Source organism: Pinus tabuliformis, chromosome 5_2 (assembly GCF_031772625.1).
Source record: "Pinus tabuliformis cultivar Carrire ecotype Pingquan chromosome 5_2, CPIR1, whole genome shotgun sequence".
NCBI lineage: Eukaryota > Viridiplantae > Streptophyta > Pinopsida > Pinales > Pinaceae > Pinus > Pinus tabuliformis.
The window spans coordinates 241,990,714-242,130,473 of record NC_142306.1 but is presented as its reverse complement, the minus strand read 5'-3'; the positions used below and the strand labels follow the sequence as shown (position 1 = coordinate 242,130,473).

The 139,760-nt window shown below is 36.7% G+C and overlaps 1 protein-coding gene across 1 annotated transcript; it reads left to right on the top strand.

Moving 5' to 3' along the window:
* The first annotated feature begins 27,696 nt into the window (after positions 1 to 27,696).
* On the top strand, positions 27,697 to 121,456 carry LOC149158438 (carbon catabolite repressor protein 4 homolog 1-like). The gene is made up of 2 exons (XM_089433981.1): positions 27,697 to 28,951; positions 121,365 to 121,456. Exons 1-2 carry the CDS (start codon positions 27,697 to 27,699, stop codon positions 121,454 to 121,456), a joined length of 1,347 nt encoding a protein of 448 aa, XP_089290107.1.
* Positions 121,457 to 139,760: the final 18,304 nt, after the last annotated feature.

Here is a 139,760-nt window from a genome sequence, read left to right as displayed (position 1 = left end):
ATATTCTTTAAAGCCTTAGTAGGAGTGTGATTTATTATGTAATTTGCACAGTTAATTGCTTCTGCCCAAAAACTAAGACCAAGTCCTTTAGATTGTAGCATACAATTAGCCATTTCCTTTAAGGTGCGATTCTTCCTTTCAGCTACACCATTTTGTTGTGGAGTATATGGAACAGTATGTTGCATTTGAATTCCATTCTTAGTGCAAAAGTTGATGAATGTGTTTTTAACATATTCTCCGCCATTATCAGATCTTAGCTTAAGAATTTGATGTCTAGATTGTTTTTCAACAAAGGCCTTGAAGGCCAAAAATGTGCTAAATACTTCACTCATGAGTTTTAAGAAGTATACCCAAGTGCATCTGGAGAAATCATCAATGAAAGTTAAGAAATACTTGCAGCCAGAGAATGACACAACTGGAAGTGGACCACATAAATCACTATGCACAAGCTGTAAAGGGGCTGAGGCGTGCCAAGAGGCACATTTTTCACCATAGGAAGACCTGTCATCATATTTTCTTTACATAGATGCTGAAGGGAGTGATAGTTTAAGTGACCAAATCGCTCATGCCAAAGTTTGCTCACTTCATCGTTATGAGCAACAAATACTGAGGGAAGATTTGATGACCCAAAGTTGTGAAACTTATACAACCTTGTAGAATCATCAGCAATGCCAGTAGCTAAAATCTTTTTAGGATCTCTTAGGTCCTTGATTACAACATCATGAGGTGAAAATTCAACGATTTTACCTTCACCTGAATGAGTTATCTGATATACAGATAGAAGGTTGCACGATAAGGTTGGAACACATAATACATCATTAAATTGACCATTGTCTAGATGAACAGTTCCAGTTCCTACAACACTAAGAGATCTATCATCACCAACATATATATTTTTGGTGTTACAATCATTTAAAGAAGAAAACATGGCTTTGTTTTTGGCCATGTGATAAGAAGCTCCAGAATCAATGAGCCACTCATGAGAATGAGAAGAAGAAGATACATTTAATGCATAACCAGATCGAGATGATTGACAACCACATGCAGAAAGTGCCATTCCTGAAGATGAAGTTGAAGTTGAAGATTGCCCCAAATGGATGTTATGCTTCTTCATTGCTGCTTCCAAGGCTTCCATCTTCTTAAAGCATTTTGATTCTAAGTGGCCATCTCGATTACAAAAATTGCAATATCTATCAGTCTTCTTCCCTTTGTTTTTATTTGTCTTATCATTTTGTTGAAATGATTTTTCATTTTGGGGCTGAAATTGCTTAGGACCCTTGTTTGGTTTAGGACCATTCTTTTTAGGATATGAATTCTTAGGATTCTTTGAATTTGGTTGCTCCTGGGTGGCTAACGCTTTCTTAGAAGAGTTTCCAAGATTAAGAAGACAAAGGTGTAAGAGTTTTTCTTGTTCTCTTATTAAAGAATCACAAAAAGAGTCAAAGGAAGGGGGCTTGTAGTCTGTTCCTTGAGAAATGAAGGCTTCTCTTGTAGAATGGAAGGTGGAAACAAACACAGAGTAGGTTGGTCCCAACTTAGTAAGAATGGAATAGATAAGGTTACTATCTTCTTTCTTAACTTTAACACCTTCCAAGAGATATATAAGGGTCTTGAATTTGGACAAGAAATCTTCAATGCAAGAAAAATTATTAGGGTCCAATGTAAGCAACTCATTTTCAAGTTGATGGGATCTAAGTTCATTTTTAATCCCAAAAACTTTATTGATTTGTTTCATTGCTTCATCAGGAGTATCAAGTTCTGCAATATGGAATCTAAGATCTAGAGAAATAGACATCCCTATCAATCCACATGCTTGATCTTGCCTATTTTCCCATTTAGCAGCGTTATCTTCATCCTTTGGTTTGTTTTCTTGGCCTGAGGCTATTCGGTAGAGAGCTTTACTTCTAAGTAAATCCTCAATGTAGGACAACCATTGGAAGTAGTTGGTGTTGTCAAGGGTAACTTGGTATTGACTTTCCATTTCAATGGAAACTGAAGCTAAAGATGCTGAAAATAAGTGTTCCAATGAATAGATATCGAAAAATTAGGTTGGTTTAAAAAAAACGGCTCTGAAAACGGCTTCCGGATGAAGAAGTTATGGCTTTTTGAAAACAAGTTGATGAAGTCGCCGATGAAGTGTGGGAATGTGCAGAAATGAAAAAATCTGCCCCCAAAAAATGGAGACTTGAACCCAATTGAGCTATACAAAAAATTTGAGAGAGAGAGAGAGAGAGGTTGATGCTTTGGGTTGCGTGCTTGCTTTGAGAAGGCTCGTTTTCCCTACAAAACAAAAAACACAAAACCCAACACGGACATGCAAAGAAGACGAACCTTACGGCTCTAAGTTAGCTTTAGCCGAAAAAGTTAGCTTTGGCCGGAAACTAAATATTTTCCTCAATGTTCCTGATTTTCCGAGATCACCCTAAGGCGCAGGGAAAAGAGCATACGCATGAGAAAAATCCTTCCTTTCTATTTCTGATTTGCCCAGATCGCATAGAGTCGCAGGGCAAAGATCATACGAAGAAATGAAAGGTATAGATCCGGTAATAAAAAAGCTAAATAAACCGAAACCGAAATAAACAGAGAGAAAATAACAGTAAACTGCAAATAAACACTGTATACCTCCAGATCTTAAAAATGACGCAGCTAGGGCTACTGGAAACCTTTTCACATGAAACGAAAGGGGTTCCTCACTGGAACAAATGCTCCCAACACAACAGAGCAATCCTCTCGGCCCGAAAGCAGTCAGAAACAACAGATCTAGGAAACAACAGTCGAATGCAGTTCTACCGGCTTCAGATTTGGATCACCAATGGATGCGGCCCTCAAATAGCTCTGATACCATGTAGGAATTTACAAGGTAAGTTCCTTAGACAGAACACCAAAGGACACCTCTCACAACCAGATCACAGATCAATACACCAGTGTTTTTGACGTGGTTAAAACCCTCAAAGAGGGAAACAGTCCACGACCTGAGCCAACGCGGCCACTTTAGGCAATTTATTAATAAAAGAATAAAAATTTACATATGCTTCTCTCATGCACGGATTACCCTACAAATGACCCTCCATGCGCTTTAAATAGAAATCATGGACCAATCAGGTGTCAAGCCACGGATCAAGTGTCGATAATACCGAGGAGAGAATGAACCGTCGGATCACTACATATCGTGACCGTCAGATTGTAAGTTAAAAAATGTACAACAGTAAAGAAACACACTTTACCTAACTCTATACTAGACCAAGTTGTACTTAGCTATTTCCTATGTGTCAGAATATCCTAACATATCTGGACACTCTGAGATCTCAGAATCACGCTGCAACAGTTCCGCCGTCACAAAAATTATGATAAAATAACAGATTTTAAATCAGCGATATCTCCCACATCCGAACTCCGATTCGACCCATTTTTTTTTTAAATTGGGTGATTTTTCGAGAGGAATCCAGATCTGGTATTTTTTTTTGTAAATTTTGTACCAAATGTTTCATATCTGATCTGCAAAGGCGCCGCCCAAAAATATTCCTGCAAAAAATTGAGAAAAGAAAAATTCTTCCTGCTTGACCCAAGAAAATGCTCTGTGGAGGCTGTAGCACATGCCTGAAGTTTGTTGAATATTTTGAAACTGAAATATGCATCAAACCCTCATTCCCATGAAATCATAACCTGCTCTGATACCACTGATCCGGATCTTGGGGGGAGACCCCCAAGATCTAAAAGATTGAAATGGATCTTGGGGGGAGAGACCCCCAAGATCTGAAAACTTGCAATGGATCTTGGGGTAGGGACCCCCAAGATCTGAAAATTTGAATTGCCAGAAGAAAAAGAGGAGAATTCCCAATAAACAAAACCACAAAGAAACTTTTACTTAAAATAGTAATGGAAAATACTAACCAGGCGATGGTAGCTTATCTCTGAGAAGAGATGTGGTGGCTACATGTCTCTGAACTGTAAAGGCTACATTGTGGCGGAAAACCTGTCCTTTTACAAAATGTGACTTGTTACTTATAGTTTTTTTTAGTTACAATACCACGGGTCAATTCCATGGGTGAATGAATACCATGGGTGGATTTTACAATACCACGGGCAGATGCCATTTACAATACCATGGGTAAATTCCATGGGTGGATTTTACAATACCACGGGTAGATGCCATTTTCAATACCATGGGTAAATTTCATGGGTCAATGAATAATATGGGTGGATGAGTACCATGGGTTGATGCCATTTTCCATTTGGATCAAAGAAGCTGTTTATTTTTCCAAGTTAGGCTTTCATAGTGGATATCATCAGGTCAGAGTTGCAGAACAATATGCATGGAAGACTGCTTTCAAGACAAAGCAGGGGTTATATGAGTGGTTGGTTATACCTTTTGGCTTAACTAATGCTCTTGCTATTTTCATGAGAATAATGAATGATGTACTCAGACCTTTTCTTGATGATTTTGTTATTGTGTATTTGGATGACATTCTGATATTTAGAAAAACATGGGAAGAATATTTAAAGCATGTTAAGCAAACACTAGATGTTTTTAAAAGAGAAAAAATTTAAGTTAAACTCTCCAAATGTGAATTTGGAAAAAAGTCTTTGAATTATTTGGGACATATAGTAGGGGGTGGTGAATTGAAGATAGATCCCTCTAAGGTGGCAGTCAATGTAAACTAGCCTAAACACAAATCTGCTACAGAAGTTAGGAGCTTCTTAGGAGTAGCACAATATTGGAGGAAGATCATTTCTAACTTTTCCTTAATTGCAGCTCCCTTACATGCTTTAACAGGATTAAATAAGGTGTTTCAATGGGGAGGCAAAAAGCATAAGGCCTTGCACACCTTGAAAGAAAAGTTTAGTACAACACCAGTACTAGCACTGCCAAATCTTCAAAGACTGTTTGAGATCCAAACGGATGCCAGTGACTATGCCATGGGAGCAGTGTTGATACAACACGGTAAACCCATATGTTATCATTCTGAGACATTTAATTCTGTAGTATTTAACTATCCCACATATGATAAAGAATTGCATGTATTAGTACAAAGTGTGAAAAAGTGGAAACATTACTTAATGGGCAAAGAAACAATTATACATATTGATCATCAACCACTTCAATATCTACACTCCTAAACTAAGTTGCATCAATCAAGACACTATAGATGGATGGGTTTTCTACAACAATTTCATCTAGTCATCAGATATAAAAAGGGCACACACAATAAAGTTGCAGATATGTTATCTAGACCAATTATAAATGCATCTACTATACTTAAGCATAATGTTGTGTTACATGAGAGCTACATTGAACAATATGCTCAAGATATAGACTTTAAAGATGTATATGCAACTTTAATTCAAAGAAAACGAGTAGAAGAATTGGACTATCACATTAAGGACCGACTCCTATATCATTGTGGGAAGTTATGCATTCCACAAAATGAAAGAGTAAAGATAATTCGAGAAGCACACACTTCTCTAATATTAGGTCACTTTGGGGTAGGTAAAACAGTTGTACAGTTGAAAAGATTTTGTTATTGGCCAAAAATGAACGAGACAGTTCTAGATATGTAAGAGGGCATACTATGTGTGCTAAAAGCAATCCCAATAATAGAAAATTAGGCTTGTACACTCCATTACCAGTTCCTTCTCATCCTTAGGAAAGTGTTTCAATGGACTTTGTTGGAGGACTGCCTAAATCTAGGAAAGATCATGATTATCTATATGTTGTTGTGGATAGGTTCAACAAAATGTGTATTTTGATACCTTGTAATAAACAAATTACAACTGAACAAACTGTAAAATTGTTCTTTCAACATGTATGGGTTCATTTTGGATTACCGACTTCCATTATATCTGATTGAGACACCCGATTTGTGGGAAAGTTTTGGTCAAGTCTGTGGGAACTGATGGACATCAAACTAAAGAAAAGCACAACTTTTCATCCACAAACCGATGCCCAGATAGAAGTAGTCAACAGGACAGTGATCCAGTTTCTCAGGGGATATTGCAGCGAGCATCCTAAGCTTTGGGATGAACATTTGTGTTATGTGCGGCATGCTTACAACCGAGCCAAATATTCTTCCACACAGAGATCTCCTCTTTTATGAGAGATTCTTCGGCGTAAATCACATGAAATTTCATTTGGCGACGTGTTTCGAACCCACCAATGTGGTTCATCATCAGGACAAATTGAAGAATCAGATCCAGTATGCATGTTAAATACTCAGAGCAATACATTCAACGGCTATAATCTTTGACCAGGCAACAACTAACTTTGACTGGGAAACGACTATTTAGACAGGACCCGGGGTATAATTATATTAAATTAAAAATTAAAATAAGTCAATTCAAGGGACGTATGAATTTACATAAATATTTTAATAATTTTATAATTAATTTAATTTTTATTATACATGTATGTATAAATATATAATTATTAAATTAAATTAAATGATTGATAGTTAGTCATACATAAGAGGTATTAACAATTTTATATTCATTTTTAATTTTTATTCCTATAAATATTAAAATAAAATAATTTAAGTACTATATATAATAAAACTATATTATATTAAATTCATAGATTTATTGACTAATGGCTATATTGACTAATGATTAACTTTGATAGGGAAATGAATAGTTAGACAGGACTCAGGGTATTAAATTAAAAATTAAAATAGGTCAATTAAGGGGACGCATGAATTCATATCAAAGTTTTAATAATTTATTATTATAAATTATATATAAACAAATATATAGATATTAAATTAAAATAAATGATTATTAAATTAATAGTTAGTTACATCAGGGGTTTTATCTATTATATATTTAATTTTAATAATTTAAGTATTATATAGAACCACACTGGTGGGTTTGAAATGCGTCGAAAAATGAAATTTCATGTGATTTATGCCGAAGAATCTCTCATAAAATTGATATGGATCACAAAAGCCTCAATTCAACAAGAGATCTCCTTTTGAGACCTATTTTGGTTTCACACCAAGGTCTCCCTTAGATTTTTTCTTTGGTAAGGACACAATAGTTGAGGGACACAACGATGTGGACAAGGCAACTAGGTTCATTGAACAAATCCAAGAGATCCATCAGGCAGTATAGGAACAACTAGAAAAGAGCTAGGCCAAATACAAGGCAAGGCATGACAAGCATCAGATGGAGCATAGTTTCCAAGTTGGTGATCAAATCTAGCTGTATATCAGCAAGGATAGGATGCAAGGTGAAGGTAAAAGGCTAAAACCAATAAGGTATGGACCTTTTAGGATCCTTGAGAAAATTGGTGAGAATGATTTTTGCCTTAATCTACCAGCTTATATGCACATCTACTCAATCGTCAATGCAGACAACTTGAGACAATTTGAACTTCGTTAATTGAAGATCCTGAAGAACAAAGTCAATTACCTTCTATTGATGACCTGCTACTTGAATATCTTAATGAATTGTAGGAAGGCATAGTTCTAGACAGGAAGGTGAGAACGATGCGCAGGCGAGATGTTGAGTACCTCAGAATCGGGCTCAGGGGTTCAAAACCAAGCAGTGAAAAATGGATAGAGATTGGATAGGTGATAAAGTTGTACCCTCACTTGGTCGATGCTTGAAAACCAACTTTTGGTGGTCTAAAAGCTTTTTCAGTGGGAAGGTTGTGATCTGAATTGGATCCTTGAAAATTATCAGAGTTCTATGATTGTTTCAAATTATGTCGAACTTCAAAATCTTGTAAACAATGAGCTATCAGGAAAGACCTCTGGACAATGGCAGTTTGTAGCCAGCACGAAACAACGAGGACCCTTGGTCAAAGCGCACTGACCGTTGGCCCATGGAGGTTGTGCAGTGGTGCAAACTAGTAAATAGGGAGCCTAGATCAGAAAACAGAGGTTGTTTCTGAAGTGCTAATCGTGTATCGCAAGATAAAAACCTCAGAGAAGGAAAAGCCCCGACACCTGGTCATGTGAAAAACAGGTAAAACCGTGTGGAAATACCCGAAACATTAGAAGGCTGGTCCCGCGCTTAAAACCAGCGGAATATCGGAAGCTTTTCGGGCGGTAAGCGAGTTTGACAAAGGACCAAGCGATGATATAAACCGAATGACGCGTGTCTAGAGGATGAGAGAGAAAACCACTCTCATCGTAGGGTAACAGTCGAGCAGCTCACCTGTGCGATAAAATCGATGACCGTAGGATCTGGAGGCCCCAGATCAACAATGGAGATTGCACCCAATGGGACACCGGATTTGATGGAAGAATAGGCTGAGGCATATGACCCTTGGGGTCTGAAATGACTGCTGAGTTGGTGGATGAATCATTTCACAGAATAACCGAAATAACGACCATTTGAGGAAAATCTAGTGCCCAATTCGTAGGGAGACAAGTGGCAACCTCTCTATGAAACGTTACACAGTGCGATGACACGAAAGCAGGGAATTCTAGCGGACGGAGGCAGGTGAACTAGAGAACTGGAAGAGGAAGTGAACAATTAAGGGATGGATTGGCTTTAAGCCACGAATAGACAGAAAATAGAGAGGAGACATAATAGAGAGTGAAGCAAGAAGCAGAGAACAGAGAAGTCGAGCTAACTTGCAAAGCTAAGGCAGCATCGAGCAGACAGAACCACGAAGGCTTGAGAGGTTCAAGCAATCCCTGTGAGGATATCGGTCGAGAACTGAGTACCAAATTGGATTCATCCCATTAAGACTAGTTGAGGTCGAGACTCGGTAAGAGGGAGTCTGTGTACTCTAGTGGCTTGGGGAATCCAAGTACCACCCTACTAAGCATCATCTATTACAGGAGACTCAAATTGAGCTCCTCATTATAAAAACTCTGCTTAAAGACACAATAGAAAAGGCCACCACTGAAAGCTAGACTAGGAAACGTAGCCCAGGAGGATTAGGTGAACCCCTTATTAAATTGTTGTGTTTTTTGTTGAATTTACTTGCTATGTTTCTCTTACTGTTTTCCAATGCCTGTGTATTTTGCAATCTTATCGATAAGTTTCTTAAAATAACATAGGCATATCCCAACGCATGAGCCTGTAATACCTACATTAATTAACTAAGATCATTCATAAGAGATTTCAGATCACGATAAAAATCGCTATCCCCTTCCTCGCATAGCTGATCTATTAGATCAATTGAAAGAAGCTATTTATTTTTCCAGGTTAGAATTGCATAGTGGCTATCATCAGGTCAGAGTTACAGAGCAAGATGCATGGAAGACTACTTTCAAAACAAAGCAAGGATTGTATGAGTGGCTGGTTATGCCTTTTGGCTTAACTAATGCTCCTGCTACTTTCATGAGAGTAATAAATGATGTAATCAGACCTTTTCTTGATGAATTTGTTATTGTATATCTGGATGACCTTCTTATATTTAGCAAAATGTGGGAAGAACATTTAAAGCATGTTAAGCAGACACTAGATGTTTTGAAAAGAGAAAAACTTTATTTTAAACTCTCAAAATGTGAATTTGGCAAAACATCTTTGAATTATGTGGGACATATAGTAGGGGGTGATGAATTGAAGATAGATCCCTCTAAGGTTGCAGTCATTTTAAACTGGCCTAAACCCAAATTTGCTATAGAGGTTAGAAGCTTCAGTGAGGAGGCAAATAGCAAAAAGCCTTGGACACCTTGAAAGAAAAGATTAATACAGCACCAGTACTAGCATTGCCCGATCTTCAAAGACCATTTTATATTGAAACAGATGCCAGTGACTATGCCATGGGAGCAGTGTTGATGCAGCATGATAAACCCATATGTTATCATTTTGAGACATTTAATTCTGCAGTAGTTAACTATCCCACATATGATAAAGAATTGTATGCACTAGTACAGAATGTGAAAAAGTGGAAACATTACATAATGGGCAAAGAGACAGTTATACATACTGATCATCAACCACTTCAATATCTACACTCCCAAACTAAGTTGCAGCAATCAAGACATTATAGATGGATGGGTTTTCTACAACAGTTTCATTTAGTCATTAGATATGAAAAGGGCATACACAATAAAGTTGCATATATGTTATTTAGACCAATTATAAATGCATCTACTATACTTAAGCATAATTCAGTATTGCTTGAGAGCTACATTGAACAATATGCTCAAGGTATAGATTTTAAAGATGTATATGCAACTTTAAGTCAAGGCAAACAAGTAGAAGAATTGGATTATCATATTAAGGACCAACTCTTGTATCATTGTGGGAAGGCATGCATTCCATAAACTGAAAGAGTAAAGATAATTTGAGAAGCACACACTTCTCTAATATCAGGTCACTTTGGCGTAAGTAAAACCATTACACAACTGCAAAGATTTTGTTATTGGCCAAAAATGAATGAGGCAGTTTCTAGATATGTAAGAGGGTGTACCATGTGTGCTAAAAGCAAGCCCAACAATAGAAAACTAGGCTTGTACACTCCACTACCAGTTCCTTCTCATCCTTGGGAAAGTGTTTCCATGGACTTTGTTGGAGGACTGCCTAAATCTAGGAAAGGTCATGACTATTTGTATGTTGTTGTGGATAGGTTCGGCAAAATGTGTATTTTAATACCTTGTAACAAACAGATTACAACTAAACAAGCTGAAAAGTTGTTCTTTTAGCATGTGTGAGTTCATTTTGGATTACCCACTTCCATAGTATCTGATCGAGATACCTGATTTGTTGGGAAATTTTGGTCAAGTTTGTGGGAATTGATGGACACCAAGCTGAAGAAAAGCACAACTTTTCATCCAAAAACAAATGGCCAAACAGAAGTGGTCAACATGACAGTGATCTAGTTGCATAGAGGCTATTGCAGAAAGCATCCCAAAATTGGGGATGAACATTTATGTTATGTGCAACATGCTTACAACCAGGCTAAACATTCTTCTACACAGAGATCTCCTTTGAAGACCTATTTTGGATTCTCACCAAGGTCTCCCTTAGATTTTGTCTTTGGTAAAGACATAGCAATTGATGGACACAGTGATGTGGACAAGGAAACCAAGTTCATTGAACAAATCCAAGAGATTCACCAGGTAGTACAGGAAAAACTGGAAAAGAGCCAAGCCAAGTACAAGGCAAGGCATGACAAGCATCAGATGGAGCATAGTTTCCAAGTTGGTGACCAAGTCTGGCTATATATCAGCAAAGACAGAATGCAAGGTGAAGGTAAGAAGCTGAATCCGATAAGGAATGGACCTTTCAACATACTTGAGAAAATTGGTGAGAATGGTTTTCACCTTGATCTACCAGCTTACATGCACATCTACTCAGTTCTTAATGCAGATAGCTTGAGACTATTTGAACCTTCATTAATTGAAGATCCCGAAGAGCAGAGTCAATTGCCTTCTATTATGATCTGTTACATGAATATCTTAATGAGTTGCAAGAAGATACATTTTCGGATAGGAAGGAAATAACTACACGTAGAGGGGATGTTGAGTACCTCAGGATTGGACTCAAAGGTTCAAAGCCAAGCAGTGCGAAATGGATAGAAATTGAGCAAGCGAGGAAGAAATACCCTCACTTAATTGATGCTTGAAAGAAAACCAACTTTTGGTGGTCCAAAATATTTTTCAGTGGGAAGGTCGTGATGTGAACTGGATCCTAAAAACTCTCTAGGTTTTCATGACTATTTGAAATTATGCTAAAAGATTCAACTACTATAAAAGATCGAAGCTATCAGAAGGAATCCTCATAACAATTTCAGTTATGGCTAGAGGGGAGCAATGAGGACCCTCAATTGAGCGCGTAGACTGTTGACCCATGGTAAAGCACAATGACACAAAACTGGAAAAACCGGAGGTCATATCAAGAAATAGAGGTGGATTCTAATATGTGATTAGTGCTAAGTGCTAATCGCGTATCGTAGGGCGTCCCCCCCAGTGAAGGAAAGCCCCAAAGCACCTGAACCTGAAATCACTATAAAATTCAAAAAAGTAACTGTTTCGGTTTCGTAGCATGGGATTCCCCAAAACTGGCAGGATATCGAAAGGCTTCAAAGTGGTAAGAAGTTTTGACTGAGTCATGCCCAATGCCACACATTGAGTGACACGCGTCTGGTGGAAGAGAGAGAAAACCACCCACATCGGACGGGTAAACGTCGTGCGACTTGTCTGCTTGATATGAAGGACGACTGTAGGATATGGGGGGCCCAGATCGACAACGAAGATATGTCCTGATGACTGACTGGATTTAATAGGTCAAAAAGCAAGATGATAGGAGATTTGAAGTTTGATGTGGATGATGAGTTGGCAAACCATTCGTGTTCATCGATGATCTTAAAGCAAACAAATTTAATAGCCATTCGAATATGATTCAGGGAATCTGACACCCAGTTCGTCAGCAAACAAGTGGCCACCTCCCTGTGAGGCGTTACCCAATGATGATGATGCAAAGAAGAGGAATTCAAACGGACAGAGGAAAGGAAACCAGAAGGCCAGGAAGCGGAAACGAGCAGTCAAAGAACAGACTGGCTTTAAAGCCATGAACTGACAGAAGCAGAACACAGAGGCATACAGTGAAGAGTTGCAGAAAGCTAATATTAGAAAACAAAAAGTAGAAGCCGAGCTGACCTAAAGGCAGCATCGAGCCAGACAGAGCCAGAGAGAATCAGAGAGTCTGTGTACTCCATTAAAGGCTTGAGAGGTTCAAGCAAACTCCTCAGCATAGGCCTATCATACCACTGTGACCCTCAGAGGTCGAGTTCAGTAAGAAGAGTCTGTGCACTCCATTCCTACTGACTTCATTCTGTTTAGTGAGTCTTGAATCGAGCTCACTGTTGTAAAAAAAATCTGCTAAAAACATAATCGAGAGGCCACCACTGAAAGGCTGGACCAAGAGACGTAGCCCAGGAGCATTGGGTGAACTCCTTATTAAACTTGTTTTGTTTACATGTTTGACTGTTATGTTTTCTCTAATTGCCTCAGTGTCTATGTGTTCTAGCAATCTTATCGATCCGTTGCATAAGTAACATAGGCACATCCATGCACATGAGTCTATAATACCTTTAATTCTTGTCCTGGATAAATTCTAGATCAAGGATTATGGTATAAGTCCTTTTTACAAGCTCTTGGCTCAACTCCTGCTGCTTTACACAAAAACAGTGGGTTCAGACACCATTTTATCCCCTGGCTCTTGAAGCTTTGGCTCTTGGCTCTGGCTCTTGGCTCTAGCTCTTGGCTCTTGATTCTAGCTCTTGGCTCTGAATCTGGCTCTTTGTCTCTAGCTCTGGCTCTTGCTCTTCGACTATGGCTCCTTTCTGCTCTCTATCAGTTTACAGCCCTATAGTATTTTCACTTGACTTCCAAGTGACTCCCTCGGTTGCTCTTTCTTCTTTTGCGTTGCCTCCTTCGTCTTAGCTTCCTGCTTTGGCTTCACTTTTAGCAACAATCCCCCAACAACCAAACTCAGCAACCAACAACCCCTCTGTCTTTGACATTCATGGCTTTTTAAGCCAATCAACACTATCTGTTTGTTTTCCCTTTCAGGCTCTCTGTCTTCTAGCCTTGGCCCACTCAAATCCCCTCTTTGAGCATTAGCAACCATTGCTAAATGCTCGCAGGGATGGTGGCCATCTATTCTATAACGGAATGGAACCATCGGTGCTTGAAATCCCTAGAAATATTTGTTTCCTGTTTACACAGAGAAACGTTGTAAAACACGGGAAAAATTGCTAAATCTCTATTTATCGAACTTCAAATCTTCATAAATGTGCACTATATTCCTATCGGGTCCACTTGAAATAGCTTATCACATGTCGCCACTGCCTTGTTCCGTGGCTTCCCCTTTGCATTTTAAAAATAAATTAAAACATGGCAAAATAATGTAAATGGGTTTAGATGGATTTGAAATAATATGCATTTGCATTTCGGAACCCATTCAGGTCTGGATTCATCGAATCAATGCATCCCTTTTCTTTTCGTTTATTAAACAAAATATGCGAAAATACATAGCAAAATGCCTTTGGGTAGATTTTAAAATATATCAGCTATCGCCTATCGCCCTGTTGGATCCAACAATCGCATCACACACACACACGTACACACACACACACACACACACACACACACACACACACACACACACACACACACACACACACACATATAGATATAGATATATACGCTCCTCTGGGTGGCTCCGATGCGATATTGTGATGCGACCTGTCACAATCGCATATCACATAAGCCCCAGGCCGTTTGGTAAGCGCTCCGTTGTTATCGCCGATTGTGATATCATGATCACAATAATCATTTAACATGTTCTGATATCCTCCGCCTACCACCACCGATTGTAATTTCCCGATCAGATCTGGATCGTTGATCGGCCAGATCCGATGGCTCCTGTTCATTTCTCTGTTGACCGCCGATAAGCTTGTTTTTCAATGTTTTCTCTATGGTTTTCCCTCCCGATAGTGTAATCCGATAGTTCCAAAAATTCTCCTTTTGCGATAGTTTTTCGATTTTAGAATACTTTGAAGACTTAGAGGGTTTTTAGGACCCATTCTTAGGGGATTCTACCTCTTTTTTCAAAGGAAAAAGGGCAGCTTCATTTTGTTATAATTTTTGCATCCTAAGTCAGTTTTTGCCCATTCAAGTTGCGTTGGATTCAGAATGAAGAGATCTCTGCAACGATACTATTTATGATAGTAGACTGCGACTTTCATTTTCCTTTGATTTACAAAGGGTTTGTGCCATTTGGCACCTTTTACCTCTTATATGAAGTCTTTTATACTTAGAGGTTTATTCAGGATCCATTTTTGGATCACGCCTTCCCACTAAAGAACTTTTGGTCTCCAAAAGACTAATATACTGATCTAAACAGTAAATGAGAGTGAATCACCCTCTTCTTTTAGCCTCCCTACACTTGCCTTGCATAGTGCCTTTGAACCAAAGTTTTTTACCACTTCCCTTCTTGGATGGGCTAGTCTTCCTGGGAAGAGCTACCTTCTTCTTTGCCTTCCTGCAGAACTCCTGCTTAGATGGTCACAGAAGCTAGTTTGAATTTCTCTGCCTTAATCATTAATCCAAAGTGGCTCAAACAAATGTGAAGTACATCTGCTCCACAAAACTTTCATTTGCACATGTTTGACAAGCTGCCAACAACAACTGTTAACAACAACAGGCATATAGACAACAACTGGATGGACTAAACTCCTGCTTCAACAAAAGAAATAGATTTCACATCTTGTGAACACCTCCATGTCTTACATCTGCATACAAATGATGGAGTAGATAACCAAACCACAAAACATGCTTTTGAACAAATGACTCTTCAAGCCAAGCATGTAGAAAAAGGCCATTAGGACTCTTTTTCAAAAGATAAAACACTTCATCATTATCTCCATTTGGAGACCAAGTTAACTTCTTCCAAGTCAAAGTTGCATCACATTCATGTCAAAGCAATCAACCCTGCAATTTAATTACACATACATGTCCAATAACAAGGAGATCATCAACATCCCTCTGTTCATGCACATCAAGCTTATGCATGCATTTCATCCTTCAACTTTCACTTAAGCACACTGTACTTTCGAAGATGAAATGAAATATAATGTTTCATCAACAAAGTGAGTCTCCTACTCAACCTTTTTCCATTCACCATCTTGGTAGAAACCTGAAACTTGCATCTCATAAAAAAAGAATTACAAATAGATGCATCAATAAACATGCAACCTTAATTGGATAAGAACTCTAGCCATTTCTCACCAATCCCTTTCAAAGGTACTACCTTTGTCTGCACATCAGCATCAACATGTGAATCATCCTAAAACACATCAATCATGGAATCTTCCTTTCCATGCCTGCCATCTTCTCTTTCCACTTTCTTCAACATTGGTGGAAGCACTGTTGGATTCAGTGTCCAACATTTTGCAGCAAGATGTCCTTGCTTATGGCAGTAATTTCACTGCATGTGCATCCTCTTGACATCATGATTTACCTTGTCCAATGGACCTTTGGCTGCTTGCTTCTTTTCCTTCAAAAGTTTCATGCATGTGGCCATTCTCTTCCAATATCTAGAAACATGATGGTTATCCAAACCACAAAAGGAACATGTAACTCTTTCCCCATGATTATGTGGAAATTTACCATGCTTTGCAAAATCAAAAGGGATATGTTTAGAACTAGATTTATACCTTTCTCTTTCACCTTTATTGCCTTCATGAGGAGGCAAATCAAGTGAAGAAGTAGCTCCATTTGGAACACCATCAATCTCTTAAAGGTTATCAAAGTTTCCACAACTCTCTGGTTCAAGTATGTGCTTCTGAACACCTACATCTTACAAATAATGTTTCAAGCCATTGCATTCCTCTTGAATACAACCTTCACACTTATGAGGTAGAGGACATGAAATGAAACTCCTTCTTGGGACTGTTTCAATGGCCTTCATGGCAGCTTTGGAACTCTCTCCATAAGACTGTCCATAGCCAAGACCCAAATACTTAGGCCTTTCCTCAACCATTATTAGTTCAACAATACCTTGTGCATGCTTACCCAAGCCTTTTCCTTCATAGCCCATCTTGGACATTATCTTGGAACCTATGTCTCTAATATGTTTTTCAAAACAATCAGTATAAGAATTCTTAGAAGAATTTGAAGACAAACTCGAATGGCTTACCTCTTCTTCAAGTTGATACTTGACTAAGGCTTCTTGGGAAACAAAGAGCTACGAATCCAACTCATGCATCCTTTTCAAGTTCATATTTGAAATATGAAGTTGCCTCTCCATTTCCTACAGTCTGTCAGAAAGCAACTGCTTCTCTTCCTTCATGGAATTCAACTACTCTTTAAGTATGCTGCTCTTTCTTCCATCCTCATACATTTCTCTCACCTTTTCCATCATGATGAACAAGTCTTGCTTCATGTCTCCATAATAGATTCTTGGGATGAGAAGGAATTTGAGTATTCACTTACATAAGTTGTCATTATACCAATGAACAAAAGAACTTCAAACAATATTAATAAAGTGTTTTATTAAGCAACCTTTTGCAACAAACCTCTTGTGCTTCAAGGATTGCTTTGAGGTCCTTTGGGATAGAAGAATGTATTCAACCCTTCTTCCTTCTTGTCCTTCCTAGACTGAACTATCAATAGCTTTCCCTTTGCCTCTGCAAACTCAGAAAATAGTCAGTCTACAAACAAGCATACATGAATCAAACAATCAATCTTTGACTGCGCAAACACCTTTCAGACAAGCAATCTTTGCTCTACCAATCAAGCATTCTAATATAACCTCCTTTGAAGGTGGGTTTAATCAAACTTAGGCTCAGATACCACCTGATCTGAAAATGGGGCTCTTAGGCTTCTTATCTGACTTACAAGAACCTCCCCCACTTCCAAAGCTTTAAATATTCCCAAGCCTTATTGATTAACCAATGCAGAATTAATAAGTGCTTGAAATTAAGGTGTATGTTGGTATTTGTTTAAACTGATTATATGCTTTAAATTATGTTGTTTGTGCTGATATGTAAATGTGATTGAACTGATATATAAATACACATACAGTAAATAATGCAGCAGTAAAAACAACACAAAAGACAACAATTTAATTAGGAGTTCACCCAAAACTCTTGGGCCACATCTCTGTGAGCTCTATTCAACTCAACTAGCCTCTCTGGGATTATGGTATAAGTCCTTTTTACAAGCTCTTGGCTCAACCCCTACTGCTTTACACAGAAACAGTAGGTTCAAACACCATTTTATTCCTTGGCTCTTGAAGCTTTGGCTCTTGGCTCTGGCTCTTGGCTCTTGGCTCTGTCTCTTGGCTTTGACTCTAGCTCTTCGGCTCTGGATCTAGCTCTTGCTCTTTGGCTCTAGCTCCCTTTTGCTCTCTATCAGTTTACAACCCTCTAGGTTTTTCACTTGACTTCCAAGTGACTCCCTCAGCTACTCTTTTTGCTTCTGCGCTACCTCCTTCCCCTTAGCTTCCATCTTTGGCTTCACTTTTAGCAACAAACCCCCAACAACCAACCTCAACGACCAACAACACGAGCAACCTTTTTGTCTTTGACATTCATGGCTTTTTAATCCAATCGGCACTGTCTATTTGTTTTCCCTTTCGAGCTCTCTGTATTCCAACCTTGGCCCATTCAAATACCCTCTCTGAGCATTAGCAGTCATTGCTAAATGCCCTCATGGATGGTGGCCACCTATTCTGTAACAGAATGGTTCCATCGGCACTTCAAATCCCTAGAAACAGTCATTCCCTATTTACATAGAGAAACGCTGTAAAACACGGGAAAAATCACCAAATCTCTATTTATCGGACTTCAAATCTTCATAAATGTGCACTATATTCCTATCGGGTCCGCCTAAAATCGCTTATCACATGTCGCCACTGCCCTGTTCCATGGCTTCCCCTTTGCATTTTAAAAATACATTAAAACATGGAAAAATCTTGTAAAATTCTTTAGACGGATTTGAAATAATATGCATTTGCATTTTGGAACTCCTTCAGGTTTGGATTCATCGCATCGACACATCCCTTCGCTTTTCGTTTATTAAATGAAATATGAAAAAATACATAGCAAAATGTTGTTGGGTGGATTTTAAAATATATCAACTATCGCCTATATCCCTGTTGGGTCCGGCCATCACATCGCATACATACATACATACATACATACATACATACATAGATACATACATACATACATACATACATACATACATACATACATACATACATATATATCTATATATATATATATATATATATATATATATATATATATAGCATATATCCCCGCTCCTCTGGGTGGCTCTGATGCGACTTGTCGCAATTGCATATCGCATAAGCCCCGGGCCCTTTGGTAAGCGCTTCATTGTTATCGCCGATTGCGATTTGCTGATCAGATCTAGACCGTTGATCGGCCAAATCCGACGGCTCCTGTTCATTTCTCTATTGACCAAAAATAGAGAAATTAACAGGAGCCGTCGGATTTGGCCGATCAACGGTCTAGATCTGATCAGCAAATCGCAATCGGTGATAACAATGAAGCGCTTACCAAAAGCCCATTTTTCAATGTGTTCTCCATGGTTTTGCCTCCTAATAATGTAATATGATAGTTCCAAAACTTCTCTTTTAGCGATGGTTTTTGGATTTTTATAAGACTTTAAAGACCTAGAGGGATTTTAGGACCCATTCTTAGGGGATTTTGCCTTTTTTTCAAAGGAAAAAGGGTAGCTTCATTTTGTTATAACTTCTGTATCTTAAGTCAGTCTCTTCCCATTCAAGTTGTGTTGGATTCAAAATGAAGAGATCTCTACAATGAGACTATTTCTGAGAGTAGCCTGTGAATTTCATTTTCCTCTGATTTACAAAGGATTTGTGCCATTTGGCGCCTTCTACCTCTTATATGAATTATTCAGGATCCATTTTTGGATCATCTTCTCCTCACCCACAATGGTACCTTCATACTGTCAGGTCAAGCATTCTATCAACCTGACCCCCATAGCACCTCTGTGTAATGCGATAATATACCACCAATCTGGTATGGAAAATGAAGAAATCAAGTGACAAATCTAAGAGTTGCTAAAAAAAGGGCACATCTAATCAAGTTCCTCACCTTTTGGGAGCCTGATTATACTTGTATAGAGTAAGGATGGGACCTTGAGACTCTGCGTTTATTATTGAACACTATATAAAATCATTGTTAGGAACATGTATCAAATTGCATAGATTCATGACCTTCTTGACCAGATCAAAGGAACCACGTATTTTAGCAATATCAATTTAATTTTTGGTTATCATTAGGTTCGAATTGAACCCACAAATGTATGGAAGGCTGCCTTCAAATCCAATGAGGTAATTTTTGAGTGGTTGTTCATGCCTTTCAAGTTGAAAAATTCCACTACAGCTATTACAAGGTTGGTGGACGACATCTTGTATCCCTTTACCAACTTTTTCTTTGTATTATATTTAGAAAAAATCCTCATCTTGAGCAAGAGTTGGGAAGATCACTTCCAACACATTCGACAAGTCCTTCAAACCTTGCGGTAGCACAAAATATGTGCCAACTTGGAGAAATTCACATTTGGCATTAGACATGTCAAATAAATGGGCTACAACATCGATGAGAAAGGTGTGCATGTGGATCTAGCTAAGATACAAGTCATTCAAGATTGACCAGCCCCAACCACTCTAACACAGGTTCATAGTTTTTTTACGCCTCGCCAATTTTTATCGAAGTTTCTTGTTGGGATTCTCTCATATCACTTGCCCTTTGAGTCAATTTACCTAAGGCAGAGTGAATTTTTTTATTTATGGTCCGAGTCCCAACAAAAGGAATTTATTGAGCTAAAGCACCCCCTCTACTCTACACTAATACTCACATTGTCAGGCTTGCAACAACTATTTGAAATTGATATAGATGCCTCTAACTATGATATTGGTGAATTTCTCACCCAAAAAGGACATCCGGTGGTCTATCACAATGAGACACTTTCCAAAACAATTCAAAAATACATCAGCTACAATAAGGAGATGTATTCCATCATGCAAGATTTTTGGTAATGGAAACAATACATTATGGGGAAGGAGACAATCATCCACACAAATCACTAACCCCTATAGTTTATACAAACCCATGGGAAGTTGCAAAATGAATGCCATCAAAATTATTCCACATATCTACAAAAATTCATTTTAATATCTAATACAAGAAGGGCAACACTAATCATGTTACATATTGCCTCAATCATCCACCAGTTGGAGCAATGACCATTGCTCTCAATTCTTGTTGCCACGATACCTATGGATGCATACAGCTATGTAAAATTGATCTAGATTTCACCACCACATACAAATGGTAGTGGATGGCAAGAAAGTTCCAAACTTCCACTTCTAGAATGTAATATTATTCTACCTGGGCCACCTTTATGTTCCTACAAGTGAGTATGCAAGATGGTTTGGGAGGCGCACTATAGTTGGGTCGTAGAACACTTTGGGGTGGAGAAAAATGTGGCCATACTATAAACATATTTTTACTGGGAAAATATTCAATAGGATGTTGGGAAATACATTAGATCTTGCACTTCTTTTGTCATCCCCACGCCAACGATTAAGAAGCAAGGCTTCTATACTCCTCTACCTACTCCTAACAGATCTTGGGAATCCATCTCCATGGAATATATTGTTGGCCTTCCTTCTACCAAACATGGCAATGATTGTGTAATTTTGGTCATCGACAAATTTTCTAAGATGGCCATATTGGCTTCCCGGAAGAAGAGTATCACAACAGAGGCCACTACCAGACTCTTCTTTGAACAAGTGTCATTACATTTTGGGATCCCACAGAACATTATATCAGATCAGGATAGTAGGTACCTAAACACATTTTGGTCAAGAATTTGGTCATCGTTGGATTCCAAGCTCAACAAGTCGACTGTATTCCACCCCCAGACTAATGAATAGGCAGAGGTCATCAACAAGATAATTGTGCAGATACTATGCATGTACAACTCTAAGCATCCACGAACATGATATAAGAGTCTTCCCTATGTGGAACACAACTATAATACAGCTCTCCATAGCTCGACTGTCCATAACCCCTTTGAAGTGGGCCTAGGATTTCATCCATTTTATCCCCTTGATGTTGCACTGCCTTTTGGAATTACACGTGAATAATACGCCCATGTTTAGTCTGAAGTCGATAAAGCCACCAAGTTTATTAAGTGCATTCAACACATTCACTAGTAGGTTCATGACATCTTCGACAAATCTATTTCCAAATGCAAATAACAACATGATCAACATCGAGTGCCCCGTAAGTTTTAGGTGGGAAATAAAATTTGGTTACATCTGCAGAAAGAACACCTCGTTGGATCTCATCATAAGATTCAACCACTCTAATATAGGCCTTACACCATCACCAAGGATGTGGGATACAAAGCTTGCAAGCTCGGTATCCCACTATTCCTTGACTTGCACCTTGTATTCAATATGGTCCACCTTCGACCATACTTTCTACCAATGTTGGACACATCAGGAATTATCGATGAATGGACACCAACAAATCTCAACCCAGGCTTCAATAAATAGGCCACAATTGATCAGATCATGGACAAATAGATCAAGAACACTCGCAAATAGAGTATCCAAATGTATCAACTTGTAAAATCTAGCCAACTCTTGCACCATGGGAGGTGTCTCACTAAGAAACATCTTTAATATAAATTTCCCATCTCATGGAGGTGCTCATCACAATGGGGACTATTACTTCCTTAGGAGGGAGTAATGATTCAGGTCAATATTAGTGGCCACCCACCCATTCCAATTGGACCCCCAAAACTATTACTTTTAGTTTTCTTAACTATAACAAGATTTACTATTTTTGGCATTTTTTCGAGTCTTGAACTTCTGAAGCCATTTTTAGGCCATAAAGAAGATGTTTCTGGAAAACGAGCAAACTAATGGCCCATGGTAGGGATTTTTAGTCCAAATTTGTATTCCTTGGATAGATCTTTCTAACAAGTTATTGTACGTGTCAAACAAAGATAGAAGTACAAAGTTACAACCCCTGGAAGTTGGTGTACCAACTAACAACAATGGTGCCCACAAACTTTTGGCTTTTCATCTCCTAGGGTTAATTTTTTAGATGTTTGGAGCTTTCCCTTGTTTCTCAATAATTGAAAGGAATGCGATACTCATTTTAATATAATTAAGAGGCATGTAACCGCCACATCTTGATCTGAATTGGATCATTATATTGTTTGTGATCCATCTTGATGAATCTTGTTCACTTCCTGTCATAACAAGTCAAACTAGCATATTTGACCAAATCAACATGTATAAAATATCACATCAAGTTAGCTCGAAACATAACCATCAAAATCATAAATCACATGCATAATAAAACTGTAATAAAACACTGATACTTATCCTTTAATCAATCCTTAGCTTCCACCTTTTTCCTTATGCTATATGCACCTCACACCAGTTGCCACACCCGACAAACACCCAGTGCCTTCTCCTCAACCATGTGCACAACAAAAAATAATACATCCACCTATGTCTGATGTATGACACAACACAATACATACATACACCCACACTCGGTGTACAATATAAGACAACACATCTGCACACAACTTGCACAACCTCAAAATGCATACACATATACCTGATATACAACTAAACACATACATTTGTACCCAATATGCAATGCCACATAATACATGTACCTACATCTAGTGTACAACACAACAAGTACACATGTAATGATACCATGACTACACAATGCACACACATAGTACCGCATGCCTGCAACACAACATATATGACTTGCACACAATACCACACATACACTAGTACCATATATGTAACATGTATAGAGTTACACTGCACCACCTACACAATGTGTTCACAACATCACATGTACATCGCACCACCTATACAACGTGTACACAATGCCATATGTACACTGCACCACTAAACAATGCATACACAATACCACATGTACACAGTACCACACACATGACATGTACGCGACACCACATGTACACATCGCCACATGCACGACATGTACACAGTACCTGCACACAACACCACTTGTACAACAGGTACACAACACCACATGCACGTAGCACCCCTTGTACAATCATGCACACCACACCATATGTACATAGTACCAATGTACAACATGCACGCAAAACCACTTTCACATAGCACTACATATCCAACATATACATAGCATCATTTGTGCACAACACTGCATACCCAAATGGTGCACAATACCATATGCACGCAACATCGTATATCTGTCATGCACACAATACAATATGTACACAACATTGTATATCCAACATGTACATAGCACCATCTATGAAACATTCATACAACATTATCTGTACTAACACCCTGTACATAATATTGCATAAACAACATGTACACACACTACATATGGACAATAATGCATGTGCACAATCATCACAGATGCAACATGTACAACATTTATGACATATGCACAATAGTAATACCACACATCTGAAACCACACTACCTCTACCAAGAAGCCTTGCTTCCAGTGTCTTATCCATGCTTATCCTAGCATGCCGCAGACCACATTTCTTTCACTTTGCTGATGTATCCATCGGTATAACCTATCCATAAAATAAGCATTGTATAATTTGCATAATATAAACTCATAACTACATGTCATTGCCCTAGTATATTTGTCATGACTATTGTTCCACTTGATTCCTCATAAACCATGAACCTCTTCATGCCATTCTCCTGCATAAGTAATCATTCCTCCACAAGAATGATCCTTGGCAACCTTCCCGAATAGTGACATAGATACATGGATAAAAACATACATATGTATATAAATGTTAACATAGAATAATAATGATCTAGTCAGTCAACGACATACATACATATGTTAAACATTAACATAAAATAATCATGATCCATGATAACCATGTCAGACATGACATACATACATACATATAAACATCAACATATTCATGATCATAACATTTTTACCAGATAACATAAAGTCCAGGTTAAGATAACTTCCTTATTTGTGCATGACATGCACAACATTGAGAACAATCATTCCCAACATAGCGAAGGAATCTAACACCTCATATCCATTTATTTTACCTTTTTTGGTTACCTTTCACATGTCTATACTGCCACCATCCATTTACCAAAATGGACCCAACCAGTCCAACCAATTGTCACAACCTTACCTTCCGATGCACTTACTCATGCAGAGATCTTCATATGAATCTTACATTACCTTTCAAGTACCACACAACTCTCTTGAGCTCCATCAACTTTCCTCTTTCCCAACCAATTCCCAAGACTCAAAACATAAAATTTAAGACAAGAAACAAACACGAAGAAGATCATGAAAACCAATGACAACAATACGAAAATACAAGCAAAGTGTCAAGGCCTTGCACTAGACATAAAAAAAACCGTAAATCAAGCTCAACAAATCGTAAAAGACTAAAAGCACAAGACTAGGAACAAACACCATGACTCAATCCCCATGGTTCCCAAGGGAAGCTCAACCTAAGCCTTCTTCAATATTTCATGGAAACCTCTCTTGTCATGCAACTCCTTGCATTATATGGCCATAAACACATAATGTTAACGCATAAATAAACATAATAACATACTATTTACCTTACCTTGCAACTAAACACATCCACACTATCTCTCAAGGGACTCTGATCCTTTGACAGCTCCACCTGTAACAAAAAACTAACTAATATACCTTTTAAGTACATGTTCATGAATATAGCATGTATCCACATAATTTCAAACAAGATTAAGGTTAAGAAAACTTCCTGTAGCAAAGCACTCATTCGTTTGTACTTAGGATTTCCAAACATAGCCAAAGGAATTCTTGCCCAATTCCTTTCTTTAACCTTTTCCTTGCTGCAATTGAGTGTTACTATGCACTATCACATCACCCAAATTTTAGTGATTTAAACACATTAACTATTACCCTATCAGGCTAATACCCACATGCTTCCTGCAACTATTCACACATTTCAACCACATGTTCCAAATATCAAGACAATAGTATCTATCAATTTGAAATCAACATTTAGCAAGATTAAAAATCATGTCATAATCCATAGTCAACTCATAGTCATTAGACCTAATGCTACAACTATCACCTACTACAGTCAAGTACCTATCAACTATCTAAACACCTATGTGTTAGTACAATCATAATAAAACAAAATCATTTGAACACATACGCATATTATGCAATTCATAAAACATATTCTCTCAAAACACACCATCATTAATTACATATCAAAATATGCTACAAAATATGAAAAAGTATTAAAGAAATTTCATGATATTTTAATTTGTGTCTCTTCTATTCAAAATACGTATGAGTCACGAACCCATGTATACAATATTTTATTGAGTGAAACCATTGTTGACAGGGATATAGGTGCATAAGAGGCAATTCATTTGCTTCTAGAGCTCCCTCTTTCAAAATGAAGCCATTGGTTTGTGGTTCTAAATGTTGGTATGAAGGTTTTGAAACAAGTACATGTACACACATATAATGTCGACAATGATAATTCCCTTATTGATGCATAGACGAAGAGAAATATTGATATTAAACACCTTCCATTGATGGATGCCACAAAATCATGGTCATATGAAAAATATCGACGTGGGAAGAAATTGCTACAATGGCAGAATGTAGCTATTGTACATGTGTTCCCTCGACTTATCTCAATTCCCAATCGAGAAAATGACAATTTTGTTGAAATTTTCTAGTTCATTAGTTCTTTTAGCTCCTACGAGGTTTGCAACTCATTCCACACTTCAACTTCCAATCAAATACAGAAACCTCTAAAAGGAAAATGTTTACATACATTCGCTGAAGAGATGAAGCATGTGAAATATACTCTCGTAGATGAAATGAGTTTAATTGGAAGAAATCTATTAATAGACATTGATTCGAAAATCTGACAAAGTTTCAGAGAAAATGAAAAATATTTTTTTGGTGGGAGGTCAATTATATTGGTTCATGACTTGGGATAGTTGTCACCTGTTATGGATTAACCTGTATATGCATGTGGTTCTCCAAAATAATTATGGAACTCATTGACAATGGTCGTGACACTTGATACTATGTTTTGACAAGATGGACAGAGAAACCGACAAAGAATTTTTCCCTATTGGCTCATGAATGTAAGGGATGTAACACCAACTACGGAAGACTCAAAAGTACTTATGACTTATACAAATACACACTTGGATACTTCCACAATAGAGTCATTTGATAAGGAAATACATTTGTTTGCGAGAAATGATAATGTGCAAAATCATAATAAGCATTGTTTAACAAACCTCAAGTGTTCCATTGGAGTCACTGTTACTACAAAACGGAAAAGCAAATACATGGAAACTAGGAAGAAATTGAACTAGACTTATTTATTGTATTTAGAGCTAGAGCGACCCTTACATCAAACATTTAGACTACTCTTAAAATTGTAAAAAAGGTTGTGTATAACATTGATGTTTCACATGAGAAAGACACACATATCTTTTAGTAAGATTTTATAATTACATGGGAGTATCATGGGATCAATCATTCCCGCAAACATTTCTTATTACACCCATTGAAATTTTGTTGAAGCTTAACCATCCATAAGTAACAAAGGTTGACTTTAAAAGAAACTATGCTTAATATCTGCAAGAAATAGAGATAGGTATAATATTTAGTGCCATATCTTGAATAGCCTATAATTTCAACTTCCCTTTTTATTTAAATTATATAAAAAGTTAAAAAATAACAAATGTGAAAACAAGAAAAGCAAAGAAAATTAATATTTTCTAGCTAAAATTTTATTTTTTCCACATAATGGTTCTTTTCAAAGATGTGATTTCGTGCTGCAACCTTTTCTAAATTACATAACCAATCAGGCCGACATGATAACCAAACTCCAATTAGTTTATTTTTTTCTAAACGCAACATCATATAGAATTCATGAAATTGAGTATAAAAGCATGGACCAATCTTTTCGATTTATATCACGAATACGACACATCCATCTTTGGAGCGTGGAGAGGAGATATACTTCTGTTGTTGAGATAGCGAATTAAAGTAGAACTCCATTTTTTCTCAGTTTATCGAGCGTGGAGCTATATTTCTGTTTTGTTTTTAAGGCAAAAAGCACAACGCAATACAATTAAGAGTATTGAAGAGAAATTAGGAGCGTAACCCATGGAATCAAAAAAGATTCCCATTGAACCTATTGTAGATATAGCACTGAGTGCAAAAGATTTGTTAGAGACGTATTTCAGCCATGATGATGATGATGATTTGAGGAGCAGGAGCAGGAGATGGTATTCTAGCGATGACAACACAGCTAGCATGTTGTTGTCTGGCTCTGATGATCTTTACAGACCCACCACCGACGATGTAGGCAAGGTATTAGTTCTCGAAGTTGAAGGAAAGGGACGTTTCGTTACTCAGCCTGTTATTCCATTTCCAAGTCCTCGGCAAATGATACAAATGAAGAACGACACCAACAATGATGGAAGTTTGACATTCACAGTTGTGACATACAATGTTCTCGCAGACGTATTGGCTACTTCACAGAAGTACCCAGACTGTCCTTCATTCGCCCTCAAGTGGGCATATCGCAGGCAAAATTTGTTGAACGAAATTTTACAGTGCGACCCTGACATCATTTGCCTCCAGGAGGTCCAACAGAACCATTTTCTTGACTTTTTCCATCCAGAATTGAAGAAATTAGGATATGAAGGGGTGTTTAAGGGAAAGGAAAGACCATTCCACATTACAACAACTGTTGATGGTTGTGCAACGTTTTATAAACTGAACAAATTTGAGTTGCTAACTCACTGGTGGATTCATTTGATGCATAGAGACAACATTGCTCTGCAAGTGATCCTTTCATTCAAAAATATCAATCGATCTCTATGCATAGCCAATACCCACATCCATGCAAATACTAAAAATAGACATATAAAACTATTGCAGGTTGATTACTTGCTCGAACACTTGGAGACATATGTCCGGAATAACCCTGATGACACTCTTGTACTATGTGGTGACTTCAATTCTTTGCCCGCAAGCGCCGTCCACTCACTTCTTACCAAAGGCAGGGTCGATGCATCACACGAAGAATTTTTGAATTTTAATCGATCTGAGTTTCATCATACAATAGGTTTAGGAAGTGCTTATTTTTCCTATAGCCAATGCAATGTTTCCCTGCAAGACGTGGTGAAGAAAATAGGTGTTACAGGGGAGCCACATTTCACTAACTTCGTCCACGAACGTGACGATCGAGAATTTAAGGGAACGTTGGATTACATTCTGTACAGTCCCAGGAAGTTGAAGGTGGTGTCGTTACTGGAGCTAATTGACGAGGACGAGGTGAAGGACCACGCACTTCCTTCAGTTAAGCGTTCTTCTGATCACATCCCGATTGCAGCTGAGTTTAAATACATCTCCGGTAATAAGCAACGCACCAGTTATGGTCGAAACTACAGATAGATAGAAAAGTGGAGAAACTAATTTGCCTTTAGATAGATAGTTATGGTCGAAACTACGCTCATTGTTGGTGTCTTTTAATTTTATTTGGTTATCTAAAACCTGGTTATTCTCGTATTGGGATTTTAAAAACAATAATATTCAACGTAGCTACTTTGTATTTGTTTTATTTAATCTTCAATATGTTGAATAATCGTTAGTATGTTTACATTTTTATAATATATTAACTTGTATTTAATCTTTGTATATGTTGTATGGGGTAGTAAGCAACGCACCAGTTATGGTCGAAACTACAGATAGATAGAAAAGTGGAGAAACTAATTTGCCTTTGGTTTACGCTCATTGTTGCTGTCTTTTAATTTGCTGTCTGTGGAGAAACTTGTGAAATATATATTATCACCTTTATATAAAAATCAAAAATTAATTTTCATTTACACATCATTAAGCAATAAAAATTGTATCACTCACATCAAACCAATCTTTTCACTTGTTAACCAAAACATAGATGCTAACCATGAAAAATATCCCTGATCAAGGTATAGTTCAAATCTCTAAATTAGTATGATCATGTCGAGTACACTCATATACTTTTCAAAAAGCAATGGCACAAAGTTATAATAGTTGCATATCGTATGAATTATATCCAGAAAAGTGGGGTATTTTATAATTTGTTATTGATTTTTCTTTTCCTTAATATAAATTTGAATGCAATCTAACTATTAGACATCATCTTCAGCGTTTAGCTATATAATACACCTCAAGAAAATGTTTGAAAAATAGAGGAATAAGATTTTTGTAAGTTATTTGAAATTAGTATTTAATTGGAGATGGAAAAAACATTAATTTTTATGCAATAGAAAAGGAGGTGAGGGGATGCCCAAACTGAAAATTTTGAAAGTTTCCACAAAATAAAATAGGCAACCCACAGGCTATGCTTGAAAATACAGACAAAAAACTGAACAACCTAATTTTCTTTTGGTTGAGACTCGCTGCAAAATTGTGTCATGATTTCTCATTTTTAATCTTTTAGATAAGAGCATGATAAAGATGATATAAAATAAATCATGGTTGGTGAATTTTAATTTAAATTAGTTACTAAAAACCAAACCATGTTACGCTCTTATTTGGATTTTATAAATGACAATGTTCAACATAGTAATTTTCTTGTGTGGATCGTAACTTTTCTTTTTGCTCACTGTAGTTTCAAATATTTAATTAATAGAAGTAATTAACTATCTATGTTTTATTATTTTTGGATTTGATAATCTTCTAGATTTAGTTTTTAAATATTTGTTTTTTTAATATATTTAGTAGATTAAATTTTTATATTTGTTAAATTCAATTATATGATGACTAAATCGATTGTTTAAATATATATATTTTATTATTAATATCGATAAATTTAAATTGTATAATTAAAAAATTATGAGAATGAATATATATTTTGTAAAAATAAAATCAATTGAAATCTTCCATGTTTTACTACAATATCACCTTCAATAGCTATAAAAGTCTCTCTAATCAGAAAAACATTCTTGAGGTAGAGTCTTTAATCTTTTTTTCTTCCTAGCTTGTCACATCTCAGATATGTCATTATTTCCTTCTTATCTTCATTTATCATTGGAAGCTAAGGAAATTATTCCTAATCTTTTGAAGAATACCTTTGGAGGCTAAATGATGGATTGGGAATCAGCCAAAATTACTTTTGAAATTGGATATATATGTTGTAATGTTATCCCAAGAGATAGCCACATATTATACCAAGAGGAGATCATGTCTTCATTTCCTTTTAAAGAGCCATAGCCCATACCCAAAACTATATTCCTTTGATTTCAAATGAGAGCCAAAAATTTTAGGTTCATTTCAAACTATACCTATAAGAAATCTAGTAGCTTTAATACCACTCAAAGCCAACCTCACCTTATGACAAGTAATAGATAAATTTATTTACTTGATATCTATCCCATTAGTATTAAAATATAGTTCTAGAACTTTATTATAGATATACATATCAGTCATTGATACAACTTTGTACAATACACATTGCCCATAAAAATATGAGCAAAGGAAAAATTGAGAGCCACTTTGATGAGGGCACCATCACATTTCTCATGAATCAATCATATGATTAAACTTTCAAAAATCAATAGAAAGAGAGTTGGAGAGAAAGGGAAATCTTGTAGAGGGATCCAAGAAAGTAGTGGGGCCATTAATGAGCCATTTAGGCTTGCATATGATTTTTCTATCAATTAGAAAATCATGTAATTCATCTCATATGTCATGGTATAAAATTGGCTTAATTATTCTCCCTATGACTATGGATATTATTAAAAAAAATTGTAGCCATATAAATACATCATTACTATAATGTAGATTTACTTCTAGTACAATCAATTTTTCTTTTAAAGAATTGTTATTCAATTTAATTAAAATAACTAATTATCTCCCTACTCTATAGTTGCTATGTGTATTGTATGACACTTACCCATCAAAGGAAGAACTCTACACAACACAATAACAAATGTATTAATCCCATGCCCAAGCTAACAATTTTAAAATTGATATGCTTTTGTTATAATATCCAAAGTGCTCTTGATTCTAGTTGCATGCATGAACAATAGGTCTTCAACATGCATATCAATAAATGCAATAACTCTTAGCAACATATTTAAGTGGGGAAAGTTAGTTGTATAGAGATACACATACTTCTTTTTGAAATGATATATTTCATTACTAGAATCAAATTGCTAATTCTTTAGGTTATTAGTGATTCACACTAGTTATCCTATTTATGGAGCAGTTGTTAGGGAAAATATACATTAGTATAATTGTCATTATTCAAATGGTTGTGATTTTCTCTGGCATTGCCTATCAAATACACTACTCTAATCCATTCATAAAATGATATATATGGCCAAAAGTGGTTCCACAATAGAGGAAAAGTTACCATAAAAAAGGATAGGGGCATTGTAGACAATGATTTCAAGCTCAATATCCACAAAAGAATATAACACAACCTAACATGGCTCAGGACTTGAGTAAGTGTCCACACAAAAAGAAGGGATATAATTATGTGAGTAAGTGTCCACACAAAAAGAAGGGATATAATTAAAAGAGGAAGGAGATAGTTGGGGCTGCTACATCTTTAGGTGAGTTGGATGACTTATCAATAAGGTTAGAGGATTACTTTTCTCTGGTTTATTATTTCTTCTAGGGTATTATTGATGAGCATGCGTGGTACATGTATAGAAAAGTGTTAAAGCATATGGCAAGTTCACATGAAGTTTTTGAGACTATAATTGATTGGGACATGAAATTGCACATGGAGGTTTACGACAAGAGTTCGAAAGTTGTCAGAGGGCCAGGTGTTGTGCCATTAAGGATGGATTCAGGTGGGTTGTTATGAGTTCAATATGTATTGTTGGTACCAGAGCTCTAGTATATCATGTTATATATCTCAGTGATTGAAACAAAGGGGTTTGAGGTGATATTCCAAGATGGAAAGGTGATGCTTAGGACCAAAGGCTCTAACTCTATTGGAGCGATCATTGGATTTAGGTAGCATTATCTATACAAGATGATGGGAAATCCCATAGATCAAGGGAAGAAGTAGTTTCCTGAGACTCAGATGGAGTCAAGTTTGAGCAGGAGTAGCCAAGTTCTGAGGGAGAATTCACAAACTAAGAAGACTGCATGCTTAATTGGGAGTAAGGAGACTTCTACAATTGGAAAGAAGGAATTGCGGAATGGCCTGAAGAAATTTCAAGAGAAGAAGAAACAAGAGGTTTCTAGTGGTAGGGACATTATTGAGAACAATGTGGTTCATTCTACAAGGTATGTTGCAGTGGTGGATGCCAAATCTTGCACTAGTGTCATTGATGAGTTACTTCCTAGTAGTGGAAGTACCTCCCTCGCTAAGAGGGAGTGTTGAGAAGTGTATATTGTGAGATACTCCCGCAACCCCTAGGGTACGAGGTTTGTGAGGATTTGACCCACATAAATGTGTTTTATGGGCTATGTACCCAAGTGTTGGGCTTTGTACCTAAATTTGCAGGTGAAAGACCAAAGAGAAAAATAATGTTTATTCATTGGATGTATAAGGGGCACCCTTGATGGACTAAGGGGAACTTATGGATACAATGGAGTGGGTGAAAGAAAATGAAAATAAATTTATTCCTTATGATAATGGTGTTTGAGAATGTAGGCTCAGGTCGGATTGGCTTAAAGATGTGACCCTTGGTGAAAAGTGACTCCACCGAGAACACTATTAGGAGTGAGAGTTTGTTTGGAATCAAGTGAGCATCAAATATCAAGTGATATCTACCCAGAGAAGTGTGAATTACTTCATAGATCTACATATCTTAAGAAAGGAATAAGTTGGATCATTTCATGGTTATTTTATGTCTGTTTGATGGTTGAATTTTCGCAGAAGTAAGACGACTTTTATGTGTGTATTTTTTCCCTTAATGGAGGCATGTACTAGCAAGAATTGAGGTTGCTTTCTATGATTATTTGTGCCCTAGTTAGGTATTCTTCTATCCATGTATATCCTTCCAAAGTTCTGTCCCAAAGTATGGTTATTGTGCTCTATATTTTTATGCATGAAGGAGAGGATCGAGACCCTAAACGAAGTGACAAGATGTGTGTTTTTTCTATGTGTTTATGGACGCAAAACCTCAACGATTGCACATTGGTGCCATGGTGGTATATGATCCTAACGAGGGCTGAAATAATCTCAAGTTGTGGGCAAAAGAGTGCGAAGTTGGGAGGGATAGAAAAACTATCATAAATTGAAGGAAGAAAGGGCATATTCATTGGAAATTGAATGTTGATGCAATGTGTTAGGTATATTCATATAATATGTGTATGGACAAAGTATTAAAGGCATAATATACAAATTATTTAGTGGAAGATTGATCACTTTTAGTAGACCTAGTTTGGTAGCTTATGAATAGACACTTTGATGGAGTAAAGGGATTGTAAGAGTGCTAGTGTTTTGTTACCATGAACAATGATCTAAGGAGAAATATATACACCGTGTGAGGGTATAATTTTGGATCCTAAGATCAATGACCTTGGAGGATCATTGTCACTGTAAGAAGGTAGTTTAATTAGATGGTATGTGTAATCTAATTTGGAGCAACATAGGACCTTGTGAGTAGCTAGGGAAGGGGTGTTGGAGCAACCTATTCTCTATGTATAGGTGGAAAAGGACATGCTAGGTATTCAAGGCAAGCGGAATGAAAGGGTCGGTGTAAGCGTTTCTTTAGCAAGTAAGTCAAGTTGTTCTTTTTCTTGGGTAGATTGATTGTCATGTGTTGTTGAAATTAAACCCTAGTTTTCCTTGTATCGGGGTTAACTATAAGGGCCATGCTCCTTGGTAAGGAAGCCCTATGTTTGTTGTATTAAATTTGTAATATAAAAAAGTTATGGGTTACATAAGTTCATGTATACTTCATTGATTCAATGTTGTTACATTTCCGTTGAGAAAAGTGCTTGGTGTCATGGCATTTTAGTGTGTTTGAGATCATGTTTGAGACATAGAATTGATTCTGTAGTACCAACGAAAAATCAAAATAAAGATAGACAAAGGATGAGGTGTTATCTTTGGAAATAATTCTTCAACGAGAATAATGGGAAAAGGGAAAATTGTTTTATACAAAGGAAATACCAAATCTCGGACCAATTGTACTATGTGTTTATGGTCTTAAACATAATTTCTCTAGTGTTAGAAAAATGTGTGACCAAGGATATGAGGTCCTATTTCATTCAAATAGTTGTGAAGTAAAGAGGGTAGACTCAAGTAAAACTATTATGAAATTATTTAGAACATCAAGTAATGTATATGTACTGGATGGAGGAAAACAAAGTTTTTGCATGGGAAAAATGGATGAGAGCTGGTTATGGCATAGGGTACTAGGTCATCTTAGTTTTGATTTTTTTTTCATGCTAAGTAGAAATGATGTTGTAGAGAAATTCCCAAAATTTCAAAACTAGAGGATACTATTTTCCAATCATGTCAATTTTGAAGGCAATCATGAATTTAGTTCAAGGCAAATGGGAATTCAAAATCAAGACCTTTAGAACTTATTCATAGAGATCTCTGTGGACCTATGAGAACTCAATCTCCAAGAGGTGCAGCATATCTCATTTTCTTAATTGATGGTTATACTAGAATAACATGGGTTGTTTCACTAAAAGAAAAGTATGAAGCTTTTGATAAGTTCAAGATATTGAAATAATTGGTTGAAAATGAGATGCACTTGAAGATTAAATGCTTAAGTAAAGATAGAGGATGAATTCATATCCAATGAATTCACTAAATTTTATGAGAAACACAGGATTTAAAGACAATTCTCAATATCTAGAACTCTTGAACAAAATGGTGTTGCTAAAATACTAAACATGATTGTTCAAGAAATGGTCGGAGTAATGTTTGATGAGTCAAAAGTTCCAAATACTTTTTTGGGAGAAGTAGTTCAAACAAAAATCAACATTCTTAATGTTTCTCATATTAGAGTAAACAAAAACAAGACTCCTATGAACTATGGCATGACAAAAAACACTTCCCTAAACATTTCAAAGTCTTTGGAAGTTAATGTTATAACAAAATAAATGAGAACAACTTGGGAAAGATTGATTCCAGAGTAGATGAAGGAATCCTACTTGGTTATTCCTCTAAAAGTCAAGATTATAATTTTTATAACAAAATACTTTGCAAAATAGTTGAGTGCATTGACGTGAGAATAAATGAGGCATCTCTTCATATGGGTAGACAAAAATAACATGATAGTTTAGATGATCAAATCAACTATGAGCCCCAAGAGGAGGAAATAGAAAAGCAATGAGAACATGAGGAACAAGAAGAACAAGAGGAAGAGTAAGAAGAGGTGGAAAATCTACATCCATAGGCTCCCTCAAGGTATGTTAAAATATTCACTTAAAAAACCAGATCCTTGTAATAAGGAGTTAGGGATTCATACCATAAGGCAATTGAAAAGCACATTGGGTTATGTCAAATATGATTTAATGTCCAAGATTGATAGCAAAAAATTTGTTGAATTTTATGAAGATAAGCATCGGGTTAATGTTATGGAGGAAGAGTTTGACCAAATTAAGAAAAATCATACATGGGAAATTGTTCCTTGACCAAAATATAATAATGTAATTGGGGTTAAGTCGATCTTCAGGAACAAACTAAATGAGGATGGAAAAGTAGCAAGGAATAAGGATACATTTGTCTATAAAGGGTATGCTTGAGTGGAAGGTGTGGATTTTAAAGAAACCTTTGCTCCTATAGCTAGAATTGAAGCTATCAAAATATTTTTGGCATTTGCTTGTTTAAGAAAGTTCAAATTTTATCAGATGGATGTCAAATCAATATTCTTGAATGGTTATTTAGAGGAAGAAATATATGTTGAGAAACCATAGGTATTTTAGTATTCAAGAAACGAAAATGATGTATATAGATTGAAGAAAGCATTGTATGGTCTAAATAAAGCTCCTAGGGCTTGGTATTCAAGGCTTGAAAAATATATACAATAGCAAGGTTTCGTAACAATAGTAATAGACATCAATTTCTATATCAAGGCTAATAATGAAAATTTTATTATTATTGTGGTATATGTATATGACATTATTTTTGGAAGTGATGTTGCTCTAATGAGAAAAGTTTTCAACAAAAATGCAAAAGGAGTTTGAGATGTCCATGCTGGGAGAATTGTTATTCTTCCTATGATTGCTAGTGATCTATTCATCTCTCAAACAAATTATTTAAATGAAATATTAAATAAATTTGGCATGGAAAATTATGCACTGGTTAGAACTCCTATGGTAACAAATGTGGCTTATTCCAAAAGTGAATCATGTGCTAGATGTGAAAATAATTTTAAGATATTTAAAGGCACCCTAGACTTACGCCTATGGTATTCAAGAAGAAAATACTTCACTCTAATAGAATATACATGTTGAGAAATCTAGGGCATAATGGATTAGGGTTTTATAAACTTGATTTTCTCTTTATTCGTGACACTTTCCTGTGATATTAGATTAGTGCGTCATTATTATTGTGTTGTTATGTTCATCATCAAGACAAATTCCAATAAGAAGATCACAATTAAAACAATAAGACACCAAAAATAGGCTTCAAGCGAGGGAAAAAACCACAAAGGAGAAAACCAAAAAAATCCTTCTTATAGAATCAATTCAATAAAGACTTCCAAGACCTTGACCTAAGACTAACCACCAAAAGATAAACCATCCATTCTTCAAATAATTCTCTGCAAAAAATGGATCTGAGTAGACTTTCACGTGTGAACTAGAGATTGCAAAGACATAAATTTGGTTCTTCCTCTTCTTCGCTGCTTCTTCTAGAAATTTTGTTCTTCCTTCTTAGTTCAGATCAGATCATCAACTTATTTTGTTGTATGTCCTTCCAGTGTGTTTGAGCTTCTCTTTTGTAGGCTTCTTGATGGGCAAATTAGGCCTCTTCTAGGCTGACTTGAAGGGCTGACCGACTTACCTTTTGGTCAACTTCTAGACTCATCTTTTACACAATAATATTTTTCTTGCTTTGGTTCTTGAGCCACACAAGGCTTTTACATCTTGAATTTGAATCTTTGACATGACTCAACAAATTCTAAATCACATAATGGGTGCTTGATATACAATGGGAAAGAAACCCATTTCATAGTAAAATAATTTTTCTTTTTACAAATAAATATTTGCGTTTCTTTCTTTTTACAGTTATAATGATGACATAATTATGAAGAATGACACTAGTTACATTTTCAACAATAAAGATGCAGGTTGTGTAGGTAGTGTGGATGACGAGAAAAGCACTAGTGGAGGAGAATTTTATCTATGATTTTTTTTGGTTTCTTGGGTGAGTAAGAAACATACTTTTGTCTCCCTATTTACATCTAAAATAGAATACATTGTAGTAGAAACTTGTTGTACTCAAGTTCTCTGGATGAAAAACCTTTGCAAGATATGAAGGTAAACATGTCAAGTACTATAAATATGTTAAAGAATCTTATTTCACACTTAAAGAAAAAGTGCATCCCCATCAAATATCACTTTCTCAGAGAAAATGTAGTTGATCAGAGTGTAAAGTTAGAATACATTACTTCAAAAGAAAAAGTTTCAATTATCTTTACCAAAACACTACCCAAAGAAGGTTTTGAGTATCTTAGAGAGAGGTTATGAGTGACCTCTCTTCCTTATTCTCAGTAAAGGAGCATTATCCAATTGTAGTTCACAAGGTGTATTGCAAAAACACAATAATAGGGAAGCATCATTAGAAGCATAAGAGAAGAAATTTTGCATGTAGAACGATACAACCTTAGTAGTGTGACTCTAGATGTAGTCGCAAATAGAAGGAATATTCATATCTACTCATCAAAGGGAGAGGATAGGTAGACATAAGGAGATATCACATACATGGGGATTCCTTAGTCGAAAAAAGATGTACCGTAGTTGTACCCATATTTTGATCTTTCCATTAATGTCAAATGGGGAGAGATAAGCAAAAATAATGAGAATCAAAAAACTTCTAAAGAAAGAGGAAAATAAAAGAAGAGTCAACTAGTAGTTAGGGGAAGTTCTCAACAAAAGTACATTAATGAGAAGATTATGTCTAGTGGTGTTGCATTCTAAACAAATGTACATTAGTGATAGGATTATATCTAGTGGTGTTGCCATCAATGCCAAAGGGGGAGATTGTTCCATATAGGTTGTTATTGACACCAACTAAAGTGTTGTCATTGATGTTAAAGGAAGTTTTGAAATGTCATTGATGGCTAAGGAAGTAGCTTAGGTGGATCCCTACCCAAGATCAACCACCAGAGGGATGAATAAGGAAAATGAATGAAATTTGAAGTTTCCTCAACATGGAGCCAAATTTGGCATTTCCGTGATGTTCTTGCATGGAACATTGTATTATATATCAGGTGCCAAGGGAATATTTGAAATTTGAAAAAGTAAGGACATGGTGTAGTATAAACCAAATATGGTGAAACACGTTATAACTTAAATGAATGCTTCTTTCATGAAATATGGGTTTCTTAATCTCACCAACTTGATTAAATTATTCTTAAACCTTGAATAGCAGGTACCAAAGTGGGTTAATGATGTTATGCATAGAATCAACATGAAACAACCAAGGTGGATCCTGTATTGGGGTAGTGGAGCACCTGTCACCAAATGCTTTGTTGATTGCACATCCCAATATGGCATAAGCTTATATTTAGTATGATGTGTAAAGGTGGGCTACATACTGGGGTATCAAAGCACCACAAAAGGGATTCTTATTGATTGAGCATCTAAATATGATATGGCACATCTACGTGGATGACACGTGGTAGGAAAAAATCAAAATTTTGGTTAGCCAATAGAGCTTTGACAAGTGACAAATGGAAGTGTCATAGGGTGATACATGGTAGATGACATAGCAAATGGAACACATGGAGAATGGTGATTGGTCCATGATGGCTTAATGTTGTAGACCCATAGGTCTCAAGACTTGAGACAAGATCATGTTTGGAAAGGTTTTTACATCTTATTTTTTCTTCTGAAAAGCCATAAAATCAAGGTTACAAGCCAAGGGATTAACCATTGTCGGCCCAATAGATAGGTATCAAAGTATTGTAATGAACAAATATGGAGTGATCAGATATGTAATTGTCCAAAATGGATGGTTATAGTTCTATTCAGTCAAGATTTTGCATAGAGGATTACGTCACAACACATGGTCTTGGGTGTTCGATGGTTTAGATCCAAGAGCTAAAGAGTTTTGAAAGAATTTAGGTATTAATACATCTAGTTTGTATAAGAGGGCCCTCTTCAGTGGACCTTGACCTTGAATTTATTAAAATAAATGCTTAAGATCTGGTCCCAACTCAAGGTATTGAGGGCTCAATGTTTAAATCCTAGATCTAAAAGGTTATAAACTATTATGGGTATTAGGGCATCCACTTATATAAAACTGGACCCTCCTCACTAGACCCTAATTGTAGATTTAGCACAAATAACAAAAAGAAATATGGGCATCTAGTAGTTTAAGTGTTTTTCAAAGTATCTTCATTAATGTGGACATGGATTTTGGATCTATTAGATTTGATTGTTTAAGAACATGGTCTTGACACAAGATCATGTGGGATGATGGTTAACACTCTAGAGATGGAATCAATATTAAATAATTTGGGTAGGCAATTCACACATATATTTTCATATCCATTATATGAATGTGGACCCAGATTCTAGATCATTCGGAATAGTTTTTTTAGAACACGGTCACGACATACAATCATGAACATTGAATGGTTTAACCCATGAGGGCCAACGCATCAGGAAAATTGAAAAGAAATCCAAGTCATTTGGATTAGATCTCCCAAGGCATGATATATTTGATTAAATTATTCTCATGTTGTGTCGGCCCTAACCAATTCTACTTTGGCTAAGGTTTTGAAATGTGGTATACATAACTCGAGCTAAAAAGGTTTGGGGTGTTTGTGCAAAGATGATATGAGAAAATCTAGTTTGTAAGCCACACTTCCAATATTCTACACCCCCTTATAGGGGTTATAATACCTTGGTATTAATTCATTGTTCTTATTTTGTTGCTTGAGGGATGTCTGTTTATATGGTTGTAGTCTCACGAATACCCAATCCCCATTTTCAAATTCCTTTTCACTATGATGTTGATCTACTTGCTGTTTCATCCTATTTTTTGGCATAACTAGGTTATCCTTCGATTACATTGAGAGGCATTGAATAATTCACTATTGAAGACTTTTTCTTTTCAATACAAACATGAATGCAACCTAGCTGCTACACATCCTCTTAAGTATTTAGCTATAAATGCACCTCAAGGAAATGACATAAGGTAGAGGACTAGGTTTTATCAAATAACACCTATTTAATGTGGTTAATATAAGGGTTGTGTGGTAACTCTATAGTTGGTAAGTGTATTGTATGACATTGACCCATCAAAAGAATAATTCTAGAAAATATAGTAAGAAATGGATTAAGCCCCCTCGTGAAGCTAACAAGGTTAAAATTGATATGCTTAGGTGTTATAATCTCTAAAGTGCTTGATTCTAGTTGAATGCATGAAAAATAGGTCTTCAAGAGGCATATCAATAAATCCAATAGCTCTTAGCAACAAATTTAACTTGGGAAAGTTAGATGTATAAAGATACAAATACTTCCTTTTAAATTGTATGTTTGATTACTAGGATCCATCCACACTAACTAGTCTAGTTAGCCAATAGTGGTTAGGGAAACCCTACACTAATGTAATTGTGATTAATTCAAATGGATGTCCTTTTTGGTGAAAAAGTATATCAAATCCCATACTAAAATCCATTTATAAAATGGGATCTATAGCCAAAAGTGATTTCACAATAGAATAAAAGTTACCAAGAAAAAGATAGGGGCACTCTAGATTTTTCTAGTGGAAAAAATTATCAATGAACTAGAAAGACAATACTAAAAGAAAATAAACTGGTGAAACATAGATTATCACCTTTATATAAAAATCAAAAAATAATTTTGAATTACACATCATTAAGCACTAGGAAATTGTATCACTCACATCAAACCAATCTTTTCACTTGTGAACCAAAACTTAGATGCTATCCATGAAAAATATCCCTGGTAAGGGTATAGTTCAAATCTCTAAATTAAAATGATCATGTCCAATACACTGATACAATTTTCAAAAAACAATGAGACAAATTTATAATAGTTACATATCATATGAATTATATCAAGAAAAGTGAGAGGTATTTTATAATTTGTTATTGATTTTTTTCCTTAATATAAACTCGAATGCAATCTAATTATTAGACATCCTCTTCAGTGTTTAGCTTATAATGCATCTCAAGGAAATGTCTAAAAATAGGGGACTAAGATTTTTGTAAGTAATTTGAAATTAGTATTTAATTAGAGACAGAAAAAACATTAGTTTTCATGCTATAGAAAAGGAATTGAGTAAGATGCCCAAACTGAAAATTTTAAAAGTTGCCCCAAAAGAAAATAGGCAACTCACATGTGCTAAAGGATAAAATGCACGATGTATGGAGAATGGAGATACCCTCAAAGGTCTTCACGGGACCTTTGGAAGAGTGTAAGATTATCTGCAGTTGTCACAAAGTTACATGCATGTCCATAAACAATAACTAACTATCAAAGCAAAATAGATTGATTACCTCAAGCCTCCATGTAGATTTGCTGGAGAGCGCAATGCAGCTAGGTGGAAGTCCCCTGAGCCGGCTCCAAATCAAGTCCTGCACATAGAAGAGACAAGCATAATCACAGCATACAACCTTGATAACTAATACATGAATACATAAAAGACATCTAGTTACACATAACTAAGCTAATCATGCTAAAAGGTATTGGACAAACAAGTAAATGAATGATAGTACCAACACCATAGAGTAGATAGTACAACTGCAGTTCTATATTAATGTGGGAAGAGTGATTACAACCATTTGTTGGATCAACCTTCCCTTACCTCTCCCTCCCTTCCTACCAACTTCTTATGCTTAGATTTGAGACTATGCTCGACAATCAAGTAAGTTATCCTTTCAAATGATCTGACCCCAATCACCATAGCCCTAGATTTTCTTATGTAGAAATTGAGTTAGGGTTGCCAAGTTCCTCCATGATTCTCTTAAGGTAAAAGCAATGATGTTGTCATGCTTTTTAGCTCTTTCCCATTTGCCTCCTTCATTAGGATTTAGAAATCCCACAAATAGGTCAAACTTGAGATGTTTCCTTGCTTTTCTGAGTAAACTTAGGAGGGAATATAGAGATATTTATGAGTCGATTCACTCCTTTGACCTCTAGATGCTCATTAGGATCCACTAACATTGTTCCCAAACCAACAACTAGAGTTAGTAGGGTCACTAACGCTCCCTTAGGCTTACAGAGAAGCTTTATAAAGCATGTTGTCAGTGTTTAGCTAGCATTAGTGTGGAAACAAGGCTTGTGATCTTGGTCTTTGCTTCAACTATCATGTCTTTCCCCTCTGAGCTAATGAGGGGGTCATTTTGCTATATAACATATGCCCCCTAAAGTGTGAGATCAGAGGCTGCGACGATGGCCGAAATAATTTACTTAACTGTAATTTTCCTTCTTCAACAAAAAGAGAGAGAGGATCGGAGCTTCGAGTGGTACGAGAAACCTGATACAACACATATATATTTATATATATATATAACAACTAAAATCATGTCCTGAGTCGGGAATTCCCATGCTCAGTAGCTATGTCATAGTGATTTTCTCATAAAATAGATATGACAATGCTGGCCGCCAATAAGCACTATACGGATCTGGTGTCATAATAGGATCATCTTGATGAGTTTTTGCCAAAAAACAATATACGCAACTTGGGAGAGGAAGCAAGGCTGAGTGATGCAAGCCTCTACCCAAGGTCTTGATTTCCGCTTCACCAAACAACATAGATCGATACATGTGAATATGTGTGTTGATGTTGAACATGCATGAAATCGTCTAATTACTAGTCAATAATGGAGACTGTTAACAGACGCGAGGAAGGCTACCAATAATGGTGATGGTCTCCAAGATGCAGAGTACAATCTAACGAGTGTGAAAGATGTTTTTGTCAATGAACACCTATAGAATCGCTTAACTAGGATCCAATAATGAGAACCCCTGATCAAACACAAGGTAACCTGCCACTGATGTCTGCAAATACCCAGGCACTGAATGTGTTTCTGGGTAATCTTCCCAGATAGAGTGTTGAAGTCGATAGGAAGATACCTATCGAAAGGTAGGCAATAATGTGTCCTACATCAATCGACACGAAACAGGACAAAAATGATTTGTTTTTTGAGGAATCTTTAAGCATTGGGTCTAAACGACGGAGGGCATGATGAAAGGATATGCTTGATGGGTTGATGGAGGAAGCAAAAGGTTAACCCTTGAACAATAGAAGGCACAAAAATGATTTTAACCATGCAGCATTAGACTTGTGAACACCAAAGAGTGTTAGGATATATAGATGCAAGAACATAGGGGTATTTAGGCTAAAACTCATAGGATGGTAGGATCCATATTGAGAGGCCATCACAAGGAAGGTTTATCTAAGGGAGTGCTATGTTCAAGGGAACGACTGTTGCCAAACCATGCTTCCTAATATTGAATACAGTTGTATTGTCTACTTTCCCTGTCTGATTAGTTTAATGAGTCTAGATGGGTAAACTCTTCAACCTTTTCATATTTTAAGAGTCTAAAAAGGACCTCAAAAAGAGTGACTTTATGCCCTATCTGATTAGTTTAATGAGTCCATATAGGCAAACTCGTCGATTTTTTTATGTTTTGAGAGTCTGAAAAGGATCGTAAAAAGAGTGACTTTATATCTTGTCTGTATAATTTGATGAGTCAATATTAGACAACTAGGTGGTCTTTTCATATTTAGAGAGTCTAAAAAGATCGTAAAGAACGACTCCAGGGTGGTCCCTTTGTCATAGCTGTTAATTGTATGCGACAAAAAGGTTAATAGTATACTCGGATCGGTTAATTTTCCATGAATTAATCTATTGAATCCGAATAAAGAGAAACCTTTGTTCAATAGATGTTGACCTCATTTTGTTAAGAGTACGAGAAGATGGACTAAAATCATTTTTCGTCGTGAATTTTTAATGAGTCATGCGACGATAAACTCAATACCTTCATCAAATTTTAATGAGTTAAATGAAGAAAAATCAAGGTATCTTTTTCAGTTTATTGAGAAAGGAAAAAGAGGTAAAAGCACTACTCATTCATTCTTCGTAGATTTAACGAGCCCAAAGAAGGGGAAAAACTCGGTGATTTTTCGATTTAAGAGCGAGAAATGGTCCCAAAAAAGTAAGTGCTCTTGTTTCTCTCGTAGATGTTTTAACAAGCCCGATGACAAAAACTTGGGATTTTTTAGTTTAATGAGTGAGAAAAGTACCTAAAATATGCTCAGTTCATCTTTATAAATGTTTAACAAGTGTAAAGAAAAAACTCGGGATTTTTTCAGTTTTAGAGAGAGAAAACATCCGATAAAAGAAAGTGCTCATATATTCTTTGTAGTAGTTTAACAAGCACAAAGAAGGAGACTCAAGGTTTTTCGGATTAACAAGCAAGAAAAATACCATAAAAATAATACTCGCTCTTCTTCGTGGTAATTTAACGAGCCAAAAGAAGGAGGCTCGAGGATTTTTTTGGATTAAAAAGCAAGAAAAATACCATAAAAAGAATGCTTGACACTTCTTGATCTCATGCTTGACAATAGAAGGGTCTATGCCATGCATTTCCTCATAATACCAAGCGAATACATCATGAAATTCCTTAAAAAGGCAGGTGAAGCTTGCAATTTCCTCAGGATTAAAATCTGCTCCAATCTGGATGTTTTCCACGTTGCTTTTCTTGACAAAAATATTGATGAGCAATGTCTTTGAAATATTGCACATGTTTCCTTCCACCTCCAAAGTTTGGATAGTTGTATAGGGTGAGGAAACAATTTCTAGTATGTCAGGGGACAGGATTTGAAGAGACATCATGTTTGAATTAGATATCAAAACATGATGGCGCGAGTCCTCTCAAATTTGCTCTTCTAAACTCATGATTTCTTGAATAGCTTCATCTGTATGTAGGACTTGATTGAGTGGATCAAAAGAAGGATCCGTTATGGGAGGGGCAGTGGTATTGTTGGTCATAGCCAAAGTGATCGGAGATGCGGATGTAGACTGAATGGCTTGGTAGGCTGATTCAGCTGGTGACAACAGAATTTGTTCTTTGTAAGTGTTAATGTCTGAAGGAGCCGGTAGGATCCATGGATCAGTCTGTTCTTGAGCAATGGATGAAAGCATATTGAACATCTGTGAAACATTAGGCAGTTGAAGAGGGAAACAAACCATGAGGGAAGAGGCCTTCAGTAGACCGGTACCAATACTGATGTAAGAGTCAAGTACACCACCTACTAGGGGTATAGAGCCACTTGGTAACGGGGAATAATCAGGGGTGTAAAAGGATAGCTGGTCGACTGTAACTACCTTTCCATCCAATAGAAATAGGATGATGTGAAAGATAGTAGATAAAATGGTTTTCATGGCATATGTCCAACTGTGACCCAGCAAGAGATTATAGTCGAGTTTTTTATCTACGACTTCTATCTTCACCATTACCGTTTTCCCATACAAAGTGATGGGGTAGCTAGCTAGGTAACCTTCTGGGATGAAAGTGCGACCGTCGAAAGATTTAAGGGAATTCGACAGTGAGGATAGGGTTGGAGAACCCAAAGCAAGCCAACATGAAGCTGACATTATGCGGGTAGAAGCACCTTCATCAATGATAGTTTTGTGTATACCTTTACCTTTCAAAAAAATTTGCACTTGAAATGCAAGATGGTGGGAAAGGGGAGGTTTACACTTTTCCATGTCGAAAATTGCAAGCATGGAATCCTCTGGGTCGATACCACCAATAGTTGAAAGAAAAGCTTTCCTTTGTGTTGGACATGTTTGTAATACTTTGAGTGCTGACATAGCTGATGGAACCTGTGCCAAATCTTCTACAATGTTGTAGTTTTGGGTGGCACGTGCAAATGTATTTTTCATTGTGCGTCGAAGTGCCCCTTTAGGGGGGAGAATCACAAGGTGAGAAACCAGTCTTTCGATATTCAAATCATTAGGCGATGGTAGTTTTTGACTTGAGGAAGGTTCCTCTGCATGAGTGACAAGAGCTCCATAGGATTTGGCTCTTGTTTGTAGATCTACCATTTCAAAGGTGTAAACAGTAGAAGATCCTTCACCAGCTGAAGGATTTTGCGAACCACCATTGCCCCCTTGCGGGGGTTGGGGTTGGTTTGTAATGAGGTGTTGCTACTGTTGAGCGGGGAAAGGATTATTAAGGACAGTGGGGGTCCTACCAATATCCTTTTTAGCAATGAAATATGTGCATTCTTGAAGACGCAGGCAACGATAGGTCATGTGATCTTCAGCATAGATTTTGCAAGGGAATCTAGTGAGTTTATCCTTTCCATTGTCAAGAGGCGTAGCGGCCTTCTGCTTTGGGTTTTGCTACTTTGTTGACTACTCCTCAGAAGGAGAGGTATTTTTCTTATTCTTCTTGTTCTTACCACCGAGTTTTTGCGAAGACTGCACATAGTTTATCGCAGTGGTAAGAAGAGCAGTAGATTTGGTAGAGGGGTCCACTAACATCTAAGCAATGTGATCGCTAAGTTGTTTTATAGCAGTCCCGAAGGTTGCATCGATAATCCCATCGGCATGCGTTGCGGGGTGCTGAGTAGCGGAAGCATTGGAGTTGCGAGGGGTATTGTGGATTACGTCATAAAGAGTGCCAGACTGTGAATGTATCATATCTAAGTGTTGGGCATGACGTATGGATTGGTCTTCTGTGACCACACCACCTAAGGTGACATCCTTAGTGATTTGAGGGAGTAGGGACTTGCAAAACCAGTCCACTAAGAGATAGTCTGGGAGGGGTGCTTTGACTAACCTCCACCTACATCTCCATTCGTGTATATGATCAGAGGTGGGTGGCGGTATCTTGACATAATGAAGTGAGGAGCTCTGTCCCAATCTCATAACGGATGGGTAGCTAGAAGTTCTTTAAGAATTCCATCGCTAGAGCATCGAAGGTGTTTACTTATGCACGTGGTAACTCAGTGTGCCACTTGGCTACATTTCCAATGAGGGTGTGGGCAAAAATATGTAACCAGACACTACCGTCCACCATGGAGTTAGAAACACACCAAATATGATAGGTGGTGATATGGGTGCCTGAATCCTCCCCTTGTTTCCCATCTAACTTGGGGATTTCTGTTGGTATTTTATGTGGGGTTGGCAAACAAAGTTATGATATATGGGGCCATTTGCAAGTTTGTACAAGTCGGGGATATCCAACACTGCCAAGAAAGGCAGAGTGTGTGATGCCCCCGACTCGAACCAAGGCGATGACATATGACTTGAGGATCCTTGTGGTCCTCCCATCATTTGTGTCCCAATATTATACATAGGCTGCATGGTATAGTAGTTTCCTTGGGGTATGGCGTTGTAATGTGGATTTCCATGGGGATTGTGATGTTGGGATATAAAATTTCCCCCAGGATAAGTAGTGCCCCCTTGAATCATTTGAAATTATGATTAGGGTGCCCCCATGGATTGGTTGGGATCTCCTTGAGGATTCTCGCCTGCCACAAAACTAACCATATGTACTTGATTGACATAAGGAGCGCTCATGTCAATCAGTGACTAGCCATGCATGCTTGAAACAGAGGGGGCATTCTTATGTTCCCGACTGGTATATTCATATTGGGAGTGCCCCCAGATAGTTGAATCTGGGGGTTTGAACTGTACAATGGATGCCAATCATATTGTTGGTTGAGGGGACTCGTGCTAACCGTGCTATATTGAGCATTATAAGGATCGTTGTATGTAGCACTTGTCGAAGGTATATAGTTTGACACTAAAGGGGTGGAACCTGGCATAGGCTGGGCTCCACTCATGGAGGGTGTCATGTGAGGGTTTGTACCTAGGACAAATTGGATAGCAAGGTTCTCCATCAATGGTGTGGTGGTGACTATTGACTCGGGAAGTGGTGGGGGACCAAAAGTGTCCACAAAGCTCCACGACCCATTAGTCATCGACGAGATGGATTGAAATGATACAACTAAAGAGATAGGGGGTATAGGTGCCACGTGAACCAAGAATGGGTCCAACAGATTCGTGATCGAAGGGTTGTAGGGAGGAAGAAATATTACAGTGAAGAAATCCTCCAGTAAACTTGAATCATCGGTTGTCCAAACAGATTTTGTGTGATATCTTGGAGACTAATTTCCCAAATATGGGGAATCCAGTTCACTGGAGCTTGGCAGATCTTCCACAATGAGTGGAGGAAGTCCTAACAATAGTTGGGATTGATGACGAGAGCCGGATGTAGCCACAGTGACCATTATTTTTTATCGATAAATTTTATCATGATATTTGTTAAAGTCTCAATGATAACACTCGGGTGCCTAAAAAATAAAAAATAAAACACTAAGTGAAACAATCAGCAAACAAAGGGAAATGACCCTATCTAATAAGCACCGATCACTAGTGATGAAATCCAGTATCACAATGAATAACAGAGAGGGCTGGCCAAATGTACAATTACTCTAGAGCTTCACCCGAACCTCAAATTGTGGGGCCAAGTACTCCCATGAAGACGAGCACCCTCCCAAAAACTTAAGACAAAGTAGGTCCGTTTGTGTTAGGTACCATGGCAGCCCACCCTAGTCACCTTGTGTAAATCCCTAAAAGTATGGCCACTAAGGATACCTTAGATCACAGACACTATCGGGGAGGACATAGTCGCAAACAGTATGCTGTGTGGGCAGGATACTTGAGTCCCCGACTCAGCTCCGAAATCCCCGAAGGGATCCCCAATACATAGAATACCCAAGGGAGATGCAAGCAAAGGCGGGATACCTTCACTTATAGTCCAATGTTGTCTCATATTTGGCTCCTATTTTACTGGAGTGGTCCTGGTAGTATGAGTGCAGAAGGAATTTTCTCTCTTTTAATGACACTAGTTTTGGTTTTTGATCTTGGGCAGTTTACTCACACTACCTATCCTAAGATCCTAGCCTGAACTAATGTTTGTGTGCTCTATAAAGAGTTACTAATTGATTTTAGGTAAATTTTGTGTGTACTTTTTTAGCGTCTTCGGTAGAGGTATTGATGTATGATGTGTGGTGGGAATCTAACTTAAAAAATCATGAAAAATACAATGCTTGAAAATATTCAATTCGATGAAATAAGTTGTATTCTACGAGTGAGAGTCTTTCGTACATTCATATTTTCTCCATGCATCCTAGTCATTAATACACAGTATAAAAAACAAAAATCTTTCCAATGCTTTCTAACAACTATTTTAAACCAAAATAAAGCATATTTTAACCAGCTAAGCAGAAGAATGAATAAAAAAAATGTTGATTTTTCTTTTATAAAAACATTTTAAGAAAGAAAAATAACTTATTTCCTAAAAAAAAAAATCTTTTAGGACACAGATCTTGCTAACAAAATGCAGTTGCAGATCCTCTTTCAGTCCATGAGCAGGTTTCCCATCCCTTTGAGTTTACAGACACAGCTGCATGTCAAGATTTGGGGGACTAACGTTCTGTAGAAATGGCCACAGAGAGTTACTAGGTCCAATAATGCACTGTTTGTGAAGACACAGAGCTTTATAAAGATTTATTTAGTCTGCTAACCTGCGTTAGTGTGGGAAAAGAGGTCAAAACATGGCTTTTAGGATCAGATCCAAGGCTAAATATGTGAGGGAAGAATGCAACAAGGTCTTGATGTCTTTCCCCTTTGAGCTGATGAGGGGGTCGTTTTGCTATATAACAACATGTTATGCTCTAAAATACAGATAAAAATAGAAGAACCTAATGTGTGCTTTTGGTTGAGACTAGCTGCAAAGTTGTGTCATGATTTCTCATTTTAATCTTTTAGATAAAATCATGATAAATATGATATAAAATAAGTCATGGTTGGTGAATTTTAATTTAAATTGGTTACTGAAAACCATGTTATGTTCCTATTTGGATTTTAAAAGCGACAATGTTCAACACATCTATTTTCTTGTGTGGATTGTATCCTTTTTTTGTTCAATGTAGTTTGAAATATTTAATTAATAAAAGTAATTAACTTTATATGTTTTATTATTTTTGGATTTGATTATCTTCTAGATTTATTTTTTAAAACATTTATTTTTAAATATATTTAGTAGAATAAATTTTTATATTTGTTAAATTCAATTATATGATGATTAAATGGATTTTTTAAATGTATATTTTTATTATTAATATCGATAAATTTAAATTTTATAATTAAAAAATTATGAGAATGAATATATATTATGTAAAAATAAAATCAATTGAAATCTTTCATGTTTTACTATATTGTCACTTTCAATAGCTATGAAAGTCTCTCTAATCAAAAAAATATTCTTGAGATAGAGTCTTTAATCCTTTTTTCTTCCTAGCATATCCCATCTCAGACATGTCATTCTTTCCTTCTCATCTTCATTTATAATAGGAAGCTAAGGAAATTCTTCCTAATATTTTGAAGAATACCTTTGGAGGTTAAATGATGGATTGGAAATAGGCCAAAATTACTTTTAAAATCACATATATATGTTGTAATGTTATCCCAAGAGATAGCCACATAGTATACCAAGAGGATATCATGTCTTCATTTCTTTTTAAATAGCCATAGCCCATACCCAAAACTATTTTCCTTTGATTTCAAATGAGAGCCAAATATTTAAGGTCCATTTAAAACTATACCTCTAAGAAATCTAGTAGCTTTAATACCACTCAAATCAAACCTCACCTTATGAGAACTAATAGATAAATTTATTCACTTGATATCTATCCCATTAGTATTAAAATATATTTCTAGAACTTTATTGTAGATATACATATCCGTCATTGATACAACTTTGTACAATACAAATTACCCATAAAAATATGAGCAAAGGAACAATTGGGAGCCACTTTGATGAGGGCACCATCATATTTCTCATTAATCAATCATATTATTAAACTTTCAACAATCAATAGAAAGAGAGTTGGAGATAAGGGAAATCTTGTAGAGGGATCCAAGAAATCAGTGGAGCCATTAATGAGCCATTTAGGCTTGCATATGATTTGTCTATCAATTAGAAACCCTGTAATTCATCTCATATGTCATGGTATAAAATTGGCTTAATTATTCTCCCTATGAACATAGAGATTATTAAAAAGAAATTGTAGCCATATAAATACATCATTACAATAATGTAGATTTACTTCTAGTACAATCAATTTTTTTTAAAGAAATGTTATTCGATTTAATTAATATAAATAATTGTCTCCCTACTCTATAGTTGGTAGGTGTATTGCATGACATTTACCCATCAAAGGAAGAACTCTACCCAAAATAATAACAAATGTATTAATCCCATGCCCAAGCTAACAATTTTAAAATTGTTATGCTTTTGTTATAATATCCAAAGTGCTCATGATTCTAGTTGCATGCATGAACAATAGGTCTTCAACATGCATATCAATAAATGCAATAACTCTTAGCAACATATTTAAGTGGGGAAAGCTAGTTGTATAGAGATACAATACTTCTTTTTGAAATTATATATCTCATTACTAGAATCAAATTGCTAATTCTTTAGCTTCTTAGTGATTCACACTAGTCATCCTATTTATGGAGTAGTGGTTAGGGAAAATATACATTAATATAATTGTCATTATTCAAATGGTTGTGTTTTTCTCTAACATTGCCTATCAAATCCATTACTTTAATCCATTCATAAAATGGTATATATGGCCAAAAGTGGTTCCACAATAGAGGAAAAGTTACCATAAAAAAAGATAGGGGCATTGTAGACAATGATTTCGAGTTCAATATCCCCAAAAGAATATAAGACAACCCAACATGGCTCTTACAGGAAAAATAAAGGGCAAAGCGAATCAGGACTTGAGCAAGCTGAAGTGTTATACATGTGGTGAGTATGGTCATTATGCGAGTAAGTGTCCACACAAAAAGAAGGGATATAATTAAAAGAGGAAGGAGATAGTTGGGGTTGCTACATCTTTATGTGAGCTGGATGACTTATCAAGAAGGTTAGAGAAGTACTTTTCTCTAGTTTATCGTTTCTTCTAGGGTATTATTAATGAGCATGCATGGTACATGGATAGCGAAGTGTCGAAGCATATGACAAGTTCACATGAAGTTTTTGAGACTCTAATTGGTTGGGACTTGAAGTTGCACATGGAGGTTTGCAACAAGAGTTTGAAAGTTGTTAGAGGGCCAGGTGTTGTCCCATTCAGGATGGAGTTAGGTTGGTTGTTATGAGCTCAAGTTGTATTGTTGGTACTAGAGCTCTAGTATAGCATGTTATATATCTCATTGATTGAAACAAAGGGGTTTGAGGTGATATTCCGAGATGGGAAAGTGATGCTCAGGACCAAAGGCTCTAACTCTAATGGAGTGATCATTGGATTTAGGTAGCATTGCCTATACAAGATGACAAGAAATCCCATAGATCAAGGGAAGAAGTAAGTTCCCGAGACTCAGATGGAATCAAGTTTGAGCAGGAGTATCCAAGTTTTGAGGGAGAATTCACAACCCAAGAAGACTGCATGCTTAATGGGGAGTAAGGATACTTCTACAATTGGAAAGAAGGAACTATTGAATGGCCTGAAGAAATTTTAGGAGAAGAAGAAGCAAGAGGTTTCTAATGGTAGGGACATTATTGAGAATAATTTGGTTCATTATACTAGGTATGTTGCAGTGGTGGATGCCAAATATTACACTAGTGTCATTAATGAGTTACTTCCTAGTGGTGGAAGTACCTCCCTCACTAAGAGGGAATGTTGAGAGGTGTATATTGGGAGATAATCCCACAACCCTTGGGGTATGAGTTTTGTGACGAGTTGACCCACATAAATGTGTTTTATGGGCTATGTACCCAAGTGTTGGGCTTTGTACGTAAAGTTGTGGGTGAAAGACCAAAGAGAAAAATATTGTTTATTCATTGGATGTATAAGGGGCACCCTTGATGGGCTAAGGGACACTTATGGATAAAATGGAGTGGGTGAAAGAAAATGAAAATAATTTTATTCCTTATGATAGTGGTGTTTGAGAATGTAGGCTGAGGCCAACTTGGCTTAAATATGTGACCCTTGGTGAAAAGTGACTCCACCAAGAACACTATTAGGAGTGAGAGTTAGTTTATTTGGAATCAAGTGAGCATAAAATATCAAGTGATATCTACCCAGAGAAGTGTGAATTACCTCATAGATCCACATATCTTAAGAAAGGAATAAGTTAGAGCATTTCATGGTTATTTTATGTCTGTTTGATGGTTGAATTTTCCCAAAAGTAAGATGAGTTTTCTATGTGTATTTTTTCCCTTAATGGAGGTATGTACTAGCAAGAATTGAGGTCTCTTTCTATGATTATTTGTACCCTAGTTAAGTCTTCTTCTATGCATGTATATCCTTCCAAAGTTCTATCCCAAAGTCTAGTTATTGTGTTCTAGTTTTTTATGCATGAAGGAGAGGATGGAGACCCTAAATGAAGTGACAAGATGTTTGTTTTTCCTTTGTGTTTATGACCAAAAAACCTCAATGATTTCACACTAGTGCTATAGTGGGATATGATCCTCAAGAAGGCTGAGATAATATCAAGTTGTGGAAAAAAGAGTGTGAAGTTGGGAGAGATAGAACAACTATCATAAATTTAAGGAAGAAAGGGCATATTCATTGGAGATTGAATGTTGATGCGATGTTTTAGGTATATTCATATAATATGTGTGAGGATAGAGTATTAAAGGCCTAGTATATGAATTATTTAGTGGAAGATTGATCACTTTTAGTAGACCTAGTTTGGTAGCTTATGAACAAACACTTTGATGGAGTAAAGGCACTGTAAGAGTGCTAGTGTTTTGTTACCATGAACAATGATCTAAGGAGCAACATATACACCATTTGAGGGTATTATTTTGGAGCCTAAGATCAATGACCTTTGAGTATCATTGTCACTATAAGAAGGTAGTTTAATTAGCTGGTATGTGTAATCTAATTTGGAGTAGCATAGGACCTTGTGAGTAGCTAGGGAAGAGGTGTTGAAGCAACATATTCTCTGTGTATAGGTGGAAAAGGACATGCTAGGTATTCAGGGCAAGTGGAATGAAAGGGCCGGTGTAAGTGTTTCTTTAGGAAATAATTCAAGTTGTTCTTGTACTTGGGCAAATTGATTGTCATGTGTTGTTGAAATCAAGCCCTAGTTTTCCTTGTATCAGGGTTAATTGTAAGGGCCATGCTCACTGGTATGGGAGCCCTATGTTTGTTGTATTAAATTTGTAATATAAAAAAGTTATGGGTTACAGAAGTTCATGTATACTTCATTGATTCATTGTTGTTACATTTCCATTGAGAAAAGTGCTTGGTGTCATGGCATTTTAGTGTGCTTTCTATCATGTTTGAGACATAGACTTGATTGTATAGTGCCAAGGAAAAATCAACATAAAGAAATACAAAAGGATGAAGTTTTACCTTTGGCAATAATTATTCAACGAGAATAATGGGAAAGGGACAATTGTTTTATACAAAGGAAATACCAAATCTCGGACCAATTGTATTATGTGTATATGGTCTTAAACATAATTTCTTTAGTGTTAGACAAATGTGTGACCAAGGATATGAGGTCCTATTTCATTCAAATAGTTGTGAAGTAAAGAGCGTAGTCTCGAGTAAAACTATTATGAAATTATTTAGAACCGCAAGTAATGTATATGTACTGGATGGAGGAAAACAAAGTTTGTGCATGGGAGAAATGGACGAGAGATGGTTATGGAATAGGGTACTAGGTCATCTTAGTTTTTTTTTTTTTTTTCATGCCAAAATAGAAAGGATGTTGTAGATAAATTCCCAAAATTTCAAAACTAGAGGATATTATTTGCCAATCATGTCAATTTTGACGACAACCATGAGTTTAGTTCAAGGCAAATGGGAATTCAAAATCAAGACCTTTAGAACTTATTCATACAGATCTCCATGGACCTATGAGAACTCAATATCCAAGAGGTGCAATATTTTTCATTTTCTTAATTGATGATCATACTAGAAGAACATGGGTTGTTTCACTAAAAGAAAAGTATGAAGCTTTTGATAAGTTCAAGATATTGAAATAATTGGTTGAAAATGAGATGCACTTGAAGATTAAATGCTTAAGTAAATATAGAGGAGGAATTAATATCCAATGAATTCATTGAATTTTATGAGAAACACGAGATTTAAAGATAATTCTCAATAGCTAGAACTCCTTAACAAAATGGTGTTGCTAAAATATAAACACAATTGTTCAAGAAATGGTTGGAGCAATGCTTGATGAGTCAAAATTTCCAAATACTTTTTTGGGAGAAGTAGTTTAAACAACAATAAACACTCTTAATGTTTCTCATATTAGAGTAAACAAAAGCAAGAATCCTAAGAACTATGGCATGACAAAAAAACTTCCCTAAACATATCAAAGTCTTTGGAATTTAATTTTATAACAAAATAAATGAGAACAACTTGGGAAAGTTTGATTCCAAAGAAGATGAAGGAATCCTACTTGGTTATTCCTCTAGAAGTCAAGACTATAAATTTGACAACAAAACACTTTTCAAAATAGTTGAATGCATTGATGTGAGAATAAATGATACATCTCTTCATATAGGTAGACAAAAATAACATGATAGATCAGATGATCAAATCAACTATGAGCCCCAAGAGGAGGAAACATAAAATCAATGATAACATGAAGAATAAGAAGAACAAGAAGAAGAGGTGGAAAATCTACATCCATAAGCTCCCTCAAAGAATGTTAAAAAAATTCACTTAGAAAACCAGATCCTTGGTAATAAGGAGTTAGGGATTTATACCATAAGACAATTGAAAAGCACATCGGGGTATGCCAAATATGCTTTAGTATCTGAGAAGATAGAAAGAACTTTGTTGATTTTTCTGAAGATAAGCATTGGGCTAATTCTATGGAGGAAGAATTAGACCAAATTAAGAAAAATCATACATGGTAAATTGTTCCTTGACCAAAATATAATAATGTAATTGGGGTTAAGTGGGTCTTCAGGAACAAACTAAATCAGGATGGAAAAGTAGCAAGGAATAAGGATACATTTGTCTATAAAGGGTATCAGGAAGTTCAATGTTTATCAAATGGATGTCAAATCAATCTTCTTGAATGATGATTTAGAGGAAGAAATATATGTTGAGAAACCATAGGGATTTCAGTATTCAAGAAATGAAAATGATGTATATAGATTGAAGAAAGCATTGTATGGTCTATAGCAAGCTCCTAGGGCTTGGTATTCAAGGCTTGAAAAATATATACAATAGAAAGGTTTTGTATCAGTAGTAATAGACATCAATTTCTATATCAAGACTGATAATGAAAATTTTATTATTATTGTGGTATATGTATATGACATTATGTTTGTAAGTGATGTTGTTATAATGATAAAAGTTTTCAACAAAAATGCAAGAGTTTGAGATGTCCATGCTGGGAGAATTGTTATTCTTCCTATGATTTCTAGTGATATATTCAGAAAAAGGTATATTCATCTCTTAAAAAAATTATTTAAATGAAATATTCAATAAATTTTTCATGTAAAATTATGCACTGGTTAGAACTCCTATGGTCACAAATGCAACTTGACCAAAGAGGATGAATCTCTTGATGCAAACCAAACTATGTATGGATGAATGATTAGATCTACGCTTTATTTAATAACATAAAGACTATACGTCATGCAACTATTCCAAAAGAGAGTCATGTGCTAGATGTGAAAATAATTTTAAGATATTTGAAAGGAACCCTCTACTTAGGCCTATGGTATTCAAGAAGCAAATACTTCACTCTAATAGAATATACATGTTGAGAAATCTAGGGCATAATAGATTAGGGTTTTATAAACTTGATTTTATCTTTATCCTTGGCACTTTCTTGTGATATTAGATTAGCGCGTCATTATTATTGTGTTGTTATGTTCATCATCAAGACAAATTCCAATATTAAGTAATAATTCAAACAAGAAGACACCAAAAATAGGCTTCAAGCTAGGGAAAAAACCCACAAAGGGGAAAACCCAAAAAATCCTTCTTATAGAATCAATTCAATGAAGACTTCTAAGACCTTGATCTAAGACTAACCACCAAAACATAAACCATGCATTCTTCAAATAAATCTCTGCAAAAAATGGATCTGAGCAGACTTTCACTTGTGAACTAGAGATTGCAAAGACATAAATTTGGTTCCTCCTCTTCTTCGTTGTTTCTTCTAGAAATTGTGTTCTTCCTTCTTGGTTCAGATCAGATCAAAAACTTGTTTTGTTGTATGTCCTTACAGTGAGTTTGAGCTTCTCTTTTATAGGCTTCTTGATGGGAAGACTAGGCCTCTTCTAGGCTGACTTGAAGGGCCGACCGACTTACCTTTTGGTCGACCTCTATACTCATCTTTTACATAGTAATATTTTTCTTACTCTGATTCTTGAGCCACACAAGTGCTATTACATCTTGAATTTGACTCTTTGACATGACTCGACAAATTCTAAAGCACATAATGGGTGCTTGATATACAATGGGTAAGAAACCCATTTCATAGTAAAATAATTTTTCTTTTTACAAATAAATATTTTCTTTCTTTATTTTTACAATTACAATGATGACATAATTATGAAGACTGACACTAGCTACATTTTCAACAATACAGATGCAGGTTGGGTAGGTAGTGTGGATGACGAGAAAAGTACTAATGGAGGAGAATTTTATCTATGATTTTTTTTGGTTTCCTGGGTGAGTAAGAAACATTTGTCTCCCTATTTACATCTAAAATAGAATACATTGCAGTAGCAACTTGTTGTACTCAAGTTCTCTGGATGAAAAAAACTTTCCAAGATATGAAGGTAAACATGTCAAGTACTATCATTATGTTAAAGAATCTTATTTCACACTTAAAGAACAAGTGCACCCCCATTAAATAGCACTTTCTCAGAGAACATATAGCTGACCAGAGTGTAAAGTTAGAATACATTACTTCAAAAGAAAAAGTTTCAAATATCTTTACCAAAACACTACCCAAAGAATATTTTGAGTATCTTAGAGAGAGGTTATATCTGTATTTTGTTGCGTTCTTGTTTAAGTTCGGATCACCCTCCTATACCCATTGGGCCATTAGGGGAGGTCCCATTAGACTAGGATGAAGGCTTAACCCTCCATTTAAGGTGAGGGAACAAGATGATGATCAAAACCCCTCTTTCTTCTAGGCTACCCCATAATCCATGCCAAATTCCCAAAATACAAACAAGCATAAGCTCCCGATTAAAAAATGAATAAAGTACCTTTTGATCAGAAGCCCACTTTCCAACATGTGCTCTTACCAAATGGGTGGGGAAACATATGAATGATGCAGGTGGCATAGATGCGAAAAACATATCATCATCAACTATTAGTGGTTGTTACAGGCTATTGGTTGTCGACTGGAAGAGATGATGGGAGAAAAAATTCTTCTATGGGGGAACCCACTTTTGGTGGGTAATAATGAGAAATAAAGCAAAACTAGGTGTATTTTTTCACTCGATCTACCACCACCAAAATGATAACATTTCCTTCTTATATGGGAAACCATGTAATAAAATACATTGAAACTTCTTCCAAATGCTATCTTGGTATGGTTAATGGTTGTAGGTTTTAACACCCCACCCCACATTTACCTGCTTTTACAAGTTCTCTAGGGTAAACCTGAGGTGAGAGTTACTATGCATGACCCAAAAACCAATTTTCAGTTATGGAAGTGGGGCTTACTATATTTAAAATCTACTACAACCTCCAAGAATGCTTAATCTCTCATATGTCAGACGACGTCCATTAATCATATTTTCCTGGATTGGGGCCATCATTTTGCCTGACCTTACAACCCAACAACACTCATACCAAACCTTCCATGTGGCCAGAAGGCTCCAACCACACGCACAAGCCATCCTTCGTGTGACTACAACTTAAAATACTCAGTTTTGTGCCTACGACCATAGATTTAGTGCCTGAATTTTAGGGCTAGCCTACAGGCCACTACCCAAAATTTCCAAGAACTTTCCAGAATCAAGTCTACAATAATCACAAGTATGCATAAGATATACTTAGGCTTAGATCTTTCCCAAACATGCCAAACACATGATAAAGGTTTAGGAAAACATATGATAAGCATAGTAGCTACTTGTTATGAATGCATATCTGATCATTGTCTCATTAGTTTCACCAGAGAATCATCAAGAAGGCTCACTTCCCTCTCAAGCTAGTTGCATAAAACACTTTTTAGCTCATACATTCATATAACCATTCAATAACTCATCGATTCATGAATGAGATCCATAATAAGAGCACACCATTTAACCATGTGTATAACCAAAATTTAACCAGAATCGAGCCATAATAAACTAGTCATAAAATAAACATAATAACCCATACATTTTCTCACTGATCTCAATAAGAATAACACATAATAACATATGCATTAATCCAACCAAGTCAAGGACTTCCACGTAACACCCGACCATAGATTGGGATTAACCAAATCTCTCTTTCATCTAATAATCCCCATGCAATATTCCAAGCATGAATGTGGGATCTCATGGGATAAACCAAAATAAAACCAACAAGGGCATCTAGAGGATAAGCCACCTCAACCCACCACCACAGTAATTTCACCTAAACTAGTCCAGAAATCACCAAACCAATACAATCTTGGATGCCTCATAATTCCTTCATCATACCCAAAGGAATTTTCCTGTATCCACCCACCTGTCAAAGGCTTCCCAGAGAAAACCATCTCCACCCCCAACCCTTGGCATTTTCTTGAGGCCACTTCATCTAGATCCAAAATCTTCTAGCAATCCAGAGCTCAACCAAGAATGAATCCCATCACACCATGGATATCCAAGAAATGGCAAGGCAAGGTTGTATCCACTGTCAATCTAGGTAAATTCCATGCCATTGATAGCAAAGTAATAATGTAAACCAAATGCATGCACCATGCATTCAAATCCTAGCAAGGAAATCACACTTGCAACATGTTACCTACAAAATCTTCCTGTTATAGTTTCTCTTCCATTCTTCTCCTTGCGCTCCCTTACTTTCTATTGCTTGCTTGTGTCCAAGTGCTCTTCCTAAATACTCTTGGAGCTTGATTCCTTCCAAAACTAAAGTTTTCCAAAGATGAAACAGATCAAAACTTGAAAACTAATGAAAAGCCGAAAATTGATCAAACGCTGAAAACTAATCAAAATCGAAAACTACTCAAAATCTGAAAATTATTTCTTAGATGTTTTTTTATCATTCATGTATGGTGCCTCTTCCTTTTCCTTTCCTCTTTCCTTTCATTTTCCTTTATTTTCTCTTTAATTTCCATGGCATGCATATTCTTGTCTCTTCATATTCTTTTTCTCCTATTTTACTTTATTTCTAAAATTAATAGCTATTTATTATGCTTTACCTTTTTCCAATGGCAATTCTAATTTCCATAACTATTAATTAACCATAAGTTATACCCACTTTAATGTTTTTCCCTCCATTCAACTTGGAATACGTTTGCCATGACCTTGATCTTATTTTACCTTTATAATGTCCTTGACATTTACATGGAAAATGAACTCAGGGCTATTATATAGGTGCCCTGGGTCTTGATTATCTCCCCTTTATTCTATTAGCATACTATACATTCAACCACAAAATTTTGCACATATTCTTTAATAACTACCAAAAAAAAATGTTCCTATAGTATGTTGTTAATCCATAAACTACTGTGGACATTCCTTTGGATAGTTCATCACAATATATATAATAAAATAATCTAAAATCTATTCCATGAAGGGTAAATGCCTTTATATTCCAAATCTATTATTATTGATTTTGTTATTTACACATTCAATACATAAAATGTGGAAAACCTAGAACATGCAAAAATAATCACTCACAAACAATAATAGCACCAATATATGACATGTGAAGCCCTTTCAAGAGAAAACCCAACTATAAGGTGAAACTAATCTAGTATTTTTTTCTCTCAAAATGAAATGATGCAAGTAGAAAGAAGAAGGAACTCTCATTGGAATTGCCTAATATTGTAGCTCGTGGTGTTGAAGCCTCGAAATTCGTTGCAACGACATTGGGGATGACCATCCAGTCCAGAACTTAAAGCAACTCCTTTTCCATTTGGAATGGTGGTTCCAAATGGTTTACCTAGGTCTAGTTACCTTCTCTCAAACTCCAAATGGATTAAAATATGAATTTCATCCACTAATGGAGAAGAGATATCAAATTAGCCCACTTGCTGATCAACAAAAAAAGTGATCATTAAGATGATCTAGGGTTCAGCCAAGCCACAACTAAACTTTGCCTCTTTATGAAGAGGACTTTTAAGAATGTAAAATTAAATCTATATGAAAAATTAGTCTAAAATGAAAGCACAAGGAATTAAATCCGAATCCTATCTCAATTAGGAAAATATAGATCTAACCCAACCAAGAGTAATATATTTAAATGATTGGGATTTAAATATGTCTGGCTTATAATGAATATCAAGTTAACGAAGTAGTCAATTAACTCACATTATGAATACCAAGTCACATTCTATTAAGAGACCTCTCGACTAAAATAATCAACCAACAAAATTTAGGAAGTAGTTCACAAAATTATATTGATTGTTAAATTAGTCATTTGAATAATTAAACAATAATATGAGGAAATAGTTCACAACATATCACTATTTGTTAAATCAGTATTGAAAGACAGAAATCTGAGTAAATAGTTACTCAAAAATCAGAATTCAACCCATAAGAGCATAGATAAATAATAACATATAATTGAGACACATTACTCATATCGACAATAGTGCACAAATATGAATAAAATGACACATTCTTATCATCATAAAATTAAACTAGTATTTAAGCAATAGTATTATAAATACCAATTTATTGAATAAGTTTTCATGCTCTGGTCTTCAACAATCCTCTACAATCTTTAAACTTTTGTTGTTACAACAAGAGCTGTAGTAGTGCAATCTCTGCCCATCATATATAATTTAGAATGCAAAAGAAAAATCCTCAACAATCCCCAGATCTGACTTTTTCTCTCCTCTCACCTACAACTCTAAATCCCTATTATAGTAGTTCTTTTAGAATTCCAAAATTGCATATAAGAGAAGTCTCTAATACATTCTACAATTTTTTATTTATAATATTTACAAAGGAATTCTCAACAAGAAAGTTTGTTGAAGAATAAATTTGCTCCATCAATTTTCATTGGCTCAAAATTTCATTCTTCTATTTTTGGAGCATTCTCATTGATTGAGATCTTCTTCTCCTCATCTCTTCAACTGTTTTTCTGCAATAAACAAATCAAAACTAAATTAAAATGGAAAAATAAAATCAAAATACCAAATTTGGAATTAAAACAAATGTATTCAAAACTTAATTACATAATTAAAATAAAATAAATTTGAGTTTTATATTGATGCTTGTGAAGATTTAATTGGTCAAGTAGAACATAGGTGAATGGATCTGCACTCAAAAGAAGTTGTGGGCAAATGATCCAGGTGGCTCCAGAGACACACACGGGACAAAGAGGGCTTATGAAAGCTCAAAAATGAAAGTGTTTGGATTATGATCTAACTAGGTTCATGTTGAAGATCTCGTTGTCATGATCGTGGTAGTGTGAACGGTTCGTCAATCCGAGTCAGGATGAGGAAGATAGAGGCAGTCAAAGTTGGGTTGAATTTTGCTGACTAGGCAGGATTAAAGGAAACACAATTTGGACTTTTCTGGCGGATAGAATCCGGCCGAATTCTGGGTGAAATTGTCGCCTTGCTAAAATGTCTCCTTCAGCCTAAAATCCGGATTTCCAACTCTGCCACCCCAAACCTTATCAACATTATGTAATGTATTAATGGAGGGGCAGGCCACTACCACCGGCCCCTCCCCCCATACCACGGAGTCGTTAACATTATTCAGGGAATTAAGGTGGTGGGTCGGCCCTTGGGGAGCGGACCCAACCACCACCCATTAAATGAAGTCGATGTTGAATACGTGGGCCACCAAAAAGAGAAAAGGTGATGTGGGTAGGCCGCCCAAGGCGGGCCAAACCTGACCTCCCATCCATTTTAAAAATAAATTCTTGTTATGTAAAAAAAGGAGGAGGTAGAGTTTGACTACCTGACCTCCTCCATAATAAATGGAACCGTAACCACTCCGCCCAATGGAGTCCTTATGAAGTCCGCCAGTTTTTTTTATATATATAAACCCGTCATTTCACCAGTGCGCCCAGGCAGCATGGAGGAACCAGGAGCGGGCATGGAAATCGAGGTGAATTTTTAATTAATATATTTGCAGGTGGAACCATGATTGAGTGAAATTTCCAAGAGGGTGAAATTTTTGCAATGTCCAAATTGGACAAACTTTATGTCGACCTTACACCCCTCAATGACACAAACCCTATGGCATAATCAGTTCCTTGATATGAGCAGAAAATTTGCAGAGGACCTAGAGGAGGGAATCTTTGAGGAATATAGGGGGAATCTAAAAGATTCCTTGAACCCCAGATTTCCACTTTCTCAGAATTCATAAATTTGACAATCGATTTTGTACTATTCGACGCCACAAAGCTGATGGTGCGCTTAGATTTTCCATTTGCTCATTTCATTTTTCGGCCACTTTTCTAAGTGGAGTGCAGGTGTCAGCATTCAACACGTGAGCAAACATTCCATGAGATTCGACACTGCGAGATTGATGGTATAGCCAGCTTCACCATATTGATATCATTTTCTTCATATGGCCCCTGGATGTGAGGTATATGCAGTGTGTTCATGTACTTCTTTTGTTATGCATTGTGCTGCACAGATCCCTATTTGATGATTGATTTGGGATCATGTTTCTTACTTGTATCATGATTCCTGCTTGAAGTGATGCTGAATCATCTATGTGATGTACTTGTTGTCATGATTTGTCATGTTTTGTTTGAGATCCATTTGTCATCATGTTGATGGGATACTCATGTTGTCGCCATGTATTTTTTCATTGAGATCCTTTTTATGCCATGTGTTGGTATCATCCCAAGACCCCTTTTTCCTCCTCAAAAACATATCATTTGTCCACTCCTTTTCATCATATATCCCTTAGAATCCTTGAAAATTGATTAGTAATAGTCTTATAGTTATTAAATTGCATAGAAATTGATTTAGGGATTTTATGTTGAAGAATTAGAAGTTTTTGATGAAATGGTTACAGGAAGTTCCAACATCCTGTAATAAGCTTATCGTTTGACATGTGGCGCAACAGTTGGGCTAGAACAAAAGGCATGGATGAAAAGCAGAATGTCCAAGCATGGACAAACACCTATCTCCCAGCCGAATCGATCCTCCTATATGCGTGGTCAACTCAGGTCAAAGCATGGCACACTGGCAGACAAAAGCAGCTCGCTCTATTTTTATTTAGTTTTTGTTCTTTTTGAAAACACTTAGGATAGAAACATTTTGAAAAAGCTTGATGTAATAAAAGCGACAACAGCCGAATGTACATTCATTGTCGAAATGACATGGCTGTGGATATACATATGTAAATACAGTCCGGTTAATGGTTAATGGTTAATCGTTGAATCGTTCTAGAACAGAGTTTTTAAGTTTAATACTAATACCTATTCACAGTTACGACTTGTGTGTCTCGTGCATTGATTTGGTAGCCGGTCAATTATAAGCCAGTGTACCCCTGGAACGCGAACGGGCCCTGCGTTCAATCGGTATACTGTCCATTTATTTCATTTGCATTTCGGTTATCGTATGGTTGCACAGTGGTATTGATTCAATTTCGATTTCAATAGGTTTTGTATGGTTTGAATAATAGTTACAATTACTTGGGTTTCGATTTCCATAGCTTTTGATTTCCATTGAATGTATATGGTTTGCGCTTATGGTTGGTTTGCGTTTATGGTTATGCTGAACAGTCATCACTGAGATCTGGAAGTGCGTCCTGTAAGGGATTCAATCCCTGTGTGTCTTTTAAAAGCACCATCATAAACTCTGTTTTTGTTTCACAATTCATTTATGATCTCTATATAGTTTGATATAGTGTAAATATCATTGAATGCTGTGTGTTTACTGAACAAGGGTTTTCTGGGTAATATCTTTGTAAGGAGATTAAGATCGTTGTTACAGTCATACACAGTGCTTAGATTCAGTGTTTAATTTGGTAAATACATCTAATGACAAGCATTGTAATTGGGTATATTAGTAGGATAATCTGAGTATTTGAATGATAGGTGACGTATCCCAGCCTTCCGTAAAGAAGCCTTGTGACCTACATCATAATCACTTAGCCAACAATCCTTTATGTCTATATACTTTAGACGCATGCCTCTAAGCTTACGCACCCTAGTCGATATTAAATATAGTCTAGCATAGTACCCTAGCTAGAACACTACATTTTGGCGGCGTTGCCGGGGAGGCGTACTTAAAGGATTCAAACAAAAAGAAAAAAAATTCAATACACAAAAATAAACAAAAACATAGTTAGAAATCATGTTCATTTATGCCTAGACTTAGAGACAATCAAGGGAGATTTGTAAAAACCCCCCACCATCTAAAAACCAACCCATCATCATCAGGAGTAGACTCTCTAGGGAATACAACACCAGCTGAGGAGGATATCCAAACATTGAAAGAAAGATTTTATTCAGGACAGCAACTTACTCTTGCTGAAAGGGAAACTCTATTTGCACATAAATCACAGCAGAAGCCCTTTCCTAGATCTTCCACACAAGGAAAAAGTAGTACAGTTACCAAACAATCTTATTTTCTCCTTTTTCCAATTAGAATGGCTGAGGAAGGATCTGGATCAGTACCCCACCAAGAGGAGGAGGAGTCAACTTTTAAATTCCCTATACAAGAACCACAGGAGGATGAGGAGATCAAAATGAAAAATATACCCCCATCCGTGCTACCCAATTTCTATGGTATGGCTTCAGAGGATCCGGACTCGTTCTTGTTCGAGTTTGACATTGTATGTCGAACTTATGGCTATACAGATGATGCTAATAGACTTAGATTGTTCCCAGCCACATTAAAGGCATCAGCATTAAAATGGTTTATGGGGCTAGGTGAGCATGCCATAGTTGATTGGGATGGCATGAGGAGGATATTTCTAAGGAAATATCAGCCTTATTGCAGATCCAAAGACTCTAAAGATGATATCTTTAGAATGAGTCAGCAGGAGGATGAAACCTTAGAAGAATATTTAGAACGGTTTGTCTACAACTTGCAAAAATCTAAACACCGAACAATGCCTCCTGATCTAGTCCGCACAATATTCTTGAAAGGTATCCGGGAAGAATACATGGATTATCTCAACTTAATGGGCAAAGGTGACATTCCTGCCTTACCCTTTGAAGAAATAGCTGAACTGTGTGAAAAATATTCAAGGAGTAAAGCTAAAATGGGAAAGAGAACCTTGTCATCAAGGGTCACAAAAACTGTCTCTGCAAGTGTCACCCGGGCTGAAATTGGTAATCTTTTAGAAGAGTTTAAAACAGATTTGTTGAGCACTCTAGGGAACCAAATTGATACCTTAAAATCCAAAAAGAAACAGGAAGAAGAAGATAATATCATGGCTATTTTCTGCCCCAAATGCCGCAAGAAACATGCATTAAAAGACTGCCCTCTAGAAAATATCCAAGTTTGTGCTTTCTGTACTGAGCATCATGATATGTTTAACTGTCCTAAAGTTAAAATTTTGCAGAACTGTAATATGGCAGCCAGTACAGAGATGGAAAACGTGTATTACATGGGCGCAAAGCGACCATGGCAGCCAAGGCAAGCACCCCAAGGTATGTTTCCTAATCAAAATCTGCAATTTCCTATGAATGATCAGATGTATGCACAAAACTCATGGAATGTACCCATGCCATGGCAGCATCAAAACCAACCACAAAATCAATGGAGACCGTCTCAACAGTATTCCCAATCATATCATCCATATCCTCAATCATACCCACCTTACTCACAGCCATATCAACAGTACCAACAGCCATATCCATCACATTCTCAAACATATCAGCAGCACCCTCAGCAAGTTGTTTATCAGCCCCAACCTTCTCAACAAGCACTGCCTGCTCCTCCACCAATAAATGCACCACAACTGCAATTTCCAACTAACCTACAACCTCCCAGACCCACTCAAATACCTGCTCAAACTGTCCCAAATCCGAATAATAGAGCAGAGAGGCCAGCCTATAATGTAGAGGAGGGAACTTCATACTCCACACTGCCTTTGCAAAACATTAATCTGAGGTCTGGTAGGGTGCTCCAAAAGGATTCTCCAATAACAGATCAACAAGAAGAAAACTCAGAAAAAGACAATGAAATGACAAATAAAACAAAACCAAGTAGTGATACCAAAGATAAACAGATGCAATCACTGCATCCACCTTTTCCAGACTGATTGGTCCAAGTAAAACCACCACTGCCTCCACCACAATTTGATGTCTTGGATGAACTTAAAAATGTCTACATAAAAATCCCACTGCTGCAAGCTATAAAGGACATTCCTATCTATACCAAAGCCATCAAAGACATGTGTCTCAAGAATCCTGCTAGGAAAAGGATTGATCCTCATACCATTCATGTTTTAGGAAATTTAGCAGGCCTTATGACCAATACCATCTCCATGGAGAAGTATGTTGATCCTGGCATTCCCAAAGTGACCACTACCATTAACAACATACGGATTCCAAACACTTTGATAGATCTTGGAGCCGCAATCAATGTCATGACCCTTGAAACCATGAGAACACTCCAGCTCATGAATTTGCAACATACCACAATTGTTCTTGAATTAGCTGATAGGTCCAAAGTCATTCCTGAAGGGATTTTGGAAGACATCATTGTCTCACTGGACTCTTGGGAGTATCCAGTGGATTTCCTAGTCCTTCAACCCAAATCCAATTTAGGAGGACACCCTATCATCCTAGGTAGACCATGGTTAGTGACTGCTGATGCATTCATCGGATGTCGATCAGGCAACATGATCATTTCCAGAGGGACCGAAAGAAAACAACTCACCCTCTATCCATCGGCACAATCACCAGTAGTAACACATAACTTGTGGCTTGATGATAAATTTAATGATAAAGAAGACGTACAATCTGTTTTTATCATTGACCAGATCTATGATTTCCACGAAGACAATAATGATTTGGTAGAATTATTTCTTTCTCAACCTGATGTGTCTGAAAATTTGAGAAATGAACAATATAATGTTGCAGATGTACTTTTGGCTCAAAACTTTCAAGAAACATGCACTATCCACTCTTTGCAATCTACATTTCACGACATCTTTCCAGTTCAATCCATCACCAATACATAGAGTCAGGTCATAGAGATCAGTCCAGGGAAAACTTTGAACATAGGCAACCACCTAGACTCATCTCAGTAAGAGAAATTGATTAGACTCTTGAAGAAGCACCAAAATGCCTTTGCTTGGGATTACACTGACATGCATGGGATTCACCCCGACACATGCACTCACCATATCTACACAGATAGCACCATTAAACTAGTGAGGCAACCCCAGAGAAGAATGAACCCCATGCTCCAAGACATTGTCAGAGAGGAATTGCAAAAACTTTTGAGAGTCAACTTTATATATCCTATTTCTGACAGTCAGTGGGTATCCCCATTGGTTATCGTGCCCAAGAAAATGGTAGGTGGCTCATCTGTGTTGATTACAGACAGCTGAATAAAGCAATGCTCAAAGATTACTTCCCACTGCCATTTATTGACCAAGTGTTAGACACCCTAGCTGGCAAATCATCATTTTCTTTTCTTGATGGTTTCAGTGGCTACAACCAGATCAGGGTTGCCTCTGAAGACCAGGACAAAACCACATTCACCTGTCCTTGGGGCACCTATGCCTACAATGTTTTGCCATTTGGACTTTGTAACACTCCAGCTACATTTCAGCGAGCTGTGTTAGCTATTTTCGCCGATTTAATTCATGATTGTGTTGAAGTGTATATGGATGATTTTTCAGTATATGGCAATTCATTTGAACATGCATTAGAAAATCTTGAGAGAGTTTTGAAAAGATGTATTGAAGCTAACCTGTCCCTCAGCAATGAAAAGTGCTTTATGATGTTAAATGAAGGGATAGTGTTGGGCCATTATATTTCTTTTCAAGGCATCCAGGTTGACCCAGCCAAGATCCAGATTATTGATGATTTGCCTATTCCACAGAATCAGAGAGAGGTAAGAAGTTTTCTTGGGTATGCAGGCTATTACCGCAGATTCATTGAACATTTTAGCAAGATAGCTTTACCTTTGTTTAAACTTCTAACCAAAGATGTACTTTTCAACTGGACTGAGAACTGTCAACATGCATTCGAACAACTTAAAAAGAAACTATCTACCGCACCAGTCTTGAGAGGGCCTAATTGGAGTTTACCATTTCATATTTTTACCGATGCATCTGACACTGCAGTAGGTGCATCATTAGGCCAAAAAGAGGAATCTTGTACTTATGCCATTTATTTCATTAGTAAAAATCTAACACCTGCAGAGTTAAACTATACAGTTACAGAAAAGGAAACACTTTCCATCATTTATGCTGTGAATAAATTCCGACATTACATAACTGGTTATGAAGTCTTTGTACATACTGATCATTCTGCCATTCGACATCTAATGAATAAGACAAATACTAGTGGCAGAGTTACCAGATGGTTACTATTGTTACAGGAATTTAACATCACAGTGTTAGATAGACCAGGCAAAGAGAACCAGGTGGCAGATTTTCTCTCTAGACTGCAAAATCCAGGTGAGGTTGTTCCAGTTGAAGATTCTTTTCCGGATGAAAACTTATTTGCAATTTCCATAGTAACTCCTTGGTATGCTGATTTGGCAAATTATTTGTCTACAGGAAGGACACCTCCACACTTCACTGCAAAGGAAAGGAAAAGACTAATCAAACAAAGTGCTAGATATTCATGGCTTAATGGCGATTTATTTTACACTGGTTTTGATATGATCATTAGGAGATGTGTAAGAAATGATGAGGTAATTGACATTTTAAAATCTTGCCATGATGAACCGTGTGGTGGGAATTTTGCAGCGAAGTGGACAGCCTTCAAAGTTCTTACTCTTGGATAATACTGGCCATCCATTTTCAAGGATGCCAAGAAGTATGTAAAGAGTTGTGACAGCTGCCAAAGAATGGGCAGACCAACAGCTACCGATGAGATGCCCCTTCAGCCCCAAGTTCACTTAGAGCCATTTGATAAGTGGGCTCTGGACTTCATAGGACCCATTAACCCAACCTCCAATGGTAAGAAGTACATCTTAGTATGTACTGATTACGTCACAAAGTGGGCTGAAGCAAAAGCACTGGTGAGAGCAACCGAACACACAGTAGTCAATTTCCTTTTTGAGGAGATTTTTGTGAGGTACGGAGTACCAAGGGAAATTGTAACTGATCAAGGTACTCAATTCACCTCAAAGCTCATGAAGGACATCACAGACAAGTACCAAATAAAGCATAGGAAAAGTACCCCTTACCATCCACAGGCCAATGGGCAGGTGGAATCAACAAACAAAACTTTGGAGGGGATCATTACCAAAACTGTTGCAATGAACCGGAAAAATTGGGAAGAAAAGCTCAAAGATGCACTCTGGGCTTACAGGATTACTTGGAAAGATACCACAGGATTTACACCATACCAATTGGTGTACGGTAAGGAGGTCATGCTTCCTATTGAATTCCAAATACACACTTTTAAACTGGCTGCAGATTTACAAATTGATTTGGACCAAGCACAAAAAGAAAGAATCCAGCAGTTGAACCAGCTGGATGAGATGAGGCAGCAAGCAGAACAAACCACCATCCTCATGCAAAAACACAGGAAGCAATGGCATGATTCACACATTAAGAAGAAGCACTTCAAGGAAGGTGATTGGGCTTTACTTTTTGATTCAAAATTCAAGGATCATAAAGCCAAGTTCACCACCCATTGGATGGGCCCCTATGAAATTATTCAGGCTTATGACAATGGTTCAGTCAAGCTCAAAACTATTGATGGAGAAGGTCATTTCTTCACAGTCAATGGTCATCGCCTGAAACTGTACACCAAGCCCATCAGCAAGCAAGATTTTCTCCATACACTATCTCAGCAAAGAGAGGTTGAGATACTGCAGCCCTCAGCTGTAGTATCACTGCCTTAGTTTCATTTCCTTTCAATTTCAAAGTCAAAAAGAAAAAAAATTATAAAAAAAAAATTATAAAACAAAAACTAAAAATAAAAATAAAAATCATGGGTTAGATGTGAAAACCAGCATCTGGCACAATCTAACCCTGAATTCCTACTTGAAAACCAATTCGTTGGCGGGTATGAATTCTCTTTCTTTTGTTCACTGTTTGATTTCTCAGCTGAATCATGACTTGAGGACAAGTCAAACTTTTAGTCGGGGAGAGAGGCATCAGCATTTTGTTACTTTTATCTCTCCCTTGTAAATTCTTCAAGATTTCTTATTCTATATTTTCACTGTAAATTTCCAACAGCAGCTTGTTCCAGCATTCCAGACTTCAATAAGTAAGTTGTTCTGTCATTGTTTTATCTCAGAGGGACCTGGTTATAAACATTTTGAAGGGGGACCTGTTCTGTTCAGACATTTATGCTACCAACACCAGCAGTAATGGGACCTGTTTACGACATTCAGAAGGGACCTGTTAAAGAAATTGACACCGAGGGCTACTTCAACATAATTTCATCAAGTTTCTACAAGGATTTGGGCACCAACACTCCATCAAATGCCCAAGCTTAGTGAACCTGTAACAGTATAAGGAGCTGCATGAACATTTTCAAAAATTTTCTAAGGGACCTGTTACATTCAAATTTTCTCAAAGGGACCTGTTACATCTTCAATTTTTCTCAAAACACCTGTGCACTTAATCTTCCTCAGAGGACCTGTTACAACAAGAAAAAGAGCAGTCAAAAAAAGGGATTAGCAACTCAGCATGTCAATACAACAGCAACCAACAAAAGAGTAATGTGTTTCTGTTCTTAAACATTTAATTTCCTAGATTGACTTTTAATGTAACTTTAATGACTGTGAACTGTTATGATTAATTTCAAGGACACCTACATCAATCTCCTATCATCCCTTATCCCACCGATTCTCATCATTCCCATACATCAACTTATTCATATCTCTAAAACCCATTATCAACACATCAACCTTGTCATACATCCTACAGCCATACCAACATCCTCTATACGACCGAATACCAACTGAAAAAGGGCACGTGGTGAGTTGTGTTTTTAAATACAAAGGGAGAGACAGATGTAAAGCGGCCTATCTATTTCACTCCACACAGCCAAATCATAACTTCACCACCCAACGTACCCAATGATCCAAGGGGCTCCCCGAAATCATACCCAGCATTATAGATACACTACCAGCGCTCTTGTAGTGAAATCCATGTAACCGTACATCACTCCTTTGTTTTTTTAAATGAATGGATACGTTGTGAAGTGAGTACAGGGTTATCTCACCATCATTTCCACCTTCGATTCCCATAACTTTCAAAGTGGAATCAGAAGTAAGGAGCGTCGAAGGGAGTATTACCATTTGGGTCGATTTACATAGTGAAGATTGCAAGCAGTGAGCGCCAGAAGAGGGAAGTATCACCACTCTATTTTGACTACCATCACAGTCATATCGATCGGCCGAGCATCATATTGAAGACTAAGGAAGTGATACACCAGGTAACCAACTCGAAATTTCTTTGTTAAAATTGTAAGAGTATAGACAGAGAAGGGTTAGAGGCACGACCCTCTGCCACCACCATGACTAATAGGGTCGAGCCGAGTGTGTTCGACAGTTCACAATACCATGAGGATTGCATTGAAATTCTCAGAGAAATACAGTGGTTACCATTTCTAGAAAAATTTCATGGAAGTAATGAGGAAGTTACCAAGCAATTTGCTTTCACCTTCAATGGAGAAAAAGCCCTGATAGGTAACTTCTCCTTCAGGGTTTCAGAGGATACTATAGCTCAGGCAATAGGGATTAGTCCAGAAGGGGAGAAGTATTTTAAAACCAAGCAATTTAAAGAGAAATCATGGACACAGTTCATGTCTAGATCTAGAGTCTCCTCAGTAAACTGGAAGAAGGGTGTTCCAAGAAGTTGGTTGATGCATCCTTGGGATGAGATGGTTTACATCCTTCAAAAATTCATAACCTGTGAAGGTCGGTACAGTATTGTTTATCTATACCACATCAAACTACTCCTCCACTTGAAGAAACAATGTGTCATCAGTATACCATATTTTCTGCTACAAAGCTTAACCAAGATGTCCAAGACTATCCAGAAGCAGAAGGGGAATGAAGACAAGAGCCTCTATCATTTTGGCTTAATTAAAATCCTCATTGAACATGAATTGCAAAGAAGAGGGAAACCATGGAAAGAATTCCTAGCTGTATATCAAATCAGAGATGAGGAAGAAAAAGAAGAAGTGCAAGAGGACTCAGGGTTTATGAAGGACATTGATGAAGAAATTCCAATATCCAAAGCTAGCAAAGCACCTTTACCTGTGGGCAGCATAAGGACCAGGAACATGAAAAAGGAAGATGCTAAGAGGGCCAAGAAAGATAAAAATTTTACCACTTACTCACGAAGAACAAGGAGGACACCAAGAGCCCAGTTACAAGAAGACCAGTTTGAATCTAATGCACCTGCACAAATGGATGTTGAGAGTGGTGACCATTCACTACCAGCACCATAAGTTGATATGGAGGTAGAGAGCAATAACAAACAAGAAAAATGTTCACCACCTCCCATTAAAAGACAGAAGAAATTAGAAAAACAAATTGAAGAATTGAAGGAAGAGCTCATGTAGGATAACATGTTGGAAAAAGTTATTAAGAGAGAAAATGAAATGCTCCGGGCGTAAAGCAAAGAAACTCATAAGAAGAATGAAAAGTTAAAGGAAAGAATCAGTGAATTGGAGGCTGAGCAGACTGAGATTTCTAACTGGGCCACTAAGTGGTACAATCAGAAGAAGACCCTCAAAGAAAAATACAAAGAGTTAAAGCAGGAGCTCAAGAGACAGAAAGATAACCAGGTGAAAAAGAATGTGGACACCTTGCTCAAGGCAGCAGAGATCCATGCAGGGACAGAGTTCAAGGGAAGCACTTCGGGGATAGCATGAGGACATGCTAAATCCTTAAGTCGGGGAGAGATGTTGGTATCATCCCAAGACCCCTTTTTCCTCCTCAAAAACATATCATTTGTCCATTCCTTTTCATCATATATCCCTTAGAATCCTTGAAAATTGATTATTAATAGTCTTATAGTTATTAAATTGCATAGAAATTGATCTAGGGATTTTATGTTGAAGAATTAGAAGTTTTTGATGAAATGGTTACAGGAAGTTCCAACATCCTGTAATAAGCTTATCGTTTGACATGTGGCGCAACAGTTGGGATAGAACGAAAGGCATGGATGAAAAGCAGAATGTCCAAGCATGGACAAACACCTATCTCCCAGCCGAATCGATCCTCCTATATGCGCAGTCAACTCAGGTCAAAGCATGGCACACTGGCAGACAAAAGCAGCAACAGCAGCTCGTTCTATTTTTATTTAGTTTTTGTTCTTTTTGAAAACACTTAGGATAGAAACATTTTGAAAAAGCTTGATGTAATAAAAGCAGCAACAGCCGAATGTACATTCATTGTCGAAATGACATGGCTGTGGATATACATATGTAAATACAGTCCGGTTAATGGTTAATGTTTAATCGTTGAATCGTTCTAGAACGGAGTTTTTAAGTTTAATACTAATACCTATTCACAGTTACGACTTGTGTGTCTCGTGCATTGATTTGGTAGCCGGTCGGTTATAAGCCAGTGTACCCCTAGAACGCGGACGGGCCCTGCATTCAATCGGTATACTGTCCATTTATTTCATTTGCATTTCGGTTATCGTATGGTTGCACAGTGGTATTGATTCAATTTCGATTTCAATAGGTTTTGTATGGTTTGCATAGCAGTTACAATTACTTGGGTTTCGATTTCCATAGCTTTTGATTTCCATTGAATGTATATGGTTTGCTCTTATGGTTGGTTTGCGTTTATGGTTATGTTGAACAGTCATCACTGAGATCTGGAAGTGCGTCCTGTAAGGGATTCGATCCCTGTGTGTCTTTTAAAAGCACCATCATAAACTCTGTTTTTGTTTCACAATTCATTTATGATCTCTATATAGTTTGATATAGTGTAAATATCATTGAATGTTGTGTGTTTACTGAACAAGGGTTTTCCGGGTAATATCTTTGTAAGGAGATTAAGATCGTTTTTACAGTCATACACAGTGCTTAGGTTCAGTGTTTAATTTGGTAAATACATCTAATGACAAGCATTGTAATCAGGTATATTAGTAGGATAATCTGAGTGTTTGAATGATAGGTGACATATCCCAGCCTTCCGTAAAGAAGCCTTGTGACCTACATCATAATCACTTAGCCAAAAATCCTTTATGTCTATATACTTTAGACGCATGCCTCTAAGCTTACGCACCCTGGTCGATATTAAATATAGTCTAGCCTAGTACCCTAGCTAGAACACTACACCATGTTGGTGGTATGCTCATCATGCATGAGTTTATGTCATACTGATAGGAGTTCTCTTGACTTGGAGTTCCTGTCGTGGAAAATCTCTTGGAGCCACTCCTGCATGAGGGCATTTTCCTTGTTTGATAGCGACGTCAACTCTTATGTACATCACCACTATTGGCAACACTTAATGCAATGGCCTACACCATCTTGACACCGGGGCCTGTAGACATAGTCCCTCCTGGACGAACTCCGTTATCAATGGCTTATGTTTTCATGTGTTGATGATTGTCATGTTCCTCTTCTTTACAACATGCAAATTTATTCATTGATGTTCTTTTAAAAATGCAATTTAACACATCACGAAAATAAAAGGTCTTGTAAGGGGCCTTTGTCACACCGAACCTGGATCAAGTGGTATCATAGTAGTCTTTGTGTGGATGTGAATTGCAAGCATGAACAATGGAACGTGCAGTGACAGAGGATGAAAAAGTGATGTACGAGACCATGGTCAAAATTTCCAAAAGGGTGGAAATAATATATGAAACTCTATAGAAAGAGACAGAGGAAAAGGAGTGATTGCAACTTCAGTTGCAAGCCACAGAAGAGGCCCTGGAAGAACTGAAGCACAATAAGTAGAATCTTCAAATAGAGAACGTTGAATTGAAGGTGCTTCTACATGAAGAGAAAGAGGAAAAATAGATTTTGTCACGAAAGCTGCAACCTGACCCATATGAGGTAAAATGTAATTCTTTGAATTCATGTATGTGTTCTGATGATGATTTCGCTATTTTTGAAAATCATACCACAGGAATTAGCTCCAAACTGTTGAAGAAAATGTGGTATGAAGGAAAAGTCTTGGGCATTAATGGCCAAGGCATTGTCAACCCCATAAAAGTAGAAGAATTACCCCGTCAGGTAGGACTTCGGTATGTCAGAAAGCAAGTTGGGGAATCTGCCGAGATAGATAGTGAACCACCAACAACAGATGATGAAAAGCCCTCATTAGTCCTTTCCAAATCGACAAAGGAGGTAAAATATGTTGATTTCCTTTTGATTTCATCATCACATAGTATGATATTTGTTGGAGATGTGGAGATTCCAATTACAGGGACAAACATGAGGCTCCTTACCAGGACGAGGCACGAGGAGGAAAAAGAACTTGGTGCTAGTAACTAAGGCATAACTCAACCTTTGGATTTTGTGCATAAACATCAATTTGCAGGCTTGAGATACACCGAGGGAGAATGCTCGAAGGTGTCAGATGATTCTGAGACATTGTCAAATTCGTCGAGGAAAGAGAATGATGGGAACACATCCCCATCATACCATGGCAGTGCCCATGGCAAGGAAAGAGTCGAGGCAAGCTCTCATCACCATGCTTACACCAGAGACAACAAGGAAAGGTATAACCAATATTGACATTCGAATGTTCATTTCGATTATAATCATGTTTTTAAAGATGAACATAGAACATGGCATCAAAAAACATGTACCTTTTGTGGATTACATAACCATACATTTTCTAAGTGTTGGAAAAGAATGGAAACACACAAAAGGATGAGGCATGAAAGACCCTCTCAACAGCAGGTAAAGAAACATGTTAAGCAGATCTAAAGGAAGAAAACCTATTGCAGTCATTGCGATAGAAGTGGCCATCAAAGAGCCACATGTTGGAGGCTCCATCTAGAGCAGCGCCTTAAAGACAAAGTGTCGGTGCATGAACCAGGTGAAACAATGTTCGATAAGGAAAATCGCAATAAGGAGGTGACCCATTTACCTTGATAAGTGGAAAATGGTTTCTGGATATGTTAGCGTGTCATGGCCATGCTTTTGTAAATCATTTGTTTCATTTTAAAATGTAAAGGTGATGATGTGTTTTACATCACTTGTTCAGCAACAATGATGTCTGGTCTTATTATGTGTTGCATTTTACACTCTGAAAGTGATGTCATGTTTCCATCACTTGTCAAAACAAATATGGTGTTTGGCCTTATTTTTGTAAATCATGTGTTGTAGTGATAATGTGTTTTCCATCACTTGTTGAAGCAACAATGATATGTTGGCCTTGTTTTCATAGTTTGGGTATTGTTTCCATTTCAATGTAAACTTGACCACCGAGTAGGTGTTATAAACTAATGGCAAGTGTAGGATGCTTGGGTCATTAGTTGGTCATGTAAGTCAAGCATGTAATTTGCAAAACAATGTACTACAGGTTGCAAAGGTTGCAGGTGTCAACTCACTACTTAAGGCTCCGAAGAAAAAAGGTGAAGGAGATGGGAGTGAGGCCTTTCAGGACATTTGTGGTGCAGACAAGGTACAGAGAAGTTGCAAATTATTTTTCATGCTTTTGGAGGACCAAAAGCTCTTCAGTGGGGAGGATTGATCCAGGTGGCTCCAGAGACACACACAGGACAAAGAGGGCTTATGAAAGCTCAAAAATCAAAGTGTTTGGATTATGATCAAACTAGGTCCATGTTAAAGATCTCATCATCGTGATCGCGGTGGTGTCAACGGTTCGTCAATCCAAGTCCGGGTGAAGAAAATAGAGGCAGTCAAAGTTGGGTTGACCTTTGTTGACTAGGCAGGATTAAAGGAAACATAATTTGGACTTTTCCAGTGGACGGAATCCAGCCAACTCCAGCTGGATTCTGGGTGAAATTTTCGCCTTGCTAAAATGTCTCCTTCGGCCTAAAAGCGGGATTTCCAAAAATGGTCATATTGGTTTTTATAACAAAAAAATTATAACTAAAAAAAAGGTTGGTGGGCTACCAACACTGCCACCCCAAACCTTATCAACATTATGTAATGTATTAATGGAGGGGCAAGCCACTACCCTCGGCCCCTCCCCCCATACCATGGAGCCGTTAACATTAAGCAGGGAATTAAGGTGGTGGGTCGGCCCTTAGGGTGCGGACCCAACCATCACCCACTAAATGAAGTCGTCATTGAATCGTGGGCCACCAAAAAAAGAAAATGTGAGGTGGGTGGGACACCCAAGGCAAGCCCAACATGACCTCCCATCCATTTTGAAAAATAAATTCTTGTTATGTAAAAAAAGGAGGCGGGGTTTGACTGCCCAACCTCCTCCATAATAAATGGATCAGTAACCACTCCACCCAACAGAGTCCTTGTGAAGTTCGCTAGTTTTTTTTATATAAACCCGTCATTTCACTAGTCCACCCAAGAAACATGGAGGAACCAGGAACGGGCACGGAAATAGAGGTGAATTTTTAATTAATTTATTTGCAGGCAGAACCATGATTGAGCGAAATTTCCAAGAGGGTGAAATTTTTGCAGTGTCCAAATTGGACAAACTTAATGTCAATATGACACCTCTCGACGACATGAACCTGTTGGTGCAATAAGTTCCCTAACCTGAGTAGAAGATTCGCAAAGGACCCGGAGGAGGGAATCTTTGAGAAATCTAGGGGGAATCTAAAAGATTCCTTGAGCCCCAGATTTCAACTTTCCTAGAATTCAGAAATTTGACAGTCAATTTTGCACTATTCGACGCCAAGAATCTGATGGTGCACTCAAATTTTCCATTTTATCATTTCGTTTTTTGGCCACTTTTCTAAGTGGAGTGTAGGTGTGAGCATTCAGCATAAGAGCAGTCATTCCATGAGATTCGACACCGTGAGATTGATGGTACAGTTAGCTTCACCATCTTGATATCATTTTCTTCAGATGGCCCCTGGATGTGAGATATATGTGGTGTGTTCATGTACTTCTTTTGCTATGCATTGTGTTTCATATATCCATGTTTGACGATTGATGTAGGATCATGTTTCTTACTTGTCTCATGATTCCTGCTTGATGTGACATGGAATCATCTGTGTGATGTACTTGTTGTCATAATTTGTCATGGATTTTTTGAGGTCCCTTTATCGTCATGTTGATGGGATACTCAAGTTGTCGCCGTGTATGTTTTCATTGAGATCCATTTTATGCCATGTTGGCGGGATTCTCATCATGCATGAGTTTATGTCATACTGATAGGAGTCCTTTTGACTCGAAGTCCTTGTAGTGGAACATCTCTTGGAGCCACTCCTGTGTGAGGGCAGCTTCCTTGTATGATAGTGACATCATCTCGTATGTACATCACCACTATTAACAGCACTTAATGCAGGGGCCTACACCATCTTGACAACAGGGCCCGAAGACATAGTCCCTCCTGGATGAACTTTGTTATCAACGACTTATGTTTTCATGTGTTGATGATTGTCATGTTCCTGTTCTTTACAGCATGCATATGTATTCATTGATGTTCTTTTAAAAATGCAATTTAACACATCACGAATGTAAAAGGTCTTGGAAGGGTCCTTTGTCACACCTAGACCTGGATCAACAAATGAAAATGTAGAAAATTAAACTCAGAAATTAGTTTTGTTAAAAAATTCGGAGCTTGATATTATGTTGGATTTTAGACCTAATATATGATCAAATATAGGAATGCAACTACTTTAGAAATATTCTCCATAATTTTATCTTTCTAGTGAGCCATCGTGGGCCTCATTTGGCCAAGTTAAACTACATTTATGAGTTTCCAAATTTGGTGTATTAAAATTGCCAGAATTCTGGGATTTATGTTACCTTGGCTAAAAATCAGAATTTTAAATTAAATTCTAATCCCAAATTAGATCATAGCTATTATATAATTAATGTTAATTAATTGTGATTACAAATTAAATTAACTATTTACATAAATTAATTAATATGGAAATGATTTAACATAAATTATTAAAATTTTATAATATTATAATATTAATATTAATATTATAATATTAATATAATATTTAAAATAGAAACCATTGGAATCAATCTGAGGGAGTAGTGGAGTTATAAGGTGTGAGAGTTACTTGAGTGGAAGTGTGGAATATGGGAGGAGTGTGAGGTGGAGGGATAAGGAGGTGAAGTGAGCATGAGGTCATGGAGTCAGGAGGCATAAGGAGCTGAGACAAATCAAACCTTATGTTAAACAAACTTAACCCCTCGTATAAACCAAATCGCATTGCAAGTTTTTTTAAATGAGCGCCTTATGAAATTTGTTTTTTGTGATATGTGATATGTGATATATTGCAATCGCAATATCACATTGCAAATTTTATTTCAATGATTTTAAATTTCAGGATTTTGGAAGGGAGGATTTGATGAGAAGTGGGGCCACGTGAATTAACGATTCTACAAATTGGACTTTAGCCATTTTGCAATTTTGGGGTTTTGGGTTTGGCAATTTGTTTTAAAATAACAAATTGGAGTAAATTACCAAGATCCCGAAATGTGTTTTCATCCATTGTACAATTTAGCTGGGTCATTTTGTAGGACCGTTAGTGAAAAATGAAAGAATTAGTAAAAATTAACTGAGAGTTAATATTCATAATGAATGACTATTTTAATTGCAAAAATTGAAATATCATACATTTATTAACATTTTTTAGTCCAAGCGAGAAAATGATCAAACTTCAAAGGAGTGTTATTTACAAACTGGTTGACCAAATGAGTCGAAACAAGTATCGATGAAAAGCTTATGAAAATTTGGATTCAATGAAACAATCAAAATAGAAATCTGATTAAAATAAAAAAAAATGACAAAATTGTAAGACAATTAATTAATATGAAAATCATAAAAGATGTTTTAGCCAAAAATTATCGGAAAGGGTTCCCATTATTTAAATAATGGGGGGTTTTGTGTTTTCCCTACAACAATGGAGACACATTGGGAAGAACCAGTTATCTTTGGTTAAAGATAATAAACTTTAATTTACCGTGTTAGCGCTTGAAATTTCACCTCAGGCTGAGAAAGGTAAACCTCAAGGTTACATCAAACCATTCAGCCTCGTAGCTAGCCCTACGGGGCAGGAGAAGGCTCTCTCCGGTCACTCTCGGAAGTTTTTCAATGGGATGAGATGACCAACAAGGTAACACTGATATTAGGCTAGTAAACGGATTATAAAGGTTGATTTGGGGGTTTTTTTTGAGTTTTTGGTGGCAGATTGAGGAATTGCAATTTTGGGTGTGGGGATTTGACACAGTTTCTGCAGGGGGGTCTTTGGGGCGAGGTAGGAGCCTGTATTGATGCCTTTAGCTGAAGTGGATGATTAGGAAAGAAAGAGGAGGAGCTAAAGAGAGCAAACAATGACTTTGAATTCTCTTTAGACAGCAGAAAACATAGAAATTAAACAAATTTAAAAGCAGAGCATGGCAGACATGAATTCATACTTTATCACTTCATTTGTTTAATATGCAGAAGTAAAGAAAGGAGATGAAGCACATAAACACACTTACAAGTACATTAAGATAAACATCATCAACACATGAGTCCACAAGAATCCCAAAGATGACTGCAAAACCCTGGTCTTCCTTAGCCAAAAATTGCAGAGATACAAGTGAATAATACAATGATAGCTTCTCCCTCAAGAGTCCAACCTTCCAACCCTTGAAAATGACTAAGAAAATACATAATATAGGCAAGCCAACCTCTTCCCTTGCCTCTAGGGGTCGAGCTCATCCTTCTAGGAGCTGTTTGAACCACTTCTAAACTAAGCACTACAAAATAGGCAGTCAAAACAACTTGCCTCTATAAACTTGGAAACCAGTTCATACATTCAATTTTTACCCTTTACATGAAAGAAACTTCTAGAAGAGTTAAACAAGAGTAAAAGTATCCAAAAAGTGTCACAATTACATCCAAGAGGACCACCATCCACCTCAAAAAGTCAAACTGGAGCCAAACTGCGTTTTCTGGGCTGAACTGGTCAAATCTGGCAAAGTTTCTTCAACGGGTCATGCACTTTGGAGCTTTGTTTGGAGGCCTTCCCGGTGTCAGAATTAGGTGTAGGATAGCCCGTTGGAAAGGTGTCTGAGTCTAATTTCCAACCCAACTAAAAGTGTTGGATTTGGAGGTCATTTGCCCAGTCAAAAGTCAGTTCTCCCAAGACTGCTTCTGCAACTCAAAAAAGGGGCAGAAAGTCAAATTTTGCTTGTATTTTGACCTTCTGGAGGCCCAAATCCCCATAAAAACTCAAGTCCATCCATAGGCATGTGTAACTTTGCATCAAAAATCTAGAAATTTTGAGTTTTTGCAAAATGGAGCTACGATGAAAAAGGGTCTCACTGGGGGTGAGACCCGTCGAGAAGCCAAAACCTGTAAATTTCCAAAAAATGCCAAAATTACCCAAAATTCTCAAAAAAATTTGGGATTTGAGTTGTGGCTAGGCTAATGAGTGCCATTATCTTTGAGGGATGCCTCAGCCAAGATACGGAGGGGATCGGGCCTCTTTCTCCTTTTTGTGCCTTGGCCAACCGCCTTTGAAACATTTTCATTTTCGCTTTGTAAAATCCACCCCTGCAAATCGGTCAAGGAAGTGGGCTCCTCTTTCCTATGATGGCCACCTTTACCACCCTTATGAGGCCTCCTCTGTACCTCAACCTCTGAAGATGATGACTGGTCATAACTTTGCTCATAAGTCTCGGTTTCTGACATGGTTTAGGAGCAAAGTGGACAAATTGAACTGCTGTCTCTGCCTGCAAAAAGTGCTGAAATCTATGCTGTTTCAAGGGGAAAAAGACATGAGGCAAATGCTAGGGGAGGGATCTTTTAACAAGGAATGGGAATATATAAAGATAACAGGGAATTTCAAGGGAAATTTTGCAAATCATTATGCATATTAGAACACATATTTGTAATAGGGAAATCATTTGCAAAGATTATTGCATATAGGAAAAACATGCATGAAAGTAAACATGGGAATATATGTATACATGTTTAATAGGGGAAAAAGGGAAACCATGCATAAAACATGCTGACATGTTTACCAACAGTTTTTGTTATTTTGCACATGCATACGGTATAGGGGAATTAGGGTTTTGAATTTTTGTTTTTTGATGCTTTGGAAAGGGGTAGGGTTTTCAGTTTTAATGGCTAGGGATGGGGAAAGATTTGCATTTCATTTATAAGATAAAATGGGAAAAGAGATGAACATATAAATGTGAGTGATAGGGAAAGGAGGGAAGCCAATCCAAGGGAAAAATAACTTGAAACAACACAAACCCTAGCACAATTTGGTCATGAACATTGCAGCCATATAATGTCCTTTTACTTGCAAAATTTTGATCATAAAAGCATGCCCATGACATCCACCATTCATAACAACAGTTAATCCATGTTTAGAGCACCTACCTCGAGCAAATTCGGTGATTTGGAAGAAGATTAGGGAAATTTCCTTGAAGTTTGCAGCCAAGCGGTTCAACGGGTCGCGTAGGCCGCCCAACGAGTCGCGCCCCTCCCAACGGGTCGCACACGTTGATTTTTTGAACTGCAGAAGGGCTCTGGACGGGTCGCGCACCACCCAACAGGTCGCGCCCCTGGCTCAACGGTTCGCGCTTTTGCAAGAGGCTTTTGGAGGCCTTCCCGGTGTTGGAATTGGGCGCATGATAGCTCGTTGGAAAGGTATTTGAGTCTACTTTCCAACCCAACTTGAATTTTGCAATTTGGAGTTGATTTGACGTGTCAAAAATCAAATCTCCCAAGACTGGTCAAAAAGTGCCAAATGAGGCTGCCTCAAGGAAGAGTGCTGTTGCAGTCAATTTTTGAATGCCTTCCTCAACCCCAAATTGAGCTCACTTTAGCTCATTGGAAAGATATTTGTGTCTAGTTAGCATTTTACCCATCAAGAAAATCATTTGGCCCGCCAAGCTAGGAGAAAACTTGATTTTCCCAAGGTCACTTCAGAGGTGTCTTTGATTCTCCTGAGGCAACGATATTCTTGACATTTCTCTCAAACCATGACACCTGTGTAAAATGTGAAGGAGGTTTTTCTTCCTTGACATGTTGTGGACAAAAATCTCTCTAAGTTTTCCAAAATTCATCTTTCATTGCTCTGAAACATCATTTGAGTGAAACTTGTCCTGATGTGTGAAACAAGGAATTTTGTCGAAATGGAGCGAAATGAAGGGGATAAGGGGCTTCTAAATCCTTGGGGAAATTTTGGGGAGTAGGGAGGGATGTTAGGAAGTAGGGGAAAGTGGAATCTCAGAGATTTAGTGAGGGGAAGGGGTCCAAAAGGGCAAAACACAGGCCCAACCTAGAAAATTGCCAGGTTGTAGCTAGAAACTAGGGTTTGTGCAAAAATGAGGAATTTGGCGGATCTAAGGGATGGGAAGTGTTTGATAAGGTATTTTAAGGATAGGGGAAGGTGTATGAACATCAGGAAACAAGTTTTTCCGGTGATTTGACCATCCAAGAGAAATTGCCCTCAAAACCCTAGGAGAGGGAAATGAGCTTGCCTAGGCGCAATTGAAGCATGAATAAGGTGTAAAATGGCTCATTAGACACTAATATGATAATGACAACCCTATGAATGATGATAGACTCAGCAGAATAGTGACATAGATTGGTATTTGGGCAAATTTGCAAAGAGTGAAAGCAAACCCTAGACCTAATGCCTAGTGACCAAATTTTGCTTGAAAACTCTTTGAAATGACAAAATTTGACCTTAACACTCTGAGACCACTTTGTAAGAGCATATTTGATCACTGGAGGAAGGCTGGAAAGACTGACACTAACATTGGCTCCAATGGGGATGGTAGCTCCTTGGAGGTGCCAAGAACCTTAGACCTCTAGGAGAGCAGACCAGTGTTTTCAACCATTGGGCAATGGAGTCAAAAACTCAAGCTGAAATGCATGACTGAAAACTGACACAAACTATCTTAACAACAAGACTGAAAATTGACTCACAAAGGACTCATGACTCAACTAAAAACTGACTCGATACTTAAACACAATCGACAAACTGAAAATGATGCTCAAAGTGGAGCTTATTCATCACAACCTACTTTAACAGTTTCATTCATCACCTGGTCAAGTGAAATGAAACAACCAATGTAACCAAGTAAGTATCTCATCTGCTGTTTGAAATCTCTGCAAGTTCTCACTTATGACCAACAAGAGAGAACTACTGAAAGGCAACTCCCATGACAACTTAGAAACAGATCCATTGAATGATATAAATTCTCTATCCGCCTCCAAAAACACTGCATAAGGATCATGAAATTCAAGCACACTGGAACTTAGCTCATCTAATAGATTACTTCTCGTTTCCTCATACCATGAATGCAAACTTTGATCTGAGTCTTGTGACGAGACCTCTGCTAAAAATGACAAAGAAACTGGCTGTCGGATCAAATTCATATCAGCACATGTTTCAAGCTCATATGTAGTTAATGGAGAAAGACTTTGACTGCAAACCTCATTCAAAACATCAGCTATTGGATCATGAAAAACTTGAAAAGACTGCTGCAATGTATCCATTGAAAATGTATGACATCCTTCTAGCTGTTCATCTTTTTCTTGAGACATTTTATGAAGATTCAGCCTTATAAACTGAAATGCTTCGAAACAAAAGGGTATATAATCTTCCGGCATCATCAAATCATCTTCCACAGCTTCATCTATAATCTTCCCTTCAATTTCATTTGGTGGCTGCAAATCTGATGCTACAGGCTGCTCAAGAATTTTGTTATTTGTCTCGTCCTCAACATTAAGACTGAGAGATTGCTGATTTGTTATAGGTTGTCCATTTAAAGATTTACTATACAACCTACCCTTCAAAAACTGAAATGATTCGAAACAAAAAGGTAGGGAACCTTCTTGTATCATTTGATCAAATATGTCAGCTTCCATGCTTTTATCTGCAACTTGAAAACCAATGGCATTTGGGGGCTGCAAATCTGAATATGAGAAGTCTGGAACAAGGTTTTTATTGCCTCCAAGATGGTCTAGATCAAGACTTGTTGACAGCTGATTTCTAATTTCATGGAAGTTGTCTTTAATGAACTGACATGAATCAAAACAAAAAGGTAAAGATCCTTTACTTATTTCAAACTTTGATGCACTTTCCTCATCAATGTCAAAGCTGATATGTGATGGCTGAACATTGTATTCAAGCTGCTGAAAATGAACTTTTTCCTCCCACAAACTAGCTGCTGATTTGTCTGTAAGATCAGCTTCTGTTTGGAGAACATAATCATCGTCATACTCATCAAAACGAGGAAAATCATCACTATAAAACATATCATCAAGCATACATGTCATATCAACAGATCTCTCTTCTTCAAGGTGATCTACAAAACAATCATTATCAGATCTATGACAACTAGGATAAGAAAAAAAATGTTTTGGATCAGCAACTTGTTCTTCTTCAATCAGTGCGCCAACTTTTTCCTCCCACAAACTAGCTGCTGATTTGTCTGTAAGATCAGCTTCTGTTTGGAGAACATAATCATCGTCATACTCATCAAAACGAGGAAAATCATCACTATAAAACATATCATCAAGCATACATGTCATATCAACAGATCTCTCTTCTTCAAGGTGATATACAAAACAATCATTATCAGATCTATGACAACTAGGATAAGAAAAAAAATGTTTTGGATCAGCAACTTGTTCTTCTTCAATCAGCGCGCCATGAGCTTGAACATCATAATCATTCCTTGCGGTGATCCTTTGCATCATCTCTTCCACTGCACTTACTAAAACGTCAAGCTTTACCTCTAGAGATGTCGAGTTTTCCGGATCTATGTTTTTCATCTCTTCTTCCTTCAACCTTGCCCTTTGGATCAGCAGATGAGCCTCTACATTTACTGCACTGTTTTGCATCTCGTGAAGTGTTGCAATATCTTTTTCTCTCAGCTGAAACTCCATCTCCGGATCAAAGGCACCCGGATAGTGAAAGAGAGAAGATCTAGGAGAAGGTCTTATATCAACTGGCATTGAATAATAAACTTGGTTAAATCTGGCCGAAAACTGTTGTACTGTCTCCCCTGGAAATCTTTTCAGCTGGTTATACTCTTCTACAATCAAGAAAAGGTTCTGCCCAATCATCCACCTATCGAGAAAAACTTTGACGAACTGCTGGAAATCTGAGATGCTCACATCAGGCAGGGCTTTGAACCAACTCTTCACTTTGGCTTGCAAAGAAAGAGCAAAAAGCCTTATACTAACATCTTCTTCATCAACTTCAAAAATATCAAGAAAGGACTCAAAATTCTGTACATGTTGCTCAGCGTTGACATTCTTACTTTCACCATCAAACATCGGCAAGTATAGATCATAGTTTTTGGGGAAAGCATGAAGAAAAGAAGGTAAAACAAGAGGTTTATACCGATCTGGAATTTTACAAGGTGTAGGGGTATGTACAGCAGGTATAGAATTAATCTTGGTCTTTGGAGGCTCATCAATTTGAAGATGGTCATCACAAAATTCAGAAAAAAAGGATCTTGATCAAGCTCAAAGGTATGCAAATCTTTGATATTTACAATCTTCAAAGGGAAGGAATCAAATGCAAGCCTGGGATCTTTTCTCAAATACAATATACTTTGCAAAGCCTTCTTGACATTCGTAGGAAAAGAGAAGAAATAATTTATGACACAGAACAAAATGTCTTGGATGAAATTCCAACTTGAATACCTGATCTTGCCATATTCTCCTTTCATGTTTTTGTTGGTCGGGATCATCCTCCAGCGGAGTCTTTGGATCTGATCTCAAAACTAATTTAGAGTCGCCAAGTGAATGATTTCAGCCTTTCAAGTGTCTGAGCGTTGTCCACCATCAACAATCAGATATGAACTTGATACATGTACTGGGGTAAAATGCAAATGAAGTGTTGTATTCACAAGCTCACGGAGATTGACTGAAGCAGCGTTTATCTACTAACGCTGATGTAAAACAAGAGCGTTTTCGAAGGCTACCTGGCGTAACTTCAGGCTCCGTCTAAGACTTGTGAAACAAACACATCAATCCACAAACAAGTTTGTTCTCCCCAGTATGGTCGCCAGTATGTTAGCGCTTGAAATTTCACCTCAGGCTGAGAAATGTAAACCTCAAGGCTACATCAAACCATTCAGCCTCGTAGCTAGCCCTACGGGGCAGGAGAAGGCTCTCTCCGATCACTCTCGGTAGTTTTTCAATGGGATGAGATGACCAACAAGGTAACACTAATATTAGGCTAGTAAACTGATTATAAAGGTTGATTTGGGGGTTTTTTTTTGAGTTTTTGGTGGCAGATTGAGGAATTGCAATTTTGGGTGCGGGGATTTGACACAGTTTCTGCAGGGGGTCTTTGGGGCGAGGTAGGAGCCTGTATTGATGCCTTTAGCTGAAGTGGATGATTAGGAAAGAAAAAGGAGGAGCTAAAGAGAGCAAACAATGACTTTGAATTCTCTTTAGACAGCAGAAAACATAGAAATTAAACAAATTTAAAAGCAGAGCATGGCAGACATGAATTCATACTTTATCACTTCATTTGTTTAATATGCAGAAGTAATGAAAGGAGATGAAGCAAATAAACACACTTACAAGTACATTAAGATAAACATCATCAACACATGAGTCCACAAGAATCCCAAAGATGACTGCAAAACCCTGGTCTTCCTTAGCCAAAAATTGCAGAGATACAAGTGACTAATACAATGATAGCTTCTCCCTCAAGAGTCCAACCTTCCAACCCTTGAAAATTACTAAGAAAATACATAATATAGGCAAGCCAACCTCTTCCCTTACTTCTAGGGGTCGAGCTCATCCTTCTAGGAGCTGTTTGAACCACTTCTAAACTAAGCACTACAAAATAGGCAGTCAAAACAACTTGCCTCTATAAACTTGGAAACCAGTTCATACATTCAATTTTTACCCTTTACATGAAAGAAACTTCTAGAAGAGTTAAACAAGAGTAAAAGTAGCCAAATAGTGTCACAATTACATCCAAGAGGACCACCATCCACCTCAAAAAGCCAAAATGGAGCCAAACTGCGTTTTCTGGGTTGAACTGGTCAAATCTGGCAAAGTTTCCTCAACGGGTCACGCACATTTCCTCAACAGGTTGCACACTTTGGAGCTCTGTTTGGAGGCCTTCCCGGTGTCAGAATTAGGTGCATGATAGCTCGTTGGAAAGGTATCTGAGTATACTTTCCAACCCAACTAAAATTTTTGGATTTGGAGGTCATTTGCCTAGTCAAAAGTCAATTCTCCCAAGACTACTTCTGCAACTCAAAAAAGGGGCAGAAAGTCAAATTTTGCCTGTATTTTGACCTTCTGGAGGCCCAAATCCCCATAAAAACTCAAGTCCATCCATAGGCATGTGTAAAATTGCATGAAAAATCTAGAAATGTTGAGTTTTTGTAAAACGGAGCTACGATGACAAGGGGTCTCACTGGGGGTGAGACCCGTTGAGAAGCCAAAACCTGTAAATTTCCAAAAAATGCCAAAATTACCCAAAATTCTCAAAAAAATTTGGGATTTGAGTTGTGGCTAGGCTAATGAGTGCCATGATCTTTGAGGGATGCCTCAGCCAAGATACGGAGGGGATCGGGCCTCTTTCTCCTTTTTGTGCCTTGGCCAACCGCCTTTGAAACATTTTCATTTTCGCTTTGTAAAATCCACCCCTGCAAATCGGTCAAGGAAGTGGGCTCCTCTTTCCTATGATGGCCACCTTTACCACCCTTATGAGGCCTCCTCTGTACCTCAACCTCTGAAGATGATGACTGGTCATAACTTTGCTCATAAGTCTCGGTTTCTGACATGGTTTAGGAGCAAAGTGGACAAATTGAACTGCTGCCTCTGCCTGCAAAAAGTGCTGAAATCTATGCTGTTTCAAGGGAAAAAAGACATGAGGGAAATGTTAGGGGAGGGATCTTTTAACAAGGAATGGGAATATATAAAGATAAGAGGGAATTTCAAGGGAAATTTTGCAAATCATTATGCATATTAGAACACATATTTGTAATAGGGAAATCATTTGCAAAGATTATTGCATATGGGAAAAACATGCATGAAAGTAAACATGGGAATATATGTATACATGTTTAATAGGGAAAAAGGGAAACCATGCACAAAACATGTTGACATGTTTACCAACAGTTTTTGTTATTTTGCACATGCATACGGTAGAGGGGAATTAGGGTTTTGATTTTTTTTTTTTGATGCTTTGGAAAGGGGTAGGGTTTTCAGTTTTAATGGCTAGGGATGGGGAAAGATTTTCATTTCATTTATAAGATAAAATGGGAAAAGAGATGAACATATAAATGTGAGTGATAGGGAAAGGAGGGAAGCCAATCCAAGGGGAAAATAACTTGAAACAACACAAACCCTAGCACAATTTGGTCATGAACATTGCAGCCATATAATATCCTTTTACTTGCAAAAATTTGATCATAAAAGCATGCCCATGACATCCACCATTCATAACAGCAGTTAATCCATGTTTAGAGCACCTACCTCGAGCAAATTCGGTGATTTGGAAGAAGATTAGGGAAATTTCCTTGAAGTTTGCAGCCAAGCAGTTCAACGGGTCGCGCAGGCCGCCCAACGGGTCGCGCCCCTCCCAACGGGTCGCACACGTTGATTTTTTGAACTGCAGAAGGGCTCTGGACGGGTCGCGCACCACCCAACAGGTCGCGCCCCTGGCTCAACGGGTCACGCTTTTGCAGGAGGCGTTTGGAGGCCTTCTCGGTGTCGGAATTGGGTGTATGATAGCTCGTTGGAAATTTCTTTGAGTATACTTTCCAACCCAACTAGAATTTTTCAATTTTGAGTTGATTTGACCTGTCAAAAATCAAATCTCCCGAGACTGGTCAAAAAGTGCCAAATGAGGCTGCCTCAAGGAAGAGTGTTGTTGCAGTCAACTTTTGAATGCCTTCCTCAACCCCAAATTGAGCTCATGATAGCTCATTGGAAAGCTCTTTGTGCCTAATTATCATTTTACCCATCAAAAAAATCATTTGGCCCACCATGCTAGGAGAAAACTTGATTTTCCCAAGGTCACTTCAGAGGTGTCTTTGATTCTCCTGAGGCAACGATATTCTTGACATTTCTCTCAAACCATGACACCTGTGTAAAATGTGAAGGATTTTTTTCTTCCTTGGCATGTTTTGGACAAAAACCTCTCTCCGTTTTCCAAAATTCATCTTTTATTGCTCTGAAACATCATTTGAGTGAAACTTGTCCCGATGTGTGAAACAAGGAATTTTGTCGAAATGGAGCGAAATGAAGGGGATAAGGGGCTTCTAAATTCTTGGGGAAATTTTGGGGAGTAGGGAGGGATGTTAGGAAGTAGGGGAAAGTGGAATCTCAGAGATTGAGTGAGGGGAAGGGGTCCAAAAGGGCAAAACACAGGCCCAACCTAGAAAATTGCCAAGTTGTAGCTAGAAACTAGGGTTTGTGCAAAAATGAGGAATTTGGCGGATCTAAGGGATGGGAAGTGTTTGATAAGGTATTTTAAGGATAGGGGAAGGTGTATGAACATCAGGAAACAAGTTTTTCCGGTGATTTGACCATCCAAGGGAAATTGCCCTCAAAACCCTAGGAGAGGGAAATGAGCTTGCCTAGGCGCAACTAAAGCATGAATAAGGTGTAAAATGACTCATTAGACACTGATATGATAATGAAAACCCTATGAATGATGATAGACTCAGCGGAATAGTGACATAGATTGGTATTTGGGCAACTTTTCAAAGAGTGAAAGCAAACCCTAGACCTAATGCCTAGTGACCAAATTTTGCTTGAAAACTCTTTGAAATGACAAAATTTGACCTTAACACTCTGAGACCACTTTGTAAGAGCATATTTGATCACTGGAGGAAGGCTGGAAAGACTGACACTAACATACCCAAAGGTTAAAAATAATGGAAATCATGAGATCGTCTAACAACAAAACATTTTCATAGGTCCCACATAAATAGATTAAACAATGTGAGTTTGTAAAGATAAGTACTTAAAACAGAGTCAAGTAAAATTCATGAATTCAAATTTAGAAAGATTTGTTTTAACACTGTCTCATATAATAATAGAAGGTAGAGATACGAGTTTTTTATCAAGCATATATCCATTTTATGATTGTCTCTGACATCGCTTCGCTGCCAACGAGCTTGAACAATACCCCAATGAAGTTGTCTTTTATGTCATACAAGCCTAGTCCTATTGCCAGCGAGCCTCCATAGCCCCGACGAGTTTACTTGTATTTATTAGGCTTCCTCTTTGAATCACTCTTTTGATAAGCGCATTTGCAAGCTTTTAGTTTATGATGTTTTTGAGTGAAAGAGGTGGGAAGGTAATAGAGATTTATGTTTAATAGACATAATACTTTCATAATTTTTACTCCAAATTCTTTCCCTAGAACTATCAATCATAGGCTTTTATGTGGAGGGGTGGGATGTATTCATTGTATTAAATTCAAATCAATTCTTTCCTTGAAAAAGTAAACTCGATCACTTATTAAGGATGTGTGTTTCTCCATGAAAAATATTTAAAGCAAGATGATCTTATAATTCCATGAGGATATGCCTTTAATGATAAATGAAACTCACTTAAATAGATAGAGTTAAGAGATTTCCCATGAATGTTAATCGTTGTCGGGTGAGGAAAAAAGGTATTTCACATAAATCATGGCAGAGTCACCAAAATCAAAACAAAACTAAAATAAAAAAGAATTCATAAACTAAAGTAAGAAAAGGAATCAACAAACAAAAATAAAATTAAAGAAAACAAAAACTAAAAGAAAAATTTAAATATAAAAAATAAACTCCAACAAGACTAATTATACAAAGGTCTCAATCAAAAGAGATAAAATAAAATAAGCATATGTACATTCCTCCCAATGTTGAGCTTTTTTTTTTATCTTGCAGAGTTATAAAAAAAATGAGGCTCTCAAAATGTAGAGGGTGAATAACAGTGATGATAGATAATATGCTAAATGAAAAGTCTTTTGCTGCAACCTTTCTTGTTTTGAAGCAAAAACCTGCAAAAAGCATTTTAACCATTTTCTAATAAAAGTAATGCTTAAATGAATAGTTAAAGGTTCAGAAACTCCCCCAGTTTAGTTGATTTGGTGAGTATCATTGCTGCTTCTTTCAAGAATCTCAAAGCAAATTGAACAAAAGAGAATGAACTTCAACACTGATCGGTAGGGGTGTTAAATGTTCATGAATACCTGTTAAACAGAGTTCAAGATAAAAAAAATAAAAATAAAATAAAAATAAATAAAAAATAAAAAATTGAAACAAAATTAAAGTAATGAAAATAAATGAAAATGGGTACATGAAACTTACCATTGGATAATTGCATTTAATCTTACCTGAAAGGTATCATTTTATCCAATACTAAATAACTTATTCCTTTAATTATAATTAAAGCATGAAGAATTTGAACTAACTGTAATCTTATAATCCCAAAATCATCATTTATTAAATATATACTAAAGCAAGCAATAAACTACAAAGACAACGTTTCGTGTTCAAGGAATCAGAAATAAATCAAATCCATCAGAAATGAGAATGAAAGAATGTTTCTTAATGAATCACAACGATGAATGTTCTCATAATATTATAAGTTTCATATCAAATCCATGATTTTCATAAGTTGTTCAATATTAAAACCAAATTCAAGATAATGAAATTCAGATGCATAGATGGGGAGGTTTTGAATTTCATATATTAAATATAGAGAGATATATCTAAAACTCAAATATAAGAGAAATCAAAATTATTTAACCATCTTCCAAATTTCTTATGAATTTCTAAATTACCACAATGGTTGCCCAAGAGTGCCTTAAATTATTTTATACACGACAATGCCTCATTGGATGTTTCGCATCGCAAGTTTCTCTCCCATGCATAATTTTCAAACTGTAAGATTCACCTTTACCGATATGTGATTGAATGTTATATAATGGGTAAAAGTCATTGGTAGAAAAGCATATACCGAATTTTATCGCATCAGAGGATGTCAAGACAATATGTTCTTTGAACTTCGCAATGCGATATAAGTGTTGCGATGGAAAGGTTTCAATATGAGCATATGCAATGGGAAATTGCGATGGAGTGATTGCTTTATCGGAGAATAGTCATATTGGCGATCAGAATTGTTAACAAAAGGAAATGTCGATATCCTTCTTGCGATAATAGGATTGCAATAGATGTAGTGGCTCATTGGTGGGACCAACTTTGAATTTTATAAGATATCGAAAATCAAAGGATTTTGAATACGGGATGTAATATCATTGATACATCGATATGTGATATAAAACAGACTCGATCACTTAATTATATGGGTTTAATCTCATATCGGATCCAAGATATCAGAAGTTTTAAACATGTGCCTCAACCGAAATTGCAATTTCTGAGCGGATGCAAAATCTTTTAAAACTAAATTTAACTATTGTATCAGATCCGAGGTTGTGTGGACATCACAATATTGGCGACGTCATTTTATTGGAGAATGAGCGAAAAGGAATGCAAAGGTATTTCATCGGAAGTTTCTAATCGGGAAATGCTAAGAGCTAATTCCAATCAAATGTTTGCGATACAGAGGTTTTGCAATATGGATGATGTGATATCAGGTGGAAAGAGATCAGATGGGATGGGAATATCAAGGAATCAAAGATATTTTGAATGTGCTCATTTGAGAACCTCAGATATGTGAAATGTGATATGAGATGTGGCATTTTGTGGGTCTAACAACTTCTTGAGGTATTCAATTAAAAAATAAAGCGACTAATTTAAATTTTATTTTAAATAAATAACCCTTTAATAGTTTAATTAAATTTCAAAATATATAATCAGAAAGTAATTTTATCAGAACTTTTTCGAGAATTTATTAAGACTTATTAGGATTTTAATGAATAGAAGCAAAATTAGATAATCCTCAAATTTAGACGAAATCATAAATACTTCCCTGAACATGAAGCAAATTTAGAAAAGGTCTGGCTTCTTTCTTATCTTAAGTCTCCACGATCAAGTCGATGAAGACCTGGAAAAAGAAGCAAAACAAAAAAAATAAAAAATAACCTTTGAAAAAATAAAACGAATAATAGATGACAATGAACTTGTAAACACATACCTGAGAGAATTTTGATTGTGACTTTACCTCATGGATCTTCAAGTTCTCCCAAATTTCCTCAAAATTTGCATAAGTTCAATATCACTTACTTGCTTAATCTAAAAATGCTAAATAATGAATTTTCAAATTTCATCCACCTCAAATTTATATCGGAAGACAAAAGTGGTGAAAAAAACTCTTTTTTCGAAATAGTTATGAATCAAAAAATTGTCAACCTGTAGCAAATTCTTGGAATTTCTTCATGTCTATGATCAATGTGGTGAATTTTTGCAAAGCAATATAATCAAGTTCTTTCACAAATATGCATGATCTAAGAGCTTAAAAAAATTAAGCCACTTTCTGAAAACGAAAGGGGATGCCCAAAAGAAGTCAGATTCATTACTTACTTATAGAAAATCTGAAATAATGAAATAAATGTAGACAAGAAAAGAAATATAATCTAAGTTAATCTATTCATATTTCTATCTTAATGAAGGAAACATGACTAGGTATAGTCATACTTCCAATGTAACCATGTAAACATTTTAATTCCTGCATGTATGTACAGATAATCATTAGTAACAAAAATAAAAATGCAACTAAACTAAGAAAACTAAATCTGAATAAGGAACATACAATTATTGCTAGTATATTATTTAAAATTACCTTCTCTTGAAATTCCCTTTCCAACTGAATTTCAATTGGATCATAGAATTCTGGATGAATTTCGATTAATGATTGGAATGGATTCAAAAGAGATGATCACATGCCAGATCATGGAAATGATCTTTTAGATTCAGTGATCTGCATAAATTTGTTAGTGTTATGTGCAAGTGTTAAAATATTAACAATCTTCCATGAAGGAAAACTTTCCAAATATTTTTCATATGATTCAATGAAAAATGGATGAAAATCTATTAGATACAATAGAAGATTATTAATTGAATTATATTGTTGGTCATATTGTGAAAATGCACTCTCTTGTTGACATTGCTTTTGAGAAGATAGAAACAATTTATAAGAAATGAACATCAATTGAAATTAAAATATTAATAGCTCTTGATGTTCATGATTATGATAGGAATCTTGATTTTTTTATTGAGGCAATGAATCAATGGAGTGTTCAATATCAATATTCTCAATATGCTAGCACAAAGTATTTAAAAATTGAAAACTAAAAACAGAAAAGAAATCTGAATTTAAACAAAATAAATGAAGGAAAAATAACAAAATCAAATCATAGTTTACACTAGTGTTACAACACAATTGGAAATGATCTAAAACAATTTCCTTTTCACAAGAATTGGCCAGAATAATGAAATTTGAATGATTGTTAATACGAACTTGTGAATTAGAAATATAACTATGACTATAAATAGGAATGAGAACTTGATCGTCATATAAATCATAGATTGGAATGGTTTCTCGAATGCTGAAATCATGAGTATGAGTAATTGTCTGAAAATGAGAACTATTTGAAACAATTTCTAAATTAGAGTGTTCTTCATTTTCACATGTGATTTGACTTTGATCATGAGGATTCAATTGTGAAAAAGGCAAATCAATATCCTCAATGTCAAAGTAACTATCATAAATGATCTCAGGACATTCATTAACATTTCCTTTGATCTCATCCAATGTATCAAAACAAGAAGGAATATAAAGCTCATGTTCATTAATTGGAGAAGAATGATCAATAATTATTTCTCTATCTTGATAAAAACTAATTGGCAATTCATTTACATCAACCTCTCTATTTTCTAAGATATCATTAATGTTAAGAGGGGATAAATTGCCATCAGCAAAAATGTTAGGATAAAGGGAAAAATGAGAATCATAAGCAATGGATTTGAAAGTGTCTCTATATGAGAATTCTTGTGCATTACGTTCATTGTAAATTTCAGATTTGAGATCATTCATTAGTGTACTTGTGCCTTGTTGAAGAATGTTTTTTTGTTGTTTTTAATTTGGCATTTGCTCATCGTAAAAGAATTCAGAAATTTGTACAACAGGTTGTGTGTTATTGAAAACTTTGATTGTTGCTCATACTTGCTAATTTATGTTCTGATTTTTTGAATTTAACATATATTTATTTTCAGATTTTAAAGTGGTATTTTCTTAAAGATTGTTTCTAATATCTTCTTGGATTTAAATGGTAAAATTATCCAACCTTTGTGATTGAGATTCGTTGACATGTGAAGGTGCATCCTGATCATTATTAATACTATAGGAAGTGTGCAATAAATGAAGAAATTGATCGTACATAATAGAGGTCACTTCATCATCATTTGTTTTCACCTCCATATTGGAATTCTCAATTATGTTAATGAAATTTGAAGGAGATTGAGAAAAGTTTGAAATAATTTCACATGAATTATGAATGGGAGGAAGAAAGAAAATATAATCAAGCCAATCTAATAATTCATCTCCTAAGGTTTTTTCTTTAATTTTAAATCTCAAGCAATTTAAATGAAATCGAATGGTAAAATCAATCAAAGACTCATTTTCAAACTTTCGTAAATCTTCGATTTCATCGCATACCTGTTCGTAGCTATAGTAGTTAAATTTGCAAAGGAAGATTGTAACAAATTGATCCTAGCTGTGAATTGAGGCAACTAGAAGTGATTGACACTAGCTTCTAGCTTTTGCTAAGAATGTAAGAGTAAAATCCTGCATAAAATGCCTTTATCAATTCCTTGAAAAGTAGAATTTGAAAATTTTTGAATGAATTGTAAAGCATGATTAAATGCAGAAGTATTACTCTTACCATTAAACTTTACCTGAGACAAGAGTCTTACCACTTCTGATGGAGTATTGGAAGATAGACATCTGTGGATACAAATCCAAATTGGAAGTTTAAGAGGAGTCGTTGTAATAAAAAATGTCATAATTCAAAGGCTCCAATAGACAACAAGTTTTATGCCCTCCTTCTAGTGCCATAATGTTGAAGCCTCGAAATACATTGCAACAACATTAGGGATGACCACTTGGTTTGGACCTTAAAGCATCTCTTTTTCCATTTGGAATGGTGGTTCTGACTAGTTTAACTAGGTCCAATTACCTTCTCTCAATCTCCAAATGGCTTAAAATATGACTTTCATCCACCAATGGAGAAGAGACATCATATCATCCCTCTTGCTGATTAGGAAATAAAGTGATCCTTAAACTAATCTGGGGCTCAGCCAAGCCACAACTAAAGTTTACCTCTTTGTGAAGAGGAATTTTAATAATGTAAAATTAAATCTATATGCAAAATTATTCTAAAATGCAAACACAAGGAACTAAATCCTAATCCTATCTCAATTAGGTAGATATAGATCTAACCAACCGAGAGCAAGATATTTAAATTATTGGGATTTAAATATGTCTGGCTTATAATGAATGTCAAGTTAACGTAGTAGTTCAATTAACTGACATTATGAATTCCAAGTCACATTCAATTAAGAGATCTCTTCACTGAAATAATCAACCAACAAAATTTAGGAAGTAGTTCATAAAATGATATTGATTGTTAAATCACTAATTTGAATAATTAAACAATAATACGAGAAAATAGTTCACAACATATCACTATTTGTTAAATCAGTATTAAAAGACAGAAATCATAATTCAACCCATCAGAGCATATATATAAATAATAACATATAATTGAGACACATTACTCATATCGACAAAAGTGCATAAATATGAATAAAATAACACATTCCTGCATAAAATGAAACTAGTATTTAAAACAATAGTATTATAAATACCAATTTCTTGAATCAGTTTCCATGCTCTAGCCTTCAACAGTCCTCTACAATCTTTGAACTTCTGTTGTTACAAAAAGAGTTGTAGTAGTGCAAGCTCTGCTCATCATACATAATTCAGAATGTAAAAAAAAGAAAATCCTCAATAATCTCCAAATCTGATATTTTCTCTCCTCTCACTTATAACTCTAAATCTCTATTACAATAGTGTTTTTATAATTCCATATTAGTAGGAAGAGAAGCCTCTAATACATTCTACAATCTACTATTTATAATATTTACAAAGGAATTATTAATAAGAAAGTTTGTTGAAGAATAAATTTGCTCCATCAATTTTCATTGGCTCAAAATTTCATTCTTTTATTGTTGGAACATTCTCATTGATTGAGATCTTCTTCTCCTCATCTCTTCAACTGTTTTCCTACAATAAACAAATCAAAACTAAATTAAAATCAAAAAATTAAATCTAGAATTAAAACAAATCCAATCAAAACTTAATTACATAATCAAAATAAAAGAAAAGTAAGTTTTATATTGATTCTTGTGAAGATTTAATTGGTCAAGGAGAACATAGGTGAATGGATCTGGACTCAGAAGAAGTTGTGGGAAAATGAAAATGCAGAAGATTAAACTTAGGGATTAGTTTTGTTAAAATATTTGGAGCTTGATCTTATGCTGGATTTTATATCCAATAAATGATAATATGGGAATGCAACTACTTCAGAAATATTTTTCAAAATTTTATCTTTCCAATGAGTCATTGTGGGCCTAATTTGGCCAAGTAAAACTCCATTTATGAGCTTTCAAAATTGATGTATTAAAATTGCCAAAATTCTGGAATTTCTGTTGCCCAGGCTAAAAATCAGAATTTTAAATTAAATTTTAATCCTAAATTAGATTATACTTTTTTTTAGTTAATGCTAGTTAATTGTGATTACAAATTAAATTAAGTATTTACATAAATTAATTAAAATATTTTATAATATTATAATTATAATTATAATAAATAATTATAACTATAATATAATTATTATAATATTAATACAATATTTAAAATACAAACCATTGGAATCAACCCATATTAATAAAACAAGTTAACATGAAACAAGTTACGTGAGGGAGTAGTGGATTTATAAGGTGTGAGAGTTATTGGAGTGGAAGCGTGGAAGGTGGGAGGAGTGGGATTGTGAGTTGAGTGGAGTGTGAGGTGGAGGGATAAGGAGGCGAGGTGAGCGTGAGGTCATGGAATTGGGAGGCATAAGTAGTTGAGACAAATCAAACCTTATGTTAAAAAAACTTAACCACTCGTATAAACCAAAGCGCATAACAAGTTTTTTTTAAATGAATGACTTATGAAATTTGTTTTTGCGATATGTGATATGCAATATATCACAATCACAATATTGCATCGCAAATTTTATTTCGGTGATTTTAAATTTTGGGATTTTGGAAGGGGGATTTGATGAGAAGTGGGACCCACGTGAATTAACGATTCTACGAATTGGACTTCAACCATTTTGGAATTTTGGGGTTTTGGGTTTGGCAATTTGTTTTAAAATAACAAATTGGAGTAAATTACCAAGATCTCGAAATGTGTTTTCCTCCATTTTACAATTTGGCTGGGTCATTTTTTAAGACCATTAGTGAAAAATGAAAGAATTAGTAAAAATTAACTGAGAGTTAATATTCACAATGAATGACTATTTTAATTGCAAAAATTAAAATATCATACATTTATTAACATTTTTTAGTCGAGTTGAGAAAATTATCAAACTTCAAAGGAGCGCTATTTACAAATCGGTTGACCAAATGAGCTGAAGCAAGTATCGATGGAAAGCTTATGAAAAGTTGGATTCAATTAAATAATAAAAATATAAATCCGATTAAAACAAAAAAATGGAAAAATTGTAAGAAAATTAATTAATATGAAAATCATAAAAGATGTTTTAGCCAAAAATTATTAGAAAGGGTTCCCATTATTTAAATAATGGGGGGTGTTGGGTCTTCCTTACAACAGGACACAAACCTCCCTGTTTTTTTTCTCTCTATTTACACTAAGATACTTTGCTCTACTATGGAACAAAATGTAAGAAAATAAAATAGAACCCCTTTTCCATCTAGTGACCCAGTTATAACGCAAACCAATAGCCAACTAGTGGTTACATTTGACCCATTTCACCTCAATATGATTTAAAACTAAACCCTTCTAGATTCTTCTTCAAAGGGCCCTTGATTCTATCCCATTTTCCATGAGTAATGGGGTTTATGTGGCATCCTATTGAATTATGGTGGTGGTCAGTCATGATAGGTCAACTTCCAGGAGGCATAAATTTTATCCAAACTTTGATTGCCGCAATTGTTACACCATTAGAAAAGCATTCAAGTGTATAATAGCGCTAGGGGTGTCCTGCACTCATGGAATCATAAATTCCCCCCAAAAAATGTCATTTAAAGCCTCAAACTAGTCTCAAAAGGTTTCCAACCCCAATGCTCCAAACAGTTTCGTGTCGCTATAATTTCTTTTGTGAGCTAATTTATTTGATTTTTCCTCCTTAAAAGCATCAAGAGGTTTGAAAAGCAATATACTAATCCAATCCAAATCATACCTTCCCATTTTGGGAGACTGTTGGTCTCCCAAATATGTTACTAAATGAGGTGAGGAAAATTTTCCTCTATCTTTTTCTTGGAGTACCATTTAGCCTTACCGATAAGTTTCCCTTTCAAATTAATCTATCAAAGATCATGCTACCCCTATCGTGTAGATCTACACTTATTCTATGAAATTGTATAATCTATCAGCTATGTCTGAGTATATATTGCTAAATACTCTATATAAGGTAGGACATACTCGTCTTCCTAATCCATCATCAAAAACTTAGAGTTTTAGATTTTTTACTTTCACCATAGAGTAAATGTGTATATATGGGGGTAGGTTGAATCTATAGGAATTATCTCCCACATTTTCTAATATCTCAACAAGATCATATTGCAGATCCTTGAATTTCTTACTAGGACCTTTTAGCCTCTCCTTGTTTAACTATAACCATACTTTGTCTCCCACCTTGAATAAATTCTCTATTTTGTGTTGATCATGATCACATTTTACTTTTCTTGTGACTTCTTAAATGTCTCATGTAATTTTCCTGTGACTTTTGCTAAGAAATCTTGTGTCCTCTAAAACAATGCGCCTTGGTATCCCAAAGTGCACCCAAACCTGTCCAAAGAACAAATTATTTCTTCTTTCCTATTAATGGTCATTTTTTAGGGCATGAGAATGCACATCATCATGAACCTATCAACTACCATGAACAAGTAGTCATGTTCATTCATAGTTTTCGGTAAAGCTCCCACAAATTTCATGGAAATGCTCTCTCAAGGATGAGTTGGTAAAGGGATGGTATAGACCTTGTTTTCTATTACTAAGCTTGTTGGTATAGAAAAAAATACATCATCTTATGAACCTAGCTACATATTCTTGCATCTTTGGCTAGTACACATACTTATGTAAGTTGGTCATTATCTTCCCTATTAAAGTTAGCTAGGATAAGTGTCTTCCACATTGGCTTGGGGCTATCATGTGGGAGAATATACTAAAGTGACTTGGAAAATAAATTAACTTTATGAGATATAAAGTTATGAGATAAAAAGTTCACTTTAAGTAAAGTTAATGAAATATTAAACATAGTTGTTGGATATTGATGGGCTAATATTAAGTCTCAACCTTTATCCTCGAGGCTAGCTAGAAGATGAAGAGACACACACATTTGGCTTCTTAAGTGGCACAAATCCCTAGGAGATATCATTCTTCAATTTTATGAGAGATATAACAGACCAAGAAGAGAGGTTGAGTTGAGGAGAAGGTGAAGAAAATAAGAGGACCACATTCCAAGGAAACTGAGCACTAATTTTCAAGCAAAAGAGGTGGCACAGAAATCAAGGAAGAGGTATTATCCTGAGAGAAAAGTACAACAACATTAAATTAGAACATAAAACGTATTTATTGTAGGTTGTAGAATCAATTTTTATCTATTGTTCATTCATAAAATTCGAGGGAAATTTCTAGGTTTGCTTGGCACACATTTTGAGGCAGCTTTGAGCTATTTTTGGGCATGAAATCCAAGGAGTTTCTGCATTTAATGTTATAACACGCCAGAAAAGTATACATAATTTTGGGTAGTGTTTGGCATGGAATTCAAGGAGAATTTGTAGTATGAATTTTAAGAAAAGGCATTGCTAATTGGTTGAGATAAGTTGCTATTGAATTTATCTAATGTAAAAAAAATTGAGAGCTCAAATAATAATAAAATACCCCTCTTTCACTAGTTTTCCATCAAGGATTTTTCCAAGGATAGTTTTTCCAAAAATTATGAGTTTTTTTGATCCGTTTGTTGTTCATAATTTTTTGATTTCAATTTTAGCTTTGTCTTTTGTGTTGCTATTCATAAAATTCATACCTCTATTTGTTGAGTTGTATGCAAATTTTTTGAGTAATTTTTATTGGAACAGTTACCTATGTGTAGACAAAATGTTTAATGAAATTCCTACAAGAGATTTCTAAACTATAGGTTAATTTATGAGTGCATTTTCTCACATGGTATCAAAGCTTGGATTCTCATATTGAATTAATAGTGGGACAACAATTATAACTCAATTTTGTTCATCAAAGGAGGAGGTTTTCTTGTATTTGTCATGGTCACTAGTTTGAGTTTTGAGGACAGATTAGAGGGGGCCAGTAATTTATTCCCATCAAAATCAAGGATCAGCCTTATTCTGGAGGAAAACAAAGTGTGGTACATCCTTAATCAATCCTACATTATTCCTACAGGTGCAGTACTATTGGTTGCTTATAATAGGAAAAATGTGAAATCTAAGATAATTATCCTTCATGCCATCAAATACCATGTGATTCCTCATGTCACTAGTAAGACACATGCAAAGGATATGTCTCATTCTCTTTGCAAGATGTATCATAGTTAAAATTAGAACTATAAATTGGTGTTTGAGAGATAAATTGGGGAATTCCAAGATGTTGAAGCCAAATCAATTCACCCCATACCTCATCAACGTATCTCAAGTTTTTTATGAATTAGGGGTAGTTGGAGAGTAGTTAGATGATGATGAGATGGTTAGAGTAGTCTTAAAGGGATTATTTAAACCTTGGGACAACTTTCTATGTGGAATTGTTGAAAGGGATAATTTTCTTCATTGGGAAATACTTTGGGATGATTTCATGTAGGAGGAGATGAGACTTGGCTCAAGTTCTACCGACCAAAAACATGGAGAGGATGAGGAAAATGTTTCTCTTGCTTCCAAGGGCAAGAAGAAATTCAAGAAGGGGCCAAGAAGAAGGGGGAACTAAAGAAGGATATGAACAAAGTGAAATTCTTTGCTTGTCATAACATGGGACAATATGCAATAACTTACCCAAATAAGAACAAGAATTAGGTTGCAACTTTAGTAGAGTTGGATGATTTTTCCACTCGATTTGAGAAGAAGTTCTCATTGATTTCTTGTCTCGCTTCTAGTTTAGATTCCTCAGATGCTTGGTACATTAATAGTGGAGCCACATGCCATATCTCAAATGTCGGAAATTACTTTACAGATCTCAGAGAGGATGGAGTTGTTCGTGAGGTGGTACTTGGAGATGACACCATGATCATAGCAATTGGGCATGGGACTATTTATTTTGTGAGGGAGTCTCAATTTCCTATGGTAGTGAGGGATGTTTTGTATGCCTCTCTGTTGAATATTAACTTGATATATGTTTCCTCCATAGAGGATGGGGATTTGAGGTGTTTTTTAGATGAGGACATGTACTCATATACCTGTTGATGATGATGTACCTGCCAACATTAAGGGGATCTCCCCGATGTGAAGTCCCAATTATACTTTACACCGTTTGGTGTAGGAGTCCCATCCAATATAAATCTCGGTTCCCGAATTCTTAAAGATTTTCCTTGGCCCTAAATGTCAGCAAGAGAGAGGGATGTAAAGGTATCTTCGAAAACCAAGAAGGTGTGCCTGGTGAGTGTTCAGTTGCAACTATGTTGAGGTTATTCTACTGCATAGGGGGAGAAAAGTGAGCCTCTAAGTGAGAGGTAATAGTACCACCCAAGAAGAGACACACATGAAGCAGAAGGGTATCTCTAACACCCATCAAAATAGTCCACAATAGATGTGATGATTGTTACAACCAAAAAATAAAGAAAGGTATGTCTAATATCCCATAGAATAGTCCACAAGTATGGGACAACAATAACAACCATTACAACACCTTTTCAATAAGATAAGTACTAAACTAAGCAAAATAGTTCAACTATCTCAGGACATGTGAAAGAAAACATGAAATACAAACATCCACATAATAGTGTTACAAAAAATTATAGTCCATGCATGAAGAACGTGTTGGCCTTGAAGGCTTATGTTATTAAGTAAAAGTTCCAAGACACGTGTTTACAATGTACTTCTCTATCCCCAATAGTGGATCATTAGAGCCACTCCTTGCTCCTCAAAGAACTAATTGATTTCTCTAATTCCTTGCAAGAGGATCCAAGGTGAAAAGTCCTTTGTTCATACAATAAGGGAGTATATATAACCAAGGGAGACTCTTTGAATACCCTCATGAATGTTTGACTTCCTATGACTTTTCAACTTACATGACTCTTTACATTCCATGTGTGTCCTTTGGACTTCCACTTTACCATACATTTTAATACACTATACATGATCCACAATAGTGATGTAGCATATGACCACTCATGACATGACATGACACTACATACATGGACTTCTTGATGATATGGAAATGTCAAGTCATTGTTGCTGCTACGTTCTGGATGTCTTCTTGAAGATGCTTTCTCTTCACCTCTACATAGCTTGGTGATGCAGAACCTTCAATGATCTTCAGTCTTGAATAGTGCTCACAAACTTGTGTCCCTTTGCTTTCTCTTGATTGATCAACTTCTCATTTCAGCTACAAGAGAGTCTTTAGGCTTGATTCACTCCTTCTTATCCTTCTCCATCATATTTCCATGACATGATAGGGTACATGTTCCTGCATTTCACTCATGACGAGATGACATTAATCTGAAAAACCCTTATCTAAGATGGTGCATTCTGATCCACCAACTAAACCCAGAATAAGTGATAGGTTGGGAAGAGGGACTCAGATAATGCATAGTGTGCAGCTCGGAGAGGCATGAAGGACAAGACTCCATAGTTTCCAAATGTAGTGGGTTTAAGATGAGGGAATGGAAACTGGGAGAGTCAACTGCACAGTTTTGGGAGTCAAGGGAGTTTGGGCTTCTGCATAGTTCAAGCACTCAGGGGGTGAGCTTGAGGTTTCAAGATACGAAGTGCACAATTCAAGCCATGTTGGAGGACATAACTTGGGCAGAGGAACTATGCAGTGTAGCAGCCCTAGGAGACAAGGACTGTGCTTTGCACAGTATCAAGCAGCAAGGTCACAACTTAGAGGGTTGAGACTGCACATTACACAGTTCAATTTGGTCGAGAAGGCTTTTATGAAAATGGCTAAGTGTGGGATAGGTGATGAAATGTGATGAAACTTAACTGTGATCACACACACAACATACTTTGAAGACATGATAAAATAAATCATCGAAACACATGAACAAATCACTTCCCTTCGTGTGACTAGTTTACGACAAGATATAACAAGTGTGACACTTAAGATAGACTTTGGGGAGACCATGATGAAACTTGTGCGACAATGCTCACAACTTTGTGTATGGGTGTGCCATATGTTTACATAGTTAGAACAACTCATATACACAAAGATAAAACTTTGAAACCATTAGAATAGGCTTACAAACATTGCACGACAGCCAAACATGCCAAAAAATGACAATTAACCCAACATGCAAAAGGGAAAAAAGCACTACAAGGAAGCTCATGAGATAAGATTCAATGTTTGTGACAACAATGTAAAAGACCAAGGAAGGCTCTGAAATTTAGTGTAAGCCAAAATTTTTGAGGGTGTTGTAGTAGCTACAATGATACCCTAAGGGGCCCAACATCACTTTGGCCAAAATGATTTGGATTAGACAATGGAAGTTGTATATGCTCATGTTTCAACCTAATGATGCCTTGATTCAGAGCAACAATAGTAGCAAAGATATATTTGAGCCATGGCATATGAGGATGGCTCATTTACATTGTATATCGTCATAGGATTACTTGCATTTAGCATGGAGCATGAGGATGGGGTGTGCTCTCAGGAAGTACACCAAGACTCTATTTTCCAAGAAATGGCAACGGGATAACAATTTCACTTGATTTGGTTCGTGGTGATGTACATGGTCCAATGTATCTAGTCTCTCTAAGTGGTTATAAGTATTATTTTATATTCAATGATGACTTCTCTAGGAAGACCTAAATTTATTTCACGAAGACCAAGGATGAGGTCTTCAAGATGTTCCAAGAGTTCAAAGCTCTTGTGGAGAACTAAATAAGGAGGAATATTTAGGTGCTAAGGCCCTATAATGGGGTTGAGTATGCTTCAAACTTCTCCAACAATGTTTGTACACTGGTAGGAATTAAGAGAGAGTTGAGAATTTCTTACAACCCACAACAAAATGGGGTTGTTGAAAGGAAGAACATGGCCTTTGTGGGAGCAGTTAGAGCTATGTTGCATGATCAAAGTTTGCCATTCTTTCATTGGTCTAAGGCTTGTAGCATTGTAGTATATGTTGAAAACAGGAGTCCTCATCATGTATTGGGGAGGAAGACTCTTGAGGAGGCTTTCTCTAGGAAAAGCTTGAAATTGGGCACTTCCATATCTTTGGGTGCCTAAAATGGTCACATGTCCCTTTAGAGAAGAGGATGAAGCTAGAACCCACTGTAGAAAAGGGTATCTCTATTAGGTATAGTGAGACTTCAAATGATTACTGCATATACAACTCTTCCTTGAGCAAGAGTGTTGTGAGGGAGGATTTGATATTTGAGGATGATAGAGCCTTTCGAAGATCTTTTGAGGGAGAGAAATAGGGACCTTAGGCACAATGTCCGCAGATGACGGGTCCATAAAGTTCAAGGGGCATGAGTTCATATGACACTGGTTCTACACCAGTTTTAATTTTCATTAGATCCTATATTGTTAGTTCATAGGGCCCTGACACACCTAGTTCATGTTCTCAGAGCACTGGTGGAAAATTTTTGAGTGTAAAGTCTTCATCTACATATCATGTAGATGAGAAGGATGCGCATGATTATGACACTCCATTGAAGAGGAAAGTCGATAGGCTACACAAGCTATTGAAAGGAGCTAAGGATTTAGTGGGGAGTCCCAAGAGTTGTCAGGGAGAGTAAACCACTAGAGAAATTTTGTAGTTATTTGACTATCTGGAGTTGAACCCTTTATATCCTCTAAAACATTATAGATTGGTACTTGTAGCGCACAATTTCTAAACCTAATATTTGTAACCTTCTTCTATACTGGTGGCAGGCTTCATTAAGGCTCTTTAACACTAATTGCATGCATAACATGTAGTGAGGATAGGTGGCAAACTTGAAGTCGATCCCAAAGTTAAGTGGAGATAGTGTTGGTGCATGGTGAGATAAAGCTCAATGCGTAGTGGCTGAGCTAGACCCCGCCTACCTCTTATCAGCCTTGAGAGTCCTCTTACTCCACTTCTCCTTACCATTAGTAAGCATCAACAACTTTATTTTTGAATTATCCCTTATTTTTGTCGTATTCACGCTCACACATGTGGAGAACTTGAAGAAAAAGTGAAGTCTTCTGCCAAATCTAACCAAGATCTATGCTAGTCTTATTTGATTATAAAACCATTCATTTTTTGCACTTTTAACGTATTCTAATGCTCTAAATTAGTTCAAAGGGTAAGGTTAGAATACCCTCATACATTATGTTTTACATTTTGATGTTCTTGGAGGTTGTTCCAATGCTTTTGAAAGTGTTTTGATCTTGTTGATGTTGAACAGGGTGATCATGTAGCGGTCTACAACAGACCCTTTAACTTCTCAAGGCCATTTTTTTGAGTTGGAAGGTGTATTTTTACTCCTAATGTTTCTATGGAGATGTAGGAATTTCTGGCATGTTGTGATCTTTCTCAAGGGTGTTGGAGACATGGGCTTGTAGGGTTTCTGTAGGCTGCTACTAGAATATATGGTCTCTTGTAGTAGTCACATAAATACATCGTGCTCATAAGAACATTCTTCTAAAACATGCACTATTAATTCAAGGAGGAGATGGTGATGGTGTCAGAGATGATCTTGATGGTGGTTGTGATGGAAAAGATAGGGATTTTGAGTTGTTGCGGGATTAAAATGATTAACAGTGGAAGAAAAACTAACAAAATGGATCTTTTTAGAATGTCTAAGTGTCAAGATTCCTTTGATTCTTTTCTTTAGCTTCTATGTAGAGAAACTTCTTGATCTATAGCACTTTATCAAAATCTGGGTTATCCTGTAGCATTACAAGACCCTTCTTGTAGTAGTTCAGGGAAGTGGAAATAAATGCATGAAAATGATTTGGAAATGTGGATATGATGTTATGGATGATGGATGATGATGGAAAATGGTTTAGAGGTACTTTTTGGACCCTAGGAGAAAGCATGAGTTGATTCCTTGGTCCAAATGTGCAGGTTGGTTTGTCTAACCTATTTTGTTGGTTTTCGTTTGTGATACCTACACATAGATAAAGATAAGATAAAATACTTTTATCTTTCATAAATTTATTCATTATTTATTCATTTTCTCTTTTCTTTTTTTTCAAGGTTCACTAGCTGCCTCATGGAAATTTTTAGCTAGTAGGTTTTCCATAGGAACCTTTAGGGAGATTTTCACCTAGGGTTTTTTATTATTTATTTTCTTTTTATCAGACTCATAGATTGCTTCATAGTGGTTTTCAGCAAATGGGTCTGCCTCCAGTGTCTCAAACGAGGTTTTCGTTTCAGGCATTTTTTCTTTTCTTTTTTCTTTCTTTCTTTCTCGTTGGTCAGAGGCTAAATGGATTGGGAGTTTTGAGGCTCCCAATAAAATGTTGTTCCTTACTTATTGAATCAATAAATTTAGCGCTGGAGAGAGTCTTCTTGTAGAATTTCAATCAATAACCATTTACCAAAAATGGAATTTTCTCTCCATCTATAGTTTTTATCTAGACTATACAATTATCATAACATTTTTCCACCAAATAAGGTCCCAACCATTTAGTCATGAGATTCCCTTTAAAATCCTTAAAATTGAGTCTTGCAAGAGGGACCAATAACCCTCCTTGAAGGATTTGGTTTTGACATGATTTTCATGCCATATTTTTCTTTGCAGTTGGACCACTTCGGTATAATAAGGCCTAAATCCTATATCATCAAGTACATTTAACTATTGTAATTTTTCATCTCATGCTTTGGTGAGATCCATGTCAAGTAGGTTGTCATCCTTAATTTGTTATCCTCGAACTCAATAGATATAATGCCTTCTTTCCGTAAACTAGCTCATAGGTGGTGAACCTATTAGTAGTCTTCTAGGTGGTATTGTAGGCCCTAATGGCCTCAACAAGTCTCTATGCCCAATCCTTTTTTTTGTTGCTAATCACCTTGGTCAGAGTGCTATCTAATGCTTTTTTAGTCATGTTTGCTTGTCCATTTTCTTAATGGTGATAAGGAGTAGACCTCCACTGTCAAATGTGATGTTATTTTATGATCCCCTTGATTAGATTAGAGGGGAATTGGGAGCCTTAGTCTGTCACCAATTCTCTTAGAAAACCAAACTTGTAGAAGATGTTTTCTCTTAGAAACTTAACTACTTTCTTCTCAGTTGTTGCCTTCACTACTTTCACCTCAACCCACTTAGTTAGGTAGTTAGTGCACAGAATAATCTATATTATTTTTTCTGAATGGAGGATCAATAGGACCACTGAAGTCCATGCCCCAATTCTCAAATGGATTAAATACATTGTTATGTCCCTATAATACTAGTGATTCCCACAATACTATTTTCATTGTAGTCTTCATTGTTATTTTTGTGCCCCTAGTGTCCCCATATTTTTTTTATTGTGCCCCATAGAAGCCCACTATTGTTATTATTGTTCCCTTATATTATTATTGTTATGTCGGCTTTGATTATATTGTAACCCATTAGACCCCTATATATAGAAAGGAGGTTTTGTCATTTGTAACATCAAAGGAATTGTTCATTTGTGTAATTTAAATGATTTTTCCCCCTAAAAGAGGCTAATTTTGAAGGCGTTGATCTATCTTTCTTCTATTTTGTGAGTTGGTTACATAGCATTTGGTATTAGAGCTTTGGATTCTAGGGTTTCGCTGCTCCAAACAGGTTATCATGGAATTTTCGCTATAACTTTTTTTCTATGATTTGAGATGAAATCTTCTTGAACCTCAAGTCCGAATTTCATATCGTTTCTCACTATATTTTCAAAGATATGATCCAAGGAAGTTAGGGTTTTTGCAAGATCCCGAATTATATCTCAAACAGGTGACCTAGGGAAAATCGTCATAAATTTTTTTCTAAGCATCATATTGAAAATTTGTAAGTTACAGAATGAGGATAGTCTATATTTTTCTTTGCATCAGATTTAGGTCCTCGGGTCAAAGCAGTTGCACGTGGCACTTCTTACAAGTTCGTTGTACTGAACCCGTCTATAATCAGATTATCGTGGGAAAGTTTGGTTTGGAAAATTAGTTTGAATGACTTCAAAGGGAATAGTGAAGCATTATAATCATTAATTGATGCCCCTAGAAAATAAAATGGAAACACCTAGTAAGCAACCTGAAGGCTCTAGCATGACTCATGAAGAAGATAAAGAAATGCAACATGATATATCTAAATTACGAGACCAAGTGCAACAAATTTCACTCTCACAAAAAGTAACAGAAGTTAATATGGACGCTTTAAAGAAAGGAATGGAAGCTAAGATTAATGGAAAGGAAGCTAAGATGGATGGTATGAAAGGCAACATTGAATACTGGAAGAAAGACATGGAAGGTTGGAGAGAGGGTTTTACAAAGTTGCTACAAGAAAGGCTTCCTAATAGCGAAAAGGTAGTAGAGGAACCTCATAATGGGAACAAAAGAAATGTTAATCATGATTCAAAGAATGACAACATTGAAGATTTGAAGAAAGACCTGGAAGGTTTGAAGGAAGGTTTGACAAATTTGTTACAAGAAAGGCTTCTTAATAGCGAAAAGGTAATAGAGGAAACTCATGATGAGAACAAAAGAAATGTTAATCATGATTTCATAGACTCTAACATTGGAACAAAGACCCGCCACGTTCCAAAGATCGATATGAGGAAGTTTGATGGCAAGGATCCCATAACATGGATACTACAGATGGAACAATATTTTGATCTCCATAATGTGCAAAACACACAAAGTTATGCATTGCAACTTTATATTTGGAACCAAACAAGTTTGTATGGTATCAATGGATTTGCTCTCGTAAGCAAGGAAATTTTTACGGAAGAAATGATATCACATTATGAGGATACAAAAGAAACACCTTTTTTATCCAAATGATAAATCTCAAACAAAAGGGTTCAATGATGGAGCACATTGAGGACTTCCAAAAATTGAATATAAGGGTAAAATATATTCCAGAGGAGCATAGGATTGATGTGTTCATATGGACTTTAAAGGATAACATCCAACATGAGGTTCACCTATGGGAACCTAATTCATTGGAGAAGGCATTCAGGTTGGCAAGAAAAATGAAAAAAAAATTATGACAAGAAGGAAGCCTACCACTCACAACTATAAAGATGGAAGTGTTGTGTCTCCTAGCCTTCCACAACCTACAAGGTTGACACCACAAAAAATGGAAGAAAAAAAGAGAAAAGGGCTTTGTTACAGTTATGATAGAAAATACAATAAAGATGATAAGTGTTCTGAGAAGAAATTATTTTACATAGATTGTGAAGAGGAGGAAGAAAAGGAACAAGAAATGTCAAAAGAAGAGGATATACACCAAGAAAAAACCCTAGAGAAAGGAGAAATGAATCCGACCATATCTTGTAATGCATTGGCCGGAATTACCACTCCTCATAACTATCAAGATAGAATGACATATCAAGAAGAAAAAGATAATAGTGTTGACTGATATGGGCAGTACCCATAATTTTATTCATTGTAAGATAGCCAAGGAATCGAATTGCTTTCTATATCCAGCACCAAAGTGTCAAGTGATGGTTACAAGTGGAGGAACCATAAATTTCTCTAGAAAGTTCCATAATATCAGTCTATCCATGGGAGAATATGTATTGAATAACCCAATGCTTTCCATTCCAATGGGTGGTACTAATGTTGTACTAGGAGTCCAATGGCTACAATCCTTGGGTACAATAGCTTTTAATTTTTAAGAACTTTTCATGAAATTTTCTTTGAAAGGAGATGAATTTGAATTAAGGGGTATCGTAGGGAAACCGAGAAAGATAATTAGCTCTAACAGAATGACAAAGCTTCTAAATAAAGAAAAACAAGGCGTAATTGCACAATTAAGTTCGCTAGAGGTTCCCACATCGAAATCATCTATTTCTCCAGATCTCCAAAAAGTCTTGGACAATCATTCCAAGGTATTTGAGACTCTGAAAGGCCTCCCACCTATTCGTGATCATGATCATGCTATTCGTTTGATTCCAAGAAGTGTTCCTCGAAACATCAAGCCTTACAAATATCCCTATGCCCAAAAGAGTGAAATTGAATGTATGGTTGCAGAAATTCTAGAGGCTGGTATAATTCAACCTAGTCAAAGTTCTTTCCTTGCTCCAATATTATTGGTGTATGTTAGTGTCAGTCTTTGAAGCCTTCCACCAGTGATCAAACATGCTCTTACAAAGTGGTCTTAGGGAGTCAAAGTCAAATTTTTTCATTTCAGTGAATCTTCAAGTAAAATTTGGTCACTAGGTATTAGGTCTAGGATTTTTTTCACTCCTTCCAAAGTTTTCCAAGTGTCAATCCATGTCACCATTCGGCTTATTGTACCATCATTCAAAGAGTTTTCATCATCATTTCAAGTTCCAATGGGTCATTTTACACCTTGTTTGTGCTTTAGTTGTGCTCAGGTAAGGCACATTTCCCTCTCCTAGGGTTTTTGTTTCTGAGCAAGACAAAATGAATTTTGAAAAAGTGAGAGAGGTTCTTGTCCACAAAAGGCCAAAGAAGAAAATTTTCCTTCACTTTTTACACAGGTTTCATGGTTTTAGAGAAATGTCAAAAATACAGTTGCCTCAGGAGAGTTGTTGCACCTTTGGAGTGACCATGGTAAAATCAAGTTTTCTCCTAGATGGAATGACCAAATGACTTGCTTGATGAGTCAACTAATAAGTAGACACAAAGATATTTCCAATGAGCTATCATTAGCTCAATCTAGAGTTGAGGAAGAGCTTCAAAAATTTACTGCAACAACACTCTTCATTTAGGCAGCCTCATTCTGCACATTTTGACCAGTCTTAGGAGATTGGAATTTTGATAGGGCAAATGAACTCAAAATCAAAAAATTGAAGATGTTTTGGAAAGTAGACTCGCCAAGCTTTCCAACGAGCTATCACATGGGAATTCCTCCAAAGGTGTCCTACAAAAATAAGCTATGCATAGGAATGGCACTATGCACCTGGGGTTTTCCTGTAGTGTAAAATTGAACTGGCGCTATGCACCAAATCGGTGCTACGCACCTGGGTGAGTGCACTACGCACCTGGAAGATACACTCCAAATTATTCCAAATCTCCTCAAATCACCTCAAAACTTCCAAATTTATTCTTTGCAAGTAAGTGACACAATCACTCTTGTTGAAAAGAGGTTGTTGCATCAGCCTTTGGTGATTTTGTCTCTCAAAAAGTCAAACCCTAGTTTTCACTAAACTATCTCCTATATTTTGAAAGCTCACTCATTTATGGCTGTCCTATATCATCTATTTTCTTTTCCCTAAACCCTATTCCCTCATATATTTTCCCTAAATCCCATTCTCACATACATTCTCCCCAAACCCTACAAGCCCTACTCACATCACCAAACCCTACCCACTCTCCCTAAAACCCTACTCATCCCTAAACTTTGTTCAACATACATTTTCACACTCCCTCTTTCATACCCTCTGCCCATTTCATTCCTTCACCTTATTTCCACACTATTATCCATAAACATCCATATACAACCACATTTTGTAAAACCAAAGGAGAACAATGGAAAGAGACACTCAGTGATAGTTCCATGGAGAGACATAAGTAGCAAAGCAAAGGTAAAGAAAAATATGCATGAGAAGGATCCTAGTGATGGGTAAGAAAGATATTTTGTCCTTGTTGATCATGAGGAGACACAAGGAGTGGATGTCATTGACTTGGATGCTCAAGATCCAAGAAATTTCAAAGACATGTTCATTAAGGAACAAGAGGCTGGCATACAAGCCTTGTCATTCAACTTAGAGAGGGCTAAATGGGTCATCAAATATCTAGAGCAAGAGAAAAAACAATTGCCCGACAAGCAAGTTCTCATGGAGTTGCAAATAATCAAGGAGAACAGGCAAAAGGCTAAGAAGGCAAAGGTCAAGTTGACCTCCATTGAGCAAGAGATTGAGAATGACCGTGAAAATTGGCTTGAAAGAGTCAACATACACCTTGAAAGGTTGCTTGAGAAGGCCAATAGAGACAAGAGTATTCTTCTCCACATGGCCTATCACTATATGACCCGGAACAAAATATGCAATATAAGGATGAGAAAGCTTAAGGCAAGGTTGAGGAAGGCCTTAAGGAGAAAAAAGGAGCAAGACAAGCTAAAAATATTGGTTGAAGCCTCACTAGCCCATCAAAGTAATTAATGAGAATGCCTTGTGCCAAATCTGGGCAATTTTTGGTGAGTTTTTGTCATTTTGAAATTTTGAAATTTCCCAACACAGAAAATTGCATTAGGTGGCGCTACGATTTTGACTGGGATACTTTTTCGAGGAATGGTTTGCATATTTGGATTCAACATGATGATAACAACAATCCCTGAAAGTTTCATCACTTTTGGAGCAGAACTTGGTCACCTAAAGGTCAAAAACCATCAAAAAAATGACCTCTCTGCCTCTTTTTCGACACACAGGAAGCAGACTTGGGAGATTCCACTTTTGAGGGGGAAAATGACCTACAAATGAGAAAATTCAAGATTTCCCAGAAACTAGATAGGAATACCTTTCCAACAAGCTATCTTTCTCTCAATTTGGCTAAGGGGAAGGCCTCCAAAATCATATGAGAAGTGGTGTTATGCATACTGTCTAGTCAATTTAACGTCTTAAATTGCTCTACATAAATTATCAATCCGGGTATCGTAAACTGATGAAGTGTGGTGCACTATATGTGCTTATTTAACCTTTCTCTTACTTCATTGTTTTATAGTTTATGTTTGTTTTTGGGGTTTTGTTCTTGTTGGTTTTCTAAAGTGTTTAATGCAAATGGAAATCCTATTCTAAGGTCTTAAGAATACTTTTAAAGGACAAGTATGGATAAATATTTCAAGACAAGGCCTATGTCCCTAATGGTAACTTCCAAAACTTAGCACTTCAAAAGAACTTAAAACATGTTATTGATGGAGTTAGTATTTAAACAAAAGTGTGAATATACAACTAGTTCAATCAAAATAAAATGCAATAACCAAACAATGAGCTAGTGACTATGAGACCCAGTATCCTTGCTGCTTCAGCAAAAGGACAAGATGATTCTATCATGTCATTCATTAGTCATTAAAAGGCTATGTGCATCACTAATCTACAATCAACTTGAAAGCAATTTATGTACAACTAATATACATGAGAAAAATAAAATGCAAAATTAAATGACAAATATACAAGGCATGGGCCCTCTACCACCTATGAAATCAAAGCAAAATTAAACACACTTGCATGAATTAAAATTGCATGAATGAAAAATCTCATTTATCAAACTTGAAAGCAATCAAATAACATAATGAAATCAAAGCAATATTTACAAAATGAAATCTATTCTACCTTACATTCTACAAAGCAATATTTACAAAATGAAATCTACTCTACCTTACATTCTAATATGCTTCATGACATCTACTTCACATCTCCTTCCATGTTGAGAACATTAAAGCTTTATTCAATTTCTTCAAAAGTACAAAGTACAACAAAGTTCTCCAAAGCTTTCAAAAGCCATCAAGGAAGAACTACAAACTTAAGAACTAGGGACTAAAAGACTAACTGATGAAGGAGAGAGATCTCCTATTTATACAAAAAGATGAGAGCCATCTCATTAATGAGAATCCATCAATCTCTCCCTCTACCTCTAGAGTCCTAATCAAAATAGGAACTGATAAGACACATGTCTTCTTAGAGTTACAATACAATTAGGAGACATGACACATATCCTCATGATCCCATGATTCTTTCCAACCAAATTCGAATTTAGCCTTAGAGTGCCACATAAGGGTCTTCTAGAAGTCTACTTTCAACCTACACATGTCAACAACCTCAACCCATTTGTTAGGTATAAGCATATGCACATTATTTTCTAGTTTTTAACCACAAATTCACTTAAAAGACTTAGAATTAATAAAGATTGGAAAAACATAAAGGTGGTCCAATGATAATGAAAGTGGGATGAATGTGGTGACATAGTAGTGAAATGGAGGTGATATAATGGACATAATAGTGAAAGTGTAATGGAAATGAATGACATTTTCAAGACTCAACATACCCCCCAACTGAAGCTATTGCATGTCCTCATGCAATATATATTACATTAACTCTTTTGATCCTTGAGCTTTGGCTTAACTTTGCATGATATCATTTGATAACTTCATATTTCTGCAAAGTGTTTCACTTGAATTGCAACATGGTTGGTTCTTGTGTTACAACCATTTTTTTTTTTCGCCTTCTATTTTGATCTTTGAGCTTTGCATAATGATATTTTGATTATTGTTGCAAAGTATATCTTTATTGGATTGCATGGTGGTTGGTTCTTGTGTGACAACCATGATTTTGTTTGTATCCAATTTATCCTTTAAGCACTTTTTCAAAAGCCATTGTATGCTCATAATAGCAATGTAATAATTAATATATGTTGGAAGTATGTGAGCTCCTGAATATGATATGGACATGGCAAGATATGAATATGAATGTATTCCCCCCCCCCCCCCCCAACTGATGGTATTGGCAATTTTATGAAATGAGGAAGAGAAATGTTTTTCCAACAATTATCATTCTAGATTTTTATGGAATTCTATGGTCAAAAGTTAGAAAATGACGTACCTTCACTTACCCTTTGGAATGGATGAGTTGTATGTGTGGTGGTTGAAAACTTCTGATCATATTCTTCTTCAAGTGGCTGAACAAGAGGAGTCATGGATAGAGAGATAAGATGACTTTTTATTGCTTCTACTAAAACTTGTTGAATCTGTTCCAAAATGCTGAAAATAATAGTCTTCATGTCTTCAAAACTCATTAGCACAATTCCTACTATGTGAAAAGATGTTCTGATGTCGAACATAGTAGGAAATTGTTGTCTTAGTGGCCATTAATGGATGCCACTAGTCAACACGAGAACTCTCACCATTGTTGACAATGAGAGTCAAGATGCCCAAACACATCTTGCTAGGTACGAATGAATTTGTTGAAGTCGAGTCACCTAGAAGATCTGACGAACAAGGGACATTAATGTATTCCCATTGTTTGTCAACATGAGGACTTGCCATTAAGGCATGCAAGCCTCAAGGTGTTTTTACAAAGAACTTATACTCAAAGGACTATGGACTCAATAATTTGCATTGAAGCAGGGCTTATTTGCGAAATGAAAATGACAAGGAATAGAAGATGAAAATGGAAAATGGCAATGGAGAAAAAAAATGGCAATGGCAATAAGCATGTGAATAAGCCTCTTGCTTTTATTTGTGGGTTATGAATGGACAAAAAGAGATGGAAAGTGTATGTGAATGTAAATGGAAAATATGGAGTGAAATGAGATGAATGGTTTGTTATGAAGTATGGATGTGATGGATGGATGTGATGGAGACAATAGTATCTGAAATTTTTTTCAAGTGTTTGGATCTGATTTTGCATCAGCATATTTCCTCTTTGTTGTTGATCATCTTCTTATGAAACAAATTGGTCTCTTAGAGAGACACCATTCTCTTGTAGTCATTTTTCCTTCCTCCTAGAACCTGCAAAAAAACTAATACTTCTTCTGCAATGGAATGTAATATTATCAAAGGAGAGAGGTGATAAATCTCTCTAGTTATGATATTTGCACATAAAACTAAGAATTTGTATTAATGAAACAAGTTCTCAAAGGAAAAATCAAAAGAATTTATACCTGCTTTGAAATTGGTGCCCAAGTTGAATGTTGCTTCTTTCCAGCAATTTATTTCATTATTTGCCATTTCAAACTCTAATGATAGATTTCTCATTGTATAGATCTTGTTGAGATATTTCCAATGCTAGTTAAATCATCAAAATCTGATTTTGTATGAGAAAGATAGGCTGATTTGAACAATGAGGTTTTTATGGCTGCGGAATTGGAGAACAGCTGCGGAATGTGCACAGTTCTGTAGCTAAAAATATTGGATACAAAGTTAGCCATTCATCTTTCATCATCAATCCAAAATTAATCAATACCTTCAGAAAAGTGAGAAAATAACTTGTTCATTTCATTGATTCAAAATTATTATTTTTTCTTGACATGCAGCGACTCAGTGTGGCGACTTAGTGATAACACACAATTTGACTTCCCTTTGACCGGGGTTTTTTCCATCAAATTTGATCGAATGAATAGGACACCATCCATGTACCAACATTCCCCTAGCTACCCATGTGGCTTGTTTTGCTTGATGACACCTGCAACCTAGAGTTTAACAAAACAGCTGCGGAAAGTTGGGCTAGCTGCGGAAAGTTGGGCTAGCTGCGGAAAGTGGCTAAAACAGTCAACCGAAATTTTTTTTATTGTCTGCATTTAGGAACTCTGTGAATGGAGCAAAACAGTTTTATTGATGGACTTATAATTTGACAAACAGCCTATAACCATGATCATAACTATTTGGCCCTTTCGGTTCTGCCCTTAATAACCGACCCATCCTTTCCTCTGTTTAAAATTCAACCTGGAATTCAACTGCGTGTGATGGTTTAACAGAGGTAAGATGACTATGTTGCAAGGTTTATGGAAGAATAATGACTGAAAATGGAAGATGGATAGGGGTACGGGAGTGTTCAGGAGCTATAAGCAGAAACAGAGGATGAACAACTGAGATGAATTCACAAAATGAAATGGAGACGTAGCGAACAAGGTGCAGCTTTAACACAATGGTATGGTAGGGAAGTGGAGTTGGATTTTTTTTTTTTGAACTGAACGGCTGTGTGAGAAACGTTTACATGTTGATGAAATGGTTGCACAAAATACGGTGGAGAGGAGCCGTATGAGTTTTAAACACCTCTTGCTTGGCGGAGTTTTATGGAGTGAAGAGCCGTATGTAATGGAGTCAGACAGTGCCGTGTTCAATTCAGACTGTTGCTAAACAGGTATTAATGATTTGCAAACGGGTGGCATAAGGGCAGAAGACGTGGTGGCAAAGGGTGGAAGACGTGGTGGTGCCAGCACACAGCCGAATTAAATCACTGTCCGCTCATTTAATTGAAAGTTCTGTTTTTTTTCACGCGCGGCAGTCAAAAATGGGCTCCAAAGAACCAAATATTTCTCCCAGACCGCCACAAATTTCTTCAAACGGTTTCTGGGTTATCTAATTAACCCAGCTGGAAAAACAACCCATGTTTTAGTTTTTTAAAATTCGTCTCCATTTGGGCAAATAAAACGTTTAAAATATGACATTTTTCTATGTTTACATTTTTCTGAGTTATTATGTTCACTGTTCTGCATTCGGCCTGCTTTACAGGTTTTGTATCTTTTTCTCTCAGACTAAAATAGAAGTCTGACCCATTGTCTTTGATCTAGTTACCAGAGGAGATCAGAATAAAATGCATTCCCAGAAAACTACTTTTGTCAATCTCAATCTCAACAGACTTTAATGATGCATCTCCAGCAAACCCCTCTTTAAAAGGTGTTTCACAAGCTAATTGCAAAAGATTCGACCCTTCAGGTAAAATGTCCAATGGAGGTGGCGTCCACTCCCTAGCTGAATGTTTTGACAAGCCCCAGTGTAGCGTAAGTGGTCCTTCCATATCTGTAGCCAACCTTACATGGACCTTGCCTCTTGGATTTGTTATAAGAACCAGGAGTTCTTTGTCCCCAAATTTGAATATCTTCTTTTGAAGAACTGACCCACCATCCAAGGCTTCCATAACCTGTGAGCACAGCGCAAGTGCACTACGCTTTTCTGGCTCAACAGAAACTTTGATATTTTCCTTCTTATCAGGAAATTTGTTAAGCATCTGTAGTATATCACGTTTTTTTCGTTGAATGCGCTGAAAGGTTTTAGGCTTTCCTATTCTATCTGCAGCTTTCTTTTGAGTGTCTCCTGATTGTAGCTTCTATTTTTTTTTTTAACAAATGTTCTTGCAGGTTTGTTTCAGGGCCAATGCTTGGTCAGGGAGGCAGATTTTTATTGAAGCCACAGTGAAAACTAGGAATGGAGATAGCCATAGATTGCTTTTCTCTTTTTTTTTCTTCTCTGAAATTGTAAAATTTTATAAAAAGGATTAATGATTTTCAATTTCAGGCAGCAAACACTTCAAGAAAAACATGCTAAAAACAAGACTTTGACTGAGGTCTTAGGCTGATTTTTCATAGATCTGAGCTAGGTGACTAGGATAGGATCCATGTTGGGACGATTCTGGAGATGCCCATGTGGTCGATTTCTTCATTGGACGCTTGTAACCTGCTAAACCTTGAAACAACTGCGGAATTCTCAGCTAGCTGCGGAATCAGGGCAGTTTCCGCAGCTAAGTTGCAAAACCTTATTAAAACAGGATACAGTGTTTTGAAGACCACTACAAACCATAACCAGACAATTTTGGACAATTTGAACCTATCAAAGCAGTTGAGTTTCATTTTTTCATTTTTTTTTTTTTTATTGAATCAATTGAAATGTTTAAGTTTATTTTGTCTCCTTTTTTTTTTTCTTTTTTCTTTTTTTACATAACAATTCTTTTTCTGATCCTCCAGATCACACAAAGTGCAAGAGGAGAGCATACTCAAGAATTATTAACTTTTTTTTTTTTTACATAACAGTCATTTTTCTGATCCTCCAGTGCACACAAAGTGCAGGAGGAGAGCATACTCAAGAATTGTTAATTTTTTTTTAGATGTAAGAAATGAGGTCTCCTAATTACACTTCCCCGGCAACGGCGCCAAAATGTCTAGTCAATTTAATGTCTTAAATTGCTCTACATAAATTATCAATCTGGGTATCGTAAACTGATGAAGTGTGGTGCACTATATGTGCTTAGTTAACATTTCTCTTACTTCGTTGTTTTATAGTTTATGTTTGTTTTTGGGGTTTTGTTCTTGTTGGTTTTCTAAAGTGTTTAATGCAAATGGAAATCCTATTCTAAGGTCTTAAGAATACTTTTAAAGGACAAGTATGGATAAAGATTTCAAGACAAGGCCTATGTCCCTAATGGTAACTTCCAAAACTTAGCACTTCAAAAGAACTTAAAACATGTTATTGATGGAGTTAGTATTTAAACAAAAGTGTGAATATACAACTAGTTCAATCAAAATAAAATGCAATAACCAAACAATGAGATAGTGACTATGAGACCCAGTATCCTTGCTGCTTCAGCAAAAGGACAAGATGATTCTATCATGTCATTCATTAGTCATTAAAAGGCCATGTGCATCACTAATCTACAATCAACTTGAAAGCAATTTATGTACAGCTAATATATATGAGAAAAATAAAATGCAAAATTAAATGACAACTATACAAGGCAGGGGCCCTCTACCACCTATGAAATCAAAGCAAAATTAAACACACTTGCATGAATTAAAATTGCATGAATGAAAAATCTAATCTATCAAACTTGAAAGCAATCAAATAACATAATGAAATCAAAGCAATATTTACAAAATGAAATCTATTCTACCTTACATTCTACAAAGCAATATTTACAAAATGAAATCTACTCTACCTTACATTCTACAAAGCAATATTTACAAAATGAAATCTACTCTACCTTACATTCTAATATACTTCATGACATCTACTTCACATCTCCTTCCATGTTGAGAACATCAAAGCTTTATTCAATTTCTTCAAAAGTACAAAGTACAACAAAGTTCTCCAAAGCTTTCAAAAGCCATCAAGGAAGAACTACAAACTTAAGAACTAGGGACTAAAAGACTAACTAATGAAGGAGAGAGATCTCCTATTTATACAAAAAGATGAGAGCCATCTCATTAATGAGAATCCATGAATCTCTCCCTCTACCTCTAAAGTCCTAATCAAAATAGGAACTGATAAGACACATGTCTTCTTAGAGTTACAATACAATTAGGAGATGTGACACATATCCTCATGATCCCATGATTCTTTCCAACCAAATTCGAATTTAGCCTTAGAGTGCCACATAAGGGTCTTCTAGAAGTCTCCTTTCAACCTACACATGTCAACAACCTCAACCCATTTGTTAGGTATAAGCATATGCACATTATTTTCTAATTTTTAACCACAAATTCACTTAAAAGACTTAGAATTAATAAAGATTGGAAAAACATAAAGGTGGCCCAATGATAATGAAAGTGGGATGAATGTGGTGACATAGTAGTGAAATGGATGTGATATAATGGACATAATAGTGAAAGTGTAATGGAAATGAATGACATTTTCAAGACTCAACACATACAACCAGTTTGCTCAAAAACTCAAATTTCGCCTAGTTTTTCTACAAGTTGAATTGTACTCTCATTTTGGATGAATTTATAAATGTAAATGATTCTATGCTCTGTAAATGTAATTTTAAAATGACTATACAAGGTATATTCATCATTTTGTGGTGGTTTGGGGGTGAATGAATCAGTTTCCATGGTTTTAGAGGCAAGATGTTCCACTTCCTATATTCTTGTTCTTAGTTTAGATATGGTAGAAACTTCCCCTCTTCTCATGGATTCAACCCCTGAAGGTAAGCAAGAGTTTGTTGATGCTTATATTATGTTCTCTCTTAGTCATTTGTAAAGGTTGGACTCTTGTGGATGCTTTGAGCTACATTCTACATCTCTACAGCAGTTTGGCAAGGAAATAAACCAGGATTTGCAGCTATTTTTGTGGGATTCTTGTGGTAAGGTGTTTTTGCATTGTTTCTACTTCTGTCATTAGTTTTTCTCATGTGTATCTAAATCATTTATTATAAACTAAATGAATCAATATAGATAGGTAGAATGCTTTGGTAACAGTGCTCTGCCTTGGGAATACATTTAGTTTTTTTACGTTTTTAGTTGTTTGAAGAGGATACATGATCTCTACATGCCCTCCTTAACTCCTCACTAGTCTTAGACCTACCATCTCACTCAATTCCAAGTGCCAAAACACCTACCAATCCTCACCCCACAGAACACCTTGTGTTCCTGACTTGATTTCCCAAACCCAAAGTTTGCTACTCCATTTGATCCAACAACAAAACCATCAAAATCAACCAAAAAACCTTAGAGATAATATACCTAGCCTAAAATTCATATTTAATTCAGTCATCTCAACTGAGATTGACAAGGAGAGAGCCCTCTCCCGACCTGGTAGGGCTAGCTACCAGGTTAAGCTTGGATTGTGGTTATCCTAGGATTGCCTCCCTTTAGCTTGATGTCGATCTAGGCTCTAACAGTGCACAAGAAGGATCGGTCATGGTGCATGTGTCCGGATTATAGGGAGCTCAACAAGCTCACTATTAAAGATAAATTTCCCATTCCTATCATTGTTGAATCATTGGATGAATTGCATGGATCAATTTACTTCACCAAGTTGGATCTTCATTTAGGATATCATCAAATCAGAATGAAGACTGAAGGAATTCTGAAAACAACATTTAGAACTCATGAGGGTCATTATGAATTTTTGGTCATGCCTTTTGGCCTTACCAATGCACCTTCTACATTTCAAGTTTTGATGAACTCCATTTTCAAACCCTTCCTTAGAAAATTTGTGTTAGTATATTTTGATGATATACTAATCTACAACAAGTCTTGGTGTTAGGATATTCCGACACATAGGAAATAGTTAAGTACAACTTGGTCTAGTATAGAGTTAGGTATAGAGTTAGGTAAAGTGTGTTTCTTTACTATGTACATTTTGTAACTTACAATCCGACGGTCACGATATGTACTGATCCGACGGTTCATTCTCTCCTCGGTATTACTAACACTTGATCCGTAGCTTAGCACCTGATTGGTCTATGATCTCTATTTAAAGAGCATGGAGGGTCATTTGTAGGGTAATCCGTCTATGAGAGAAGCATATGTAAATTTTCATTCTTTTATTAATAAATTGCCTAAAGTGGCCGCGTTGGCTCAGGCCATGGACTGTTTCCCTCTTTGAGGGTTTTAACCACGTCAAAATACTGGTGTATTGATCTGTGATCTATTTGTGAGCGGTGTCCTTTGGTGTTCTGTCTGACGAACTTACCCTGTAAATTCCTACATGGTATCAGAGCTATTTGAGGGTTGCGTCTGTTGGTGATCCAAATCGAAAGCTAGTAGAACTGCATCAGACTGTCGTTTCCTAGATCTACTATTTCTAACTGCTTTCGGGCTGAGAGGACTGCTCTGTTGTGTTGGGAGCATCTGTTCCAGTGAGGAACCCCTTTCGTTTCACACGAAAAGGTTTCCGGTAGCCCTAGCTGCGTCATTTTTAAGATCTAGAGGTATACAGTGTTTATTTGCAGTTTACAGTTATTTTCTCTCTACTTATTTCGATTTCGGTTTATTTAGCCTTTTTTATTACCGGATCTATGCCTTTCATTTCTGCGTATGCTCTTTGCCCTGCGACTCTGTGCGATCTGGGCAAATCAGAAACAGAAAGGAAGGATCTTTCTCATGCGTATGCTCTTTTCCGCTGCGCCTTAGTGTGATCTCGGAAAATCAGAAACATTGAGGAAAATATTTAGTTTCCGGCTAAAGCTAACTTCAAGCCGCAAGGTTCATTTTTTAAAATATTTAGTTTCCGGATAAAGCTAACTTCAAGCCACAAGGTTCGTTTTTTTTTTGTATGTCCGTGTTGGGTTTTGGGTTTTTTGTTTTGTAGGGAAAAAGAGCTTTCTCAAAGCAAGCACACAACCCAAAGCATCAACCCCCCCCGCTCTCTCTCTCAAACTTGGTGCAAAGCTAATTTATGAGAGTATAGGTCTTGGGTTCAAGTCTCCATTTTGTGGGAGTGGATTTTTTCATTTCCGCACATTCCCGCACTTTAGCAGCGACTTCGTCATTTTTTTTTCAAAAAGCCATAACTTCTTCATCCGGAAGCCGTTTTCAGAACCGTTTTTTTTAAACGGCCTAATTTTTTGAGATCTTTCCATTAGTACACTTAGTTTCAGCATCTACAGCTTTAGTTTCTGTTAAAAATGGAAATCCCATTCCAAGTCATTCTTGATAGCACTAACTACTTCCAATGGTGGTCCTACATTGTGGATTTACTTAGAAGTAAAGGTCTTTAAAGAATAGCCACAGGCCAAGAGACCAAACCGAAAGATGAAGATAAAGCAACTAAATGGGAAAATAGGCAAGACCAAGCACGTGGGTTGATAGGGATGTCTATTTCTCCAGATCTTAGATTCCATATTGCAGAATTTGATACTCCTGATGAAGCACTGCAACAAATTACTAAAGTCTTTGGAATTAAAAATGAACTTAAATCCCATCAACTTGAAAATGAATTGTTTACATTGGACCCCAATAATTTTTCTTGCATTTAATATTTTTTGTCCAAGTTCAAGACCCTTAGACTTCTCTTGGAAGGTGTTAAGGTTAAGAAAGAAGATAGTAGCCTTATCTACTCCATTCTTACTAAGTTGGGACCAGCCTATTCTATGTTTGTTTCCACCTTCCATTCTACAAGAGAAGCCTTCATTTCTCAAGGAAAAACCTACAAGTCCCCTTCCTTTGATTCCTTTTGTGATTCTTTAATAAGATAACAAGAAAAACTCTTACACCTTGGTCTTCTTCATCTTGGAAACTCTTCTAAGAAAGCGTTAGCCGCCCAGCAGCAACCAAATCCAAAGAATCCTAAGAAGTTGTATCCTAAAAAGAATTGTCCTAAACCAAACAAGGGTCCTAAGCAATTTCAGCCTCAAAATGAAAAATCATTTCAACAAAATGACAAGACAAATAAAAAAAAAGGGAAGAAGACTGATAGACATTGCAACTTTTGAAATCGAGATGGCCACTTAGAATCCAAATGCTTTAAGAAGATGGAAGCCTTGGAAGCAGTAATGAAGAAGCATAACATCCATTTGGAGCAATCTTCTGTTAGGATATTCCGACACATAGGATATAGTTAAGTTCAACTTGGTCTAGTATAGAGTTAGGTTAGAGTTAGGTAAAGTGTGTTTCTTTACCGTTGTACATTTTGTAACTTACAATCCGATGGTCACGATATGTAGTGATCCGACGGTTCACTCTCACCTCGGTATTACCGACACTTGATCCGTGGCTTGACACCCGATTGGTCCATGAGTTCTATTTAAAGCGCATGGAGGGTCATTGTTCGGGTAATCCGTGCATGAGAGAAGCTTATGTAAATTTTCATTCTTTGATTAATAAATTGCCTGTAGTACCCACGTTGGGACAGGTCGTGGACTGTTTCCCTCCTTGCACTCTGAGGGTTTTAACCACGTCAAAAATACTGGTGTATTGATTTGAGATCTGGTTGTGAGCGGTGTCCTTTTGGTATTCTTTCTGTGGAACTTACCCTGTAAATTCCTACATGGTATCAGAGCTATTTGAGGGCCGCGTCCGTTGGTGATCCAAATCTAAAGCCGGTAGAACTGCATGCGGCTGTCATTTCCTAGATCTGTTGTTTCTGACTGCTTTCGGGCCGAGAGGACTGCTCTGTTGCGTTCGGAGCATCTGTTCCAGTGAGGAACCCCTTTCGTTTCACGCGAAAAGGTTTCTGGTAGCCCTAGCTGCGTCATTTTTCAGATCGGGAGGTATACAGTGTTTCTTTTGCAGTTTACTGTTATTTTCTCTCTGCTTATTTCGGTCTCAATTTATTTAGCCTTTTTTTTTAACCGGATCTATACCTTTCATTTCTGCGTATGCTCTTTTCCTGCGACTCTGTGCGATCTGGGCAAATCAGAAACAGAAAGGAAGGATTTTTCTCATGCGTATGCTTTTTTCCCTGCACCTTAGTGTGATCTCGGAAAATCAGAAACATTGAGAAAAATATTTAGTTTTTCGGCTAAAGCTAACTTTAAGATTTTTTTTAAAAATTTCTAGTTTTTTGGCTAAAGCTAACTTCGAGCCGCAAGGTTCGTTTTTCTTTGCATATTCGTGTTGGGTTTTGTGTTTTGTGTTTTGTAGGGAAAAAGAGCTTTCTCAAGGCAAGCACGCAAACCAAGGCCCCCCCCTCTCTCTCTCTCTCTCTCTCTCTCTCTCAAATTTTTTGTATAGATCAATTGGTTCAAAGCTATTTTAAGAGAGTAGAGGTCTTGGGTTCAAGTCTCCATTTTGTGGGGGCGGATTTTTTCATTCCCGCACATTCGCGCACTTTGCCGGCAACGTCAACAATTTTTTTTCAAAAAGCCATAACTTCTTCATCCGGAAGCCTTTTTCAGAGCCGTTTTTTTTAAAACCGCCTATTTTTTCGAGATCTATCCATTGGAACACTTACTTTCAGCATCTTCAGCTTCAGTTTTTTTTTAAATGGAAAGTCCATGCCAAGTCATTCTTGACAGCACTAACTACTTCCAATGGGTAGAATACATGGAAGATTTACTTAGAAGTAAAGGTCTCTTCAGAATAGCCACAAACCAAGAGAAGAAACCAAAAGATGAAGACAAGGTGGCAAAATGGGAAAATAGACAAGATCAAGCACGTGGTTTGATAGGGATGTCTATTTCTCCTGATCTTAGATTCCACATTGCAGGACTTGAGACTCCTCATGAAGCATTAGAAAAACTTGCTAAAGTTTTTGGGATTAAAAATGAAATTAGAGCCCATCAACTTGAAAATGAGCTGCTTACTTTGGATCCTAATAATTTTTCTTGCATTGAAGATTTCTTGTCCAAATTCAAGACCCTTAGATATCTCTTGGAAGGTGTTAAAGTTAAGAAAGAAGATGGTAACCTTATTTATTCCATCCTTACTAAGTTGGGACCAGCCTACTCTGTATTTGTTTCCACTTTCCATTCTACAAGGGAAGCTTTCATTTGTCAAGGACAAGACTACAAGGCCCCTTCCTTTGACTCCTTTTGTGATTCCTTAATAAGAGAACAAGAAAAACTCTTACACCTTGGTCTTCTTAATCTTGAAACTCTTCCACGAAAGCGTTAGCCGCCCAGCAGCAACCAAATTCAAAGAATCCTAAGAAGTCATATCCTCAAAAGAATGGTCCTAAACCATCTCAGCCTCAAAATGAAAGATCATTTCAGCAAAATGATAAGACCAATAAAAACAAATGGAAGAAGACTGATAGACATTGTAACTTTTGTAATCGAGATGGCCACTTAGAATCTAAATGCTTTAAGAAGATGGAAGCCTTGGAAGCCGCAATGAAGAAACATAACATCCATGTGGAGCCTACTTCAACTTCAACTTCCGGAATGGCACTTTCTGCATGTCATTGTCAATCATCTCAGTCTGGTTATGCATTAAATGTATCTTCTTCTTCTTCTCATTCTCATGAGTGGCTCATTGATTCTGGAGCCTCTTGTCACATGGCAAAAAACCAAGCCATGTTTTCTTCTTTAAATGATTGTAACACCAAAAATATATATATTGGTGATGATAGATCTCTTAATGTTGTAGGGACTGGAACTGTTCATCTAGACAATGGTCAGTTTAATGATGTATTATGTGTTCCAACCTTATCCTGCAACCTTCTATCTGTCTATCAGATAACTCATTCAGGTGAAGGTAAAATTGTTGAATTTTCACCTCATGATGTTGTAATCAAGGATCTAAAAGATCCTAAACAGATTCTAGCTACTGGTCTTGCTGATGATTCCAAAAGGTTGTATAAGTTTCACAACTTTGGGTCATCCAATCTTCCCTCAGTATTTGTTGCTCATAATGATGAAGTGAGCAAACTTTGGCATGAGCGATTTGGTCACTTAAACTATCGCTCCCTTCAGCATCTATGTAAAGAAAATATGGTGACAGGTCTTCCTATGGTATCTTGCAGAGATGGTGTTTGTTCCGGATGTGTACTCGGAAAACATCATCGGGACAGTTTTGACAAACGTGCCTCTTGGCACGCCTCAGCCCCTTTACAGCTTGTGCACAGTGATTTATGTGGTCCTCTTCCTGTTGCTTCATTCTCTGGCTGCAAGTACTTCTTAACTTTCATTGATGATTTCTCCAGACGCACTTGGGTATACTTCTTAAAACTCAAGAGCGAAGTATTTAACACCTTTTTGGCCTTCAAAGCCTTTGTTGAAAAACAATCTGGACATCAAATTCTTAAGCTAAGAACTGATAATGGTGGAGAATATGTTAAAAACACATTCATCAACTTTTGCACCGAAAATGGAATTCAAATGCAACATACTGTTCCATACACTCCACAACAAAATGGTGTAGCTGAAAGGAAAAATCACACCTTAAAGGAAATGGCTAATTGTATGCTGCAATCTAAAGGACTCAGTCTTAGTTTTTGGGCCGAAGCAATTAATTGTGCAAATTATATAATCAATCGCACTCCTACTAAGGTTCTAGAGAATATCACTCCAGAAGAAGCTTGGAGTTCCATTAAACCAGATGTAAGTCACTTTCGTGTGTTTGGAAGTGAAGCATGGGCCCATATTCCAGATGAAAAGCATAAAGCTTTAGAACCTAAGAGTGAGAAATGTACTTTTGTTGGATATTCTGAAGATGTAAAAGGTTATAGACTTATTCCATTTAAGTCCAAAAATGTTATCATTAGAAGAGATGTAAAATTTGATGAAAATAAATCGGCCTGCGAGCCTAGTCCGGCGGATGTGCCACCTCTTCCTATCTCTTCTACTTTTGAAAACATTTCTTCTTCAGATGATGAAAGCGAGGATGATAATCCTCCCCCACCTTCTCAGGATCCTCAACTTCCAAGATGGGTCCGTGCTACTCGGGATGCAGCAGGTGATCTTGCCGGTGATCCTACAGATCAGCGACGTACACGTTCTCAGTTTGAAAGAGCCTCTTCTTTACTGGCTCAAGCTCCAGTAAATCATGATCCTGACACTTTTGCAGAAGCTTCAGGCCATCCACATTGGGAAGCAGCTATGAATGAAGAATATCATTCATTAATGACAAATGATACATGGGATCTTGTTCCTCTACCAAAGGGACGCAAACTTGTTAGATGTAAATGGGTTTACAGAACCAAGTATGGACCAGATGGGAAAGTTGATAAACATAAAGCTCGTCTCGTTGCTAAGGGCTTTTCACAGGTTGAAGGCATTGACTACACTGAAACCTTCTCCCCTGTTGCCAAAATGAACTCTATCCGCCTTGTTCTTTCCCTTGCTACCTCTTTAAAATGGGAAGTCCATCAGATGGATGTTAAATCTGCCTTCTTGCATGGGGACTTGCAGGAAGAAATCTATATGGAACAACCCATTGGCTTCATACAAACAGACTCCAGCCTTGTTTGTCGACTTAAGAAATCCATTTATGGCCTCAAGCAAGCTCCTCGGGCTTGGTATGCCAAAATGGATAACTTTCTTTTAGAATCTGGCTTTTTTAGGTGTCATTCTGACAATACTGTCTACACCAAGAAAGTGGGCAACTCTCTTATCATCCTTGTTCTTTATGTTGATGATCTTATTCTTACTGGTAGTGATCCCAACCTTATAAACCATGTGAAGTCCAGCCTTAAAAAGAAATTTGAAATGACAGACTTAGGACACTTACACTATTTTCTCGGTCTTCAAGTCTTGCAATCCCAAGAGGGTATTTTCCTTTCCCAGTCCAAGTATGCTTGTGATATTCTTCGTCATTTTCACATGGAAGACTGTAAGCCAGCCCCTTCTCCCTTTCAGTCTGGAGTCAAACTTTCAGTCTCTTGTACTTCTCCTGAAGTTGATGCTACCTTATACCGTCAACTTGTCGGAAAACTCTTGTATTTAACCCATACTCGTCCTGATCTTTCCTTTGCTGTTGGCCTTGTTGCTCGTTTTATGCAAAACCCCCGTGAAAGTCATTGGAAAGCAGCTAAAAGAATACTTCGTTATGTTCGAGGTACAGTACAGTTTGGGATTCATTACAGTGCCAAAGCAGTTCCTCTGTTAGTTGGCTTCACTGATTCTAATTGGGCTGGTGACCCTAATGATCGGAAGTCTACTGCCGGTTATGTCTTCACTCTTGGTTCAGGACCTATTACATGGGCTTGTAAGAAACAAGCTGCCATTTCTCTTTCGTCAGCAGAAGCAGAGTATCGTGGTGCCGTGGAAGCTAGTAAGGAAGCCTTGTGGCTTCGTCAGATCCTATCAGAGTTTGGCTTTGAGCAGCAACATCCAACCACACTTTGGTGTGATAATCAAAGTGCCATTCAGCTATGCAAAGATCCAGTCCAACATCAGCGCAGCAAACACATTGAACTACACATGCACTTCATCAGAAAGCTCATTCATGACCATGTTCTTGAAGTGCAATATTGTCCAACAGATGATCAGGTTGTAGACATCTTCACAAAGGCTCTCACAGAGGCGAAGTTCACTAAACTTTGATATATGCTTGGAGTTCAGGAAGTTGTCACTAAGGGGAGATAGGCTCTAGTGCCTCCTTTCTTCTCCTATTGTGTCATATTTGTAAATCCTTCAATCCTATCCCAAGTTGTTCTTAAGGGGGGATGTTAGGATATTCTGACACATAGGATATAGTTAAGTTCAACTTGGTCTAGTATAGAGTTAGGTTAGAGTTAGGTAAAGTGTGTTTCTTTACTGTTGTACGTTTTGTAACTTACAATCCGACGGTCACGATATGTAGTGATCCAACGGTTCACTCTCACCTCAGTATTACCGACACTTGATCCGTGGCTTGACACCCGATTGGTCCATGAGTTCTATTTAAAGCGCATGGAGGGTCATTGTTCGGGTAATCCGTGCATGAGAGAAGCCTATGTAAATTTTCATTCTTTGATTAATAAATTGCCTGTAGTACCCACGTTGGGACAGGCCGTGGACTGTTTCCCTCCTTGCACTCTGAGGGTTATAACCACGTCAAAAATACTGGTGTATTGATTTGAGATCTAGTTGTGAGCGGTGTCCTTTTGGTATTCTTTCTGTGGAACTTACCCTGTAAATTCCTACATCTTCAACTTCAACTTCATCTTCAGGAATGACGCTTTCTACATGTGGTTGTCAAGCATCTCGGTCTAGCTATGCACTAAATGTATCTTCTTCTTCTCATTCTCATGAGTGGCTCATTGATTCTGGAGCTTCTTATCACATGGCCAAAAACAAAGCCATGTTTTCTTCTTTAAATGATTGTAACACCAAAAATATATATGTTGGTGATGATAGATCTCTTAGTGTTTTAGGGACTGGAACTATTCATCTAGACAATGGTCAGTTTACTGATGTATTACGTGTTCCAACCTTATCCTGCAACCTTCTATTTGTATATCAAATAACCCATTCAGGTGAAGGTAAAATCGTTGAATTTTCACCTCACGATGTTGTAATTAAGGACCTAAGAGATCCTAGACAGATTTTAGCTACTGGCATTGCTGATGATTCTACAAGGTTGTATAAGTTTCACAACTTTGGGTCATCAAATCTTCCCTCAGTATTTGTTTCTCATAATGATGAAGTGAGCAAACTTTGGCATGAGCGATTTGGTCACTTAAACTATCGCTCTCTTCAGAATCTATGTAAAGAAAATATGGTGACAGGTCTTCTAATGGTATCTTGCAGAGATGGTGTTTGTTCCAGATGTGTACTTGGAAAACATCATCGGGACAGTTTTGAAAAATGTGCCTATTGGCACGCCTCAGCCCCTTTACAGCTCGTGCATAGTGATTTATGTGGTCCACTTCCAGTTGCTTCATTCTCTGGCTACAAGTATTTCTTAAGTTTCATTGATGATTTCTCCAGACGCACTTGGGTCTACTTCTTAAAACTCAAGAGTGAAGTATTTAACATGTTCTTGGCCTTTAAGGCCTTTGTTGAAAAACAATCTAGACATCAAATTCTTAAGATAAGATCTGATAATGGCAGAGAATATGTTAAAAACACATTCATCATCTTTTGCACTGAGAATGGAATTCAAATGCAACATATTGTTCCATATACTCCACAACAAAATGGTGTAGTTGAAAGGAAGAATCGCACCTTAAAGGAAATGGCTAATTGTATGCTTCAATCTAAAGGACTTAGTCTTAATTATTGGGCAAAAGCAATTAACTGTGCACATTACATAATAAATCGCACTCGTACTAAGGTTTTAAAGAATATCACTCCAGAAGAAGCATGGAGCTCAATCAAACCAGATGTAAGTCACTTTCGTGTCTTTGGAAGTGAAGCATGGGCCCATATTCCAGATGAGAAACATAAAGCTTTAGAACCTAAGAGTGAAAAATGTATTTTTGTTGGATATTCTGAAGATGTCAAAGGATATAGACTTATTCCACTTAAGTGCTATCATTAGAAGAGATGTAAAGTTTGTTGAAAATGTATCAGCCTGCGAGCCTAGTTCGGCGGATGTGCCACCTCTCCCTATCTCTTCTACTTTTGAAAATATTTCTTCTTCAGATGATGAAAGCGAGGATGAAAATCCTCCCCCACCTTCTTAGGATCCTCCTTCAGCTCTTCATCTTCCAAAATGGGTCCGTGCTACTCGGGATGCAGCAGGTGATCTTACCGGTGATCCTACAAATCAGCGACGTACACATTCTCAGTTCGAGAGAGCCTCTTCTTTACTGGCTCAAGCTTCAGTGAATTATGATCCTGACACCTTTGCAGAAGCTTCAGGCCATCCAGATTGGGAAGTAGCTATGAATGAAGAATATCATTCATTATTGGCAAATGACACATGGGATCTTGTTCCTCTACCAAAGGGACGAAAACTTGTTAGATGCAAATGGGTTTACAGAACCAAGTATGGACCAGATGGGAAAGTTGATAAACATAAAGCTCGTCTTGTTGCTAAGGGTTTTTCACAAGTTTAAGGCATTGACTATACTGAAACCTTCTCCCCTGTTGCCAAAATGAACTCTATCTGCCTTGTTCTTTCCCTTGTTGCGTCCTTCAAATGGGAAGTCCATCAGATGGATGTTAAATCCGCCTTCTTGCATGGGGACTTGCATGAAGAAATCTATATGGAACAACCTATTGGCTTTATACAAACAAACTCCAGCCTTGTATGTCGGCTTAAGAAATCCCTTTATGGTCTCAAGCAAGCTCCTCGAGCTTGGTATGCCAAAATGGATAACTTTATTTTAGAATCTGGCTTCTCTAGATGTCATTCTGACAATATTGTCTACACCAAGAAAGTGGGCAAGTCTCTTATCAATCTTGTTCTTTATGTTGATGATCTTATCCTGACTGGTAGTGATCCCAACCTTATAAACCATATGAAGTCTAGCCTTAAAAGAAAGTTTGAAATGACAGACTTAGGACACTTACATTATTTTCTCGGTCTTCAAGTCTTGCAATCCAAGGAAGGTATTTCCCTTTCTCAGTCCAAGTATGCCTGTGATATTCTACGCCACTTTCACATGGAAGATTGTAAGCCAGCCCCTTCTCCCTTTCAGTCTGGAGTCAAACTTTCAGTCACTTGTACTTCTCCTGAAGTTTATGCTACCTTATACCGTCAACTTGTAGGAAAACTTTTGTATCTAACCCATACTCGTCCTGACCATTCCTTTTCTGTTGGCCTTGTTGCTCGGTTTATGAAAAACCCACGTCAAAGTCATTGGAAAGAAACTAAAATAATACTTCGTTATGTTCGAGGTACAGTTCAGTTTGGGATTCATTACAGTGCCGAAGCATCTCCTCTATTGGTTGGTTTCACAGATTCCGATTGGGCTGGTGACCCTGATGATCAGAAGTCTACTGCAGGTTATGTGTTCACTCTTGGTTCAGGACCTATTACATGGGTTTACAAGAAACAAGGTGCCATTTCTCTTTCTTCAGCAGAAACAGAATATCGTGGTGCCATAGATTCAAGCTAGTAAGGAAGCCTTGTGGCTTCATTAGATCCTGTCAGAGTTTGGCTTTCAACAGCAGCATCCGACTACACTTTGGTGTGATAATCAAAGTGCCATTCAGCTATGCAAAGATCCAGTCCAACATTAGCGCAGCAAACACATTGAACTGCACATGCACTTCATCAGAAAGATCATTCACGACCATGTTCTTGAAGTGAAATATTGTTCAACGGATGATCAAGTTGCAGATATCTTTACAAAGGCTCTCACAGAGGCGAAGTTCACTAAACTTCGATTTATGGTTGGAGTTCAGGAAGTTGTCACTAAGGGGGGATAGGCTCTAGTGCCTCCTTCCTTCTCCTATTGTGTCATATTTGTAAATCCTTCAATCCTATCTCAAGTTGTTCTTAAGGGGGAATGTTAGGATACTCCGACACATAGGAAATAGTTAAGTACAACTTGGTCTAGTATAGAGTTAGGTAAAGTGTGTTTCTTTACTATGTACATTTTGTAACTTACAATCCGACGGTCACGATATGTAGTGATCTGACGGTTCATTCTCTCCTCGGTATTACCGACACTTGATCCGTGGCTTAACACCTGATTGGTCCATGATCTCTATTTAAAGAGCATGGAGGGCCATTTGTAGGGTAATCCGTCTATGAGAGAAGCATATGTAAATTTTCATTCTTTTATTAATAAATTTCCTGAAGTGGCCACGTTGGCTCAGGCCGTGGACTATTTCCCTCTTTGAGGGTTTTAACCACGTCAAAATACTGGTGTATTGATCTATGATCTGTTTTTGAGCGGTGTCCTTTGGTGTTCTGTATGAGGAACTTACCCTATAAATTCCTACACTTGGAAGGATCATGTTCAACATTTTTACAGGGTTCTCAAACTATTGGAGGAGAAACAATTAAATGCAAAAAGCTCCAAATGTTTCTTTGGATTACAAGAGGTGGAATATCTGGGTCATATTGTATCTCATGAAGGTGTTAAGGTAGACCCTCGCAAAATTAAATCCATTAAGGAATGGAAAATACCCACATCCATAAAGCATCTACGAGGATTTCTTGGGTTGAAGAGGTATTATTGCAAGTTTGTTCAGAATTGTGGGATAATATCAGCACCTCTAACAACATTATTGAAGAAATATGCATTTTCATGGACTCTAAAAGCATTGAAATCCTTTGAACATCTTAAAGAGGCAATGTGCCAAGCACCGGTCTTAGCTACGTCGGACTTCAAAAAAACCTTTATTGTGGAATGTGATGCCTCAAGAAATGGAATTGGTGTTGTTTTAATGCAAGAAGAAAGACCCATTGCTTTCTAAATTCGTCCAATCAAAGGAAAGTATTTACACAAAGCTATTTATGAGAAGGAAATGTTGGAAATACTACATGCACTTAAGAAATGGTGACCCTACCTAATGGGAAGACACTTCAAGGTAAAAACAGATTTGATAGTCTAAAAAAAATTTTAGAACAAAGATTATCTTCAGAAGAGCAATGAAAATGGGTCACAAAGATGTTGGATTATGACTTTGAAATCATCTACAAAAAAGGGAAGCAAATTGTTGTGGCAGATGCACTCTCAAGAAAGGATGAGGATGTGGAAGCATTGCTTTGCACCATTTCTATTATCCAACCAGATTGGATAAACGAAGCAAGGGATGAATGAAAGAATGATGAAGAAATGTGGGCACTCATTCAAAAGTTACAACAAGATCATAGTACATCTGATACATTTAGCTAGAAAAATGATTCATTATGGTAAAAAGATCGCTTATACCTATGTAAGAATCCCCAACTCAAACAAAAGATTCTTATGGAATTACACACCTCTCCCTTAGGAGGGCACTCAAGATTTTTAAAAACTTACCATAGGGTTAAGAAGGAATTTTTTTGGGATGGCCTTAAATCAGATATTCAAAATTTTGTGGCAAAATGTTTGGTTTTATAACAAAATAAATTTGGAACAATTAAGACCCCGGGTCTATTACAACCTTTATCCATTCCAAGCCAACTTTGGGAGGAGGTTTCAATGAATTTTATCACAGGTTTACCCAAGTCCGAAGAAAAGGGTGTCATCATGGTGGTAGTTGACAGACTTACCAGATATGCACACTTTTGTGCATTATCGCATACATTTAAAGTAAGTATAGTTTCTACTTCATTTATGGAAGTAATTCAAAAGCTACATGGAAACCCAAAGATTATTGTAAGCGACAGAGATCCCATTTTCATTGGAAATTTTTGGAGAAAATTATATTCTTGTCTTGGTACTCAGTTAGCTCATAGCTCATCTTATCATCCTCAATCTAATGGGAAAATTGAGATAGTAAACAAATGTTTGGAAGGATATCTTCATTGCTTTGTATCTGATAAACAGACACAATGGGTCAAATGGTTACCTCTGGTTGAATGGTGGTATAACACTTCCTTCCATACTGCAGAAAAAATGACCCCATTTATGACACTTTATGGATATCATCCACTGTCCATCACATCATATTTAAGAGAAAAATCTAAGGTTCAAGCAATGGAAGATCACATCGAGCACCAACAATAGGTTCTCCAGCATTTAAAGGATAACCTCACTTTGCCGCAGAATAGAATGAAACAACAGGTAGATCAACATCGCAGTGAAAGAAGTTTTGATGTAGGTGATTGGGTATTCCTACGTCTACAAC

Coding starts and splice junctions, on each gene's coding strand:
- LOC149158438 (XM_089433981.1), top strand. CDS start 27,697: ATGGAATCAAAAAAGATTCCCATTGAACCTATTGTAGATATAGCACTG. Junction 28,952..121,364: donor TGAGTTTAAATACATCTCCG/GTAATAAGCAAC, acceptor GTTGCTAAACAG/GTATTAATGATTTGCAAACG.